General features: G+C 42.2%; 1 protein-coding gene and 1 long non-coding RNA gene across 3 annotated transcripts; both read right to left on the reverse strand.

The window, feature by feature from the left end:
- Positions 1–1,197: 1,197 nt before the first annotated feature.
- SKAP2 (src kinase associated phosphoprotein 2) lies at positions 1,198–102,500 on the reverse strand. 2 transcript variants are annotated; one of them, XM_083706043.1, is made up of 13 exons: positions 102,276–102,500; positions 96,740–96,845; positions 92,009–92,034; positions 83,749–83,856; positions 54,689–54,766; positions 52,890–52,973; positions 46,091–46,215; positions 45,142–45,205; positions 44,525–44,647; positions 24,830–24,913; positions 18,172–18,284; positions 5,324–5,425; positions 1,198–3,346 (listed from the first exon to the last, which is right to left on the reverse strand). In XM_083706043.1, exons 1-12 carry the CDS (start codon positions 102,322–102,324, stop codon positions 5,333–5,335), a joined length of 1,053 nt encoding a protein of 350 aa, XP_083562169.1. In that variant the 5' UTR covers positions 102,325–102,500; the 3' UTR covers positions 1,198–3,346; positions 5,324–5,332. The 2 variants fall into 2 exon arrangements, with proteins under 2 accessions (XP_083562169.1, XP_083562168.1); XM_083706042.1 differs by having other exon boundaries at positions 24,830–24,916; positions 102,276–102,443.
- Positions 57,081–60,071, reverse strand: LOC310828509. The gene is made up of 3 exons (XR_014556984.1): positions 60,045–60,071; positions 58,831–58,905; positions 57,081–57,191 (listed from the first exon to the last, which is right to left on the reverse strand). It is a non-coding gene; the product is annotated as an uncharacterized lncRNA (long non-coding RNA).
- Positions 102,501–144,179: the final 41,679 nt, after the last annotated feature.

The raw sequence follows: 144,179 nt of genomic DNA on the forward strand, positions 1-144,179 counted from the left end.
TTATGGCTATATGCACTGCCGGGTGCAGTGCTGATGAGACTCCCCACCCAACATCTTAACTGAGCCAGTGGCGCATATATTAGCACATGCAAATGTTATGTAAATTCATGTCATGGGCCCGTGCCCACAGCTCTTTAAGCACCCAGCACCTCCCCAGCGCCGCAGCAAGTTGCAAGTGCTTTGCCATAATCACGATCCAAGAGGGTTGCTTGTTTAACAATCCAGTCAAATGCAGCTGCAATTCTATCATCGCTAACATTAATCTATACTTGAATCTGGGATCTTAAAGAGATTTATAGTACAATGAACTGTCTGCAACAGTATTATTATTATTAAATCTGCTGCAAGAAGTGTTCCACTAATCCTTCTGAAAAAGAAAATATTTCACTTAAAAAAAAAAATCCCCACATTTCCCCACATATATATAGCATGTTTACTTGCAAATAAGCCTCACTGTGTTCCAAGTGTGCGCACAGGATTATAAGTAAGAGCACTAGTACATAGTACTGAGCTATTTCATTTCACACGAGAACCATTTAACATGCCATTCCCTCACAGGTCACTACAGACAGGGCCCTGTTTCCGAGATTATAAGGTATGGTACCTATAATCACTAACCATCTTTTTACAGGGAGATTGGGTCAAGGCTGAAACACAGAGGAGAAGATTTGCACCTCCACTATTGCCAATCCCTGAGTTTAACAGCAGGTGTCATGTCTGCACAGGTTTCTGTTGCACTGTAGAACACAGCAGTGGAATTGTTCCCCGTGGCAATTCGTTTTTAGCGCGCAAACGTGGCAATGTCTGCTCTCACAGCCCTGGCCATGTGAAAGGCAGATACCATTAAACGAGAGGCAAAGAAGTCTTTAGAACGGAGGGGCTCTGGAGCATGTAAGCTCCCAACCAAGTGAATTACTGCAGGCAGTGTATATGAAATCACTATATAAGGTGGCATGGCTACATCATGGCGGCACTGCAATTGAAGGCATTTGTATTACCCTTACTCCTCTGAATAAATTCAGATGACAGCCCCATTTCATTTCTTCATTCACTTTGGAGGCCAGATGGCATTAGAATCATTTACTTCACCTTGTTGTGTTTAATTACTACAATCAACACACTATTTTCCAAATTAATCATAACAAAGTAATTTCATTAGTAACACAGCAGGCTGTTGAATTATTAGCATCATAACAGTTTGCAAACAATTAAACTTTATTTGAACCTTAAAAATTTGCAGCGTGGAACATTATTGTAAGATCTAATGGCGGCAGAGTACAAATCCACAGTACAGAGCAAATAATCAAGCAAAATGCTGCATAAAATATGACTTACAAAACAGCTCTCTCAGTATTCCAAGGAACGCAAAGGAAATATAAGTAAACAATGAGAACAAAGCAATTAGCATATATTGCAACGTTTTCTTCTGTTTGAGACACATTAACGGGGGATTCTCCTACCCCACCCCCCTAAAAAGGTTATGGTATTTGTCAAGATTTCAAAGCAAACATTTCACCCCTTTTATTTTGCTGGGTTATTCCAAGGCATGTCTACTTAAAAGGTGGGGATGTGGTACCTTTGAAATATCTTCATTTGCAATGTGCGTGTGTGTTTGCTAAATATATCACTTTATACTGCATGGGGGGGGGAAAGGTTATGGAAATAATAAAACTGCTGCTGTCTATATTCTCCTATCAATAGGAGAAATTGTTTGAAGATATGTCATTCATCAGCTGGCTAAGGACTCCCTCTCCTGGATTTACATGAAAAGGGTAAGAGAGTCCTCCAAATATTTTAAGTAGCAACAGATTCATCTGAGCCTGATGGTGGGGGATGGGTTTTCCCAGAAGCCCAATATGCTGTGAAAGTCTACTGCCATCTACCGGCAAACATTGGCAATACAGAGAAGTCTATTTCTCCCCCTTCAGATCAGTGCTAAGCAGCACTGATGTAATTTCTGGTTTGTTTGACTAGCATTGCTTCTCGGGGATTTAAGCCAGCTCCTCCACTAACCTGAGGAAGTCTTTAGTCCTTTGGACTGGATTGGACGACAATGCTTTGGCTTATAAGCAGACATGTTTGAATGCTCCCCACCCAGCCCCTGGGGAGGGAAATCTCATGAACAAGAGAGCTGGATCCAGAAAAACAGCACATGTCTACTTAGAAGTAAGCCCCTTTGAGTTCAGTGTGGGACTTGCTCCCTCATATGTGAGTGTAGCAAAGCGTGCCAAGTTAGTCACGTTTAGGTCTCAATTAGCTTCTAACTTGTGACCATTCGTTTCAGTGGGAGCATTTTTTGCTTCTTTCTGGAACGATTTTTTGCTTCTTTTTGGAACATTGCAAGCATGTTCAGGAGCGACAGCACACACGTCTTTTTCATGGTTTCGGAGGGGCTGCTCCCTGCCCCCGCATGGCTCACACTCTCAGTTGGTTTTATGATATGTCTCAGTGACATGTTGGTAGATCATTACACAATCCCTCTATTACGCATGCCCTGGTTTTCTGAGGATCAGGACTCACCGAGGAAATGTGAAGACAACAGAACCAGAAAGAGGAAGAAAAGACGGTAATCCCCCCCTCTAAAAAAAGGAGGAAAAGCAAAGATTCACAATATTCAGGGTTGCTGTTGGGGGTTGTTGTTGAAAACTCTATAAAGGCACTGCATCTGGCGCAAGGATATGTAAGAATGTATCCTAGAAAGTGCAACATAAAGCATCTATAATCGAAGACTGCTATATAGATAGACATATATAATTTCACATCATATATAATTTGCTACCACAGTGTCATTGACTTTTGCATTTTAAAAGAATGTGAAAGTAATAAAAAATGTAAAATACCACTAAAGTAAAATGTACCGTTAGGGAAAAGAAAGAAACCAGAGGAATATTTCACATCCAAGACCCTTTGCTGTGTATCAAACGTAGAAGCTTAATTTTTGGAGATGTCTTCTGCGTCACTTGTGTTGAAATGAATGTGAGACGGTCCAGAATCTCTTGTAGATTTCCCTGACATTCATTTCAGCTGCAGCTACTCAGGATACATATCCTGTGTGTGATGCCCGTTTTGCAAAAGTATAACAAATGACTGAATGCAACAGTTTTTAAAAATAACTCCAATGCAAAATAATTTGAGTCCTACGATAAGCAGAGATTTTCTTTTTAAAAAGTTTTGCTTAACTTATACGTCAACACTCACAATAAACATTAAATATAAAAATACAGCATAAGAATCAATATGTAGAAGTGCAATACATTAGGGTTAATGCTCTTGCTAAAATCTAGGCACCTGCAGATTTGCATTGGCATACTTCTATGCCTGGCTTCCCGTAATTTGTAGAATCCACCTAATAAGAAAGAAAGAAAGAAAGAAAGAAAGAAAGAAAGAAAGAAAGAAAGAAAGAAAGAAGCCCACGGTTAATGCGTAAGAAAATACTCACACCACTTTGAAATGAATGGCAATCCTTGAATACTATACCTAACACCAGTGAATTAGTTTTCCCCATGGATGCGGATGAGCACACGCAAAACTGCACAAACCAATCAGGCAGAGATGGGCCTTTTTTTCTATGATCAGTCACCACCGATCTAGACTACAAAAACTAAAGGTAAGAAGACGCAGACAGAATGCTGTGTTTGTTCTGCATCGTTTATCTGCAGCGTTCAGAATTTAAAAGAAAAGATGGGGGCAGGGCCTTAATAAAATTCACAAGCCCCACCTTCCCCAATTTTAGCCAGATTGTGCCCATTACAGACTTCTAAAAACCATAGATCAGGTCAGACACGAAAGGTAAAGGGGCTAGGTCACCTTGCTCTACTTATTTCCTCTAGGAACATAAATTCTGTCCATCCCTTGTATTGCTTGGCCAACAGTAGCCATCGATGGCAAGCTGGGAATCACCCTATAAAAGCTCTTGTGGCAACTATCCCACCAATGCAAAATAACTTCCCTACATGGGTCCATCTGATTAGCTGCATTTGCCGTATCACGGAGTGAAACCCAGAGCTGAATTAATTTAAAACGGCAGAGTCCAGGAATAATCGGGAGCTGTTTTGCCTTGGGATGATAATAATATAAAGAGGAGAAACATTCACAGACAAGTGGTATTTGCGATTTGAAGCAAGCCATGACCCCCAGGCAGCGTAAGCATTACTGGTGATGTAAAGAAATCCTAGGAAGCAGCACTTTCTGTTCTCCGAGTGGCCTGAAACCCATTCATATAAGATCATTCCTATAATATGGCATTTGGAAACATGGAAGCACCCTGACAGTATCATCATCATCATCATCATCAGGCTGTTGTGTATACGGAATGTGGCTAACAGAGCTTGCTATAATGGGAATTCTAAAGCAAAATAATAATAATTTTAAAAATCACTTTGACTGGATCACACTCAGAATTTGCCTTAAGATAGTTTCAGGGCGTATACAGACATCCCATTATTTGAGCCACTATTTGCTGCACTGGGAGAGCACCCTCACCAACTTGTTCAAACAAATGGTTTTTGCCTGCTGGTTTTGCTCAGGAAAAAGCAGTTCTGAGCATCTGAGGCAGAACTACAAGTGCACACAGCATTTGATGGGCTTTGTGTAGCAGCAGCAGCACACCCCCCCCCCCCCGGTGCCTTCCAGATATTTTGGACTACAACTCTCTTCAGCCACAGCCAGGCCTGCAGCAGTGGATAGTTGCAGTCCAAAATATCTAGGCTACCACCTGATATCATAAAGCCCCCTTGTCCCCCTGTCCCATCCTGGAAGCAGTTTTGTGCTCCTGGATATGATATTGTTACAACTAAAAATATTAACACTAGTACCTTTGAGAAGAAGTGGAGAATAGAATTATGATTACTGATGTGGTTACCATTATTAGAATTAAAGTTTACTAAATTTACAGGTGATGCCTCTTCCTCTGTTTTAAAAAAGGGAACCTCTGTGGAAATTAAGAAGAAGGACAAGACTGGGTAGTGTTCAGTTTACTGGTCTGTATGCCACTCATGTCGTGGCAGCAAGAGCCTCATCCTGCAGAAAGAAAATCCTGCTTCAACATTACATCTGTAGGCACCCTCAAAAAATTGAGGCTGAAATATGGTGAGTCACCCGGGAAGGATGGGACGCATTGTGGAAGACGTATTTCCTCCCATTATACAATAGTTTATTTTATTTCACTTAAAACTACACTACAGGTCCATTTTTTATTTTGCTTTATTTGCTGCAGTCTTTATTAACAGAACTCCAGCGAAGATTCCAGGAAAAGAAATCTGTATGAAACAGAGAGCAAGGAACATATAAGCCATTACAGAAGATTGAATTAAAATGTACTTACCCGGGCCTCTCAAATATCATACATCTCCATTATGTAGGCTCTAGGCACCAAGCCAATGGTTCCTTTCATTTCTCCTACCCACCAGCCAAATCTACCGTACTCCTAATTGAAAACAATATGCAATATTAACCTTTAGTCTGATATAAATGCAATAGAGTTTTTGCATGTGACTCCTTAGGTTTCCTCCTTATATACAGTTACAAAAGCATGAATGGAAAATTAAAACATTAAGGAATTGCGTGTGTATGTGTTTCTGAAGCACTTGAAATGCAGTTAAGCAAAACAGGAAATTACATTTTTAAAGACTATCTGTTACTACATCCTAGAGAGAGAGACAGCGAGAAAGAGAGACGAGAGAAATACTAACTACCTATAGCAAGGCAAAATTCACTCAATGAGCAATACAGAATGTGATTGTACTAATGTCTTGTTTTGTAGAGTTTGTATATACGCCTAGTTGTTGTTTTTAACAGTAATATCCAAACCATGCAGTCTTCATTGGCCTTATTTCATTCCTGGTTACCCACTTGGCTTTTCCTCAGTTAATGGTTCCCCTTGAACTTGCTGGTTTTGCCTGCTTTGCTCCCCCCCCCCCGCCCCCCGCTAGTTTGAAGGAGAAATAAACCAACGATCTCTGGCTCAGCATTATGTCTAAATCATTTCACGCCAAACACATCACGATCTGGAGCGAAGGTTTGTTCTTGGCTTACTAACTGTGGTTTGAACAAAACATACTAAAAACCCAGGATTGGATGGACACAATACTAACCAAGAGATCATGGTTTGTGTCTCCCACACTCAAACGGGGAGCAGCAAAGTGAGAAAGATCAGGAAATCATTAACTGTGGTTTACTGTATTGTGTGAACTGGGCCATTGTGTGTTGTGTGTTTTGGTTTGGTATTATCACTGGTATACTACTTCTTCTTCTTCTTCTTCTTCTTCTTCTTCTTCTTCTTCTTCTTCTTCTTCTTCTGCATTACGGGTCATGAGGCTCATGGGGTGAATTCCCCTAGAGACAGGGAGCCTTACTCTGCCTTCTTTTTACATTCTTTCATCCAAAACCATATCAACAGCTGACATTTGAAAACTAATACTTTATAATAAGGTATGGAGATCAGCTGGGAGCCATTCAGTAACGCAGCCTTGAGCCGTAAAGAACCTTGGTTAGTTAACTTCACATATATGCCAAGTTAAGTTGACGTAGAGGGGCGATGCTCCCCACACACAGCCTCTATCCCTTCTCAGAATTCACCATTGCTTTATGCGGGAAATTCTATCACAGTTCTCATATGCCTGACAGGTGACTAATGCATTTTGGTTTGGAATTTGCTTAGGCGTAGCGAGATAAATCTGGAACAAAACAAGTATATGATAGTTTAAGGAAATAATATTTTCCAAAAGCAATACCAAGTAAGAGCATTGTGGGATCCAAATTTAATTTCTGTCCCTCTGAGGTAAATATTGTTAAGATCAATCCTAACAGCAGCTCAATAACTTCCAGCTGCTGAAATTGCCCCTTCGTACGCTGCGTGGAGCAGGCAGCAGTATGAAAACAGAGAGCTCATTCCAAAATCAGGCTGACAGTGACCACATGAGGGACGAGGAAAGCCGAAACACAGAGAGACTTTGATATAGGAGAGAGCATCAACCTTCTGTTGCAAATGTAGAGAATTTCTGCAGAATAAAGCAAGCTGTTTTCTACCTGAATCTAAGCATTGGTGGCATTCTGAATGGATTCCGGCATGTATGTGAGATGCAAATTTTACCTGTCCTTTTCTACAGATTATATGAAAAGGATCGAAATTATACCCAACACTTACAGGGATTTCTTCAACAATCTGGTTCACTCATGCCATATATATTACCCCCAAAGCCCATATACTTCCCACCCCAACTCATCCATCTCTCATAAATGCACATCTCCCAGTCACTTCCACTCATTAGCCTGGATTGTGCTGTTCAAACAATCAAAACTACACCTTGCTTCCTGAAATATGCCACACCTTTTTTCATTTTCAAAGGGCTTCTGCTTAATTTATAATTTGACATTAACTGCTTAGTGTGAAAGCAGAGGAACTTCTTCTGCAGGATTTGTCAAGTCTGAATCTGTCAAGATATGGTCCTGATGCCTCTTTGTAAATTTAAAAATTTAGATGGGGCGGGGAGAGAATCAAAGAAATCAAGGCTATTAATGGCTACTCAGGTTGGTGGGTCCAGTCCAATGCTCGGATTCTGCTTTGGGGCTTCTTATGGCCATCTGGTTGGCCACTGTGGGAAGAGCATGTTGGAATAAATGGGCCATTGGCCTGAACCAGCAGGATTTTCCTTTGCTCTCAGATAAAAAGATGTATTCTGGCTAGGATGTGGTTATACAGGATGTTTTACGCGTTTTACACATGTATAAGTGTGTGTGTGGTTGTGTGTGTATGTGAGCCCACACAGTAATACCCTAACATAAACAAGATGGCAGAGTTTTCATGATGGACGCAGTCTTTTATTTTACGCCTAACTTCGCCTGGATGTTAAAAACAAATACACTAAGCCCGTTAATTTAACTGAGCACCTACAATGAGAAGCATGCCCAGGCTCTGCTTCGGAAGCCCTGCACCTTCAGGGGAACAAGAGAAGCCCCAAGGCAGAAGTCGGATTTCCCTTTTGCCCATTGGAGTGAATGATGCTGGTTCATCAGCACATACAGCAACCAGGCCAACGACTCTCCCGCTGCAGCTTCGAAACGATTGTTCTGGGGCCAAAACCCTTAAAGGCAAAGAGGAGCTTTGCCGCCTCACCAGGGGTTCAGATGTTCCAGCTGTGTGTGTGTGTGTTTAATAAACACATGTTTCATCTCACATTAGGCTGCTTAAATATACAATCCATGTCCCTGCAGACTTAAAGAGCGAGCAATCACTCACGGTGCCAGCCCTCACCTGTGCGGGAGGGAATTGTGCCAAGAAAGCTTTCCCAAAAAATAGGAGAAAGAAGAGAAAGTCGGGGGGGGGGACACACCACTTTCTGAACACTAGCCGTAGAAATCGTTCATAGATGGGGCAGGGAGCAAAACAACGTGAGGTTTGCGGAAGGCTGCTTTAGTTAAGTGATCATTAAAGGCTTTTACGACTAATGGCAGAGAATAAAAGCAGTCTCCTAAATTACAGAATGGAAATATCCAATGCAGACATTTCAGGAACTTGGAAATAACACGTATTTTGCGGTGGGCGGGCGGAGAGAAAGCTGCTTCAGAAGAATACAATTAAATTTAATTTAAAACCAAATTTCTCCTCCTTTTTGAAAACAATTTCTAGCTGCTAGGAATATACAGTTTAATGCACTTGTGTGAAGCTAAACTTGAAGATGAAGTGGCTGGTGATGTAACAGTCTAGTAAGCTAATTTATGGATTGGCTGCAGACATCGGCCCAGGAAGAGGCCGAAGCCTGCAACCCAGATGCTTTTATTTTATCATTACTATTCTTGGTATGAGCCTCACGAGCAACATGAATCCCAATTAGAGCATTTGTAGTATAAGCAAGTAGGAATGAAAACACAGGCCCCGCTTGATTGGGAACGCCATATTTTAACCTTCGGCTGGTGTCGTTATTGCAGAGAGACCTCTTTCTAACCGGTTAATGTATTTACATCTCTCTCTCTCTTTTAAAGAGTGCTTCTGACTTTCATATGCACACAAAAACCAATTTGATCCTGCTCTTAGAGCTCTGTTACAGATACATTACTTACACATGACTCTAAAGGTAATTGATTCAGGCTACTCTGAGAGTCATATATGCTAGTTATTGAACTAGCACGCACATATGGAATAAAAAGCCTTAACATTCACCTCCAGGGAAAATACAAGCATTAGGGCAATTCATATATTCTAGGTTCCTTGAAAACCAACAAGCTGCCATGCATTTTGATTCATGGCTTGGGGGTCCTGCATAAGTGGGAAAGCACATATGCTTGTGCAAGGCAGCCCCACCTTGTTCCCCTGTGCCCACATCCCACTGTGAGGGTCTGTCGCGGGCAGGGGAATGCAGTGATGGCGAGCCAGCAAAGCTATGTTGCACAATCAGAGATCAGCTCAATCTACTCTGGATTCAGCCATTTATTATTTGTACATCAACTCGGCGAACAGCAAAATATGACTGATCGCATTATATCTTAATACAGGTAAGATGCATGTAGCCACTCCTTCATAACTAAATGCCAGGAGACAAAATAATTTATGCTATGGAACAGCTCCATCTCATTCAGGAGATTGAAAAGATTCTTGCAACACTGCCAACAGCAATGCTCTGTTCCTTACAGGGAGGTCTCTCGAATTTAAAAGCCGGTCTTTATCCTACAGCCAGTGAACGACAGCATCAATCAGCAAATTATTTAATATTTGTGGGGAAACAGCCCCGTGAGAGCCTGTTGTGTAAGCTGCTTATTTATACCTTATTCAGGTATGAATAAGCCTACTATCTGGTATTCCTCAGAATATGTAGGTGGAGTGTGTATTCTTCCCACTAGCTCCAGCGCAGGCAATTGACTCCACTTCAGAGAGACTGATAAAATAATGAAGAGTCCTTTAATCTGCAGGAAACCATTCCAGTCAATTTATAAGAAATATTGCATTCCTTTGTAGGATGTGTAATTATTTTCTATTAATCATGCGCTATAAAGCTACATGATGTGGTTATTCTGTTATCGCTAGGAAGAGGCCTGCAGTCAGCTCCTGACAATGTTAGGTAATTATGAACACAAAGCTTCTTTCTCTTTCTGTAGAAATGCTATCAAGATCCAGGAGCACTGTAATGCTTTATTGTATGAAAATAACACTCGGAAGAAATTAAAGAGCCACATAATGAATGGCTTAAAGGCAGATGTGTGCATGGCCGGGAGACGAGGAGAGAGGAAGAGAAGGCAGAAAAAAAATACTTAAAAATTTTGTGGAAGGAAAACTATAAAGGGACAACCAGCAGTGACGTTTTCAAAATAAGCCATGCACCCAAATTTCATCTGGAACTATTAGCCATCCTTCCCGAAGCACTTAATGCAAGTATCTGGCTACCTGAAATTATAGCTGTGAGTCAGAACACAGTTACAACTGCTTAAATCTCAGTGACATCTATTTATTGGTTTATTTAAAGATCAATTTATTTCTACACCTGCAGCTCAGCCCAAAAAAAGGTTCCCAGAGCAGCTCACAAAGATCAATAATCTGTCAGCCCTTGCTTATCATTAGACAGAAGACAGAAGGGAAGGATTGGGAGAAAAGCAAATTTAGGCCCTGGATCTTAAGAACAACCTTATACCTGGAATGGAAACAGTTCAAAAGAAGAGGAGCCAAAAGTTGCTGGTCTTTGGGCAGAGCCAATAGGATGATCCTGCTTCCCTCCTCTTGCTCAGCTGCTGCCCAATGAAAAACAGCTGATGCAAGTGACAAGGGAGTTTTTAGCTGGCTTAACTTCGTGGAGGATTTTGCCGCAAACTTCAATACAATCAGAATCTCGCTAATATAACAGAACTAAATAAAAAAGCAACACTAACAGTAAAGTAGCTGAGAACTTTTTAAAAAAGAAATGGCATGTGCTTTTTTAGTATAATAGAATTTGCAGGTTTTCTACAATTACCACACAAAAAAATGGTTCACGTGGATGAATATAGGAAGATTTACGTAGCAACTCTTTAACATAAAAATAAAATGCGCACTAGGCAACAGAGACCCTGATCTTACAAAGGTTACCCAAGTAGATAAAATGAATTGAGGATCTTTGGAGAATTTGTCCCAGATGCACAAAATCCCATCATTTGCCTTCGTAATATGAATTTCCAGGGCCTTCTCTCTGCAGGCAGGTGTGAGGGTGTTTATAAGGCAACTCAACAGCAAAATGCAGAACACAACATTTTATGTTACTAAGTTGCTGAAGTCACAAGTAGCTTAAGTTAATATACTCAGTTTGTGATTCAAACTATACGGTGGTTTGAAATGCATGGGAAAAGAGCTGCTGGGTGGACAGCCCTGACTTCCAGCCAAGGCATTGGTTTAGATTGCCTTTTCAAACTGTCTGACTCTTTGATGCTGTGACTCAAAGGGCTCATCAAAAGCCTTTTGATTATACAACCCTCTCACACCCTGTAACACCTGAGTATGAACTCACCCATCAAAAAAAACTTCCTAAACTTGAGAAGCCCATGCCAGAAAACAGAGGTTCTGGCCTTCCCTTCTCCTTGTTTTGTGAACTTTCTACTTTTAAACTTTTCTACTTGCTTTCTGCTTCCAAACACGCATCTCTGGTGGTACAGAGGACTGCTAAACAGTAGCGTACCAGACACAGTAAGTTTGAATGGAATCTAAATGACTAAGCTTGAGGTTGAAGCGATTTACAGCTACGATTCAAACTCATACAGGAGCCCCAGAAAAGTTGGTTGCTCTATTATTATTATTATTATTATTATTATTATTATTAAGAGCAGCGGAAACAGAAAGATCGCAACAACACCATTCAATCACTCCGTGGCTGAGTGAAGTTTTAAACCAGGCCCAAGAGAAACCCTGTCCACTGACATGCACTAGATTCTGTGCTGAACTATTTTGATACAAAGTCATCCCAAGTCTAGATTGGATTTAGTAAAGCAACACATTAAGATCAACTCTAAGTATCTTTTTACAGTTTATAGAAGTATCTTTCTGCAACGTGTGATTTGTACACAGTTGTTTTTAACAAAGTTTCAAACCAGCAGTCAGTTCAATGGCACAGAAATATCAAATATTATCTATGTATATATCTAAAAAAAAAAAGTTGATGAAATATGTAACCTACAGATATATTCCAGAGTAAGTGGATAATGGGCATTGTGCCTGCTATTATACAATACAAACCTGGATTTCCAGCTCTGAAATAACTGGAAATGAAAGACTGTAAACTATTTTAATAGATTTCTGTTTGCTTGCTGAACAAAGTTGCTGGTTAAGAGAAGGGTTTTGTTTTTCCCTAAAACTACTTTGGTCATTACTGTATTCTTCTACTACTAAAAACAGGAAGACAATGTTGAGCGTATTTTTCGTTTATAAGCAAAAGCTCCAAAAAGATGTTCAAGCAGAGCTGAGCCTATACTTCATTTTTTAAGGACAGCTAGCCTTGTGCTGCATGGATATGTGCTGAATTAGAAACAGGAAATAAGCAGCAATAATAATCTCTGAACTGCGGAACACATCATCCCAGTAAATGTTATTGATTGCTCTGAAAATAGGAGTGTATAAGTCTGGGTTGGCAGAATATCTGGCCATAAGGCTAGAATAAGGCTATATTCTGCCTGAATCCAGATTTGTGTTATAAAAATAATGAGGAGCCTGATAATATACCGTATTTTTCGCCCTATAAGACGCACTTTTTCCCCTCCAAAAATGAAGGGGAAATGTGTGTGCGTCTTATGGGGCGAATGCAGGTTTTCGCTGAAGCCTGGAGAGTGAGAGGCGTCGGTGCGCACCGAAGTCTCTCGCTCTCCAGGCTCCAGGAAGCTATCCGCAAGCCTTGCACGCCTGGAGGGAGTTCCCCCGGGCGCACAAGGCTTGCGGGCGGCAGCCTGCAGCGCGGAGCATGGGGCGCCCTCCGGAGGACGCCCCGTGCTTCGCGCAGGTGTCCGCTAGCCTTGCGCACCCGGGGATCTCCCCCGGGAGCCGAAGGCTTGCGGGCGGCAGCGCGGAGCATGGGGCACCCTTCGGAGGCCGCCCCGTGCTCCGCGCAGGTGTCCGCTAACCTTGCGCACCCGGGGATCTCCCCCGGGAGCCGAAGGCTTGCGGGCGGCAGCGCGGAGCACGGGGCACCCTTCGGAGGCCGCCTCGTGCTCCGCGCTGGTGTCGGCAAGCCTTGCGCACCCGGGGGATCCCCCCCGTGAGCGCAAGGCTTGCGGGCGGCAGCCGGCAGCACGGAGCACGGGGCGGCCTTCGGAGGACGCCCCGTGCTCCGCGCTGGTGTCGGCAAGCCTTGCGCACCTGCGGGATCCCCCACCGTGAGCGCAAGGCTTGCGGGCGGCAGCCGGCAGCACGGAGCACGGGGCGCCCTTTGGAGGCCGCCCCGTGCTCCGCGCTGGTGTCGGCAAGCCTTGCGCACCCGGGGGATCTCCCCCCGGGAGCGCAAGGCTTGCGGGCGGCAGCCGGCAGAACGGATCACGGGGCGCCCTTTGGAGGCCGCCCCGTGCTCCGCGCTGGTGTTGGCCAGCCTTGCGCACCCGGGGGATCTCCCCCCGAGAGCACAAGGCTTGCGGGCGGCAGCTGGCAGCGCGGAGCACGGGGCGCCCTTCGGAGGACGCCCCGTGCTCCGCGCTGGTATTGGCCAGCCTTGCGCACCCGGGGGATCTCCCCCCGAGAGCGCAAGGCTTGCGGGCGGCAGCCGGCAGCACGGAGCACGGGGCGCCCTTCGGAGGACGCCCCGTGCTCCGTGCTGGTGTCGGCAAGCCTTGCGCACCCGGGGGATCTCCCCCCGAGAGCGCAAGGCTTGCGGGCGGCAGCTGGCAGCGCGGAGCACGGGGCGCCCTTCGGAGGACGCCCCGTGCTCCGCGCTGGTGTTGGCAAGCCTTGCGCACCCGGGGGCGCGTGGGGCGCCCTGAAACAGAGGGCTCCCCATGCTGCGGACTGTAGCCTGCCGCCCGACGCGCGGGGCGCCCTGAAGCAGAGCGCCCCTCGCGCCAGGCAGACATGGGCCAGCCCCACAAGCTCGGGGGACAGCGGGGAGGCGCAGCACCGCCATCCCACTGTTCCCCGACCTGGTTTTGGGGGGAAAAATAAAGGAATTTTTTCCCCTTTATTTCCCTCCCCCCCAAAAAAGTAGGTGCGTCCTATGGGACGGAGCGTCCTATGGGACGAAAAATACGGTACTCTACATAATCATTTGCACCTGGCACATGAAATTATGCCCTTCTACAATATGAAATTATCTCATAGCAAGATAGCTCACACCCTCCTTACTGCATAATGTGGGCCACAGTGTCCCTAACAAAGGCTTGGAGCAAAATGAAGACTTGCACATTTCTATCAAAAGTTTATGTTTAAAGCTGAAGGGTCCATGCTGCAGGTATTTTGGAGCATGCAGCTTGTGAAAAGTAAACAGGATCTGGTACTAAGCAATCTTCTTCTAAATGAAAAGTTCTTTATTCCTAAAACAATATTCTTTTAGGGTCCCCAAAATCTACATTGTAATTTATATTCCTATTTTAAACCTGGTTTTAAAATTTAGCCAAAAGTAGGGGAGAAAGATTCCTTTTTTTAAAAAAAGGTTAGTTACAATATTTCAAAAGTGAATGCTGATCCTCCCCCCTTGTTAGAATCCTCAGTACTGTAAACAACAAATTACATTATGGGAGTAGGAAAACACCTGAAGATTTCTTTTTTCTTGCATAAAGGTCAGGATAAAGCAAACACAAAGTATTAACTAACAACACAACACTTTATGGTACTGGGAGAAACGTATAGGAGCCTGCGTGCAGTTAGAATGCTCCTATATAATATTGCTATTAAGTTTAAAATCAAAAAGATGATGGGGGAAGGAGGAGACTATAACCCTGTGAACTTTACAAATACAGGAAATATATGTGAAAACACAGAATATAAACCTCTGTACTACTAAAAAGCATTTAAGACCAGTTGCAGTTGCCACTGTTTGCAATAAGATATGAGCAACAAAAAGCACAAACAAGAGTCAAAAGTTGAAGTGTGCACTCCGTTTCAAAACCTACGTAAGATCATACTGTTCTTAAAGTGAAGTTGTTTCCAAATATTTCATTTCGGGAAGGGAGGAATTTGTCAAGACATGGTTAGGAAAACTAATTTTGTTGATCATATTTTAGGAACGACACCCACCCACAAAGATGTTACTGGCAGGAGCACCAAAGGTATGTTTCGGCTCGTTTCATAACTGGCCTTGCTGTTATTTAAATTTCCTCTGCTGAAATGCTTTCTGCCTTCACAAGTACTTTATCTTTCAGCTCACATTGCATTCTTCCCACAACATATAATACTTACCTTTAATTCCTTATCAGCAGAATAAGATTTCCTGAGGATTAATGTCACGGGGGGCTGATATACGATCAGAAAGTAATAAGCAATAGCTGAGATCAAGCCAAAGTTGAAATTTATGACACCATTTTGGAACTGCAGACATTAGCGTCTCCCAACACCTGCATCTCTCATGTTCAACCACTAGATGGTGTAAAAAATGTTTATTTAAAAAACAAAAAACTGCCAAGGAATCATCCAAGTGCCATAAAACTGAAGCACCAATTTAGAGGGTTAAGAAGCATTTGTTCAAATCCTTCATCTTAAGAGGTTGTGGATTATATTTTACTGTGTTTATATTCTTAACAAACCCTTTGTCTGGCTGGTAACAGTCAGTTAGACCTTGAACAGTAGAGGCAGATTATTCCCTAGTGTTTTACTTTCCAAAGTTCCTGAATTCAATGCTGACTAGAGACCTCACTTTGGAGGGGCAAATTCTGAACATAAAACTTCCATAGATCGGGAGCAGCTACAACTGATCAAAACCAAGGTGTAAACTTTTTCAGCAGGGGGCCGGTCCACTGTAACTCAGATCTTGGGGGGGGGGGGCGGACTATATTTTGGAGAAAAAAATGAACAAATTCCTATGCCCCACAAATAACCCAGAGATGCATTTTAAATAAAAGGACACGTTCTACTCAGGTAAAAACACACTGATTCCCAGACCGTCTGCAGGCTGGATTTAGAAAGCAATTGGGCCGGATTTGGGCCCCGGGCCTTAGTTTGCCTACCCATGGTGTAGAAGATAGATAGATAATACATAGATACCGTAGGTAGGTAGGTGAATCAAGATACTACATAGGATTGAAGGGAAAGAGAAGGCATGTTTGCTCCACCTTGTGTTTCTTTGCAAAGTGGAATGCTTTCAGTCCTGGGTCAAATGATCCACGAATTTGACTGGTAAAAATCAAGATGCAATTCCTTGTAGGAATGTTTAAAGAGCTGTAGCTGTTTAACATGTTAGTTAACATACTTAAGAGAAAAGTACAGTAAGACAGTGCTATAAAATAAAAGTGTAAGGCTGCAATTGTGCCCCCTTTCTTGGGAATAAGCTCTGTCGGAATACAATGGGCCTTACTTCCAGAAAAGCATGGACAGGATTGCAGAACATGGCCACACACCTGGAAGCTAGCTCCTGCATTTAAGAAAGCAAAAAGAGTGAATTAGATATTCCCGGTCTGGATTTTGGGGAGCTAAATTCCTGCCGCACCAAGGATTTAGCAGGTGTGCCTGGGAAGGAACTAGTTCCCCATCTGTAAAATGGGAATAAGGATGACCTAACTCTCATAGTGTTTTGAGGGCAGCTGTGCAACAGAGATATTGTAAATCATTATTATTAAGTTATTTTGTTACATCAATAACAAAGCAGAAGAGGTACACTTAGTTCTAATGAAACACATCTATTTAATTAGAGATACTTTGCACTTTACAGGCGTGGGAAAGGCATGGTAGGGTTGCCACTTTTGTTCTGGAAAAATACAGGACAGGACAGGGCGGGGCAGTTGGGAGGCAATTTTTTTTTCATCTGGTGCTGAAGTGACTTCAAAGCAATCCATTGCAATATACTGCAGCCTATCACAATGGCCCCTCTGGAATCTGTCTGTCTGTCTGTCTGTCTGTCTGTCTGTCTGTCTCTCTCTCTCTCTCTCTCTCTCTCTCTCTCTCACACACACACACACACACACACACACACATATTTGTAAATCTGTCTGTGCTTGGCTACCCAGAGCTTAAATACATGACCTTTCACATACCCTTTCAAAAACATGCATTTGGAGGGGTTCCCTAACCTGGGGTGGGAGAGAGAGAAAGAGAAAGAGAAAGAGAAAGAGAAAGAGAGAGAGAGAGAGAGAGAGAGAGAGAGAGAGAGAGAGAGAGAAGACCTGAAATACAGGACAAAACTGTATCAATACAGGATGTAACATTTTACATTGAAATATGGGACAATCCTGTATTATACAGGAAGAGGTGGCAACCCTAGCAAGAGTATGCCATGAACACTGGCTTGCCAGCTCTACAGACAGCAAGGATGGAGTTCAAGAAGCAATTGCCGTGGCTCATTGTCAGGGTTGCCCCTCTAGTTTCTGCAAAGCAAGAACTGAACATTTTCTGGAAAGGGGGTCTGCTCATTTGTGGAGGAATTGAGGGGGAAACGACTCTTAAGTGAGACTAACAGCATAATTCCGTACACGGCTCAAAAATAAAGTCCTGTTGTGTTTGAAACGTAGAGGCGCTGTTACAGTGATCTACTTTCCAGAATAGTTAAATGTTGTAAGAATGAAATATTAGTTTGATGCATACTGACGTTAATTCTGCCTCCTTCAGTAAATGCAAAGGGGAAATTGCAGAGTGATTAACAGAAAAGAGAGGGAGGGGAAGCGATGTATGGAAAGTCAACTGAATCTGTAAACACACACACACACACAGCCGCTGGTTACTGCTGAGGCCAAAAACTGTGATATGAAAACAATTCCAAAAATTCCGAGTTCAGCACATGCAAGAACTGCCAAGGAAGAGGATGTAACTTGTACGCACACAGGAGTTGACAAAGCTAACTTTTACATGCAATTGAGTGCATTGTCTCCGAGGGAAGCAGAGATAAACATGCTTTAAAGACAATACCACTTCAGATGTGATTACATTCCATTGACAAAATAATTAATGGGCAAGGAACTTCTGACGGAACGTGAAGGATGTAAAGGAAATGCCAATTTCCCGACACCCTTGAAGGCCGCACGCTTTTTTTCTTTTTCTTTTTTTCCTTTACTTCAGCTATCTCCTCGTACCTATCTATTCTTGGTAGGATACAGTACCTTGCTGAGAATGTAGATAGCGTCTCCACGTTTGAATGTCAGCTCATCAGGAACATCACCGGTACAGTCCCACATACCTTGATAGAAATTAGCATAATCGGTTTTTTCCCTGCCTGGGGAAGGAAGAGGTGAATACATTAGATTTGTCAGCATATGTGATCTGGGGTTTTGTTATCAAGGTTACAAATACACCACCGCTCAAAAAAACCCAAAGATCGACCGAGAAACATTTTCCAACTTTCTTTTCTGTCGTAGGAAACCACCCCTTCGTCTCGTAATTACTACAGCAAGGATGAAAAACAAGTTCCATTTCTTGCAGTCGTCAAACAGGTAGTCACATTTATTTATCTTTTTTTAAAAAAAACAAGTTATTGCCATGGAGTTGCACATCACAGATCTGCTACTTTATTTCACGCAAGCAGCTATTTGTTTTCCCATAGAATAGGGGTAAGATGGCTGCTGACATTAAGAAAACCTGTGACAACAGGGCAAACCAAGCACTTTGCAGCTCTCCATGTCTTTCTCCTGAAAAAGACAAACTTCCCCTCTGAAAACTTCTCCCTTTTTTGAGGGCTAAAGCTGAAATATTGTCACGTCGGTAAAGCTAACCTTGCTGAAGTTGCATTTAAAAAAAAAAAATTGTGTCAGCACCAGCTTAGGACATTAAGTTCTGGCTAAATATGCAACACACACTACAGCCGTAAACTCATCCTTCTAAGAACATAAGCACAATGAATGTGCTGCGTTCAAACTGCCATACAGACCATTAACTGATTGATTATTTTAGCACTGTTTGCTCTGTAATGCCACCATAACACAGTAATAAATGCTTTGTCATATGCTTGCCATACAGAGAAGCACTTACTGGAGCACAGAAATTCCATGCGGTTGAAATACTTGGGAACCTTCTGTGAACACAGGAAGCTATTTCCTGTTTGCGTCGGCCGAGTTTAACACAGCAAGAATGCAAGAAGCCCCAATGAGGCAAGCGGGGAATATTATGCTCACAAGACCCACAACAGATGCGGGTGTGCTAATAATCTGCATCTTTCAATTCAGAGATAAGCACTCCAGATTTAATCGGATTAAGGGAACGCTGTCTTCATTTTGTTACAGATGCAACAAAACTGCCATACTGAGAATCACGAAAGCGATCCAGCGACACTTTCAAGAACTCAAAAATCATTATTTATATCCCTCCACATACAATTGTGTATAATTAATGGTTATCACATCTGTAAAAAAAAGCCTCGCCAAATGTAAGCTGCGCACTGCATTTCAGAAAGCAGCGCAGTTTTCTAATCATGACGGTGATCTACATTTAATCCCCTCCAGTATTAAGATGTCATAATAATATCTTCCAATGCTACATTCAGCTCAGCTCATGGAAAGTCATAGGCAGATGTTTCCCTGATCTGCATTCGACTCGAGGCAGCATTTCCATTTTCATCACGTGGCCTGAATTCTAAACAGAACCGGCTTAACTTCTGTTGTAAAACGCTAGAGGGCACTCAGGGCGGCAGTCTGCACAGTGAGTGGGATTGTGCATGCACCACTTATTTTTAGCCATTTCTTTTTTCCTCCCCCCACCCCCATAAGCAATTTGCTTGTTCTGTGTTAAATACCTATATCATATTTCATTAGGATATTTTAATAGCTTAGAAATGTAGGGGGGGGGAGAAATCTGATTTGTGCAATGTAGTTCCTATTCCCCGCCTCGCCAAAATCATAAAATAAGAGTCTTAAAAATAAGGTGGTTGGGCTTGATAACGCCTGCATTTATTATCTTGCATTTAATCATTGCCAACAGGGTTCTAGAGCTGCTACAATATGCCGTTGCTTTCTACACAAAATGTCTCACAGCGATGCACGCTTGCAAAAGCGTACATACAAATTAACATTGAAAAGATTAAACAACACCAGTAACTAAAAATGCTCAAGCTAAAATATTTTAAGAAGGGAGAATCCTATCCTACTATAATAAGGTGAACACCAATACAGATAAGGGTATATCTGTATTGATAGATAATGAACAAGGGGTTTGATATCGAGATCAATATCAACTAGTTCTTATCTGAAATCAGAATACAGAATCATAGACTCATAGATCTGGAAGGGACCCTGGGGGTCATCCAGTCCAACTAAATGTAAACTTGGCTCCATGAATGTAACAATATTATTAACTGCGGCTTTATCATTTTGAAATTTTTATTATTTTAAATTTGTTCTGCCCTTTATGATGATTTTGGATACAGCCGTCGAATGCTTAATAATGATTATTTTTTTTAAAAAATATCTTTTTTATCTTCAACATCGTATCCTTCTGTACAGAGATTGCAAGGCATTTACCTACTAAGAATGTAAAAAATTGCTCTCAGTAAATTGAATTCTGACAGAGAGTTAGAATTCAGTGCCAAAACCGTGGACTACATGGAACTGGCAGAAATGACCGGCAGAATCCGAGACCAGGGAGAAGAGTCGGTGGAGGAAGACTGGAAGAAATTTAAGGACTATCTACAGAAACATTGTAAAATTAATGAATGTTAGAAGGATGTTGGAATGAAGTTATGTGGTTTTAGCAGAAATGTTATAAAGGTTTAGGAAAAAAAACAGACTGTTAATTGGTGAAAGGAGGGAAAGTAAAGTTACATTATATTAAGATAAATTACAGGACAAAAATTGGAAAAGATGGAAAGGATTTGCTGAAATGTTAACCAAACTAGAATACAAAAAAAAGGAGGTGTGAGGAGGTCAATGAAACAAGTAAATGAAAGATAAGTTATGGGAAGATTTGCTATGTTTTTTAATGGATTTTATTTTTCTTTCTTTCTTTTTTCTCTCTTTTCTTTTTTCCTTATTGTGATGTGTTGTTTTTGCTTACTTTTTCTTTTTGTAACTTTTAAAACCTTAATAAACATTATTTAAAAAAAAGAAAAAAAGAATTCAGTGCCAAAACCGAAAACCAAGCGGGCAAAGCTGCTGTACAGTTATTTGGATTACAGACTCAACATTAACAGGATTTGACAGTCAAAACCTATGCTTGTCTACTCAGGAGGGCCAGAGTTCAGTGAGAATTACTCCCAGAGAAGTGCGTACAGGATCGCAACCTTAGATATGAAAATAAGGTATATGAAGAAGCAATTTTCCCCCGCATGCCTATCTAAAAGCCACATTTGTCTATGAGGGGACTGTAGCACAAGTAAGGAATTGCTTGTGATCAACACATGATGCCTGGTTGTTCAAGCCACACAGGTATACAAATAGAAAACTCTGTATATATTATTGTTGGAAGGTGGGGGGAGTTTTAATGTGAAAAACATCTTACATTCTTAAGTAAGGTTAGAACAAGTTCATGTCATGTGATCCGTAGTAAGGCCAAAATATTCTTTGCCAATTCACGACCCTACATAACAAACAAACTTCTAGCATTACATGTTTAACCATCCAGAGAGGATCAGAGGTCACTGCCGTACTAAAGTGTTAGAACCATTGCTTGAAATGAATTTCACGTCAGGGAATAATTATTATGGTTCTTTATTTCAAGGATATTGTATGAAACGTACTTATATTTATAGGTTCGCTCATAAAAATTTAAGACCATGCTAACAAAGGAAAACAGAAATATTTCACGATGGGGGCAGGTCACTTTTTCAGCACAGAGACTGCTGGAAACATGAACTACGTTGTCTATTATTTATGTGCAATGGCCGTCATTTGCATAGAATTTGCATGACTGTCAGGGCACAGCTGTTGCAGAAACTGCCACTCTGGGACAATTGTACAATTTCTGACGTGGGAGTTAAAAGCTCGGAGGATGCTTTGTAAGTTACAATCACTTTGGAAATATTAAAGTTTCAACTCCTTAAAGACTTAGCAAGTGGGGGGAAATGGTTTGCCCCCATATATACACAAAGAGACTTGTGAGGAAAAGCTAAAAGCATTGTGGAGGGTAGTTGGTGAGGAAAAGGCAAGGGGAGTTCATGACCGAAGTTAATAAAATTATGTATAGTGAGGAGGGAGGGGAGAAAACTTTTTCATACTCTCTCAAAGCTAGAGCAGAACCTGAAGCCAGAAAATGAAATGAACAGCAGGTTTAGGACACAGAAAGTCATCACTCGGACATGACACTAAACCGTAGTTTAGCATGAAAAGAATGAACCATGGCATATGCTCCTCTGCTGTGCCTACAAGATGTTCACTACCCATTTAGATTGACCCTAGCTTGTTGTGCTACCTTCATAAACTATGGTTTGTTAAAAACAAGCCAACTTCAAACCATGGTTTATGAAGGTAGCTTGTTTAATCAAACAATAATTTAACATTAACCACAGCTTTTAGTGTTTGGAAAATAAGATGAACTGATGCTTACAGGACAGCTTACTTGGGTGAAGTATTATCTAGACTTATTTCAATCTGGGTAACACCACAGGATGACTATCACTTTTATGCCCTGTTGCTGGAAGCTACTGTGGGAAACAAGATCCTGGATTAGGCTTTGATCTGATCCAGCAGGGCTTTCTAATGTGAACAAAGAAAAGGTAATTTGGCCACATGTTGCAACAAATATGTGTTAATCCCATCCTTTCCCACTGTCAAATCCCTTTGGACTGTTCCCAGCGCTACAGTTCACGTCAACAAAACCCAAATGTAAAGAAGAACTCCTAAAAGGTTCTCAAAATAATCCAGCTGCAAGGAATAGATTGCATTCAAGTTTGAGCCTACTACACAAACCAGCACCTTTGAAATTCTTCAACTTTGTGGGTTCTAGAAACAAACTTGTAACTTTAGAACTTGAGAGCTTTATCAGAATTCATTTGAACAAACATCCTGAACGTTGCATACAGAGCCTAGAGGTTAAGAGGCAATTGTGGATACGGCAGTTTCCCAGCACAGCCTTCATGTGAAAGGGATGGCATTGTATTATTAAATTGCTTTGTGTTCAAAGTTTATTAAGGCTCTAATCCCTAGGAGTCCAGGCATCTGATCACTGGGCCCATCCAACTCAATATTGTCTACACAACTCAATATCGTCCACCCTGATTGGTAGCGGCTCTGAAGGGTTTCAGGGAGGAGTCTTTCCCAGCCCAACTTGAAGATGCACCTTTACCAGGCAGTAAGCCCTGTCAAAATAGTTGTGACTTCCTTATGAGTAAACATGTATAGGAGAGGCTACAGTTTTAGAAAAGATTCTGGCACTCACTTTATAATGGCTGAGAAACGGGGCTGGCCTACATTGCATTAATTTGGGAACGTGTCTATTTACTGGAAAGCTTCTGTGATCCCGTTGCCAAGGTTACGCTGAGAATTATTATTTTTTTAATGCTTGTTTTGTTGTGGTCCGCTCTGACAGCAACATCTGATGACTCACCCCCTTGTTTCCTGTGCACGGCAAACCCAAACCCAAACTGTCTACAACAACCTGCTCAGATAGCTTCCTGTGAGAGGCCGGAAATCAGGCCTGTTTCCTCTCCACACACTATATGAGGAAGGGCACAGTCAAGACGCTTCCTGAACACACGCCTCGTCCACCCTTTCTGTGACAGCAGTGGAAGAATGATGTGGAGCAAATATGACGAGAAAGATAACCCTAGGGCTCATTCCTTTGTAGGGCCCAGCTGCAACACTGAACCACTTGCTCAGCTGGTGTCTGGGGTGTAAAGAACTGTCCTGATAAGGGACAAGCTCTGGTTTTCGAAGTTAAAAACAACACGGAGCTCAAAGTGGCAAGAGAGTGAGCTCCCAAAGTAGAGGTTGAGTTGATTTTTAAGAGCGGCAAAGAAGGCTGCTCCTAACCCAAAGGCTTCATATGTCGTGTCCAGTCCACACCCTGATCTCCCGAATGTAGTGCTAATTTGCACGGGGCAAGTTGCCAAGGCACAGCGGAGAGAGGCCATTCTTCACGGCCCTTCATGTCCTTTTCTGATTTTTTTATGCTGCCGTCACTTTTCCATTCTGCTGTCACCAAGCACCGGCATTTCTTAGCCCAGTTCATTTGCTTTCTGTGGTATAATCATATGCAATGAAGATATGCATGGCCAACATTTAAACAGGCTGCAGATCAATTAGTGCTCTTAAGTTTATCTGATTTTTATCAAAGAAGACAGAGCTGTGGGTCGATTGTCAGAGCCTGTGTCAAGATGACCTTTTCAGAGACGTCTACATTGCTGGTCCCCTGGGCAACTTGTTGTCCCCTGTTAGTCTCTGAATGACAGAAGTCTGTTCTGCTCAAGCACAAAGTATACACAGATGTCTATATTACATTCTTATAGGTTTGACAGGAACTGCATGTTGTATCTATAAACTGTCCTTTAGCAGTGACACTTCCTCAATGATGATAAGCTAATTTATGCAGCTAAATCTCCTTTGTGAAGAAATGAAAGCTAATTGAGTCATTACAAAGTAATTCAGGAAGGAATACCTTGTATAAATTGGCTTACTTTATAAATCCTTCTCAAGCGATTTTCATGCATCCTAAATGGTGCTATTCAGATTCCGCCGCCCCCCCCCCCACCTTTCTCCTGCCATAAGAAATCAGTTAAACTTTCAGAAACTTCAAGGCTTTTATCTGTGCCAAGGGCTGGGATGGGCGAGAGGCAAACACCGAAAAGTAAACGTAAAGCAATGGAGGCAAAACACAGGCTGGGAATCCAAAAGGTACCTGAAGGATTGCTAAGGTTCTCTTGGCTCGGTTTCCTTGACTCTTCAGCCTTCACTGGCACTTTGGCCGGTGCTTCTTCTTCTTCTTCTTCTGCAGACACAAGCAATACGTTGAACAAACATGTTAGTCTACAGGAATTATAGCCCACGACAGTTTAGAAAATACAGAGTGTGGCTGAGGCGGCATAAATTTTGTCTGTCAAGGAGGCCACAAAGTCAGCACACACAGCAGGGTTGAAATACGGTCATGCACTTGGATGTCCCTCTTAAAAACAAACACCCCAGTTTTGAACTAGAAATATAACTCGTGTGCCTTTAGATCCAATCCTTCTCCTCCGAAGCAAAGAGAAGGCGGCTTGAAGCGCCATTATCACTGGTTGGCTTCTCTAGTTCCAATGCTGACACAGGTTTCTGATGTAATGAAGTTCCCCACAAGGCGATATTTCTCACATCGTTTTCACAATGCCACCATATTGCTGTTAAGTTCGCCTGCATACAGTGAAAGCTAGTAGCTTATCAAGGCCAAGCCATTTTCCCACCAGAAGCAGAGCTCACATTGCACCCTCTGCACTGAGGGAAACCAGTTCAGCGGACCAATTCAGACACTCATTCCTGACCCTTCTCCATTCCCCACTCTGCCACGGCCCCATTGTGCTCCCTGAAGGAAGTTGTTATATGGCAGGGCCTATCCCGCATCAAGGAGACAGGCTTGAAAATCACAGTTCTCCTTGATAAAATCTAAGGTATCATATGCAACAAGGTTCACCACATAAAGAGTATGCAATTAAGTCAACAAGAGCTAACATTTTCATTTCAAAAGGGAAAGCCTAAAAGCTTAATGGGCTCTAAGAAAACAAAAAACAAAGCAAAAGCGGTTGAAATTAATTTACTCTTTTTTGTGCCACTGATTCATACATTGTCAAAGCAATTTAGCTGCTGCTAAACTATGGCCACATTCACACCTTTTTAAGCATTTTAGTCTATTTAACACAGCCCGATTGATTAAACATAACCACAGCAGAAATCCTAGAACTCAGAAAACAAAGCAGCAAGTATTCTGACCAAATAATAATTATAATAAGAATAATTTATTATTTCTACCCCGCCCATCCAGCTGGGTCTCCCCAGCCACTCTGGGCAGCTTCCAACAGGTTAAAAATACATTAAAACATCAGTTATTAAAAACTTCCCTAAACATGGCTGCATCTTTACACTAAGCCTGAAACTCAATAAGGAAGGAGCCAACCATACCTTTAGGATGGTTTTGGCCAATGTGGTCCCCAGATGATGTTGTTGAACTCCAGCTCCCATCAGCCACAGCCAATATGGCCAATGCTCAAGGAAGAGGGAAGTGGTAGTCCAACAAAATCTGGGGACACTGTGGCTGCTCTTGCATAAGCCTCAGCCTGGCATCCCAGGAGCAGTGTGCACATACCACACCACATACCTAATGCTTCAGGGGTAAGAAGACCCCATCGTTCAGAAGTACCCCAATTACTTCAGATCACAAGGTTGCTTTAACTATCACTACAACCTCTGCACCCAGATTCATTTTGTGGAACCCTACGTACCCAACCACAGTTACCAGACACTGTCTCATGACACAACCCTACTCCTGGATTAACAGAGGATTAAAAAAAAAAAAAGTAAATTGGGTGACAGCATGTTGTTGACTTCTCATTTCAAACTGATGAATAGAGATATTTAGCAGCCATGAGACCACTCATCTATTTAGACATGTTTCGCACTTGTCAAATGCATGCAAGGCAGAGTACCAGTTCATAATACCTGCTCCACAACACCCCAAAAAGAAGAAGAAGAAGAAGAGGAAGAGGAGGAGTTTGGATTTGATATCCCGCTTTATCACTACCCGAAGGAGTCTCAAAGCGGCTAACATTCTCCTTTCCCTTCCTCCCCCACAACAAACACTCTGTGAGGTGAGTGAGGCTGAGAGACTTCAGAGAAGTGTGACTGGCCCAAGGTCACCCAGCAGCTGTATGTGGAGGAGCGGAGAAGCAAACCCGGTTCCCCAAATTACGAATCTACCGCTCTTAACCACTACACCACACTGGTTCTCAAGAGGCTGGTTATGTGCTGCTTACCCACAGAAAGCAGCAATTGTAGTTTGGATGTTAAGGGCACAGATTACTCAACATAGCAGCTTTGTAGATCTCAATTCCACTATCTAACGTAGACAGCTTTTATGTTGGTACAAGACTCCACAAGAAAACCGGAATGGGTAGATTTGTTATGGAAACCATATTTAGACTGACATAGCACATTCAAGGTTCAGCTGGGGCCAATATGTTGTCCTGGGATTTGGAAATAAACCCACTTGCAATTGCCGTTCGGCCACAAAGCTCACCGGGTGGCCAAGGGCAAGAGAACAACTAGATAAGGATTTTGTACAGATAAAATCACATCACTTCATACAAGGGAAAGTGCTGGGGGAATGCTGACGAGTGGATACAGTTTCCTTTTACCACACATTTTATAAGGCTAAGTAAGAACACAAAGACAAGAAATGTCTTTCTATATACTGTTAGGGGCACAAGGAGGCACTCCCATCCTATGGCTTATATCCAAGGAACAAACATGCCCTGTTAGTTATCTCTCCTTTCCACTGGGTATCACTGTTCCTAATTATGTTACACTGCATAAGCATCTGTTAATATGCAGCACACTGGAGGGGAAAAGCTTTTCCTAATAAACCCTATAAAACTATTCTACTGCGGTATCAAGGCCAACAGTTCTCACCAGCTTTAAGTTTCTCCAGAACTGGAGAGGGTAAAAACTTTTACACTATTTGAATTTAACTAAGGAGACTAGTGTTTCAAAAATGCTGATCTAGCCCTCTCTTCCACTGCTCCAATTCACCCTAAGTAGTAGTAGTAGTAGTAGTAGTAGTAGCAGCAGCAATAATAATAATAATAATAATAATAATAATAATAATAATAATAATAATAATAATAATAATTTATTATTTATACCCTGCCCATCTGGCTGAGTTTCCCCAGCCACTCTGGGCGGCTTCCAATCGAGTGTTAAAAATAACACAGCATTAAATATTTAAAACTTCCCTAAACAGGGCTGCCTTCAGATGTCTTTTAAAGATAAGATAGCTACTTATTTCCTTCACATCTGAAGGGAGGCTGTTCCACAGGACGGGCGCCACTACTGAGAAGGCCCTCTGCCTAGTTCTCTGTAACCTCACTTCTCACAGTGAGGGAACCGCCAGAAGGTCCTCGGAGCTGGACCTCAGTGTTTGGGCTGAACGATGGGGGTGGAGACGCTCCTTCAGGTATACTGGGCCAAGGCCATTTAGGGCTTTAAAGGTCAGCACCAACACTTTGAATTGTGCCCGGAAACGTACTGGGAGCCAATGCTCTCAGGACCAGTGTTATGTGGTCCCAGCGGCCACTCCCAGTCACCAGTCTAGCTGTCGCATCCTGGATTAATTGCAGTTTCCAGGTCACCTTCAAAGGTAGTCCCATGTAGAGCGCATTGCAGTAGTCCAAGCGGGAGATAACTAGAGCATGCACCACTCTGGCAAGACAGTCCGCAGGCAGGTAAGGTCTCAGCCTGCGTACCAGCAACTTTTAAACAAATTAGTGCAGATTTCTCAGATGTTAGATTCCAACTTGCCTCATCCCTGCCAGAATTGTCAAAAATCAGGGATGATATGAGCTCAACATCCTGTGGAGGTCCCCCTCCCTGACATAGATGGTGATTTTCAGATCAACACAAGGAACTGTAGAAGACTACATAAAGGACAATAGGTCTCTTCCTATCTTACCAGAAAAAATATATGATCTAAATTTTGATAGAGGCCAGCAGATCATGGACTATGTTGCTTTTTTCATCAGATGCATGAAGCCCATCTTCCTGGGTACAGTACTGTAGTTATAAACAGGGGAGCAAAACTACCATGAAAGACAAGTAGAAATATCTTGTGACTATGGATGGAGGAAGAATTTGTTTGGTCCACTTTTTGCAATAGACTAAACCCAATCTCAAACTCCAGAATTTGCTTGCAGATTGGAATGTAGCTCCCAGCTGGATTGCAGACTTTTCCAGATTTTGCAATGCATTTTTGGCAAACCAAACAGGTATTTTATTTATTTAGTACATAAACTGTATATACCACTTGGCTGTAGGAAAGAACTCAGAGTGGTATACAAGATGCATATTTTACTGGTGAATGTGCTGAGAAGCATGTATTTCATGCAAAAGGTGTGCACAAAATGCATATAATGGAACTGAATGACTGGAATGCTACGAATACAGTTAACTGAAATAAAAAGCAAAAATCATATCAGGTAGTTGCTGTTTTGTTAATGTCCCAAGTTAGCTTTCTAGAGCGTACTTCTGTCACAAGATCAGTTATGCCCAAGATAAAGATGTATTTGAAGTAAGCAATTCAGTTTAGATTCCCGTCAAAAGCTCTAGTATTCATTACTAAGATACCTCCATTAGCCCTTATTAATAACATGGCTAATCACAAACAAGCACTGTATTGTGCTATGCTAGCTAAGAGACACCATGTCATTGCACAATATTAATTAATACCTTAGATAACAACAGTTTGTGGGTTAATATATTCTACTCAATACTTTTAGCAACAGTAAACACAAACAGCTGAGCTATGCAGTAAAATCCATCAAGCAACACAGATGGTTATAAGGTTTTCATTATGTGGTTTCCATAGCAATCATCTTGCAAATCTGGAAGATCCTTGCAAATAAGCAGCTTGTATTTACATGCCTTTCAGCCGCACTGTGGAAGTCTTCAACACACAGAGTTGCTATTCCAATCGCATTAGAAGGGTCATTGGGATAAATTTTGATCAGCCACTACTACTGCTGATTTTTAAGACAATTTGCCTTTGTAAGAAAAATGCATTGGTCAATAATTTCATGCCTGTAGTGTATAAAGGTGTATTTTTATTTTTATTTGAAAGCTTAGTGTCATCTCAACCACTTTAATAAGTACACAATTTTTTGTTTCAAAACTGATCATACTAGAGAAGGGAGAGCCTTCTCGGGAGTGGCACCCCAGCTTTGGAACTCCCTCCGCTCTGAGATACAGCTGGCACAGATGTTGCTGAGTTAAAGATCTAATCATTTGTCCAGATTCTGCTTTGCTGGAGCTCTGGGTAGGGCCTGAGAACAGAAGAGTGACCAAGACTGCCTCTCTCGTGTCCTCAATGAACAAACTGTTTGCATGGGCAACACTTCCAAGAGCCCATCCTTCCTCAGCTAACTGCAAAGACTTCTGGGGTGGGGTGGGGGGAAAGCAGACAGGTGCTACTTGGTAAATAAGTACAAAACCTTCTGAATTACATGAAAGGTGATACAGCAGGACACACCTAAATCTATTTTATGTCAGGTCCAATGCAACAGCAGCTATTTCATAGCTGCAGTTAAAAATATTGTGCTTGCTTACTCTCAAGTTGTAATTTTCTGGATGGTTGTTATGACAAAAGGCTATTGGAAAAGTGCTTTTGCTCGTCCTGTAAAAGAGTCATAGATATCATCACCGTATCAGTAGCTTTTTACAAAAAATAAAGTGTCAAAGCAACTAAACAGGATAAAATACTACAGATAAAAGCAAGAAACAGAATATTTAAAGCAATGAATAATGCAAAGTAACTAAAATGCTCATCCAATAACATAATAACGAGGAGAAATCCAACTCACCCCACTAAAACATTAGTACCACCATAGAGGCCATATTAGTTAGCCAAGGCCTAAATGAATAGAAATTTCTTAGTCTGGTGCTTAAAAACCCAGCCTCTTTTCCTCAGGAGAGCATTCCACATTGTTCACTACATCAATGTCCTTTTTATAAAGATCCTCATAACAAATATTTCTCACACCTACCGAGTTTCTGTATTTTTTGCTATTTGACCATGAAAACTATGTTACTTTGCAATTATACCTCATTTGCATTGGCAGGCAGTTTATGAAAGGACTAAATTTGTGGTTCAAATCCCAATGCTCTTGATGTTATGTTATGGCTAAACAAATACAAACTATTGCCCACAAGAAAACCAGAGTCTCCTCATCCTTCCCTAATTTCCAAGGTAATAAAATACTTCCCCAGTATTTCAGACATTGATTTCCCCTCTAAGGAAAGTTAAATCACATATACAAATATGTAACATTAAACCGCCATTTAGAATTAAGTTTCATTGCCACTCTTGTTTTGTGGATAAATTAAAAATTTAATCCTGTTAGTGTAAATAGATTTGAGAATCCACTTAGTTACGAGATATATATATATATATATATATATGCGTGTGTGTGTGTATATATATGTGTGTGTGTGTGTGTGTGTGTGTATATCAATCAAACACACATAAACATCTACACAACATTTTTTTGGTGTGTTCAGATTTAAGTGGGATTATTTCTAGGCTTGCATACTCTAACTGTTCAGAAACCAATGGTTTTATTTTGTGTACCTAAGTAAAAGGGACATTACATCTTATCATCTTGTTTTAAAAAGGCCCTGAACGTGTTAAGAGATATAAATCGAGACACACACACACACACACACACACACACACACACACACACACTTATGGTTCTCTGTCTCTTTCATTTCCAAGGGGTAAAGAGGACGAGTGTGTGGCAAAACGTCGGAGGCCCAGGAAACACTAAACTTCAGAGTGACTGCCACAGCTCTCTGTGGGTGGCCAGAGATCTGCAACATTTCCAGGGACAACTTAGACCATCAGCAGGCATGGTTAGTCTCAACTCCTGCTGGCTTCGCAGGGTGGCACATCTTTTGAAAAAGCAATCAGCGGGGCTTTGAATAAAGCATTTCCTGGCACTTCCTGAAATGATTCCCCCCTGCAAGACAATAATTTGGTCCAACATAAGGAAAGCAGAGTTAATTAAACAAAGTCAAGAATAAGGTGACTGCTGAGAGAGGTCAGATGGGGTGGGTGGGTTGGATTAAAATAAGGAAAAAAATAAAGAAGAGGAAACCTGCCATGTAGTAATTATTTACCCATGAAACAGCTTTACGTAAAATGCCTTTGTTCAGTTCTTCTATGTTGTATACACTTGAAGAAAGAAAGCACCCATAAAATTAAGTCAAAGCAAACACCTGTTCTTTGAGCACACTTCCCCACTCCTCGTTTAGTGCAAAAAAAAAAAAAAAATCGGAGAAGCAAATTCATGAAAAATGAAGTTAGTCTTGACCTTACTACTTTCAGAAGACATCTCAGCATTTGCAGCAGCTTTTAAGAAATCTTGTAGAACTCATTATTTTATGCTGAACATCTCAGAGTTAAAGTGAACACTCATGTGAAAAATGTGAACTAAGCCAAAGAAAAAACACATTGAAGTCCCTTTGGTTCCGATGATACAGAGAGGGAAGCACCATTTTTGAACTTCCTTATTAAAATCAAAAGTAAAATCATGTTAATAGCTTATATTTGTTTAGCTTATATTGTTTGGCTCATGCCAAACAATTACAGTGGCACCTTGGTTTACGAACTCAATCCATTCTTAAACAAAAGTGTTCTTAAACCAAGGCGTGCTTTCCTATAGCTGCGTGGGACTCAACTTACAAATGAAACTCACTCAACATGTTCTGCTTCCAAGGCAAAGGTCACAAACCAAAACACCTACTTCCGGGTTTGAAGCATTCTTAATCCAAGTTGTTCATAAACTAAGCTGTTCTTAAACCAAGGTACCACTGTAGTCTGTAGCAGTCTGTTGCAGCAAGCAACAAATTCTTGTGGCACCTTAAAGTCTTACCTAATTTATTGTGGCATTAGTCTAAAGCAGCAGGAGGAAGATGTACACCGACACAAAATGGAAAAGAGTTGCCTCTGTTATTGTTGGTGTGGACAACAAAATACATTCTGAGGTAAACAAGGAAGTTAGAAGAGAGAATATATACTTATTGAAGCATACTGACAACTGGAAAGACCTGAGGCAACAGGTCTTTGCCTCGACTCTTTTTGAGCATCCTTACCAACACCTTCTGCTAGAGACAGACCAGCAATACTGAGATGAATAAAGAATGGCTCCTGACTAAGTTCTAGAAAGACCACACATGGAAACAGATCAAGACACAAACAACTGGAGATACCACAAGTAACACCGGGGACTCTCTGCTAACATGCACACAAATCCTAATCTAAACACTTCCTAAATCAATAGGGACCATAAACGCTTAACTTCAGAGGGCTGTGGAACCGCCTGAATGGCAAAAGGCAATTAAGCAGATCTCTGAATCATTGTTAAAACAAGTTCCAAAATGCCTGCATGTAATGGCTGATTCTAGTACTATGGATACTTTCAGACACTTTTTTAAAGCACACGATGCTTAGCTGTAGTACAGGTTGGGTTTTGATTTGACCTTTATAATGCCCTCTTGAGATAACTCCCTCTAACTTATTAGCTTCATCAGCTAAAGGTCATGAACACAGGGGTGATTATATGCACACAATTATAAGGGAGAATGTGGTGTAACAGCTTGTAATGAAACCTTAAAAGCAAACTTCTTTTTACGCATTATGGAGATTTAAACAGTTTTTCACGGGAATAAATAACATCACGTACAACCAAATCTCCACCAGGACCTACTTGGTCAAAGACTTGCATAGACTTTGCTCAGTTCAGATTGTGGCGATAATAGATAAGATCGGTCATTCCACAAGGTGAACACACACAACATTTTCCTAAGCAAATTTCCTAAGCGCTTAGTGTGTTTGGGCAATGTTTTGTTCTTGCTGATATTTCCCACTTAGGTCAGTTATCTGAGTTGCAAATACACTGAGCAACCAAAAAGTCATTTTCATACATGCTTGGTCAGTCTCCGGCTGCAAACACACTTTACATTTAAAGCACATCCCATGAAGAAAAACAAAGAATCATGGGTACTGTAGCATGTTACGGGTGTTGGGAGATGTAGCTCTGTAAACTAGAGTTCCCAGATTGTTTGGGGGGGGGGGTTTGCAAAAAAAAATAGTTCAGCCAAGAAGCTGCCTTATTCATATATTGCATTAGAGAAAATTTCAGTTCTGCCATCCAATCTGAACAGAGGTTCCTGTATCATGATTTCACCTTTATAGATTCCATTACAGGGTCAGTATTCAGAGAACTGTGAAAACTAATTCTGCAAGTCTAAAGGGAGCTCTTGCACTCGTTTCCTTCCAACTGCAGCTCTGTCTCCTGTAGTCAATGCCACATGGCAAATCGCTCTGGAAGCTGACGCAACACTCTCAAGCAGTTTGTGACATGGCATAGAGATGGGCAATTCAGTCTTGTTGTTTTAACACTCGTTGATCCAGTGCAAACACCTTTGGTGAGCCTAAGCAGGTCTTTGGATACTAGCCCAGGATATGCAAGCACAGCGGAGTCATTCTCCTTCTTGCTTCCTAGAATGCCTCCAGCTCATATTCCATATACCATTGGCTCCCAGTGCTTGGCATTTCAGCCAAATCTATATGGCATGATCAAAACTGGCAGCCACGATTGCTGGATGCGCTGCCAAGCATTCCTTCTTGGGATTCAGTCCATTCACAAATCAGAAATGCAAACAGCATACAGTCATATATGTGCCAGGCTTCTGCATTTGTTAGGCTCATGGCGGGAGGAACCATTGATTTTTCATACAGATAGATGAATTCCCTACTGGATGCCTGCCAAACCGCAAACTATAAAGAGTCCGCCATCTCAGTAATGTTTTGCCTCAACTTTAAACTAACTTTGGCCCAACTTCTCAAACATCTGTTTCCCTTGATGCTTGGCATTTGCAATCCACACTCCTAATGTGTAGACGAAGCGCCTGCAAATGTGGACTTCTGTGTGCACTTTACAGCAAGGCAGAGAGTATAAATAAATGAGAAGGTTCTGTGGGTGGTGGGACTCCACACACACACACACACACACACACACACACACACTGCAGCCCTTGTACCTGCAAGTAATCAGTGTGTTGGCACAAACAGATTGGCACCTGTCCAAAATGGCTTACCATTTAAAATAGTGGAGCTCAAGCAGGTGGAAACCATAAGGCAAAAGGAGGAACAAAATGGCTCTTATTAATTTTAACTGCTCCTCTCACAAACAGCTACTCCCAAAGATTTATGACCAGCGATTTTTCACATGTTTAGAATCACCTGGGTCAAGCCCATATGTTTTGATTTTTAAACTGACAGAAGACGGCATTCTACCTTGGACCTGCAAAGAACACAAGACACTGGAAGTCAAAACCCCTTTTAACTGAAATGCATTCTACAGGTTCAAAACAAAACGGCATGAATCCAATGGATCCATAAAGAAACAAATGTGGTTCAAAATGTTGGGGTTAACTCATTGACCGCTGGGTGTCATTCACACATGGCAACAAAGAGCAAAGCACAAAAAGTCCTGCTTCACTATAAACTGAAAACAAAATTATTCACCCCCGTGTGTTTTGTGTCTCCACATCATACCCTATATATAGATTTGCAGCAATTTAGAAATGTTTGCTCACCAAGTAGTTCAACAGATTTACATTACAAACTATAAGCTTCATGCTAAAATATAGCCAATGAATGACAAGGGTAAATAGTTTTCATAAATAAATGGCCAAGCGTGCACACACGTACACACAAAAGCCTGCAATAAAAAGTTGCCCTACTTTAAGAACAATTCGTCATACACAATATTCTGTGCCTTACGCATAATATTAGCAGAATGAAGCAGAAACTAATCATGTCATGTGACATCTCCCATGCATATCTATCGGGAGGTAGGAATCTTGATTTAAGAGTCATTCATGAAAACTAAATATCTCTAATTGTGACAAATGTGACTTGGCAACACAGATAGCATCAGAATAAGCCACTGTACCTCCTACTTTGTGAATAATTTGTGGGTTTAGAACACTGAATTTTGTTTCCTGTTCTTTGGGTAGATTCCTTTCTGAATTCAGGGGAGAGAGGGGGAGAGAGAAACCCAAAGCAAGTTGTTTCAGTGTGACTTACTACAGTAAAGGAAACACAATGCAGTTTTTTGGAATGGTTCCACAGGAAAGGTCTGGTTCCCAGATGTTTCTCTCCTAGCCGCTTTAGCCATTTTAAGTAACTAATGTTTATGCATTCCCTGCATAGACAGCACAGGGACCAGAGATTCAACCAGAGATATCATTTGCCATACTTTCATTCAGTGTCAATATAATTAGACACCGCTGCCATTTTCTGCCTGCTTGAAACTGGCATCACCACGTCCTACAAATTAGCTTGTTCCCCCCTCCCCCATCTGTACTAAAAGAGTCTAGTTTATAAACTAGCTAAAAGTTGACTCATACAACTGAAGCAAAAAGTAAGAATACATAATAGACAGCAAAAGAGCTGTTGGCCAGCACTCGACAATAATTTCAGTCTAAATTCTTCTGCAACCCAGTCTTGTGATCCCCATCTGAACCCACATACCAAGAACATAGGCTTGCACTATACCATCCCAGTTGTGGAGGCAAGACACATAGCCACAGAAAAGGGGTATATTTTCTTTCTCTTACAGCACAAGTTCAGATATCTGCCAAGTGGCTGCTGCCACTTTAAAACATGCCACTCTTTGTGGTGGAGCAAAAATTGCACTGCTGTGTTATTAGGTAGCGGCTATTCCCCTTCAGACTATTTCCAGCACTTGAAAAGCCATTAGCTTAATCTAACCCTTTTTGTGTTTACTATCCCCTAGAAAGGCACTTAGCAATTTCCTTCCCAGCGGATCCCTTAAGCTGCCTCCCCTCCACAGACATACAAAAGGAAAAAACCTGAAGCAGAGAGCTTCTAAAATATCAGGTGTACATTCTCATTCCTCCATGCATGCATACTGAAAGACATGGCAAGTGGTGATGCCACTATCCGCAGAGAGCTCAACAACAGAGGTGGACTGTGGTGGTTTTAAGGCTTCGGGTATGGCAGTGTTGAGTATGCTAATCTAGATGGGCCCATGGTCTGATTCAGTACAGTATCCTATCTTAATCATTTATTAATTTTATGCATCACCCTTCCGCCCCATGGACCCCAGGGCTTAGTATTATGGCTTCAGGAACACTCTGTGGGGCTAGCTTTTTCGGCGGCAGCTCTGTTCAAGGTGCTCTTTCATGTGCCTCCTGTCACTCATATTTGTCGCCTTCTGCACTCCAGTGTTTTGTTTAGGTACGGTGCTAACTGTACCCATGCAACAGATCGCCGATGTGGGTTTTCTCATTGGTTTAAAGCAAGAGTGGGGCAACTTTGGGCTCCATGGGCCACATCGTGAGCAGGATTGGCCTCACAGGCCAAATCTGATAGGTCAGCAGGGTTGCCCACCTGCCAAAATCCCCTCTGCAGCTTTGCAAAGTGACCTTTGAACAAGCCTCTCTCCCCTTTAAAGGGAGGCTGGTTCAAAGAGCATTTTGCTCGGTTTCTCCTTTAAATGGGTGAGAAGCAGCATGGGTGCACCCCACCTACTTAAAGGAAAAGAGATTAAATTCTGCTGCCTAGGCTGTGCAAAAGTCTGATATTCTGGAGCTCTAATGTTCAAGTTTAAGACTGTTTTGTTGCATTGCTTCTTAATCACAAGACAGCTTTGCTTGCATATGGAGAAATATTCTATTTTGGGCACATAGTGTGCCAAAGCTATTCATGAATAAACAAAGCGTTGTTAATGTGTAACATGAAGCCAGCTGTCAAAAATGTAGTCAACAGTGAAAAGGCTTCAATATAAGGAAAATTACTTTTGTCTCTCTAGAATGACAAGATTCTCCAACTTGGGATTCTCCCCCCCCCCCTCAATAAAACAGCCAACTTCTGTCACACAGCATTCACGTCATATTGGTTTTACAAATCTATAGTGTCAAAAATGTTTTCGCGTTGGTCCATTCGAAGCAGTAAAAAGGATGACTGATCAGAACGAGTAATAAGCAATCTTATTTTAATAGGAAGCAAATGTGTGGGAATATAATGCTTGATCGTTTCTCTTTTTTTACGGTTCTTTCAAAAGTTGAACTGCATGCTTATGAAGAAACCTCTCTTTTTACTGTGCAAGGGGATCGCTTTCAAAAATTACAGGAAATAAGTATTACCAAAATGCTTTAAAATGATAAAAAGCTAAATGGTGTTAATTTGAACATTAAAATGCTCATCTGCAGACAAAAGCTGCTTATGCAGGGTTCTTCCCCCTAGCCATTCAGAGGTCATGCAGAATGGCCACGAGTAGCTCACCTTGTTGCTCCTCCCCATAGTGGTGTTGCTCTAGTTTCTGGTTGCTCTAGGAACAACACTGCTTTGGGGAAGGGCTGCTGCAACATCCTCCCACATGGCCTGGGGAGGTCAACTGAGCAGCACATGGCAGCTCCCATACATCAGTAAAAATGCAAATAGGGAGACCAGAATCCTGAAAAAGTTTCACACAACAACTGTGTATGCAGTGTTAAGTAGCTAGATTCCGTTCTAAAAGGGAAAAGCTTAAAGCTATCCTGCTGTTTTGGGGCAGAAATAAGGAATTGTATTGGGAAAGCAATGTGCTCCTTGTTCGGGCTATTAATAATTGGGGTGGGGGTGGAGGATAACAAGCCACTATTACTCAGCCTAACCCACCTCACAGGGGATGCGGGTGGTGCTGTGTTCTAAACCACTTGAGCCTCTTGGGATTGCTGATCAGAAGGTCGGCAGTTCGAATCCCCGCAACGGGGTGAGCTCCCGTTGCTCGGTCCCAGCTCCTGCCAACCTAGCAGTTTGAAAGCACTCTAGTGCAAGTAGATAAATAGGTACTGCTCCGGTGGGAAGGTAAACGGCATTTCCGTGTGCTGCTCTAGTTTTGGTTGCACCAGAAGCGGCTGCCGTGCTGGCCACATGACCCAGAAAAACTGTCTGAGGACAAATGCCGGCTCCCTCGGCCTGTAAAGCAAGATGAGCACCACAACCCCAGAGTCGTCTGCGACTAGACTTAACTGTCAGAGGACCTTTTTAACCCACCTCACAGTATTATTGTAAGGGTGAACTGGAATGGGGGGGGGGGGGCGTAAGCAACCATGAGCTCCTTGGACAGTAGCCAGAATATTAATGTAATAAGAAATAGATCAGCAATGGATAGCTCAGTTGGTTAGAGCATGGTGTTGATAATGTCAACAAGGTTGCAGGTTTGATCCCCATAAGGGACAGCTGCATATTCCTGCATTGCAGGGGGGGTTGGATGAGATGATGCTCAGGGTCCCTTCTAACTTGTATGTTTCTATTATTCTAAGATACGTCACAAAGGTTTTTTGGATACTACAAAAAGCACAAGAAATGTAGTTTATTGTATCACAAGTTAGGAAAAGCTACTTTTTTTCAGGGGGTAGGATGATTATGCCATTGCATCACTTGGCAGCAAGATGCTTTGGAGCTAAACACGCTTATGGACTGAAGCTGCAAATGTCACAGGTTTTATTACATTTGTGACTGATACCAAAGTCCAATTATTGCTGACATTTGGGGTTTGGGGCTGAAATCTTGCAAAGGTCAGTGTGAACAGTGAAGTAATACTCCCTTGGAACATTTCTTAAAAGGAAAGCTGAACGGGACTCCCCCAGGCATACAGCAGCTTATGATGGCTACTCTGTGTATTACTTAGCAAAACCCAGGACAAAAGCGATAGGATATAATCTGCAACAAATGGGGCAATTATTGTATTATCTGAACAAGCAGTTTAAATTATACATGCTGGGAGAAGGGCAAATCTTGGGACGATCGCCACAAGTAGAAAATCAAATCTGAGTCTGTGCTGTGTTTTACAGTTTAATTGTAATGCCTTTTATTCAATATTTAAACAGAACATTGAGTGCTTTAGGTGGAAGAGATGCTTTTAAGTACACCTAGGGGGCTTTAACATGCCTGGTGTAATGTTCTCCCTTTAAAAGACAGACACCTCGCCCCACCCAAAACTCCCGTCTCAATATGCAACATTACAGTTTGTTTCTAAAAGTTCTATCCCCAAACAGGTTTGCTGTGTAAACGTGGGGTGGGGCTGCCATTCAAAAAGGGAAGGAATCCATTTGGCATGGCCAATGTTCCCTCGGATGCATTGAATAAGTTGCACGGTTCTTTGAATCCAGGCCAAAACAAGCTACGTTGGCTCAAGACTGGAGTCTGTGCTTCAATATTCAATTTATTTGCAAGCCTTTTAACCCAGCGTAATTCAATTCCACACAAGAGAATGTCCTTTTAACTTTCCTTAACAAAACGTAAGAACATCAAAAGAGCCTTCTGGATCAGGCCAGTGGTTCATCTTGTCCAGTCTCACTGTAGCCAAACAGATGCTTAAGAGAAGCCTGCAAAGCAAGACCTGAGCACAACAGGACTCTGCCCACCTGCAATTCCCAGCAACTGGAATATGGCCTCTGACAGTGGAGGTATGGCATGGCCGTTGTGGCTCTCAGCTGCTGATAACCTTAATCCTCTTTGGATTTGTTAAATCTTCTTCTGAAGACATTCAAGTTAGTGGCCATCACTGTCTCCTGTGGGAGCGAGTTCTATCATTTAACTATGTGCTGCATGAAATAGCACATTGTTTCACTCTGCCCTGAATCTACCAATATTCAGCTTCATTGGATGCCCACAAGTTCTAGCACTATATAAGAGATGGAGAAGAACTTTTCTCTATCCACTTTCTCTATGCTGTGCATAATTTTGTAAACGTCTATCATGTCACCTGGACGCAGGTGGCGCTGTGGGTTAAAGCCTCAGCGCCTAGGACTTGCCGATCGAAAGGTCGGCGGTTCGAATCCCTGCGGCGGGGTGCGCTCCCGCTGCTCGGTCCCAGCGCCTGCCAACCTAGCAGTTTGAAAGCACCTCCGGGTGCAAGTAGATAAATAGGGACCGCTTACCACCGGGAAGGTAAACGGCGTTTCCGTGTGCGGCTCTGGCTCTGGCTCTGGCCAGAGCAGCGATGTCACGCTGGCCACGTGACCCGGAAGTGTCTCCGGACAGCGCTGGCCCCCGGCCTCTTGAGTGAGATGGGCGCACAACCCCAGAGTCTGTCAAGACTGGCCCGTACGGGCAGGGGTACCTTTACCTTTACCTTTTTTATCATGTCACCTCTTTCTCTAAACTAAAAAAAAATACCCAAATGCTGCAGTCTTTCCTCCTAGGGGAGCGGCTCCAACTCGTTGCTTGTTTTACCCTAAATCAGCCTTTCTCAACCTGTTGTTGAACTACAACTCCCATCACCCCTAGCTAGCAAGGCCACAGCTCAGGCATGATGGGAGTTGTAGTCCAACAACATCTGGGGACCCACAGGTTGAGAACCGCTGCCCTAACTGGAACTGGGCACACTTTGTACTTTATGAGATGTTAAGCAGAGGAAACTCAGCTGACTGCAGCTACACCTACTCTGTGGAGGAAGCAAATGCCAGCCCACAAAGCAAAACCTGGAAGGAAATGAAATTATGCCTCCTAATTCTCTAAAAACTGAGAAAAGGCTCAGAGCAGCCCAAATGCAGTCTGCTTACAAATTACTGGTGTTAGTCCAAGTGAGCTCAAGGGAACTCTGGAATGCGACTTTGGCTGAGAAGCAGAGGCAGCCCAGAATCCTGGTGCTGTTGAGAATAATATTAGTCAACTGCAATAAATTTACACTGTTACCAGAAAATAAATTAGTCATCTTCCCCCTTGTAAAAACAGATTTATGGCGCAAGGTATCAATAGATTAGTCTCCCTTATCCAATAAACAGCTCCTTACTTAGCAAGAGAATTGCAACACAATCCTATGCAAGTCTATTCAGAAGTCCCATTGAGTTCTGTGGGATTTACTCCCAGGTCAATGTGTACAGGACTGAGGTCTTATCGATCTACAAGACAAGCTAAAGATTTTAATGAAGCAACAAATTGGTACTATGCATCAGTCTGAAACTATTCTGCTCTATTCAAGGGAAAAAATTGTTTCTACAGAACACCCTGGTATTATTAGAAAGAATCATAATATCTGGAAAATGTGGCACAACTCTGGGTTCTCTCTAGTCTTGAGTACCCATGTTTTAAAAAATGAATTGAAAGATTCCCCCACCTCCTTGTTTTGGCAGGAGGCTATCTTTGAAATCTATATTCCATTCTCAGCCAAGCTTGGTACAGATGTACAACTTAGCTGTGATGAAGGTGACAGGGAGAGTGTCATTTTGCAAAAAATAAATAAATGATGGCCCTTTTTACCTTTTACCTGGGTTAAGTGGGCCAATACTCATTGCTTTAAACCTACTTTAAACAGCTAACAAAGTTCAAAAGTAATGTGCACAGGACAACAGCATGGTCAATTATAGTAGAAGGGTGAGACTAAAGGGAGCAAGTCATAATTAAATTAATGTCAATATGGATACTAGGATCAAACATTAGGAAGAACTTCCTGGTGGTCCAAGCTGTTTGACAGTCTGCCTTAGAAGGTGCTGTACCCTTGGTTAGAAGTTTTTAAGGCAGATGGCTACCTATCAAGAGTGCTGTAGTAGTGAATTTCCTGCACTGGCAAGGATTTGGTTGGACTAGATAATCTTTCAAGGTCATTCTTTGATTCTGCAGAAAAGTGAGGAAAATGCAAAACACCTGCCACCACGAGAACTGCTGTAGTGATTGGACAATTGAGGAAAGACAGGGAAAATGCCCCTGTGAGGAATGGGTACTAATAGTAATGGAAAATCATGTCCAAAAAACATGGAGTAAATTGCACCTGATGTTTGACAGCACCAGCCCAAATTGCTTACATTTGGGTAAATTTTATTCAGTCTTGAAGCCTGTTGAATGTAATGTAGTAAATGTAAAATACTGTGTATTTTTCCACATCTACTTCCATAATTCATCGGGAATTTACTTTAATAAATCTGCCTCCCATTATACCTGCCATTTATTTATTTTTTCACTGTTTCTGAATTAGAGCTAGTTTTGTAAATTGGACCTAATACTCCTCCTGTTAGGCCAACAGCTGGCATTAACTTTTCAAACTTTGCGCAGTCTCTTAAGTGATCCATATCATGTCAATAAATGGTTAAATATCTGTCTCACTCGGCAATACTAGGGGGAAAGGATCAGTGCTCAACCCATATCCTATTGGATAGCATGACTTAATTATGACTTCTTTTGATATTTTTCAAAGTTCAACCATTCCAAAACAGTCCCAAAGCTTCATATTACCCAACAGCTCTTTCTTTTCAAACTGTGCATTATTGCATTGTGGTCAGTGGTGAGAATTCTGGGCTCTGCCTATCTTGAAACTTTCTCCAAAATAAGTAAGCATCTCTAATGCAAAGATTAATCTTAATAATTGATACATTCCAACTATTGGGTAGATTTCAAATTTGCAACATACCCTGTTTTGATGATGATGATGATGATGATAAATTGAATTTATATTCTGTCCTATACCTGGGGGTCTGTTTGAGATCTGTTACTGTGTTTCTCATTAACCAAGTTTTAAAATGAGCTAACATAGCAGCACACCGCTTGATACGGAGAACACCTGCTAATAAAAAGTCTAAAAGTCTACAATAGTTTTCAGTCTGTTTCTTTCCTTATGCACTGAACTTATTACAGCTATATTTTCTAGGGAACCAAAATATCTGAAACACATCAGATGGAAGTAATTTTTATTTACCAACTTACCTTCTGATAGCATTCTTTTATTCTAGAGCAGGCATGGCCAAACTTGGCCCACCAGATGTTTTGAGACTACAATCCCCATCATCCCTGACCACTGGTCCTGTTAGCTAGGGATGATGGGAGTTGTAGTCCCAGAACATCTGGAGGGCCAAGTTTTGCCAAGCCCGTTCAAGAGCTATACCCCACTCTCCCCATTACATTTACAGTAATAAGTGTTGCAGCTCTCTATATTCAAGATCTCTTTAAACCGCAGCAAGGAGGACACCTCATTTCCATGTATTTACATCCCTACAGACCCTGTCCTGCCACTTTCTTCTTACTGGAGTGAGGTTCAGCACTAGGTGCCAAAAATAAGGTTTGAATGAGATTTACATCTGGGCGTCAAGATGCAGAAAAACTTTTCTGTAACTGAAAAATCCAGAGAAGAAATCATGGCACGATCAGATTCATGCTGGATGCAATTAGAAAAAAAACAAGCCAAGCCCCACGCCAAACCTTTGTTGACAGTTCCTCTCTACAACCCCAGATATGAAACAAAAAAACCACACATCCTGTGCTTATATGCAGAGATTATGAGATCATAGTATGAGGGAACATACTGATAAAAACAGAGAGTGTGAAGAAAAATGGTTAATGCAAGTGACACCACGAATAAAGTGGGCAGGAATGAGTGACTGTGTTGGTGAGACAAAGCTGTAAGGCACGTCAACGTTTTAATTAAAAAATTATGTAGCAGAGATGATGCTAACGAGCCAATAATCTCAAGAGACCATTTCTACAATTCCTGTCTAGTTTCAATGCCCTTATTAGCTCAAAGTGAATAGTTCTTTTAAACCTAGTAAAAAACAAAGCCACCACACTTCTTTAAATACCACAAGTGTTTAGCATTAATCATGGAAGACCATGTGGAACTGAGGCTGACACACAATGACTCACCTAAGACCAGACAGTTGAGCTTGGTTCAGGTCTGCCATAGCCAAGAACTATCTGCTAGAATCAATTCTTTCCACCAACCCTTTCTGTCCCTTCAGAGCTCTACACGGCATCTCCATTATGCAACCCAGGCTCTCCCCATCCCAATACCTGGAAGTTCTTCATAAATATCTTCATCTGGCTCTGTGCTTGGCTGTTGAGAAGGAACGCCACTTTCCTCAATGTCATCATATTCTTCTTCATCCTCCTCAAGAATATCTTCAGATCCCATGTCTGTTCAGAAGAATGCAAGGGCTATTCAACAGGTACCCACACAGTGAACACAGCCACAAGGAATGCAAAAGAAAAGCAAAATAATTCTGACGCTTCCATTTTAAATCCAAGGAAATTCAATGCCCCAGTTCTAGCTTATTAAGAGACGCCTCTGAAATGCAGATGTGACTGTTTTTATTTAGCTAGCACCAGCTGAATAAAAACAGGCACATCTCTATTTCAGTGGAATTTAACTCAGTAGCATGTCCTCAGCTTATTACTATGTATATTTCTTAGGAAGCAAGTCCAGCCGAGTCTACAAGAACTTATACCCAAGTGCACAAAGTATTCCTTATTCACACTCACACAGAAAGCTGAAATCAGGAAACGTGTTACACAAAAAATGGCCACAATGAAATGCCAAGATCAATAAACAGAAAATCTATTAGAAAGCGATAACGATTGAAATTCCAACATGCACTGTAAACAAAGGCTCTTTTCAACAACTGGCTTACCTCGTATTGCGTGTCTCAACGTCTTTACCCATTCCACAGCTTCCTTGGAAGTAGCAGCTGTAAACTGTTCAAAAAGTTGATTTTAATAGTAGGAATCATGAGCATAAAAATACAGCCAGCACAGTATCAGTAATGAAAAGAAAGTAACATTCTTGTCACTTCTTCAAGGCACCATTAGCAATTCTTTACATGTCTTCTGGTACTTTTCTTGCAAGGATGCTTCTTATAATGTACAGTTAATTTTGACAAATTTACGTAATTGAAGCAGAGGATGATGGATTTGGAACTCTGATCAGCAGCTGGCAGCTGTGCAGAAAAAAAAGCTGCTTCTCTTCATCAATGTCAAAAGCAGGACTGATGAACAAAATTCGCCCTTGACAATTAGAAGACACCCATGAATTTCTTTAGACTGCTGGGTACAGTTTTCTTAAAAATGTTCTTGTCAGATTCCAACACAGTACCTGACAACTTAATTAACTGGCTTTCAACTGCAATCTCAGATATTTAAAACTTATTAAACTTACATTCCACACTGATGCCTAGCTGATAGATCTTGAATCACATAGCTGATATGTGCCTTTAACTTAGATTTCCTTCCCTGTCCTCTAAGCAATACAAGATATGTTTAACATTTGGGGGTTTTATATATATAATATTTACATTATTATTCATCCAAGAGCAGACCTATTAGATAATAGATATTTAAATATAAGCTGTGGAATGGAACAGCAGATAAAAATGGTATATTGGTTGTTCTTATCCAAAAAGATAGTATAATGTTCAATCTATTAATATACATATATATGAATTAATGTACAAGGTAAGCAAATCAAGAGTTACTTTTTCTTGAACATGTCAGGAGTTGTTTTATTGAAATGTTAATGTCTTCATAACTGGAACAGTAACAGTTTTTATCAATTTAATTTCAAGATGACATAAGAAGTCCAACCTGATAAATGCGTTTATCAGGAGCAGCGATTTCAAAACAGCAATCTTTCTTTCCATCCTTCCGAAGGGTATTATTCATTCTGACGGTGTAGCCATCTATAGCAAATTCACCTTTCTGTTGTTTGTCTGTCGCAGATAAAAAGCAAAGATAGAACTTCATTTGCAACGCTGAATGTGAATGGCACGGCAGGTTATCATTTATTCAGATTTTGTTTTCCATTTCATGAATATTCGAGAGAATAGGTTAGACGTTATTAGCCGCATGGTTTAGGTGATGCTATAAGTGATAAAAAAAAGAGAAAAGCCTCTCCTTTAAAGAGAAGGTACAAACAAAGCACATTTTTATGAAAGCTGCCTACAGAATCCCCCAGGATGATACTTACAGATGGTCACATTTAGTGAGAAGTACATGCAATGATTTCTGTACCCAGGGAGAACCAAGAACTGGAACATGGAACTTGCAAGACAAGTGCATCATAAATCAGTGTCTCTTTCTGGTTCAGTAGCCACTGGAAAAATCTGTCCAGTGAAGAAGAACTTACTGATCTCCTTGGTACATCTGCCCCACTATTGCATCTCAAAAAAGAAGAAGTGAACTTCAGAGGCTGTTAACAACAACTGTAAAAAGGGGTTCTTCACCTACTGACCAATGTGAAGGAATCTAAAGGAGCCTAGAAAATGCTCAGCTTATTCTGACTTCTTCTGAAACAACCCAAAAGCCAAGTAGCAGTATACACAACCATTTCAAGATAAAGGTACCCTCAGGACAAACAGAAAATTGGTTTGGAGACCTCTTTGCATAGCCTTCTTAACATATTAAGCTATGGTCTGGGGAAAAGGGTGAACACTAAACAGGGTTGAAGTATACTGACCACCCTGCTATTTAGATAAAAGCAAAGCAAGCTAGGAAACTTCTGAGAAAGCTCTCACAAATTTGAATATCTATCAGTATAATGTTCAGGGCCTACACGTGCAAAGTACACTGGGGAGAAGCAAAGAAGCATTGTGCACATTATTCTTAGCCAAACCATGGCTTAGTACAAACATGCAAGCTGCTAACGAGATTGAGGCCACATTGCACTCCTATGAGGTAAACCAGCCCATGGTTTAGCACATTGTCCAAACCCACCTATGCTTGCAATTTGTCCATGAGCTTTGGCCAACGTTTGTTCTATGGCTTACCACTTGTGGCTTTTCAAACCAAACCATTGCTGAGCTCGGAGCAGCCTTGCAGCAGCAGGACCAAAGAAGGAGCAATGCAGCAGGGATCTCTCTGGGAACGTCCGCATTTGCACTAAGTCATGAATTGGCTTAGCGTCACAATACTAACCAGTTCAATGAGTGAACCAGTATGTTTCCAAGCACAATTCAAAGTGTTGGCGCTGACCTTTAAAGCCCTAAATGGCCTAGACCCAGTATACCTGAAGGAGCGTCTCCACCCTCATCATTCTGCCTGGACACTGAGGTCCAGCTCCGAGGGCCTTCTGGCTGTTCCCTCACTGCGAGAAGCGAAGTTGCAGGGAACCAGGCAGACAGTCTTCTCGGTAGTAGCACCTGCCCTGTGGAACGCCCTCCCATCAGATGTCAAAGAAATAAACAACTATATGACATTTAGAAGACACCTGAAGGCAGCCCTGTTTATGGAGGTTTTTAATGACTGATGTTTTAATGTATTTTTAATCTTTTGTTGGAAGCCGCCCAGATGGGCACGGTAGAAATAAATAAATAAATAAATAAATAAATAAATAAATAAATACCAATATACATAAGCTAAGTGCCCTGCATTTTGCAACAACACCATGCAAACCATTCCTGGGTCTAAATAATCAAAAGGAAAACATTTTAACATGTATCAGGAAATAAATAATCTCCATTAAACTTGTGGCATGCCCATGTTGTACTAGCTCCAATTGACTAGAGGAATAGTTAGAACTGTTCTGCTTTAATTCACCAGCAGGTTTCCATGAGATCTAATGCCTGGTGCCAAATCCTTAATATCCCCCTTTTCTTTAAAATCAGCACATTTCTAGACCTCTTAGGAGGGTTCTGATCATGCCTTTGAAAATGTGCAAAGTCTTACAAAGCTCCCAATTGCCACTCGTTCACGCAAATTCTGCAAATGCTCACATATCTATTTCAGAATAAAACCGCAAAATGGTCAATAATATAGGCAAAAGAGTGCCTATATTCTTGACTTGAATAATTTACGTTGAGCATAGAATCCAAAGTCTGTTAGTGGAGATTATTATCAGTCTAATGCGTATCTGAACTAGTAAAGCGTACAGATTGAAGAAGTAGCAAATGTGGCACCGCAGGTCTGTATCAGGGAGGATTGCAGATTATATCTCAGACTAAGGTGGCAGGGAGAGAATTTTGCTGCCTAGGAGGTGAACGGATATACAGGATAGCTCTTCACAATAGAGGAAGGCTGAAGAGTTGACCATTCCAATTCTAGAAATGATAACCTGGGATGCCATTAATATAACGTGAGAAAGTAAACCAGGGCCTGCTATATATATCTCCTCTTGCAAGAACTACAAATCACTTAACAAAATAGGCAGCAATTTTTTAAAAAGTTGTCAATAGGTTGTTTTTTTTTCACACAATCAAAACCATGTTGTGTGTAGCCAGGGGATGTCACTAGGGTAAACTGCATAGCTAAATTCAAAGAAAACTAAACACAAAGAGGGTTAGATAAAGCCATGAGTGACAGGGTCACCAGTGGCTACCAGACTGGATGGCTAAGGAGTACAAACATGCTCAGAGTCACCCCAAAAACCTACAAGTACAAGAAGCTGGAAGGAATGAGGGAAGTTGCCCTGTGACTTCTCTTACATTTCCTCAGACATAAACGGTGCTGCCTACTACCAGAAACAGCTGTTTTGTCCTTAAGGTAAGAGCATCTACTGGCAGGCAGCCGATAGAGCTAAACTTGGTTTACTGGCAACGGTATCCACATACAAAGCACACTCAACCTTCTTACAGAAGTTCATTGATAGGTAAAATGGTAAAGGACCCTTGGAAGGTTAAGTCCAGTCAAAGGCGAATATGGGGTTGTGGTGCTGATCTCGCTTTTAGGCCGAGGGAGCTGGTGTTTGTCCACAGACAGCTTTCTGGGTCATGTGGACAGCATGACTAAACCGCTTCTAGCGCAATGGAACACCGAAATGGAAACCAGAGCGCACGGAAACACTGTTTACCTTCCCACCACAATGGTACCTATTTATCTACTTGCACTGGTATGCTTTCGAACTGCTAGGTTGGCAGGAGCTGTGACAGAGGAGCAGGAGCTCACCCTGTTGCGGGCGTTTGAACCGCCAACCTTCTGACTGGCAAGCCCAAGAGGCTCAGTGGTTTAGACCACAGCGCCACCCTCATCCCTAAAGTTCATTGATAATACATTGGACATGAAGCAAAACTCAAAGCAATTATTATCTACAAAACCTTCATGACATGCCTGGGAAAAGTTCAGGAAAGGGCTCTTTTCCTTTCCAATGGATATAATTTAATTATATTTTGCAGAGGGCTGATACAGCAAGAGTGTGCATGCAAATATGCTTTCTCTCCTCTCTCTGTGTGTGTCTTTGCTCAAAATTGCTAATAATACTAATACTAATACTAATACTAATACTAATACTAATAATAATAATAATAATAATAATAATTTATACCCCGCCCATCTGGCTGAGTTTCCCCAGCCACTCTGGGCGGCTTCCAATCAAGTGTTAAAAACAATACAACATTAAATATTAAAAACTTCCCTAAACAGGGCTGCCTTCAGATGTCTTTTAAAGATAAGATAGCTGCTTATCTCCTTCACATCTGAAGGGAGGGCACCACTACCAAGAAGGCCCTCTGTCTGGTTCCCTGTAACCTCACTACTCACAATGAGGGAACCGCCAGAAGGCCCTCAGCCTTCTCAGTGTCCGGGCTGAACGGTGGGGCTGGAGATGCTCCTTCAGGTATACAGGATTTATCTGTATACCTGTTTCTTCGCTCACACATAGATGGCGGGGAGATCTGTCACAGGGCTATATCACAGTGCTATATCATCCAAAACCAGTTTGAAGTCCATATCATGATATTGGTTTCATAATTTTTGACCTGGCAATATGTCACAAATCATTATGTGTGTGTGTGTGTGTGCATGCGCGCATGCGCTATACAAAAATCACAATGCAGAAAAAACCACAAAACCAGCAGGTGCCTCTCCATAGCTCCATTCTTATTTCAGACACTGAGATATATCAGTTTATCGTGATGTTTAGCTGTTGATATATTGCAATGTTGAAAACCAGATATTGCCCGGCCCTAGTTGTCACCTTCCAAACCCTGGAAGCCTCTCCCTTTCAAGAAATTCAAGAGACACCTTGAACTATTTCCTAACTATTAGCTCCATTGACAAACATCTACTAGTCAATCTGGACCATTAACAACAAAATGTATGGCCAGCCAGCAGCTATAACAATAATTACTTGTAAACAACAGAATTAAATGGTGCTGCTAACATTCTTGCAATGGCCTTTGAAAACAAATTTTGCAATCAAACTGCCTTCCTAATAAGACTCACAGTGGAATCCTAGTAAAGATTCATCTTCAAGCTGCAAGTAGTTCCAATTCAGCCGAGAATCATTAGAAATTCAAAAAGCAGTTAACCATTTTCTGTAATAAAAAGTTCAGTAGATCTGGGTTCTTTTCTACCTCAAGGGAAACTCCAATGCTATAATTATGAATCAAAATTATTTTTCTGCCTCTGAATGCAGCCCTAAACATTTTTTTTAACAGGCAGTGCTGTAAGGGCATTCTCCGAAACACCTGCTACAATATAGATGGGAAATGGACCTGTGCTGAAACAAGGGAATGTCTTTCACTTTTTATGGTAGTCACTAGTTTGAGCCTTCTTAATTGTTTTTCTTTAGTCTTACTTGAACTCTGCTTATGTCACAAGGCAACCTCAATGAGGAGGACAGATCTACAGGTCATGCCTAAATAACATGAGTTCTCTGCCATGTATGATTGTTAAGAAACAGATTTCCTTAACTTCACAATCTAAACTGTCTGCTCACACAGTGCTTCTACAATTAGTGCTACTGCAGTTGTTAAAAAACATCCTTGAGCTAAAGGATGTTTGCCAAGTGCCAGATTTGGTATTTCCTGAATAAGACTTCTGCACAAGAGACACAAAGAGTGCTAGCATAGCAAACATCTCAGAAAAGGAACAGCTGGCCTTTAATATTAATTAATTTGATGTTTACACTGCACACACACAGATGTGCGCACACACATTTCTGGAGGTGTCCCCTTCATCAAATCTATGTCTAAACACACAACAGAACTCCTAGAAGACAACACTCCTTTCCCATGTATGTTTAGTTTGCTGTGTATATCAGTCCACTGTGGGTATATAACCATTCTCAGATTTTTGTAGTAATCTAGAAGCAGAATGTATTGGTGTGCATACTAATGTCAGCTTTTGGGGTGGTCTTAATTTTGCAGCACACCTCATGACATATCTATGAAGAGTCTCTCTCTCCCTCAAACTTTTGTATAGCAACTAGTGTGTCTTGGTGTACAAGTAACTTTTTGGGTTGTTTTCAAGCAACAACCATTTGGAGGCACACTCCCCAATAATTTCAACAACATGTGTACCAAGTACAGTGGTACCTCAGGTTAAGTACTTAATTAGTTCCGAAGGTCTGTTCTTAACCTGAAACTGTTCTTAACCTGAAGCACCACTTTAGCTAATGGGGCCTCCTGCTGCCGTTATGCCACTGGAGCTTGATTTCTGTTCTCATCCTGAAGCAAAGTTCTTAACCTGAGGTACTATTTCTGGGTTGGCGGAGTCTGTAACCTGAAGCGTATGTAAGCCGAGGTACCACTGTATGCTCAAAGCAGTGGGGTGGCAGTTCCTGGGCACACTGGCCATTTTGTACATGTGAAAACCACAGATAAAGCCAGCAAGAACATGCTGGCAACAGGCTACAATGGAGGCAGGTGGTTCTTGAGCCCTGTCTATAAAGTCCTGGCTGCCGTTATTAGTTATTAAGAAATGAATTCGTGAGATGCAGGAGGAATTGCAGGAGACTGAAGTATTTGGAAGAGAGCACTAGATAGCCCAGTGGGCACTGCTCACTTTTGTGAAAGTTGCCAGTGTGCACATGCCAACTCATAAATAAGAACTGCCTCCAGTTTTTTAACTACTGCAACCAACCATCTTTCATCCGACTTCTCTGAAATTCAGAAAAGATCTGCCCCTCACCCAAGAGATCTTCTCTACAAAATTTCACAATTATAGGACAAACCACTTTTGAGAGGGGTTATATAATAAACAGCAATTTTAACATGGAATGAAACACATCTTAAGTATAGAGGTGTTCCCACAATGCAAACTGTTCTGCCTTGCAAATTCAAGATTGTCATTAATTTCATCTGGAACTAAATTGAGACAAGAAGATGGTAAACAGGTACGAAACTTCAAAACCACTTACGGAGGGGAGGAGAGAAGAAGAAACAACAAAGGAAACTAAGTGGGGATAATGCTAAGGCATCTTGAAAACTGATCAAAGTTGGGGGGGACGGACCTATCTGAAATTCCAAAGGAAAGAACAGAAGAGATAAGACAACATATAGCAGATACAGTACATTCACGCCATCTGGAAACACAGAGACCATTATACAAAGGCCATGAATGTTGCACGGGAATCCGGAATGCCTCAAAACAAAAGGGCGACCCTAGAGGTCTGCAAACAGTCAACCGTATTGCACTGGATTCTAAGATAAACCACAAATTTTTACAATACCTTTGTCACTTCCATAATAGTAGAAGACTGTTGGAGTCAGAGCACACCACCGCTTTTGCCACTCAAAGCCAAGAAAGCTGTGGTCTGCAATTAACACAATGTGTATTAGATGGGCATTCTACACAAAATTCAGTAACACACTTCATAGCTGTTTCCATTACAGATTTCCTTTTTGTAAGGATGGAACTGACTTCTCAATTAAAAAGCAGAAATGTAATATTGGAACAAAAAATTTTAAGCAGTGCAAATAAACAGTAATATAGGCTTTGTTATTTCTACTGTATTTTTTGTTAGCCAAAATAAGGGTATGTAGGCAAGTATATGTGCTGGTATGTTTTGAGGGGAGAGGAGAGGAGAGGAGAGGGGATTTTCCTAAGACTTTCCCCTTTCCTTGAAGTATCAGTAGGTGGTTGAAGAATGGCAAAACTTTAGACAAGGAAAGACTAGCTATTTTTCAACTTCCAGCATAGTGAGTTAACAGTTCCAAGTACATCCTACCAAACCTTTCTTGATCTTTAAACACTGCCCCAGCTCAGTCTTGCTTTACAGCAATCTTGTATGATGGAGGGACTACAATGCATCCCCTTCAGAAGTCTAAAATTTGAAGAGGCAGGTTACGCAAATTTGCGCATCTTCATATCATTTCCAACTTAAATTTTGCTTCTGCAGCTTGTAAGGTCTTAAATCCATAAAGGGGGGGGGGGTTCCTTTTCTCAAAATAATTGCATCCAGCAGTTCAATCTACAGAATTATGCTTGGTCCTCTCTGCACTTCAAGGTGTTTAGCAATACCTACTGAATTTTGGAGTTAGTCTAGCTACAACAGGGAATGTAATTCTTACAATATATAATTGTGTTTCTTCAGGTAGGCCCTGCCCTGCATAACTGACATGGCACACACACACACACACACACACACACACACACACACACACCATTTGAATGGCAATGCCCATCCTTGGCCCCTAGGAGTTGGCTCCTATGGGGAAGAGCATAGGGATCTCTTAAAAGGTAAAGGGACCCCTGACCATTAGGTCCAGTCATGACCAACTCTGGGGTTGCGGCGCTCATCTCGCTTTATTGGCCGAGGGAGCCGGCGTTTGTCCACAGACAGCTTCTGGGTCATGTGGCCAGCATGACCAAGCTGCTTCTGGCAAACCAGAGCAGTGCACGGAAACGCCGTTTACCTTCCCGCCGGAGCGGTACCTATCTACTTACACTTTGACGTGCTTTCGAACTGCTAGGTTGGCAGGAGCAGGGACCAAGCAACGGAAGCTCACCCCGTCACGGGGATTCGAACCGTCAACCTTCTGATCGGCAAGTCCTAGGCTCTGTGGTTTAACCCACAGCACCACCTGCATCCAGGAATCTCTTAGGACTGGCTAAAATTCTCACTGTGACCTGGCATCCCGCCCCCGCCCTCACTGTAAGACTTCACAGCCCATGCTAGTTCTTGAAAGTCATGAGCTGTGGGAAAAGGGAGAAGGAAAGAGAGGTTTTCAAACATTGTAACAGGATTGCGATGATCCAAAACAATACATTCAGTCCCATGTTAATTGCAGTGCCCCACGTCTTCATGCTGTTCATCAAATTCCACCCATTTTTAAAGGACTCTTTATAGCATCCTCAAACTTTTCAGGACTCTCCAAAGAAAGCCACTCATCTCATGGCTTTAGTCTTCTGAATACTTCTTGCTATTCCACTAGCTAAGAGTTCTTCCCACCTGCGCTACCAGTGACAGTAGTTGCAATGGGGAGCAGGAGAGAGAAGCCATAATTTAACTTTTCCAAAGCTGCTTACCTTTTCTGCGTTTTTCCAGGTACCCAGATTTTAAAACACACTGAAGGTCTTGCGCTGCAACTGGAAGGAACTGATTCCCTGAAAAAAAGAGAAAAAGTAGTGGGTAGTATTTTTTTAAAGCATTGGCAAATCGTTATCAAACAGGGGGGAATATAACTGCTGGTTATTAGTGAATGTTCAGTCTATTTGTAGACATGGATCAGCCCCACTTTTAAGCCAAGATGGTGGGGCTTATAAGTGTGAAATTGTTGTATTCCATTCCCTCTTCCAGGCAGCCCTCCTTCTGTGGCTTGGGAGTAATTTCCTGTGTTTTAGGAGGAGACACACTTGGTTAGGAGCTCTCTACTTTCCTCAAGCAGCAGTGCAATTGCGGGAGACAGCATTCATAACACCAGTTCCAAAAATAGCCTAGAACAGATACTAGTTACTACACAGATTGGTGAAGTAAAGAGTGCATCTGAGCATGCCTGTCTTTTACTATAACCAAGGTCCACAAATATAAAATTAAGCACATCCCCAAGTCTTATCAACAACTGGGGTGCATCCTATACTGATGTTTAATTTTAGAGACAGCGGGCATTTTTCTTGCTACAGAAAAAATATGTAAAACATCCTTTCATAGAGTGTTTTCACTAAGCATTATTTTAGGAAAGAAATATTTTTAAAGGAATGAAAAAAATTAGCTTATGAATAGCACCAAATTAGGGAAGATTTAAGCAATCAATTAATTGACACCGATTTTTTCCCCATCATGACAGCTCTAAATAATAGTCCTTTGAAGATTTGTTACATCAGTAACGTTAATTACACCTTAAGATTTAAGATAACATACACTATGAATTATTCTTGACATCTTTTATTAGTACTTAAAATCATCTTTCCTATACCAGGCATTGATGGACACCTGCCAGTTGTCAATTTATACCACTAGGGTGCTCCAGTAGTCAGCAGAATTGAGACAGAACTCTTGAAAGCACACATTTCCCCTCATTTTTTTAAAAAGCTTTACCATTTTACCATTGGTTGCCTCTTTGCTACACTTCAACAAATACTGCAAATAATTAAACAGTAATTAATTTTCTCCCTTTAGTTCCCATATGCTCCTTTTTCTACATCACAGTAGTTAAGAGAGGCATTGCATGGATTTTAAAGGATCAGATGGAGTGCAACTGCAAAGCAGGCAATTACCCAACTGTCAGCAAATTACAATGATCACCAAGAGCTCTTGGCATCCAGATCCAGGTTGGCATTGGGCAACATGAATAATCATTTCCCAGCATGACACTCTAGGCAATCATGTCATTCACAGCATTGTCTGCATGCTTTTGGGTTACTGGAGAGAAATTTCATCATCAACATGGAAAAGACTGGGGAGTCTCTGGTTATGTCATCTGGCAAAGAGAGCAAGGACTTCTTTGCACAATCTGCTTAAATCAAACCTCATGGCTCCTTGCTTCCAAGGCATTGCAGCAGTGCTGCTATAGCAGGCTAGCCATATATTCAAGCTGGTACTGCCATAATACATTACCTTTCATATCTTCTTTCCTTAAACCCCTCCCCATGAAAAAGTGCAATATTTTCCCCCTTCTGCGATGAGGCGCAAGTTGAATAACTATGAACCATCAACACCTTTTGGTTAATACTGCCAATAACAGTAAAGTTTCATTTCTGTATTGGTAATGCACTATTTATTTTGACAGGGTTCCACAAGTGGCAAAGCTTTTCCGAGCGGCCATGCACATAAGTAGTCAAATGACCAATTGCATTTTTATTTACCGTATTTTTCGCTCTATAAGACGCACCAGACCATAAGACGCACCTAGTTTTTGGAGGAGGAAAACAAGAAAAAAAATATTCTGAATCTCAGAAGCCAAAACAACAAGAGGGATCGCTGCGCAGCGAAAGCAGCGGTTCCTCTTGCTGTTCTGGCTTCTGGGATAGCTGAGCAGTCTGCATTTGCTCCATAAGATGCACACACATTTCCCCTTACTTTTTAGGAGGGAAAATGTGAGTCTTATAGAGCAAAAAATACGGTATTTTTTGTGCTAGCCAAGGGCCACTGCAACATCCAAAGAAGGAAGGGGGGGACAGCAGTCGCTACATTTGCAGTAAAACCATGATCAAATCCACCAAAATTTCTTGTTACCCAGAATAAGAAGTAATTCTCAAATAAAATGTGCGAGTTAGATCTCAGAGCCTCTTTTGCAACTGACCGCTAGTCCATCCAGTTCTTTCCTCCTAATCTTCCTGGCTGCCATGGCATAGAGAGCCACCTTATAAGTCACAGAGTCATCAGTATCACTTAGCAGCCATTTCACCCTACAAATGAGGACGGTAAATTTTTCCTTCATCCCTACCCGTCAGGTAGCAAAAACTGTCTGGTCTGAGATTACTTTCATCAGCATATGACTTCTCCTGCTCTTTTAAAGGCTGGCCATGGGCTTTCTCCTTGTTTAAACGAGGATCAAATGAAAGCAAAGTAAGTCTTCCTTCATCAAATGTACTGTAAAGAAAGGGAAATAAGCAAGGATTGTGTTTTTCCGTTTCCCACTTGCAACTTTTGTGACATACCTTGGGATGCGAATGGGATCCATTCCGGAGTCCCGTTCGCTTCCCGAAGCAAACGTAACCCGTGTCTGCGCGTCACGTTTCGGCGCTTCCGTGCATGTGCGTGACATCATTTTGAGCATCTGCCCAACCCGGAAATATTCATCCCAAAGCGTATTTATCCCAAGGTATGACTGTACTACAATACTTTCTGAAGGCTCAGGGCGGGTCACAGCATAAACTAACAAAATACATAATAATAACAAGAACAGAAAAAGTCAATAAACCCCTCTCCGATGACACATTTACAAGGACATTAATCAGCCAAAGGCCTGGTTGAAGATTTTTATTTTATTTTTTTGCCTGACGCCTAAAGATGTTTAATGAAGGGCCCAGGCAAGCCTCCCCGGCGAGAGCATTCCACACACAGAGCTTTTAAAACACGTGATGTCCAACGGCTAAATCTTATAGGAGTCCATTTTCCCCTTCTTAAATAATCATTTCCTTTGTAAAGCAAATATATACACATTTGCCATGCTGCTTTAAAATGGTTGGTTCTGGGGCGAAAGTGCATGGCAGTGTTTTATCTGGACTGTGTAGCCCAAATGCCAACTTTAGTTGAAAATAAATATGACGCCTCTAAGATCAAAAGGGGGACTTGTAGCAGCTGACAATCTTAAATCTAGCATGGCTAGAGGATGAAAAAATAATATGTCTGTAAGCTCCTATAATACCCACGACAAACTCATTAATATGAACGATGTTTGCTTCACAAGGCACACTATACACAGCACAAGGGATGCCGTCTTCATTTTGAGAAGCAAATCAGTAATCAATATTTGTAGAAGCAAGCTAATCCTTTGTAAAATCACTGGTTTAGTGATTGAAGAGTTTGCTCCATCTACACAGTTAATCCCTCTTCATCTGTTTGAGCCCTCTATTTATTTCAGCCACTTACAATGGTAGCTGTGTCAGATTAATACATCTCCACATGCTAAACATGCCTTGACAACTGACAAAAGCTTACTACTGTCAGGATAATCTCTACAAACACGGGGATTTTTCTTAGCAAGCCAGAAGGCAACATCCAGAAATCAAATGTTTGCAAAGGGTCTTAACTTCAAGTGACATGGCCAGCTTCAAGTGACATCACCAGTTACAGTAACCACCTTACCACTGAATCTTTTTCTAGCCCTCATGGACATTTTTTCTTTAAACTGGAAAGATGTGAAACTGCTTAAGTCATAGGAAGATTTTTTATTTTTTACCAAAGCAAATACTTCATGTAAGAGATGAGCCTGCAGATGAACTCTCATCAATCCCAACCTCTCTAGCCATTCCATTTGGAGGTGATGGGAGTTATCTGGAGGGCAACACATAGATGACTGGTTTACAGCATTTAATTTTTTTTCTAAATATGCATGTCAGGGGGATGGTCTAGATGACCCTCGGGATCCCTTCCAACTTGGCAATTCTATGATTCTACTGAGGGACAACCTTAAAAAGAAAAGAACAATAATCAAAATTAAACTAAAATCCTGGAAGTTTGCCACCAACAGAATTCATGCAAATGATGCCTGCAACATTTGACCTACTTCTTTTCCTTGAGAAACCTGGCATGACAAAAGTTATTTCAAGATAATGGCACTTGTTCTAGATTAAAGATCGCCCTGTAAAACAAAACAGCATAAACTCCTGAGCTGAGGATGGACCCTAAGGGGAGAGGCTGCAAACTGCCACAAAAAGGAAGCAAACCAAGAACTCCTGCAAAATAAAAATGCATTGCAAATTCATTCAAGAGTCAAAAACCATGTCAGATTAAAGCAAACACATTAGGCCAGTGTTTCTCAAACTTGGGTCCCCAACTGTTGGTGGACTACAACTCCCATCATACTTTGCTAGCAGGACCGGTGCTCAGGGATGATGGGATAATGTAGGCCAACTACAGCTGGGGACCAAAGTTTGAGAAACACTGCTTTAGGTACTTGCAAAGCATGGGGATTGTATGTTAAGGCACCAAGGTGCAGTGAGCATTCCATTCCATTCCATTCCATTCCACAGTCTCACATACTGTATAGCACTTGCTTACAAATGAACTTCCATGCTTGTACACTTTCCCTTGGTCCTGCAAGGGAAGAGCCAGTGTGGTGTAGTGGTTAAGAGCGGTAGATTCGTAATCTGGGGAACCAGGTTCGCGTCTCCACTCCTCCACATGCAGCTGCTGGGTGACCTTGGGCTAGTCACACTTCTTTGAAGTCTCTCAGCCCCACTCACCTCACAGAGTGTTTGTTGTGGGGGAAGAAGGGAAAGGAGAATGTTAGCCGCTTTGAGACTCCTTCGGGTAGTGATAAAGCGGGATATCAAATCCAAACTCTCCAGCGCTAACCTTCCTCCTCTGCAGGTGTGGAACAGCTCATGTGGATGTCCACGGTTGGAAGAGTGGCCAGTCAGCACACCAACCCTCGGCTTTCCTGATGTGCTTTCGTTTGGGCTACAGAGATCGGCATAGGTGAGATGAGCACACAAGATTGAGGGCAGGCAGCCATTGGGGCTCTCTACATCACGAAGTGACACACCAGCAAGTCTTAACCCTCCTCTGAAACCTAGAGTTATTTTCCTCAGTTTTTTGGAAAGAACTTCATTGCCTAATGTGAATGGGGTGGTGGGGAGTAAAAGCAAAGTTTATCATCATTACAGATCTATAAATATTGCTGTTGGGGTGTGTGTGGGTTTTTTGTGGGCTTCTTTCTCCCCCCCTCCACATTTTTACACAAATCTCTCTCCCAGATTACAACCAGAAGCAGCTCACCCAGTGAGGCGAAGATGTACTCATAGCTCCTTGCAGCAGGAGCACCACTGCCACTCACCACCTCATGAGACACTATGGGCTCTGCCCCAATGCTAGAACAGAAAAGCGGAGCAGAACAACAAAGGAGAATGCTGAAATCCTGAGACAAATACCTGAGGTACCTCAGATTGCTAATTATCCTAACAGGGATGGCTAATCTGTGGGTCTCACTATGTTACTGGCTTCCAACTCCCATCAGCCTCAGCCAGAACAGTCAGTCAGACCTGTATTCCAACAACATCTGGGAGGGCCACAGATTGGCCACCTCACCCCTGTTCTAGAAGATTCTCTTCTTTCACCCAAAATATCCCACCATTTACACAAATGACCTCAACTCTAATAACAAAAATGGGCACTGTTAAGGAAGTGGAAGCAACTGACAAACAATGTGTAGCCCGCACATCAATTGTATGTTATTTGAGTAGCTTTGTCCCTGGCGTTCCTCAGGAATTCTAAGAAACGCCCCCCCCCAAAAAAAAAATGGTTGCAGTTTTGAAAAGTTCAATCTGCCATCTTGATTTAAAATGACACCCGATAGTAACCAAACACAGATGAAAACCTGCTCCTTAATCTCAGGAGCCATCGCGTGAAATTTAGTTACACTATCTGAAGAAATGTCCAAAAGTATAGCAAACAGACAAGTTTCCAAGATATATAGTACACACACACACAGACAGAGAGAGAGAGAGAGAGAGAGAGTGTTTTACTATTTTCACATGAATACAAGCAAGAAGTAGAAGATTAAGAAAAATGTTAAAAGACTAGCAAGGTTTATTCTGTGACTTGGAGAAACATAAGGTGCCCATAAAATGTGTGTTCCATCTCCTTTTAACATGACTCCTATATAAGGGAGTTTCGGTCTTGCTGATGACTTATGGGTTTTTACATAGCTCTACCAGACAGATGTTCATGCTTAAGGCCTGGCTGTAAGACGGAAAGAGGGGAAACAGCTGGAATGAGCAGCAAGCACCAGCAAGCCAAGTGACAAAATAGAATGCTGAAATCCTGAGGCAAACCGCAAGCAAGAGGAAAACACCATCGGAAGGATTGTTTGAGGGTGCCTGCTATTCTAGAAATTTATCTCTTCCCCTCGTCCATCCAAGTTACACAAGCATTCACACCTGCCTCCTCCTCTTCTAATAAAACTGGCCATTAGAAATGCCGAAGCAGGAATATCTGTGCTTCCCCCTTCTGCTTCGCTGTTTCCATATGGCGATAAGGATATGAAACAGAACCCAGCACATGAAACTATGTCCAAAGCCTTCATGAAAAACAAACAGTTTACACGTTAGAAGAACTTGCTCAAGTTAGTATCAAGAGAAATATGCAGAATGAATGCTGGACGCCATATACCCTGGCAACATTTAACAACATTACGTGTGCCAACAGGATGGAAAAGATGAGCATCCTTTTCAGCTCCTGGGAGATTACTAAATGCTGCATATATTTTTATACCCCCCTCTCCCCTTGTGCAAGCAGAAGGAACAAAAAATATTTGTTTAATATGCACAGATACTCAGGATCCCCATTCTGAGCAAAGTATGAACTTCGTACTAATTGCAAGCAGGTTTTTTATATTCTTCAGTACACCAGTTTTTGGTACATAACTATATTTAAGTACCAAATAAGAATATTGCTAAGGTTTCAAAACCATCAATTATTAACTGGGCTTCCCCAAGTCCTACTGTTGTACCGATGTTTGCCATCCTGATGCACCTGAAACTTTCTCAATCTTCTAATAAGGATCAGAAGTGAAGTCACCTGTTGGTCCTAGTCCAACATCCTGTTCCCACAGTGGCTAACAGTGGGGCTAGCCTATGGGGTACCCCAAAGCAGGACCTGAGTGCAGCAACCCTCTAGCCAGTTGTGACCCCCAGCAAATAGCCAGCCAAGTCAGTGGCCATTGCAACATCTTCTGGAAGCAAACTGCCACAATCTTATGATCATATCTCAGCAGAAAAAATAGAGTTGGAAGGGAGCCAATGGATCATCTAGTCCAGGGGTCAGCAACCTTTTTCAGCCATGGGCCGGTCCACCATCTCTCAGACCATGTGGGGGGCCAGACTATATTTTGGGGGGGGGAAATGAATGAATTCCTATGCCCCACAAATAACCCAGAGAAGCATTTTAAAGAAAAGGACACATTCTACTCATGTAAAAACACGCTGATTCCCGGACTGTCTGCAGGTTGGATTGAGAAGGCGATTGGGCCCCTGGGCCTTAGGTTGCCTACCCCTGATCTAGTCCAACTCCCTGCAATGCATGCATATGCACCCACATGGTGATCAAACCAATGACCTTGGCGTCAAAAATAAGATAAAAAAATGAATGAAAAATGCAAACATGGTTGAGAAGGGATTCAAACCCGAAAGCACCACATATTGCACACTATTCACTATTTAGACTGCTCAGAACTAAGTCTACTGATTTCAGGGGGACTAACTCCCAGGTAAGTTATATGTACGATGGCAGCCTTAACCACGTATAACTTTCCCTGAATATGTACCCACTAAACAGAACCATTTAATATCCATTTCAGTGGTTGGTAGTCAGGCTTTGGGTGAATGCACTTTGAATGCACCTTGTTTTAGAGGGGGAGAACAAGAAAAAAAAATAATTCCCCTGTTCTCCCCTTTCTATGGTCCGGTGCGTCCTATAGAGCGAAAAATACGGTAAGTAAGGAAAGAAAGAACAAGCAGTGTGAGAAGTTATTGCTTCCCAGATCCCCAAAGGACCTCAAAAGAGACCCGATAAGCACTTTTCCCTTTGTCAATCAAGAAAAAAATCTGGCTGACTAAGCGGTTTTTGTGCTTTCCCCCTTACCACCTCTGCAAGATGCCATAAGGCAGAGAATCCTGGGCTAAAAGGACAGAATTCCATTTTTATGAATGGAAACTGGGGGGGGGGGGAGTTACTTAACTCAAAATAGGCATATAAGTGTACAGTCCACCTTTCCTTTCACACAACAGACAAAGGCCAAACAGGTTTTCTAAAAGGGGCAACATATACATTATCAAAATAAAATATTCCCCAAGGCTCAATTACTGCACGTTCAGAGTTAAGCAAAGAGGGGTTTTTTTTTATTGAGTGAACTAAAGCAAAGTCATCATTCTTGAGGCAAAGGAGGGAAATTCTAGCAGGATGCAGAGCCCTTGAAACTAGCACTAAAATTAGCAGATACTAAAGGCATGATTAGATGACCACTTACAAGACAGCAATTCTGTTGTACTGAATAGGAGAATACCACTATGTGCAATATGCAATATGACCCTTCGGAGTCGTTTATGCTATAATTTGCTGCTCCATATCGCCGTACATTTTATTAAACTCTCAAAATGCTTCATTTTTTGCCCAAAGATCAAAATGCATTTGCATTATTTATCTATTCCCCATCCCCCACACAAAGCATCCACTCTTTCTGGGCTTTTTTTTCATTTTCTCAGCAAAATAATAACTCTTTGGACCTTGCAGGCAGCCAAGTATCAGGCTTTAACCATCTGTCAACTGGCTTGGATTCAGCAAGCATGCTCCCATAGTTTGGGCTCTAATTGTGTTTAATGCTGCACTAATTATTTCAATGGGGAATAATCTTGTACAGTCAAAGTTGACTCATTTTATAAACTGGAAGCTCCTCAGCTATAAATTGGCAGGTCTCATCCTTCATTTCTCCTAAGCGTTGTGCCAAGGGGGAATAAGTATATGGTTGCTCTGTGACCAAATGTCATGTGCTGGGCAGAAACATTGATCCTGGCTATTAATCACTCCACAAGCCCTCCCAGTAATCAAAGGGCACAGCTGCAGTGATATATGACCAATGTCAAAGCAGAAAGCCCTTTACAAGACTGCATGCCTACCAGCTGATGGCCAGTATGTAGTACAGTGTGCACACTAGCCAGCCCAAAATGCCCAGGCTAATTAATCACCACCTCTAACTGTTCATACTATCATTAAACACCTTTATTGGCTGAATTATCTGAGGATTCTTACCCCATAATTGCTTAGGTCTGGAAGCTATGAACCTTCTCACCTGGATACACAGAGCTGACTATTACCTGCTCTGGACCACCCCCTGGCATTTCATTCTCTCCTCGGAAGAGTTTGCTGACCCAGCAGTGAACCAGTGACGAGGAGAAAATTGGATACCTTTCCAACCGATCTTGGGATGGTTCAGTTTATTGGGAGAACTAAATAATGCAGGGGAGGTGGGGACGGGGGGAAATAATAGGATCAGCTTTAAAAATCTACTCATTGGGACTTCTATTCTCAAGGGGCATGAATGCCAAGTGCAGAAGTCAGAGGTGCCAACTTGAATTAAATATCATGGGGGCCCAGGTAAGCCCTACCCCACCTAACTGATCGCATGACACAGTGCACATACACTATTTGAATGGAAATTCCCATCATCTTTGTGGGGGCCCAGCCCCTTCAGATATTTTATTGTGGGGGCCAAAGCCCCCACTGCCCCTAGGAGTTGACTACGTTTTTTAAAATCTGAAAGCCAAAGAAATGAAGATTACAACGAATGCATCGATTCAGGCCAGAATCTGTCTGCCAGAACCAACTCAAGGCATCAGCACCAGCACTAAAGACTAAATGACTCCGCAATGCTGGTTATCACTTGCTGCAGATCTGGGGAAGGGCTGTAGCTCAGTGGTAGAGCATCAGGTCCAATCCCTGTTATATCCAAAAAAGGAATGGTAGAGAACCCTGACTGAAACCCTGGAGAGCTACTGTCAATCAGTCTGGATGATACCAAGCCAAATGGACTCAATGGTTTGATTCGGTATAAGGCAGCTACCAGGCCCAACATTTACAGAGTTAAAAATACTGGATTCTTTTCATAACATCTCCCTTTGAATGCACTTGGGTTTATATGGAGCAACCACTAGTTCCATTTTAGAAGACATAAAGGAAATTGTGACAACCCAACAATTTGAAACCCATGGTTCTTATTCATTTCCTGTTACGTGATGCTTGACAACTAGCAAAAAGTTGAGTTATGCAAACGAATCAATTCAGTTTTGAATGAATCACAACGTGCAGCTCCTTGTGAACCAATATTCAGGACACCGGTTATGGATACCTTAAGAGCCACGGTAATCAATGAAGAGGCTGTTTTGGAAGCAAACAACAGGTGGAGGCAAACAGCATTCTGGAGAGAGTTGAAGGCATTACCATAGATGTGTCATTGCTTGTGGTAACTTACTGTTATGGCCCCACTATCATCTCTGGTCAAAATAGAACACACATAATTTGTTTTTCAAAAACTTGCCTGGCCAAGAAAATGAGATGTGCTTGCATACCATGGTCAATAATGCTTGCTCTATTCTAAACCAATATTGTCTCTCTACAAGCAGCTTGCAGTAAAAGAGAAACCCCAAAAATATTGTATGGGATGAGAATTGATTAGCCAAAGAATGCTAATAAAGGCAATACACTCATACTTTAGTTGTCAAACGCCGCCTTGGTACTCGTAGGTTGCAGCTCCCAAACAATTGAAACCCGGAAGTGAGTGTTCCAGTTTTTGAATGTTTTCTTGGAAGCCAAACGTCTGATGTGGCCTCCGCTATCGTTTCCAGCGTGCCTGCGCAATCAGAAGCCGCGCCTTGGTTTCTGCACATTTCGGAAGTCAGATAGACTTCCAGAACGCATTCGGTTTGAAAACCAAGGTACAACTGTACAGAACTGTAACTGCACTGACAGTAAGGGTTGAGCTTTTCTTCTGCTCAAAACCAATGTATTGAGCTGGGGTGAAAGCAGCCCACAATGTTATGGAATAACCACATTCAAACACAGATTTTGGCACTGCAGACAAGGATTTTTAACAGACTGACGCCATTGTTGGTGGAGGGGGAGGTATGATGGTGCAATGAGGAGCCACAGCACTGTCCCTTCTCAAACCCTGCAGTGTAGAAAGTGGCAGCACTTTATTTTCCCCTTGTTGACATTAGAAGGGGCTCAGAGAGAAATAAACCAGGTATATCATGGGTAAAGGTAGACTGGAAGTTACAAGAAAGGGAGTAGCACATATACATACTGCCATTCATGAACCCAAAGCCCAAAATGTGGAGAACCACTGGCCTCTGACCCAGTTGTGGCCCACAGTGCACTGAAATCATAGACCTGTAGAGTTGGAAGGGACCCCGAGGGTTATCTAATCCAAACCCCTGCAGTGCAAGAATCTCAACTAAAGCATCCATGGCAGATGGCCATCCAACCTCTGCTTAAAAACCTCCAAGGAAGTAGAGTCCACAAGCTCCCAAGGGAGACGGTTCCACTGTCAATCAGAGCTGCAATGAATTTATTAGTGTGTTGTGTAGTGTAGTCCCCCTCCCCTTTAATGCACTTTTGCTGCTTCTGTCTTCCTTTCTAGGCAACAATTCAACAGGTTAAGCCATTTCTGGTATGAAAATACAATTATGGAAAAAACTTCATCATGACCGCACTCTCAATTGTGTTATGCCATGCCCCGCAAGGCAGCCATTTTGTGACTTGCACCCCCCATCACTCTCTCGAAATTCAAAATGTGCCCCTTGGTTGAAAAAAGCTGGTGACTCCCTGGGCCTAAACCTACTGGCAAGGACTCTCCAGGAAGAGCTGACCCAAGACATTTTGGCACCTATGGCAGATCCCAAAATGGTGTTCTATTCCCTGCCAGGGAAGAAGGGGTCAGATAATAATAAGGGATCAGATAATAATAAGGGGTCAGATGATGATAATAATAATAATAATAATAATAATAATAATAATAATAATAATATTTATAATTTATACCCACACCCATCTGGCTGGGTTTCCCCAGCCACTCTGGGTGGCTACCAAAAGAATAAAAAAGTGATAAAATATCAAACGCTAAAAGCTTCCCTAAACAGGGCTGCCTTCAGATGTTTATTTCCTTGACATCTGATGGGAGGGCGTTCCACAGGGCGGGCGCTACTGCCAAGAAGGCCCTCTGCCTGGTTCCCTATAACCTCAGTTCTAGCAACGAGGGAACCACCAGAAGGACCTTGGAGCTGGACCTCGGTGTTTGGACTGAACGATGGGGGTGGAGACGCTCCTTCAGGTATACCAGGCTGAGGCTGTTTAGGGCTTTAAAGGTCAGCATCAACACTTTGAATTGTGCTTAGGAATGTACTGGGAGCCAATGTAGGTCTTTCAGGACTGGTGCTATATGGTCCCAGTCTCCAGGTTATTGAGCAATGACCTTTCCCATTTACTGCTTCCTGATGCTTTTAACTGGAGAGGCCAGAGGTTAAACCTTAGACCCCTGGAATGTACAGCATGTGCTCTATAAGTACGTTCATTTCAGGCATGAATTTTACCCGCAATCCTTGACATTTAAAGCATCTCTTCTAAGGCAGCCAGTACCAGGAGCATGAGGAAACTTAGTATGGGAAGCAGGGGGCGAGAGGAAACTTTCCCCAACAATTTGTAGGTATCGAGAAAAGATTTCAGAACCTCAAACTTTAATGAAAGCTGAAAATTACTTTTCGGCAATCTGACAGAGAATTCGAAGAAGAATTTTTTTTAGATAAATTACCTGGCGACAAAAAGTGCTTTGAGATCTTCGCACCCAAAGTAGGAAGTGCTTTTAAAACAATTAAATTATTTCGCTTCGGGCTCTGTCTTTTCAATTTGAGCTAATGACACCATTTAAGGATGGTCCATTTAACTGAGGGTCTTTTGCGAGGCAGACAGACAGAAGGCAATCTGGAAGTGTTTGGTAGGATTTTTCCATATTTCAGAATTTAATACTGAAAGGTTTCCATCAAATTCTCCCATTCAAACATTCATCACCAGAATGAAAGTATAATCTCACAAGATAAATGTGTGGCGGGTTTTAAAGAAGTTTCTCCCACAATTTTTTTTTCTTCCCTCAAAAAGGAATCAATTTCATCCTAATGGCAATTATGCCACTGTGGAATAATAACAGTATCAAGTTGGAACAAAAAAAATTGCTTCCAGTAGCACCTTAAAGACCAACTAAGTTAGTTCTTGGTATGAGCTTTCGTGTGCATGCACACTTCTTCAGATACAAAGTTGGCTCAGTCTTTCCTCCTGCCTCTAGAGTGCGCCCAAATCACTCCTATTACTTCTGGCTTCAAGACCAAATTTCCTGTTTCTACTCTATATTAGTTTAGAGTTTCTAAAAGGAAGAGACTGCCAGTCCTGTGCCAGGCATTTACCATAGGATACATACCCTCCAACATTTCTCTGATGAAAATAGTAATAATATTCAATCTGACTGGGTCGCCCCAGTCACTGTGGGCAGCTTCTAATAGATATAAAAACAGAATAAAACATTAAACATTTAAAAAACCTTCCCTATATAGACATACCTTGGAATTGGAACAGAATCTGTTCCAGAAGTCTATTCGACTTCCAAAATGCTGAACTTCTAAGGTGCGGCTTCTGATTGGCTGCAGAAGCGTCCCGCAGCCAATCAGAAGCCACACCGGACATTCAGCTTCCAAAAATCATTCGAAAACCGGAACAATTGCTTCTGGTTTTCAATTATTCGGGAGCCGAAATGTTTGAGTTTACAGGTGTTCAGCTTCCGAGGTTCCACTGTACAGGACTGCCTTCAGGCGGCTCAGGGGTCGAATAACTCCAAAGCCTCCAACATTTCTCCAGTGTAAACAGGGATGCCCTAAGGAAAAGCAGGACATTCTGGGATCGAATCAGAAAACGGGACTGCTTCTGTAAATCCAGGACTGTCCTGGAAAAATAAGGACACTTGGAGGGTCTGAGGACAGTGACAATCGTATGCTTCTTCAAAGCATTTCTGTTGCGTCTGTTCTTCTGATTATCCGGGAATCCAAACAGACGCATCATCATAGGGTGTTTAGCATCTGACCGCAGTGCAGTGGAAAACCTAAGCCCCATGTGCCCTGTTCCCAAATGTTGTTCCTTGCTTCAGAGCACAACAGCCCTGCTCTGAAATGCATAAAGAGCTCCACCGTCCATTAAGGTTTACTTGCTTTCTTTCCCCCTACCTGCAAACACCATACTGTTACACTTTCTTGTAACTGCTGAGGAAAAACAAGCATACGTAGCAATTTCATGAGCACATCGCATCACCCACAGCATTGCGAATACAACAGAGCAGCTATTAAGCAGAAGTCCAGATTAAGATGAAAGAGAAGATGAGGTGTTTTCTCCTGTCAGCAGTGGGAGAGCCCTGCTGCTAGTATGTGCCGCGCTACATCATTGCCAGCATCTGCCTGCTCATGTAAAAACATGAAAGTTGCTGATTCTGAGGCAGGCTGAAATTAAAATGTGTTTCTCCCCCACCACACACACACACAATTCACCAATACCTCCAACTGCATCGTGACTCCAGTCTGGTCTCAATTCAACTTGATTAACGCTTGGCGTTTTCACTTTGCAGTGATTAAAAAAATAGGTTTGCTTAGGATGCAAGAACTCTTATTTAAAACACCACAGATGATGCAGTTTCAGGTGTCATGCAATTACTATTGGGATGTGCCAAATCTGTTGTTGTTGTTTATAGAACACCAGGTAAAACAGAAAAATCGGAAGTGCATATACAGTGGTACCTCGCAAGACAAATGCCTCGTAAGACGAAAAACTCGCAAGACGAAAGAGTTTTTCGTTTTTTGAGTTGCTTTGCAAGACGAATTTCCCCATGGGCTTGCTTCGCAAGACGAAAACGTCTTGCAAGTTTGTTTCCTTTTGGATTCCTATGGGAATCCGTGCTTCGCAAGACGAAAAATTCGCAAGACGAAAAAACTCGCAGAACGAATTAATTTCGTCTTGCGAGGTACCACTGTACTTACACACAGAAGGCAAGGAGCCATTGCGGTATAGCGGTTTAAGAGTGCTGGACTAGGACCTGGAAGATAAGGGTTCAAATCCCCACTCAGATATGAAGCTCACTGAGTGACCTTGGGCCAGCCACTGGCTCTTATCGTAGGCCTACCTTATAGGATTTGTTGAGAGAATAAAATAGGAGGGATGCAAAGCATGTATGCCACCTTGAGCTCCTTGAAGGAAAGGTAGGCTATAAGTCAAATAAACAAATGAATAACCACCTGAAGATGTGGCCACGGCTGCTTAAAGGCAAGCCAGTCCCACCCTCTGAAATGGACAAGGCATAGCATGGCATCAGAGGGCATTCAGTAATGTAAACTGCTACTTTTCTGAGTTGCAATACTTTCAAACATGGCACAGTTTGCTCCTCGGTCTATAAGCAATCCCATTACCATTTGGGGCTCTTGGATGCTCCTGGTACAGCTAGTGCCACATCCTCGTAGCACATTCAGTAGCTTCAGAGTCTTTGGTGGTTGCCATCAAAATGTACAGAATTGCTTAAAGGGATCACAAGTTACAAAATAAATGAAAACCTCAAGGTTAATGACAATTACAAAAATACAGCAGGGAGCTCCTTACAATGAACGTGATCGAACACCATTCGCATAAGAACATAATGTGATTTTGCTGAAGGAGACACCAAGATCCACCCAAATCTGCCTTCTCCAACCTCACACCATCCAGATGTTTTGGAATGCAGCTCCCATCAGCCCCGGACATCTGCAGGGCACCAGGTTAGCAAGGCTGACCTAGTACATCATCCTGTCTTCAACAGCCAGCCAGAGGCCTCTGGGAACTAACAACATGATTGTATGATAGCGGTTCCCTGTTTGTCCACAGCATCTGGCATTCAGAAATATGGTGCCTCTGTTTATGGAGTCTTCATTTAGTTATCATAGCTAATAGCTGTTGATAGACCCACCCTCCATGAACGTATCTAACCCTTTTTGATGTCATCTAAGCCAGTGGCCATCACCACATATTGTGGTAATGAATGCCATAAGTCAATTATGTGTTGTGTGACAAGTGCTTCCTTTTTCTCAGTCCTAAACCTTCTGCCAACTGACTTCATTAAATGGTGCTGAATTCTAGCATTGTGTGAGAGACTCCAATTTCTTACCAAACATTTTCTTCACAGCACTCGTTTCATATAATTTTGACTATGCTTTCCCTTATTTTACTTTTTTAAAAATACGAACTAGAAAAGGTCCAAATGCCTTTCCTCGAAGGAGACCGGTATGCAAATAAAAACCAGATGGCATTAATGGAAGTCAGCAGAACAGAGCAGAAAAGTGATTCCTGACATAAAAATAACCACAAAAGAATATATAAGAGCATTGCAAAGGTTTACAATAGGCGTACCAGTCCACCTACCTAGATGGGTTGAACAATGAATTTTTGCATAAGGAACAATAACTTGTCCCAGCCAAGTGGAATTTTATTATTTATTATGACATTTATATCCTTTTCTTACTTTGGTGAAATTCAACACCCAACTCAAGGGTTTTCATGGGTTGCTATTTTAACTTCATATTAAAGTCTTGAAAATTAAAAAATAAGATAAAAAAACCAGTACTAACTTGTAAGCATAATTGTAAAATTCTGTTGTGTGTTATATAAACTAGTGACATGCCCACCAATCGGCAGGAGGGGTGGTGCCTGCAGTACGGTCCAGCTTGCCATTTTAGAAAATGGATTTTCCAAACGGCAGAGCGATAGGACTGGTCAAATGCTGTCAAAAAGCAATTCTGCTCCTCAAGAGACTTTCTCTTATTACTTTTCCCTAGGGGGGTGGGTCAAAAGAGGGGCATGCCTTATACACACACACACACACACACATACACACACACGTGTCTCCAACAGCCACTGAACTTACTAGGAGTTCACCATGCTGTTTCCGTTTTATATCTCCAGGCAAGGTTAGACTGCCTCCCCCAGAGGAGCCATCCTTTCCTCCATTTTGCTCTCCCTGTCACCCAGTAGCTTCTCTGCTCATCTCCGGATAAACCCAGTGGCTATTCTGTTTCAGACGGCATTTGGGGACGCAGGAGGAAGGTGAGCTAATCTCACTAAAGCTGTCATAGTAAATGGAATGAAATATGCGTTAGAAAGCTCTGCCTTTGAAGGTCTGGAAACGACATGAGGCCTCATGAACACACCTGTATACACGTTTGTGCATGCCTACCCAGACAGCCACCTCTCTCACAGCAACACTGTTCAAATGTCTGAAGAAAGGCCCAGGATTTGCTCCCCTGGCACAGATAGCCAGCATTGTCAAAACTGACAAGAAGTGGTTCCCGATTCAGTGCTAGGAAGGATGTTTGAGGTCCCAGAAACTGTACACAGACCCCTTTTCCTCCCACATGTGGTTCATAATGCAAAAGATGGTGCATTAATGCAGTTCTGCCAACGTATCATCCTTGTTCATTCAGGGAAACTGTCCTCTGAAGAGAACATAACAAACATCTGAAATCAGAAATCTTCAGTTATTTTTGCTCGCAAAAGACAAGGTGGGTTATCTTATGCAGCCTGAAAACAATACAAAAGGAATTTCCAAGATGGAACAGAGTGCTGTTCAGAAAATCAAGTTTTACTGATTGTTAATGAAACTGAAAAGTCTAATTAGCAAGACTGGGGGATTTAACCTCAGCATTTTGGCCAAACACCAAGTTGGTTAATTACATCTTCCTAGCCAAAAAAACCCCTTTGTCACTTTAATTAGATAGGCTATTCCTCATTTCCTGGCTTTAAAATGTTCTCGTGGGTTCAGAGTACCACTGCGACAGCTTCCTAAGTTCTACCCAAGAGGCAGCTGCGTTTGATGTTAGCACAATGATAATATATCTAGATCACAGATTATATCCTAGGAAGCACTTCAAAATATTAGTATCGTGTTAACTGTGTTGCATTAAAATACTCTGAAGAAATAACTCACTAAAACACATACAACTACCCACATTCCACAAAGCAAAACTTAATTGGTGCCCAAGTGCATATGTGGGAACCCCTCAAAGGAAAAGTTCTTTTGTGAATCAGAGAAGCAGGGAGGCGGGGGAAGCTTCTCTGAATTATGCTATGTAAGCGCCTTTCAAAGAGGCAGGAAAAAAATCAACCAGCTAATTTTCACTTCAGCTTACAGTAATAGCACTTCAGTTTTAATACTGCATTGTAATAACTATAAACAAAGATGGGGGGAAAAACCTTTCACATTGTTGACTAGCAAATAATTTTACACGCCATTAAAATGCTACGATCTATGCATCTCTTACCGGTATTCAAAGTCTAGCATGACAAAACAAAAAAAAATCCTTCCAGTAGCACCTTAAAGACCAACTAAGTCAGTTCTTGGTATGAGCTTTCGTGTGCATGCACACTTCTTCAGATACACTGAAACAGAAGTTTCCAGACCCTTCTATATAGTGAGAAGCATGACAGTTCTCATTTTCTTTTTAGTAAAATTAGTAAAGCTGAAATAATTCACATCAATGCTAAAATATATGTCAGAAATACATGTAAAGCTAGTGAGATGCGCCTAACTTTCTACCGTGCAAAAAGAAAACTGACTAGCTGCATAATCCTGCTCAGTTGAGTTCAATAGGATTTTACTCCCAGATACGTGCATTGCAGACTATATCAGCTCCATACCGTGTGTATGTGGGTTTGTGTTACCCTACAAAGGGGTTTGGAAATACACCAGTCCTCTTTATCCAAATCAAGACGTCTGTATTAGTGATGTACTCTGACAACAATTCCAATAAATTAGTATTTTAAGTGGAGTCTTATATATTTAATCCTGTCTTTATTCCTGAGGCTGCAATTTGTTTTCACTGTTTTTAATATGGAATTTTAAATTGTAATCTGCCCTGCGAGCTGCTGGTAAGATTTCTGATTTCAGATGTTTGTTATGTTCTCTTCAGAGGACAGAGAAGCAATAAACAAATTAATAATATTTACAATGGTTTCATGTAGCGCAAAACTCCTGTCAGATATTGCAGAGCCATAGTAATGTACAGAATTACTTTACTATTTTAACTTCGGAAATCTTAAACATTTTTAAAAAATACACTGGGAGGTGTTCTATAGATTCCTAAATTTTCAATACTAAAATCTAAAATCAAAGATTCAAGTCCTATAGTAAAAGTAATAATCTCTCCCTTACCAATCCTGTTTTAAATATGACAACAATATGAATATACACCCCATGTGACAACGCGCTCCTTGTTCTGATATAATAGAATTATTAAGAAAAATCACAGTGGCCGAAAAGAAAATTCTTCCAAAAGATTTAACTATGAATACACGGAAAGTCAGAACACAGCTGAGGAGTGAAGAAAGCCATAAAGCTATAAAAAACCAGTGTGCGATTTCCTGGTCTGGCTTCTTGAGGTCATAAAACTCAAAGCATCTTTCCCAAACCCTCTTCACTCAGTTGCGCCTTAACTATTTGGGTTATAAATACTTTTCATCTCCTGACACGTTTTTTTCCCAGAGGCTCCATTTCCTGTGGAAATTGTAAATTCTTTACATATTACCATAATAACCAAACACATAGACGCAGTATTATTATGGTCAAAGAGAACTGAAGTGCTCCGCGAGATAACACACATGGGTATTAAAAGCCTTATTCTGAGTGGGAAAGGTTAATATCTGAGAAAAGCTGTTTCAAACTGTGATGAGAACGCATCATTTTGACTTTGCCGGTAAAACATAGCGCGTTATAAACTCGGCAGCTAGAAACATACGGCCTCAACGCTCTGTCTGCAAACATCTTCACCCCAACCATTTTTTTTCAGCAACAATGCAACCACTAGAAATCTACAAAGGACAAATACAAAATTGGTTGTAGACTCTTATGGAACAACTAAGGCATCGTTTGCCTGTCAGGAAACAATAAAGCATTATTCCACCATCACAAAAAAGGGGGTTTGGGCGGGTGGGAGGGGGAAAGACCCATTGGAGACAGTATAGTTCTGTCGGTTGTGCAAATGTGCAGTTGCTAAGAGGCAAATATGCCCCTTGTAATCAAATAGCCCAGCTCAGCACTGCTGCTGGCTTGGGGCGAAAAGCAAATTCCACCAGCCACAAACTTAGAAACAGTCTTGAATTATTTGTTGCTGACCGCTGGCTGAACTCTGTCCTGATGAGCATCATCACCATTAGCCACTTCTCAGTGTATTCCATCACCCAATGGCAACAGCAGCATGCTACAGCTCAGGCTACGAGAAATTGATCAAACAGGGTAATGAGACTATTTCTTCACGGAGGTTATTTTAAATGAATATAAATATTTTCTTTCTACATAATTTGCCACAAAAGGTCACCGAGCTCCCCGTGATTCTAAAGAAAAATGCGGCAGAATTTCCTATCTCCGCGTTTGAGTGAAACAAACCATTTCCGTGGATTTTCCTTTTTTCTTTTCTTTTTTTAATGGACGGTGGCATAAATCTTAATGGTCTGGCAGCATCCTATACAATTGATTAGAGGAAACATTTAAGCTGCACGTTTTAGTTACAGCTGAAAAGATATGATGCAATTTCAGAAAGGATGTATAACCAATCACGACTTGCTGATTATAAACCTTCCACAGAGGAACGTTTTTTTTTTTTTTTGCTGAACAGCCTAAACTTTAACACACACAAATTGAACACATGGGCTGGGATCCAAATAGCCTTGCACAATGTTGCATCTATGTGCTCCCTTTTCCTGCTGCAGCCCCACCAAAAGCTGCTCCGGTGTGGCCATATGGGACCATATTGAGAATCAGCAACCCTTCCACACATAAGCTGGGTCCACACAGGGCTGCTTTCCATTGATGCATGAGAAGGTTTGGATCCCAGTACCGTCATTAGGCTGAACGCACCTAGAATTATTAGGATAAAATATCCGAGGACAGGTTAGCGGTTTTCTATGGGATCCCTTCTTCATAATGAATTTTGCATCCCTGCTACTGAATGCGAGTTTAATTCACTTACCGTTCACGTCCATTTTAAGCTTTGGCAAGCTAGAAAGTGAAGGCAAAACCCTTCTTCCAAGTCTTGGGTGTAATTCTCAAGTATGAATTTTCAGCAGTGTCTCTCTGCAGAATTACCATTAAATATTGCACATAATCAGAGTGCTTCACCGACTGTAGCGAGGAAATACACGCAGTGACGAAATATATCTGAATGAAAGCTGTTGCTTATGGTTTAGGGAAGAGCGTTAAGTGTAGCCTATAATGAAATCTACCCTTTCATTAAGTGCTTTGATAAAACAGATATCGGGATTCACACACACACACACACACACACAGACCCAATACTGGCATAATTTTAAAAGAGGAAATAACAATGAAGAATTTGAATGAAGAGAGAGACTATACTTTTATAGTACATGCAAGCTGTATTGCGCTTTATAATTCCAATTCTTGAAAATTATCTAATGCATATATATTAATGGGAGGATGCACCAGCTAAGGCACAGATGGCTAACCTCTGCATTCTTGGGAGCCGGTCTATTTCTCAAGGGGCCAGAAATCCTTCATAGGTTGCCAGGATCTAGAGCAGGCATAGGCAAACTCCGGCCCTCCAGATGTTTGGGACTACAATTCCCATCATCCCTGGCCACTGCTCCTGTTAGCTAGGGATGGTGGGTATTGTAATCCCAAACATCTGGAGGGCCGGAGTTTGCCTATGCCTGCTCTAGAGGTACTGGCTACCTGCTTTTTGAGCACATGCACACAGGTAAATTTGGGGCACCATGTGTAGACTACACTGAGCTCTTCAATAGACAATCTTCTGCAAGTACCCCAATTTCTGTAGGAGACAGCTACTACCAGAAAGAGGGCAGCTTTGTGTTGCTCCCAAATTCTCCCTATCTTACTGTTTTTCGGCTGCTTTAAAATACCTTTTCTAAAAGGTATTGTTCTGTGCTGCTTTTGCGATCTTGTAGCCTTTCTGTGTCTTACGTTTTGTTTCTTATGTATGTGCATTGCTGCAGCGTAGCGGAGGCAGTTTTCCCACTTCACCACTTCTTTGCTTGAAATGTGACCAGGAGGCCCCATTAATGTCTTCCTGTACATGCCCTCTAAAAGCAATGCTCAGCTCAGGCAGAATTACACCACAGTTTCACTGTATGTTTAGGAAACTTAACAAATCAGGATTAACGCTGACTGCAGTTAAGTGTTATGTCCCTCATCCATTACAGAAATTTTCAGTATCTGGAGCATCACTGTCTACCAATGCAAAATGAACACATAGACTATAAAAAGTATTCTCCAGAATGATCAAGCATAGTTTCCATTACCAATTAAAATCAATAGTACAGGAAAATTAGCAGCCACTAGCAGAAGAACTCTAATCAACTGCCTAGCCATTTGACAAAGTCCATTGCAACAGCAAAGGAGCCATCACAACTTCAAGTGCCAATGAGCCAGATGGCATTACTGGAAAAATGATGCCCACAGACTGGCAGCCTGATCCTGTGATCACTGCCCAAGGGAAGTAGTAATGAAAACAATGAATAGTTAGATGTGATAGAGTAAATCAATTATCACCAACTCTCTGCAGCCTTCCGCCCCCCCCAAGATTACTTTAGAAACTTCTTTCTCCTAACTATTAAGCACCTGGTTAGGTGATCAGGATCTCATCCATTCTGATGACAAGTTAACTGCCAATGGAAATGGAATAGAATGAGATATAATGTTTTTTTGTGATTGACAATGCAGCATCTCCTAATTTGGTAGCTGGCAATTATTGGGATTAGTTAAATGTATTTCTAAGCACTGCCATGAAAAGCTTCCTACAGGCATTGGAAATATGTGCACCGTGAAGCTGCATTTTGTGCTCTACTCATTTGGCAAGAAATCACTGAGAAAACTCAAAAGCAAGGAAGGAAGTTTAAGGGCAAGAGCTTCTGCATTATGGCTTTGGAGACAAGGCCTGTAGCCTCCCCTATTCCCATCCCTCGCAAGACAATTGGGGAGGGGGGTTCATATCCTACTGGGGCCAATGGGAACCTTGTTCAAGCATAATTGCCATATGGGGGAACGATCGAGATCAGAGTTTAACCCTCCTCCAACGCTAAAATCTCAAAGAAGATTCTCCTCCACTCCAATAGGAGGCTTTTAAAAATCCCAATTCCTATGGCAGAGAAAGGGATATGTCAGCAATCTCTGTGTATGAACAGATGACCATGAAAGCAAGTGAATTTGCACTTTTAGCTTTGGTCTCATATGCTACTGATACGTGACTCCTGGAAGTTTAGCTGTAATGGAATGAGGCCCTCAAGCTGGAAAACGTTCCCCACGCACAGTGACCCAGCATGCAGAAAGCTATTTCTTTGCACAGCTTAAACCACCTAAACTTCTCATAAGAATATAAAAGCAGCCTGGCTGGATGAGGCCATAGGACCATCTGATCCAGCATTCTGTTATCACAATGGCCAGTCAGATGTCAATGGGATGCCCACAAGCAACCTACACAATTAAGGCTGAAATACTATCTGAAGCAGAAAAGGGAACACTAGACAAGTGTGACACCCTTTCTCCATTACTTTTCCAAGAAACAAGACATGATACCCAGTGTTGTTTCTCAGTCTCTTTCCCAACTTCTTGCAAAAAGCAAAAAGCCAAGCAACGGTAATACCACTGCTTCCCTGAAACATCACTTGCTTTAAGACATATTTTGGTATGTCAGACAAGGCTGGTCACAGGTTCTACCATTCGCATGCTGCTATAAAGCCCATAGCCAACTATTTGCAATGAAACATGATGGCCTTGCTGGGGCTGCAAAGGAAACCGAGAAGCGGTGCAGTGTGATGCATCAAAGTGAAATACAAACAAAGGGTTCAGAAGCAATGAAAGATGTCTCAAACAACTGAAGTTTAAAATTTAGCAGACTATGAGAAGGAGGATTTGGCCAGCAATGGCCAAAAGGGTACGGAACATGTTTTTACCCTTAGAAGCTTGGCGATACAAGGCAGAAGGAAAACTCTGGAGAAGTCATAAATGCAAGGTGGCTGCAAGCCAGTATAGATCCTTGATGGCAAGAAAAAAGGATGGCAAAAAAGTGTTCGTGAAAACAAGTTACAATCTAATAGGGGTCAAAAGTTCCACAAAGAAAATAGTGAACTAGGAATCAACCCAGTACACCTTCCTCAACAGTGCTGTAGAACACAGCCCTAAACCTGAATTGTGCTTTATTATGATCACAACTCCTACAGGACTGAGAACCTGTGGCTGTCCATTAGCTCAGTGCAAGTAAGGGTAGTTGGCACCCTAGGAGAACTCTGAGTCACTGCCCCTCTTCCCTCATATTATAAGCCTCTGCACATGGTAAGAAAAAGGACACTTTCTGCTTGTCCCACATCCTCTACAGCAGGCATCCCCAACCTCCGGCCCTCCAGATGTTTTCGCCTACAACTCCCATGATCCCTAGCTAACAGGGCCAGTGGTCAGGGATGATGGGAATTGTAGTCCAAAAATCTGAAGGGCCGAAGGTTGAGGAAGCCTGCTCTAGAGGAGCTGGGGTTCATCTCAGATTAAGTCAAGGTGCGGGGGAGAAAGTCAATACAGTGGTACCTCGGGTTGCATACGCCTCAGGTTACACACTCTGCTAACCCAGAAATAGTGCTTCAGGTTAAGAACTTTGCTTCAGGATAAGAACAGAAATCGGGCTCCGGCGGCGCGGCAGTAGCAGGAGGCCCCATTAGCTAAAGTGGTGCTTCAGGTTAAGAACAGTTTCAGGTTAAGAATGGACCTCCGGAACGAATTAAGTACTTAACCTGAGGTACCACTGTATAAAGGAGATTGCTATACTCAGCATCAATTCCTGCAAGTGCGGAAGCAGGAAGGAAAGGGTGCTACAATCATGAAACCTACTACTAGTTATTGTTATTATTTATTAAATTTGTATGCCACTCGATGCCCCATACATAGGTGTAACTGTAATGTATGCATGCATTTCTCTGTGCAGTCATCGGCACACATATGACTGAGTTGAGCTTAGACCAGCTTGCATGTAAGAGAAAAGTTTGCCGTGTAAAACTGCTGCGGCTTTTCTCTGCTTAAAGATAAAATGATCCTGCCGGTTATAAATCTGTAGATGTGTTTGCATTTCAATATTTGGGGGGGGGGGGGAGAAGAGGGGAAATAGCACGTCTCTTTTCAAGAAAACAGCAATGCTAACAATGTATTGCAAATAAAACCACACCCCTTAGCTTTTCTGATTTCCAAGTATATCAAAGGAATGGTTATAGCACCATCAAGTCAAGGTCTATTCCTCACCACAGACGTATTAAGAAAAACAACGAACGCGCAACACTGTTGTACTATACAAGATCCTGTCGTTTGTTTTGCAAGAAACCCGGTCGTCAATAAGTTTTTTTTAAAAAAATCCTATTCAAAAATCAATTATCTGGAGTCTTTTGTATAGAGAAGTACCACACCTTTCAGACAACTGGTATTAATGAGCAGGCATGACTATAGAATCTCCATCCGTTTTTCTGACAAAGCGGCAACTACTCCAGCCTCTCATTGAAATTCCATTAATCTGGTGCAGCCGGCTCCAGTGTGAAAATCAAAACTCCATCTAACCCTTTATCAGTTCACAATAACCTACCAGTGAACTCTGCCTGTTAGCATATAGCAAGTTATGATTTGGCTATCAATCAGGCTGCGAGCCAATAAAATAAAAGCTGGCCAGGAACAGGGTGTCTGGCGAGAATTCTGCATCTTGCTTTCTTCTGAGGCCTGTTCCCTGGCAATTCTTTCCACCTTCCCCTCATCTTGCTGAAACTCTTTCTCTAAGGTGTCTGGGACTCTGCACGCTTCTCCTCCCGTGCAATTTAATTGCTGCCGGCAATCAAGACAGAGCATCACTGAAGTGCGCTTGAATTTCATTAGAAGATATAACTTATGCCACTTTACTACAGTACCTAATAAACCATAAAAGAAACCCAAACACATATGGCTGGAGGGAATAACTGGAAAATTAGGTGGCCATTGGGGAATGGGATGAACTTTTGAACCAAGGAAACGGTGGGGTGGGGGATATTTGTTAGAAAACAAAGTGGGGGTGGGCTTGAGGAGGCAGACTTTAAATACATATAGAGATATGGAGGGGGCAGAGGGTTGATATTTTCAAGCCGTACAGAAATTTATCGACATAATAAAACAAACACATGTTTATAGCTTATATAATTGATCAACGTTTGGATCCCGAGTTCATGCCGAACACTTGGCGACGACCGAAAGGACAAAACAACTTCATCAGATTTGACAAAAAGGCCTTTTGATGACCTGGGCTAACTTAGTTATACTGTAGTTACTGTTAAAACTAATTACCTTCTTTCTAATTAATGCACACTGTTAGTCAAAGGTCAGACAAAAAGGCAGGATTTTTTCCCATACGACAATGTACCTACAGTCCTGCAAGCAGATTTTTGCTACACATTCTCACTTATCTTTCGACAAAACCCCAAAGTCAAATCAAAAGTTGATTTATTTATTTTTAAAAACTTGAAAATGGTGCTTTAATTCTTTAGGTGTGCAATAATTACTGAGTGTTGTGGTTTCCATTTAAATGGAGAAAAACAGTTTACTGGGACATATAGCGATTTCATTCTTCTCAATAAGTGTTCTGGCAATATTAACACCCATTTCTGAATCTTAATATTTTAGGTGTGCATGGAGATACTGAAACAAAGTTTGTGCATTTAAAAACACTGAATGCCAAGAAAAGCACAAACAACTGAAACAAGTCTGAAGAGAAACAATGGGCTCAATTTGGTGGAAGTTGACCTTAAATGTAACTCCTTTCTCTGTACACAGAAGCCTTCGCGATCTGCTGGCTACATAGAGATTAACACAGATTTGCTTATTTTAATTTACAGAGCGGATATCAAAATGTCTGACATAGAGCAAAGCGAACACAATTCGCACCTGAGAAGGATAAATCTGATATTTAACCGAGAGACAAACAGCAAAATTCATAATTGCTTAGTTTGTATATCACAGCAAACTATAGTCTAAAATTATGGTTTAACTTGAATGAGCAGCATGCTAGTGTACACTGCTCAAATGCACCTGCTACACATCCTCCCCCAGCTGTGAAACAAACCATGGAGCAGCTGCCTTAGCATTACAAACTGATCAGCGCTTACACTTAGTTTCTCTCCAACCCCCCCTCCCAAAAAACCCCACCAACCTGAGCAGAAACCAATACTAAAATAGCCACTCCACAACCGGTTGCCCAGACTGGGAAAGGAAGGAGCAAAGGGGGTGTTGCGTCTTTACTTTTCATTTAATAACCGATAATGTTTTTAATGTCTGATTCACCTTTGGATGGTGACGTACATCACCCTGAATTTTTATTTTTTAACTGAAAGGCGGCATAAAAAAAATCAAAAATAAATAAATAAAATCAGCAACAAAGTTGGAAGCTTCTCAAACAGATGACCCGCACATTAATATCGGTGGTACTTAATACTCGAGCATCAGCACCGTCAAATTCGGTTTGGCAAACAAAAACGGTTGTCCATTCTTAAACAAGCAAGGAGAAAACATTTCTCGCAACCCCTTCATTATGCCCAGTGTGCAGTAAGCCATAGGCAGAAAACACAGCTGCATATTTTGTTACAATATAAACCACTTCTGTCTTTGCGCCGTTTAACGCCAGGGGGAGAGGGGGGAGAGATTCATCTAAAAATTGCGTAGAATCTGTTTTGCCAACAAATATAAAAGGGGTAGTCAAAAGCTAAAGGTTATTTTATTGCTCGTTTTTCCTTTACTGTAGCGCAAGTTGAATTCCGCAGAAGAGAACTCCAATTGCAGAGTTCTATAAATGTAAAGATCCTGTTTTCTGAATCAGTTGTTAGAATGTTCATCACTTATGCACATATTTGACTTATCCCTGTTCTGCAATAGATATAATTTTATACCTCATAAAAGCAATATATGTTTCCAAAGGGAATAATCTGAAAAACATAAAATGTGGAGTAGCATGTTGCAGGGAAGCATTATTTTCAAACAGCAATTGAGTTGGAGCCACACAGTTTGATCATCATATGACAGAAAGGAAGAAAAAGTTGCTCGCTTCCAAGTCTAAAATTCGGAACAACTAATTAGTATACACTGTTATGTGCATGCAAATTGTGATCTATCAACACTGTCAACTAGCAGAAAGAGATAGCTGCAAACAGTGATGCAATGATCCCCATAGAACATTCACTTGTTCTTATCTTCAAAAATGTTAAGAATGATTAAAATTTGATATATAATAAACTTGGACTGGGGGGGGAGTACTGTTCAAATGTAAGCACCAAAAATTGTTTGATCGAGAAACGTCAGTACATTAACAGGAGGACACACCATAAGAACAATTAATTTAATATTTTATGAACTCGCTTGGTTTCATGTGTGCCACATGCAAAAAACAAAAATCCATCAAATGAATTCTCTTTCATTATTTATACACTAAATAAAACAAGTACAATAAAATTAAGGAAGAATCTGATGCTGAATTAAGAAGAGATTTGTCCTAAATAAAAGAAATCTGAGTGTATGAGTTGCTGATTCATTTGTGGGAGGGCAGGGAGGAAAAACTAAGAGATCTGTTTTGGTTACTGAAACAAACAAGCAAGTGTGCATTTTTTAAAAATCCCACTGTATCTTATTTTTAGCCACTAGAGAGAGCTCTTCAGTTCCTTAAGGGTCTTGTGAAGGTAAGGAACAGGACCCACATGGTTCGCTGCTCATCTGTTTCCCAAGAATTGCACCAGCTCAGAGACACTGGCGGCCAACAAAACTCCCAAATCATTGTGATTATGGTACCTTGAGACAAAGAGAACCACTTACCATCAGAGGGGCTTTCATCCTCTTTATCACAGCGGTCAGATGCTACAGAGATATTGTCAGGAGGCACAGGGCAAGGGCCTTCACGCTCTTCCCCATCTTCAAGTTCTCCTGCACAAACCAAAATATTTATCAGGAGTTAAAACAGGCTCCTTTCAGTTTAATTATACACATATTCATCACGAGCTGAATTTTTTTAAAAAAACAACCCGGATCCAACAGTAAGCTTTCCCCTCGATTCAGTTACCTCAGAAGCATGGTTGAGATCAAAGTTACAGTAAAGAACAGGGGTGCCAAATTGAATAAAAATGGGGGAGGGGGACCAGATAAGCCTCACCCCACAAAATTAATCACAAGATGTGGTACACATACACCATTTGAATGACAATGCCCAACAACTTGGGGGGGGGGCTCAAATGTTTTATTGGAGGGGGCAATAGGATTTGGCTCCTATGGTAAGGTTACCAGATTTTTTCCAATGAATCCGGGGACACTTTTCAACTTCAGTCGGAATGATAGGATTTCGTAAGGGGACTGATTTGTAAATCTGGGGGCTGTCCCCGGGAAACAGGAACGTCTGGAAACCTTATCCTATGGTAAAGAATGAGAAAGAAGAGTTGGATCCAAAGTAAAGTTAGCTGAGCTTAAAATCATAAAATGTGGTGTTCGAATCATGGCTAACATTCCATTAATTTAAGTTGAAATCCCCACTCAGCCATGGAACTCACTGGGTAACCTGGGGCCAGTTACTTTCTCTACCTCACAGGGTTGTAAAGATAAAATGGGGAGGAGGGCGATAGCTCTGTACGCCACCTTGAGCTCCTTGCAGGAAAGGAGATATAAATGCAAAAATAAACTCAACTTTACTCTGGATCCAACATGAAGTGTTTGAATGAGGAACGGCTTGTCAGCACTATCTAGCTACAGATTCCATTAACTACCATAATATCCCTTCCAGCAGAGACCCAATGCAATAATTCATTTATTAACTGGGGGCGGGGGGGGGGGGGGGAGGAGGACCATGTTTTATTAGCTACACAGCAGTATGTGCTTAAACGTAACATTTGATTTAGTGCTTTCTCTGACCATTCCAGCATAACAGCCACGCAACGCTGACATGCCATTGGTTGCACAATGAAGTCAGGTTTCCCTGTAGTAAACATTCGTTTGCTGCGGCAGCAAATCTTGGGCCATGTGTGGCATGACATACTTGTGACATGAACGCTTCATCACCCATCCACCTGCCAGTTCAACCTATATCTATCATGCCATCACTCAGTCCACTTTTCAGCAGCCTTGCGGTAGGGTAAATGCCACATGCCAAACTCAGCATAGATCCACTCAACACATGCACTCACATAACACCCGCTTGGTCATCTGAATGGGCCCTTTAGCCTCTGCCGCTTGTCAAATCCATGGCTACTTGAACATTCGCTTCACAGTGTTGCTTTGCAACAATAACCATTACTATTAGGAGCAGAGAGGTTACACAAGGGATTAAAAAACTTCTCTTCAGATGTTGTAAAATAAATGTAAAATGCCCTCCGTCAAATATTCACCTCCTAAAGCATTTTTTTTTTTTTTAGGAAGGGCAGAGCACAAAATAATAATTAGTGTCCAAATTCCACAGCAATTTAAATCCTGCACAACTGCTATTTGTCTAGCTCACCTTGTGCTTCTCCAAAAGCTACAACTCCCAGGGCTTCTTTGTAATCTGGATGTGTCTTAGCTGAATCCTCCACAATGTACAGAATCAAAATAATTGCAACTATTTCTGGCTAACGCATGAGTGCGCCTTCTGAGTATCTTTCAGGCCCTGGAACGCTGATGAAAGCAACATTTACAGCTTACAGAAAGAACAGAATATCCCCATGTGTTTGAAAAATGCAGTCTCGTTAATCCAAAATCTCTAAACTGAAGTTTCAAAGTGTTTCTTACATACATTATAATACTCTGTGAATTTGAATCATTAAGGAATGATGAAAACAGGAAAGATAAAGTAACAGAGGTTTGCTCAACCTCATTTTGTCACAGAGTTGTGAACACAGACCACAGCCAGTGTGGAATCACAGAAACCTCTCTGTCGTAAATGGGAAGCAAGCCAAGCAAAGGCCAGATCACATGGCAATTTCTTTCTAATTTTAAGGTCCACCAGCAGGGATCCACAAATCCCCAACCCCATAGGCAATTATTCGTACCTACGGGACCGCCTCTCCCAGTATGCCCCACGGGGGACCTCAAGGTCCATAAATAGCAACACCCTAGTGGTCCCGGGCCCTAAGGAAATTAGATTAGCTTCAACCAGAGCCAGGGCCTTTTCAACACTGGCTCCGGTCTGGTGGAATGCTCTGTCTCATGAGACCAGGGCCCTGCAGGATCTGATTTCTTTACACAGGGCCTGTAAGACAGAGGTGTTCTGACTGACCTTTGGCTTGGAGCCGATTTGATTCCCTCCCCCTCTTTCTTTTTCCTTTCTCCTCCTGTGATGAGGCTGCATTTTAATATTTTAATGTTGTATTTTAATCTTGTTTTTAAGGAGGAACAGCAACTGGGCTCAGAATTCTTGGAGGAACAGCAACTGGGCTCAGAATCCAGCTCTCCCCTCCAGCTCCTGCAGCTGACATGAGAGATTTGGTTCAGAGTGCTGCTCTCCTGTTCCTCCAGTACATTGGTAGTAGAACCATCCACAAAGAAAGAGGCGAGAGTCCAGTGTGGTGTAGTGGTTAAGAGCGGTAGTCTTGTAATCTGGTGAACTGGGTTCGCGTCCCCGCTCCTCCACATGCAGCTGCTGGGTGACCTTGGGCTAGTCACACTTCTCTGAAGTCTCTCAGCCCCACTCACCTCACAGAGTGTTTGTTGTGGGGGAAGAAGGGAAAGGAGAATGTTAGCCCCTTTGAGACCCCTTAGGGTAGTGATAAAGTGGGATATCAAATCCAAACTCCTCCTCCTCCTCCTTCCATTTCAGCCTGTTCGCTTCCTCATTTCTTCTGCTGTTCTTCCCTACCAGAAACCTCGTCCACTACCCCACTTTTCTGTGCCTTCCCCCATCATGGCGCTTCTTATGCATCTCTCCCAGATGGATGAGATTCTGGCAGCATCTTTCGTGGGAGGCGGAGCCCAGCGTGAAAGCGCAAGTCTGAGATATGGGAAGCACAAGGTACCCAACTACAAGATTAGCAATGGAAAAGGCCACTCCTACCCTAGGAGTTGAAGATAATGGCTGGAGGTTAACCCGAGCCTAGACTGTGGACTCCCAACTATCAGCAAAGTTTATTTCTTTTTCATTTCCATGTGATAACGCAAATGGTCATATGGAACTAGTTTTCCCTTCCCTCCCTCTCATTGATGGGAACCAACAGTGGCAGAGAACTCTTGATTTCATGCCCTGCTTGTGGTCTTCCCAGAGGGATCCATTTATCCACCGTGGGAAGCAGGATGCTTGACTAGATGGGCCTTTGGCCTGATCCAGCCAAGCTCTTCTCACGGTCCTCATTTGGAAGTTGTATACATACTGGAGAGTTTGGATTCGGCACAGAATTTTATTATATGTTTTATGGAGGGGCAGACGCATCCCTGGTTACATTTCTCAATGTTGTGAGGAAAGTAGCATGAGGAATATATTTTTTAACAAGTACTCAAAGCCTCCAAGATTTGTGGAAAGGCATTAAAAAGCACCAGATGTCTATATCTGCTAAGTCTGTCCATTTAAAAAGCCACCGTTAAGTGGGCTGCTTCCTCCTCAAAAGATTTAGACAAAATATACAGCATACTTAAAACTAAACCAAACATACCAATGCACTCTTTCATGCAACAAAAAGAAATGAGCTTTTCCTATAACAAAAAATAAGTGTTATAAGAGCCAAACAAAGAGTTCATGTGATGAAGGATGCAACGCAGTTCACTTTAATATGTCCATATTTCCTCTTTAAAAAACAAAAACAAAACTCGTGTTACATGTATATACACACACACATATACACACACACATTCATAGGCCTAGCCCTACGCCCAACACTCTACAGCTTGTCAAAGGGAACCACATTTGAAACAATGAATGTTGTGCCTTCGTTCGGTCAGAGAAGTCACTCTTGAGCTTCTCACCCAATAATAATAATAATAATAATAATAATAATAATAATTGTCCCCCTGACAGGTGCCTTGTGTCTACTAGCATACCTGGGAGGGGGAAGGAAATCAATAAAGCAAAGCGTTCAGTTGGTATCTATGTAATAGAAAACTAAACTACAAAGGAACAATAAGCATCAGGTAAATGTATCCAATACAATTTGCAGGCATAATTGAAAGCATTACAGCCTAATCAGACATCTAAAAGCAAGGCATGTTCAAACGAAATGTCTATAGACTCATTAGCGGGCAGCCATTCCATTATAATCATGCATAATGTCAGCGATGCCTTGAGCCTGTGCCAATGACAACAGCATAAATTTTGCATCTCATTTCTGCAGTCATAAAATTAATGATCAGTTTAAAAATACTTCTTTATAAAAAGTTATTACACAAAGAAAAAGCACGAATGTGTCCCTGTGACATAGCCAGGAGGATAATTAAGAGGCTAATGCTCATTAATATGGTTTCCCCAGAACAACCTTTGATTTATCCTAGAACTTTAAAAAAAAGTTTCATTAATTAAACACATTTAATGGTTACCGGAAAAAATACACTGTTCGTATTTTCTTTCGTCTGTGATTTAATCACTTATGTTTTGAGGGTAGGATGCTTTAATTTGCTCACAATATGACACACGGTACCTGACCCTTCTTTATTAAATAGCATCTTTTTTCATTTATAGTATTATTTGCTTATTGATTCTAGCAGATAATGGTGTTGGACTAAATACGGGAAGCTAGTCACTTAACTCCATTGTTAATGGAATTCCCAGTTATCGCAATAAAGATGTCAGATTGACTTTGCATCAGCTTCATATCAAGGAATCGGTATTTTATAGTGTCTTATATGTTTTCTAACACAAGTGAACTTTCTTCCGCCTATGCTCTCCACAACAAGCAGAGTGTTTTGACACCATCAATATTTCCTTCTGTCACAAAACCCACAATAAAGGAGCCATCAACATATATTTCAGTCAATACGTTTGAAGCAAACTGTTGCTGCTCTGAGAACCCACCCCGCCTCTCAGATCCCTAGACATATGTACAGTGTTCACTATCTAACGAACCCATGGTCTCAAATTGCTAAGAGTTCCATCTCTAAAAAGTCTCTTCATCTTCTGCTATATCACATTCCATTAAGAATTAAGCTGATCATTTATCCCACAACCAAACACCTTCTGCAGTGCTCTTAGCAAATTAACCAGTTGTGTATCTAATCATATACATTTCAGACCCTTTAGTTCCTAATTTCATTTCTTTTTTTAAAAAAAGTCTTTCTGCTATTTTAAAAACAAATAGCTATACAGTGGTCCGGTCTTAACCTGAAACTGTTGTTAACCTGAGGTACCACTTTAGCTAATGGGGCCTTCTGCTGTCGCTGGGCTGCCGGAGTGCGATTTCTGTTCTCATCCTGAGGTAAAGTTCTTAACCCACTCATATCTGGTGCTTTGGCCTGTATATTATTTAGATGTGTTCTCCACAAAAGGGAAGTCCAGGTTTTGAACTTAAGGAGCAATTCCCTTACCACCAATAACAGTAAAGGACATATGCATGTATGAAGCTCTTTACACAGAGTCAAGATTGTTGGCCCATCTTGCCCAGCAAGGACATTGTTAGAGGGTAGACCGGGGCAGTGCAAGCCTTGGGTCTTCTGCAGAGCACCCAGAATCCCCTGCTTTTAAACCATAATTTCCCTAGTATTACCATTATCTGGTAGGAGGTGACTGGGTGTGTCATAAGGCAGAGTGCTGATGAACCCCCACCCACTCATTGTCTTAATTTGCCCAGGGGCTTATGCCCAGACTCCTTCAAGTACAGAGCAAGTACAGGGGGGGTGCTAGTAGTGCAGTGGAGAGTGTTGTTGTTGTTTATTAAATTGCTGTTGTTTATTTAATTTCTATACAGCCCTTCATCCGAGGGTCACAGGGCAGTTTACAATACAGTCGTATCTTCGAAGTCGGATGGAATCCATTCCGGAAGTGTGTTTGACTTCCAAAACGCTCAGAAGCCAAAGCGCAGCTTCTGATTGGCTCCAAAGAACGTTTGCCAACCCGAACACTCACTTCCGGGTTTGCGGCGTTTGGAAGCCAAAACGTCCAAGTACCAAGGCATTCGTGGTCCAAGGTACAACTGCACAAAAATACAAACCATAAGGTAATGGGACCCCTGACCATTAGGTCCAGTCGTGACCAACTCTGGGGTTGCGGCGCTCATCTCGCTTTATTAGCCGAGGGAGCCAGCATACAGCTTCCGGATCATGTGGCCAGCATGACTAAGCCACTTCTGGCGAAGCAGAGCAGCGCACGGAAACACCATTTACCTTCCCACCAGAGCGGTACCTATTTATCTACTTGCACTTTGACATGCTTTCGAACTGCTAGGTTGGCAAGAGCAGGGACCGAGCAACAGGAGCTCACCCCATCGCAGGGATTTGAACCGCGACCTTCTGATCAGCAAGTCCTAGGCTCTGTGGTTTAACCCACAGCGCCACCTGCGTCCCTTATACAAACCATGGTAACAAACAAAAGCAATAACCCTGACACACACACAGTTTAAAAGGCCATAGATGGTTTAATTAGCCAAAGGCCTTGGAAGAAGAGGAATGCTGTTGCCTGGTGCCTAAAGATCTGTAATGAAGGCGCCTGGCAAGCTTCCCTGGGGAGAGTATTCCACAAATGGGACACCACCACAGAAAATGCCTGTTCTCATGTCACCGCCCTCTGGACCTCTCGCAGAGGAAGCACACGAAGAAGGGCCTCAGATGCTGATCACAGGGTCCCGATCGGTTCATATGGAGAGAGGCAGTCCTTGTGGTATTTCGGTCCTGAGCCAGTTCTTGCTATATGGAAACGAACCGAAAGCCCCACTCTCATACAGAACTTGCATCTATGCTTCTATGGACTAGGATCAATTTTAAATAATTTGCTCATTAGTATTTGTTATGTAATATTGATTTTACTCTTTTTTTCCCTTTTAAAAAGCACTGTGCTTGAACCAGGCAAAATAGTATTTTACCCATAGTAAAGTTAGGGTTTTTAATGTGGTGCTTTTATCCTTTCCGTTTCCAAATTCTGCCATCGTTGCAGTCCTGCACTGGGAACTGGCAGTAACTTTTGTGTGGATGTTATGCACGCTTGTAAACATTTTCTGTTTCAGGTATGTGCCGCTTACAAAAGCGGCACCAATCCATGCTAAACATTTCTATTTGCAAGCTGCCCTGAACATACCCCTGTTGAAGGCTGGCATACAAAGGCTAAAAATAAAATAAACTCTTATTATGTCCTGGCTAGGATCCCCATGTTATTGCAGGTTAGCAGAGAACCTACTGTAGTTTCATATACTTTTTTTTTTAACTTCATGCTGTGACCCTCATGCTAGCATTCACAGTCGGCAGGTCATGACCTCATGAATTAGCATCGTGAAAATAGGGCCATTTCAAATTCAGAACAGGCCACTGTAGCAGCCTGCTTTTAATGAAACCATAAAAGTCTGTTTCAATACATGCACTAGGCGATTATAGGCAAACCACGTTGGAGTTTCCCATTTCATCATTTCAGATCTTGTTCCCACATATAAAAAACTAAAAGTACAATACTGGCAAATGCAAGAAGCAATTTCTTTTGCTTAACACCAACACCAGTCAGGGAAACAAAATCTGCATTAATATGTTTGTGCTATATCACAAACTTCTAGACAATAAAGAATTTCTATTTTGAACATATTCAATTTCTGCTGAAACATTCATTTAAAACTTGGGGTTCATTTAAAGAGCTTGGGGTTCACGTTAGAAAGGCAATATTAATTAATTTCTAAAGGAAGCAGTGCTTTTTAAAAGTTTGGAATGTAATGATTAGTTTGGTTGTTCTTGTAGTGCTGTGGCTTTTCCTGTTTTTAACAACACAGAAAGTTCACAAAAGGAAAATCCCGCAAGCTGTCCTCTTTTTCTTCCAGCAGGGGGAGCTAGCATCCTCATCCATGAAAAAGTCAACATGCACACACAGTGTGAACTCTGGACCCTTGAATTTTGGGATTTTAAATTGTACAACAGTACACTGAATAAAACCGGAGATTGGTTTAAAAGCCTACCAGTGAGCAAGATTTCTATGCCACGTGCAAATGAGTAGTCATATCCTTACCTCTTTCAGGAAAGCCTTGTGGGTAGCTGCAGAAGAGGAAGTGGGGGATGGGAAAGAAAGGATAATGTAAGTATTTGGAAAGTCTTAAGGCCACTTATTTTAAAAACAAGAACAAATACAACAGACAGAAAAACCAACAAGAGACACTGAATATTTTAACGCTAAGTGAAACTATCAAGGGAATATTTTACTAGCTTCAAGATGCCCTTCAAGATATTAAATTAAAGGCTTGCACGTTTTACACGATTTGCATGTTTACAGGAGCAAACAGAGACTGTATCTGGTTGGGATGCATGCAATCTCCAACTTTAAGATCAATATATTAATCTGGAAAACTGATAGGTGTTTAAGTACAGCTCTGCAAAATACCTATTGACAGATAAGAAAGATTAGGTAAATCCAATGAACAAGAAAATCAATTAAGTTAAACTTGGCAAGAACATTTTGAACACAAAAGAGTGAAGGTGCAAGTATCGGTAAAACTGATGAAATACAAAGAAGGAGCAAAAGAAAACAAAAACAGAAAATGCCATTAAGCCACTTATGTGAGCGGAGAACAAGGCCAGGAGGAGTAAGCCTATGTGGTGCCCCTCCAGATGTTGCCGGACTACAACTCCCATCAGCCTCAGCTAGCATGGCCAATGGTCAGGGATTATGCGAGCCGTAGTCCAACATCAGTGCAACATCTGTAGTGTAACATCTGAAATGCAACATGCAACAATCTGGATGGAAGAGTGATGAGTAATGGAGCTTCAGAACTGATTTAATTTCTGTGATCTTCTGAAGCCTCAATATGCACTGCTTATAAACCAGGGTGTTTATATTGCTGATATAGATAAAAAAATAAAATTAATGCCCAAAGCACCAAGAACATGTGGCGGTTGTTACTGCAACAAGCAGCCTGTGGAGGTCCACAGTGGTTTGGTACTCATATGGGGCACTGCCTGTTCAAGATGCATTTGATCATCTTAGATTTCAAGTCATGCCCACAGGATATCTGACCAGTAAATCCTTTAACAGGCCAAAAAATATTTGCATACGCGGATCAGGCAGTGCTTTTTGTTCTGGGGGGATGCAGATTATGTGAATCTAAGTTTGGTCTCATTGAGGGCCAGTATTTCAATATGAGTAGGAAAATGAGAGTACAGTGGTACCTCGGGTTAAGTACTTAATTCGTTCCAGAGGTCTGTTCTTAACCTAAAACTGTTCTTAACCTGAAGCACCACTTTAGCTAACGGGGCCTCCTGCTGCTGCCGTACCGCCGGAGCACAATTTCTGTACTCATCCTGAAGCAAAGTTCTTAACCCGAGGTACTATTTCTGGGTTAATAGAGTCTGTAACCTGAAGCATATGTAACCTGAAGCGTATGTAACCCGAGCTACCACTGTACCACTAAACATTTTTTTAGAAAAAAAGCAGAGATCAGGACAGATCAAAACACTACACACTAAATCCAGTATTGCCCTTTATACAATTCGCTGAGGGATAAATCCCCAATACATTTCAAGGGGGGTGGGGTTCACAGTTCCATGGGATGAGGTCAAAATTAGATGGCTGTTGGCTGGTGTAGACAAGTTTGTTACCTGCAGGGGAGCTTTATATGCACTAGCAATGAGCAAGATATGGGCTACTTTTGTTAGCCAGAACACACACACACATAGTGGGGGGGGGGGGAGAGAGAGAAAGAGAGAGAGAAAGAGAGAGAGAGAGAGAGAGAGAGAGAGAGAGAAACACACAAGATTTGGGAAACTTTACTGCTCTAATAGCTTGCAACTCTGAAAACTGATATGTTTTAACTTACCATCTGATTGTTTTATAACAGCAACTGACTATAAACAATAACAATCTGACTGATTTAATATGGGGGATAGTTCAGTTGGTTAGAGCACAGTGCTGATAATGCCAACTTTGCAGACTCATTCCCTTTTATATAGGACAGCTGCAGATTCCTGAATTGCATTGGGCAGAGTATCTTCCAACCCTACAATTCCATGATTCTATGATCTCTGTGTCCTCACTTCAGTCCTTGAGGAGTGTTGGCTCTGGCTTGTAATTAAGCAATTAAAACATGCTTACCAGTGCTAAATGTTACACTGGCTGCAACTCATCAAAAATATGACTTCTCTTTGCTAAAGTATTATATGCACAGACAAATCTTCCACAGCAACTTACACTGACAAATTATATTCAGAAGAATCACTGCACAGATCCGCAAGAATCCGTCTATTGCCCAGTTCACACAACCATTTCTCCAGGCCACCATAAAGAATTATGTGGAGTCAGTAAGCAAGGTTTACATGTGTAAACTAGCCTGCAGGAATAGTACAAAGTAGGTCAAAGTTTTCTGTACAAAGCAAGTTCATTTCAAATGCCGATCTGTTTACACAGAAACCACAGCAATTTCACTCCATTCTTCTGCAGTTCTTCATTTTCCATGAAACAATTATTCACAGGTTGGGTAGCATGCCATGATTTCTCTTATTAGGTAAATAATCTGTCTGGGTCAACCAAGAGCTCTGGTATTTCTAAGTTCAGAGACTGGGTGCACCGATTCGGCAGCATGCTGGTCTCTATAAGTCCACAAAGCTGACAAGCACTTGCAGAAGACCATGATAAGCTATTCCATCCAGACTGCAGACTTCCTACACTGAACCTCAGAGTTGCCGGAGGGTGGGGGGCAGATTGCAATGCTGGAAACACAGGCCACTGCTGTTTAGATGTGCATTTGCATTCTAAACAAAAAAAAATCCTTCCAGTAGCACCTTAAAGACCAACTAAGTCAGTTCTTGGTATGAGCTTTCGTGTGCATGCACACTTCTTCAGATACATTCTAGTACATTTGCATTCTAGTTTAAGAAATTGAAAGGCACATTCCTTTCACATTTTCCCATCTCTTTTTTTTTATGCAAACAAAATGCCACGTTCTGAGATGCCAAAGAAATGCAAGCAACCCAACCACATGGACAAGAAACTACAAGGAAAGACCCCCCCAAAAAATCCTCAAAAGAACCCAAGAGGGACAGAAATGCTTCACTCTTATTACTCATCAGGACGGAAAGCCATAAAAAGGTAGTGCAGTTCTTTCCTTTTCCCAGTACAGACTTGTATTTTAACAACTCACCTGCTCGCCACAGGCAACTAGGAATTCCATACAGGTGAGTGAACAAGCCTGTTGGAGTGAGATGGATCTCACCATCGGTCCTCTGCCTGTCTGCTTGGTTTCCATGCTAGCTGCGAAGGAAGAAAAGCCTCCACAACCAGTACAGAAACACAGCTGGAGGGGAGGTTGTCCTCCTCCTCCTCCATCACTTAGTGGAAGGCAGCTTTCCTTTTTTTTAAAACTAACCTACTGAGAAGCAGCAGCCTGTGTTTCTGGCCCAGCTGCAGAACAAAAGACTCTTCTGTGCCAAATTTTTCACAACAAGCAAGAGACAACCACGTCGCAGTAGCCTGGCCACATGGCATGTCCCAATCCGGACCAGCATAATCGAAACCATTTAAATGGCAAGGATCTGGAATTTATAGGCCATGTTCACACATAATGGTGAGCCAAAGTTTCTGGCTAACCATGGTTTATTGTGATGAGCCCTGACCACGTGATCATCATCTGAGGCTCTTCTTTGTGTGCTCCCACTATAGGAGTTTCAGAGGGTGGCAACATGAGAATGGGTGTTTCAGGCCTGGCACCATTCTTATCTTTTTTTCAGGCATGAATCTGGGCTTTACGACCTTAATTTGAAGGATAGTAATTGTATTTTTAGGTTTTTATCGGTTGTTCTTAACTGGTTTTAAGGTATACAGCTTTGGGTTACTCACAGTGCCAGATTTAGGTTTGATGAGGCCCTAGGCTACTGAAGGTAATGGGGCCCATTATGTGTCCAGCTGTCCTTTGTCAACAGCAAATTGTCAGTGTTTTTTGTGTTGAATATATGCTATGGTAATTTATGGACCTAATAGGTATCTAAAGCTATTTGCACATGCAGAATATAGGCACCCTATATATAGAAATGAGCAAACCAGTGATATTTTAAGGAGCAGGCTAGCAGGTGGGGCCCATTACTTACATCATAGGAGCCTACACAACATAAAATACTGTTGCTGTATGTAGGTTTTATTTTATTTGTTTTTTATCTTATCTTTTGGAAATGTACATCCAGGGTTGTCTTTTTTTCCTTTACATTTTTTGGGGGAAGTTATAGCTCATTTAGCTTATATGACAATCCTGCACTGGTTACTCTGTGAGAAAAGCGAGTCACAAATATAGGAAGTCATAATAAGAATAGTAAGAGAGCAATATGATACTGAACTGTACTTGATTGCTCCCACTTAGCTTCTGGCATGGCACAAGCAGGAGCGGGTGGGGAACCAGGAAGCCTTGGCTTGCTGCTCTCTAACAAGTCACTATCCATAAGCCAACAACAAACCATGGTTTATAGCTGGCTAGCAACCATGGCTTGATAGAGAGCAACAAGCCATAAGCCAGAGGAGTGAAGATGGAGGAATGAAGAGGGAATTACTCAGCAGCATGCACTAGTATTCCACTCATTCACAACAAACCATGATGATCCAGAAATTCTGGCTTACAACTCTAACTAAACACTGCCATTGGGTGCCCTCTTTCGGCCTCAGTTTTTCCACTGTTAAAACGTGAAGAAATAATAATGATAGGTTTGATGCAGGGATAATTCACTTTCTGCACTAAATGCACAGCATACATGCATAATTGCTTACTTGGACTTGATGTCTTTTATCTTCTTAATCAGAGCATCCCTCTTTTCCTTTGCTCTTTTGGATAAATTCTCTCCTTTTAGGGTATCCAATATAAATGTGTCGACATCTAAATCATGAAAGAATAAAAGGAGAGAGAGATGAGTCAAAAGAAGAAATGATAATTCTCAGAAGATAAATACCTCTATTATGGCTTTTTTCATAAGGCAATAATATCCAAACTATCTAATGGAATTACTTTATCAGTCCCAGGCATAATATAATTGAAAGATATTTCAAACTCTAAATTGGATAGATTTGTTCACTGCTGTGCTTATGCTTAGCACAGCAAATGCTGTTTTGACACTTGCCATCATTAAATGAACAAGAACCCAACAAGTTTTAATAAACTGTCAAAGTGTGTAAAATATATATACACCCCATTACTTGAGAAATAAAAGCTAGAAGACAATAAACTGTTCTAATGCATATATGATTGAGCAAGATCAAACATCATTTGGCACTTTCATTAACAAAAGCCCATTTTCAGAAGTGACCGTAGACTTATGATATCTTCCTCTGGGTTAAAGCTGGTCCCAATTTTGAAAGCATCTGGGTAAAAGTGTCACGTTAAAACTAGTCAATAATCTCAAAGACATCAACAGTATAATTCTATGTACAGAAGATATGACACTAGAAAACTTAATATTTGAAAAATGAACCTATATTTTAAGTTTCACTGGATTTTGATCATTAAAAACATGGAAATAACATTTAACTTCACACGCAGAACAAACTATGCACTTTACATTTTTGCTTTTTTTGTTTATTTTGTAATCCCCTTTTGCAAATGATTAAATACCCTCCAACATCTAAATGCTTTGTAGTATTTTACTATGAGAATTGGGGAAGGGGGGTTGCTCTGAGGGTGGAGAGGTCAGCATACAAACAAGTCCCCTTAGGAAGGACAACCATTTAGCACAGTAAGAGGAAATTTGGAAGAATATGTTGAAAAATGGGCAAAGCAGCTTGTGAAATTAGCTGTAGTTTTATTTATTTGTGTTATGGCCCCCCCCCACTCACATATTGAGGAAAGTGGTCTCAAGTGGGGCGGGGTGGAATCAAAATTTAAATCCCACCTGACTAGTTGGAATGGCAGGGGGGGAATTAAAATGATCTTGAGGAAACTGAGCACCACTTTCTTAAATGCAAAAACATAAACCCAAGTTTACATACTCTTAGATGTACCCATTTAAGTTTCCCTGACAGGTAACGGGAAGAAAAGCCAGAAGGACAAGATAACCAGGCCCACTGTTAATTAAAAAAGAAGCTAATTGAGCAGCAAGTATATAAAAAATACCCCATGCCATTTTTATTACAGATCTGACACTTACATCAAATTTATAGCAAAGACAATTGAACTATGTTTCAGATACTGTAGGCTATTTCAAGAATGTCAGTGGTTTCCTTTCTTTTCTCTCTCTCACTCTCTTAACTTCAATGTATCTAGCCTCATTTCAATACTGTTTTAATAGATGGTAATTGCAAAGGTAATCAGCTTAAATGATATCCACATAATGGTTATGTCTTATTCAGTTATCCAGAATCCGTCTGTGATGAACATTCATTTCACTAATGTTCAGAATGGAAATGAAGCACTATAAGAATTCAATCTTTATGTCCGAGAACTAAATGTAGAAAATATCATATTCTACCTTGGCTAGATGGCCTTAACGGAGAGCATGGGCATAAGAAATAAGGAGGGTGGTTACCATTCTTTTAATTATGGTCGCTAAATCAGTTTTATATGATCAGACGGATCATCCATATTCAAGATCCGCAACCTTGCCAACCTTCTCATTTTGTAAAACTTACTCTTCCTCCCCCCAGAAAACTTTTGACCACTGTCTTGAAAGTAAACTGGCACATGACAATATAGAAGTTGACCATCCCTGATCTAACTATATAGGTTTGCCAAAGAATATATACAACTGTACTCACTGGACACAACACAACAGAGAGTTCAGCAAGAACAGTGAACAGGGTTTCCAGGCTTGGGTTTGTTGGACTACAATTCCCATCATCCCTGACCACTGATCCTGCTAGCTAGGAATGGTGGGAGTTGTAGTTTAACAACAGCTGGAGACCCAAGTTTGGGAAACCCTGTACGAGATGTTCCTTGGGATCCCTTCAAACTCTATCATTCTATGATTCTATTATTCTAAGACTGCTTTGAAGATTAATAAGCAAATCCTAAATGAGAACTATTCAAACCTATGTAATTCAATTTCAAATAATGTGCTTTTGTACAAACACTAGTATGTTGTAACTTGCCTTTGAACTTTGGGTGAGGGGTGGTATATTAATTTAGATGAAGATTATGATTATAGCCCTTGGAGCAGTTATGCAAAAGTAGATGATAGTGGTTATTTCTTCAGTAAAGTCTCAAAGACAAGATACATGCAAGCCCTTCATGTGGGTGCACTGATGTACGCAAAATTAGTTGAGGTGCAGAAGACAAGACGAGGCTCACAAGACATCCCACTACCTGTAAGACTTCCTTGGAAGTCCAAAGAATGTGCTATCTAATCTCTACTCTTACTGCAAATACTCCACTGAAGCACTACAATCTGACTTATTTTGCTAAATATTTAAGACTCTCTTTCTTTTCCCATCCTCATTAGCCCTGACCCGTTCACTTTTCTCACAACTATTTTAGGCAAGAATCCGTATGGGCATATCCAAGGTACCGTCGTCACTGAACAAATGCTTAAAAGTTGCAGTTGTCTAACGTGGAGAAATCTGGTCCAACAGCCTAATGGCCTATCATCCAGAAGGGTATATACTACAACCCCACAAAAACTAACCCTGGAACAAAGAGACTGGAGGCTTGTTTGCAGTCACTTATCACCAGCACCCCTTAGCTTCTTTCAGCTTCTGATTTATCAAGAAGAAACTAATCCACTAATATGTCATTACATCTTGGGTTAATTAGTCATGTAAACAAGGCCAGAGTCAGCAGCTGTACATACAAAGTCCAGGAGAGGTGCCCATTACCTCAGGGCTGGGCATTGTTCTTTCAATCTTTTTCATATTGATAGAAGCTGCCCCAGCAAGTCAGAAACAGATATCCCAAAGAACCAGAGCGTTAACGCTCTGCCTAGTGGGAGATGAGCAGAAGAAACTCCAAAGCATTGGTTTTCTTATGTCTTTAAAACCAGCAGGCAGCTGCCCTACAGTCCAAAAAGTTGCCACCTAAGCATATTTTTAGGAGTTAAAAAGAGTTTTCAGGACTCTTTTTAATTCAGATCAACCAACAAAATAATAGCTGGATGGAATATAAATATAAAAAACCAAAAATGCATAACACAGTAACAAACAAAAACAATAACACACACCCCACACACAGTTTTAAAAGTGGTAGATTAGCCACGGGCCAGGGAGGAGAGGAATGTTTTTGTCTGACAAGCCTCTCTGTGGAGAGCATTCCACAAACAGGGAACCACCGCAGAAAAGGCCCCCAGAAATGAATTGGCAGCCAGCCCAGTACTGGTGTTATATACTTAAACTGTCTTGGCCAGTGAGAAACCAGGCCACTGAACTCTGCACCAACTGAACTTTTTTGTACTGTCTTCAGAGGTAGCCCCACATATAACATACTGCAGTAATCCAAACGAGAGGTTATCAGAGCATAGACAACACAAGTTAGGCTATCCCTGTCCAGATAGGGGCACAATGGGCCACCAGTGGAAGCTGAGGAAGGCACTCCGCACCACTGAGGCCACCTGAGCCTGAGGCGACAGCAATGGGTCCAAAAGTACCAAGCTGCGTACCCACTCCTTCAGAGGGAGTGTAACTCCATCAAGAGCAGGCAACCTCTCGCCCATGTGTAACTGCAGTCTCATTTTTAAGCAGCTGAGATTAAAGATGTATTCCTTGGTGTTTTATTTTCACCTTGTAAAATAGATTCCCTTTCTCTAGTCCAGGCATCCCCAAACTCGGCCCTCCTGATGTTTTGGACAACACCTCCCATCATTCCTAGCTAACAGGACCAGTGGTCAGGGATGATGGGAATTGTATTCCCAAAACATCTGGAGGGCCGAGTTTGGGGGTGCCTGCTCTAGTCTTAGGAATGTATATATGCATGCATAAAGGCACGTTTGGCAAACCCTCACCGTGATCAACTCCCGCCTGGGAAACCTATGTCCCCACTGTGGAAGGACGTGTGGATCCACACGTCACTTACGGATTCACTGTTTAGACCGTGTTCATGGAAGCTAATCTTACTCAGCTACGAGCGATCGCCAAAGAAGCAGCTATGTAGGTTGTTGATGGGAGACCCTGCATTTGTAAGCTTATGCTGCAATAAGTTAATTAGACTTTAATTAAGGTACTTACAGGACCATCTGTCTTTGTATTCCTGCTCACTCTGAAAGAGGTTATTTAAACAAGTTGACTCTTAACCCCATACATATTTACACAGAAAGTCCCACTGAGTTCAACAGACTGTCCATTCAGGTAAATGGGTATAAAATTATATCATTAGGAATTGGGGATGGGGGCACAGGTTCTTCATCCCAGGCAAAAAAAAAAAATCACAAACACAAAAAGGCCACTGCTTGGGACAGGAGAAATTGGGAGTTTATTCCAGTTTCTTGAAAGGGAGTAAAAGAAGAACTTCATTGCAGAAGTTGTAGGTTACCAGTCACAAGATGCATTTGTCAAGATAAGCGATGCAAATTTCAACAAGGAAGAGACATTCAGAGGGTATATTGGGCGACACAGGAAATGCAGCATAGATAGTACAGAACTGTTCTCCCATTTGTCAGATGCATGAAAATGTAAGCAAATAAGTGGACTTCATAGGCCTCTTTCATTTGGTTAAAGAGGAAGCTTCTACATTTTGGACTTCTCCATTTAGTTCACTCCACCACCCTGCACTCACACACATAAAAGCAGATTGTGATATGGGGGTGGGGAGGTCAGGAAGCTGGCTGGACACATTGAAGCACTTTCGTCCCTCAAATAAACACTCTTAACTATGCTTTGCAGTGCTTTTTTTCTGGGCGGACGCAGGGGTATGCATATCCCTAAATATTTTGTGAATCTTTGTACTTTTGTCCATTTACTACCTTTATTTTACGCGATTTGAACTATAAAGTGGTGGTTTTCTTGAGTCAAAACGAGAGTAGCTCTAAACATTTTTTAAAGAAAAAAGCACTGTATATTTGTATATGCATAATTTAACAATTTGCCCAACACCTTCCAACCTGTTCCTCCCTTGCCCAGGAGGCTTTTCTAGCAAAACTCCTGCATGATATTATTACCTACAGTTCTCCCATTTTCTTTTCTCTCCCCTAGCTGGAAAACTCTATTCCCAATAAGTTTTTCTTTTCCCCTATCCGGCTTACAGAGCACCAGTCCCATCTTCCTGCCACATCGCCCCCTCCCCGAGACTTCCCTCACCCTCCTCCCTGTAACTCCACTTCACTCTACCCTTCGTCCCAGAGAAACTTCTACCGCAGCCGCAATCTTTCTCAGGCGCGCGGGGCATCCTTACCTGCAAGGAGGCTGCTGACCTCCTCGGGGATGGCGGGGGAGCCGTGCATGATGTGCCAGGTGGTCGCGCGCGAGAGGCAGCTGTTCGGCAGCTCCGTCAGGGAAAGACAACGGCCCCGCCCACTTTGCCCGGCTCCGGGAAGTTCAGTCAAGGAAGCCACAGGCGGCAAGGCGGAGGGCGTGGCTACTCTAACCCAGGGATGCCCCCGCCTATTAGGTCGGTCCGCGCATGCTCATTCAGCCGTCCGCTTGTGTTACACTCAGTCACGACTTCCTCCTCTGCTATGGACGCGCCTTGTGCCTCCGGGAAAGCGCCGGGGGGGGGGCGGGGGCACGTGACCCTCAGCCGATGCCGGGCGCCATTTTAAAAGAGGGCAAAACCCATTCCCGCAGGTGTTGGGGTTAAGTCCCGAGCGTTCCAAAATCAAAAATGGCGCCTTAAGCGCCTCGGCGCTATTGGACAGAGCGCTCGGAATAGGACACGCGGGAAGCGTCTGCTGCGGTTGGCTGAGCGTGGCGTTGTTTTTGTTTCGTTGACACTTTCGGCCGCCATTTGGCGTCCTCTTCATTTCCCTTTCCCATCCCGCCTGGGTCAAGACCCCGGACTGTAGGCAGGGAGATGCGTTTACACTGCCGTGCTGGGGGATTTCCTGGGTAAAAAAGTGAACCGAGAAGAGAATCCTGAGGCTCCTTTTCCCTTATTTTGCTTCCAAGCAGAATTTTTAGAGTTGTTTTTCCACACCACTGTCATTCTGCTAAAAAAACCTTACTTTGCACACAAAATGAAACTGCTTTCGTTGGATTCTCTTAGAACGAAACATATATATATATATATGCTGTGGTTGGCATCCATCTGTCTCAAGAGACAATGGAGTATGCCTCAGGGGTGAAGTCCAACTGCTGCACTAGCAGCACCAAAGTAACCTCCCTGGAGTGCAAGCCCAGGCAGTGAGTATGGAGGTCCTGGGCTGCCCAGAACATTGTGTTTGGCACCAGCTGGGTTGTAGGGGTTGCACGAAGGAGGTGTGCAAGGCGCCATCCAACCAACTTAGGGACTCCACTCCAGATTTGTGTAGGGTTTACGCCTTAGCCTTTCCATCTCTCAAAGATATCACACAAGGCAGCAGATGTTTAGGATCAGAGTTTACCTTCCCAGGTTGACGAGCCCCACCTGCCCCTATAAAAGAATAAAGTAGCAACTTACACTCTCCGGGTCTGAGAGCTAAAAAGAAAGGATCCTTGACAAAAGTTTAAAGATCTTTTTTTTTTCTAACTCATGAATAGCATGTGTAAGGAGCTCTTGTGGTGTCTTGTTTGTGGAAACTAGAACTTACACACTTTATAAAGCTTCATAATTCAATGGTGGAGGAACTGCCCTCCTAGATGTTAATCTACTCCTGACTCCTATGAGCCCCAGCCAGCATAGCCAATAGTGCAGAGACGATGGAAGGTATCGTTCAGTGACATCCGGAGTGCTACAGGTTCCCCACCCTTCCTTAGTTTTAATTCCTCCCTGGATGTTCTATTCAGTTTCTGAGGGCTCCATTTTCCTTCTGTTGGATTATCTCTGTGAGGCCCAGTGGGCAACTACTAGGTGCAAGGGCTTTTTGGAGGGAGCAGCTCTGTGCGATGCTTGGCTGAGATTCAGCAGGTCCTACACTCTTTCAGGCATCTAGTTAAAGAACAGCTGTTCATAAAAGGCATTTGGTCAAATGCTTCTCTGACTGTTATTTTAATACTGTTTCCTGTGGTGGTTGTGCTTCATGATAAGCTGTTTGAAGTGTGGTTATTTTTATGCTGAATTATTTGAAATTTGATCATCTTCCTGTTATTATGAGGTGTTCTGTAAACTGGCTTCAGCTCAGTTAGGTTTTAAAAGAAAGTGGAATATAAGGTTTCTTAAATAAATTTTGGGAGGGATGAAACAACACACACAAGGGTTTTTAGGTATTATTTTGATTCTGGTATGTAACAAACAATAAACAGCAACATACTAATGATGGAATAACAATGAACTGCATCCTTTGTTTATTAAGTTATGAATTGTCTCGTACATCCTTCAAAATAGCAAAAAGACACCAAAACTGAATAAGTGGTTAGCAGACAAGTTGTTTTAGGTGAAGTTTTTGCAAAATTATTTTACTGAAATAATTGTCAATGTGTATATCTTTATTATTTTAAAATAGATACATTTATGCCAGGAAAGCAAACCAACCAACCAACAAACAAACAAACATACAATCAAATAAACAAACTATAAATTGACAAACAGACAGTAGCAATAAATGAAACAACACAATTCTTATAACTAACATCCTTTGTACTCCCAATGATGTGAACGATTGTAAAACTTGTAAAACAAGAAATTAAAAATGACTTCCAATTAGTCTTGCTGCACTTTATCTGTTGATTATCTTATACCACATCTTATACATATTTCTTATATAGTTTCTGTTATCTTCCCTACAAACTTATATTTATACATTGCAAGGTTCAGTCTAATTCTGCCAAGAAGTTTCCTTTTATACCATAATTTTTAAAGTATTCTTTAAAAATTCTCCAGTTCTTATAGACTGTTTTGTTTGGCCTCTTATGCTTCCTGTCATCTTTGCAAGCTGCAGGTATTCTACCATTAGGATATGCCAATCCGCGGTGAAGGGACTGTGGATATGCAGTTTTTCTTTGTAAAGGTTGAACCACAGGAATGACAGGGTGTCATGTAAGGCGGAAGTCAGCTCATCCCTAGTTAGCAAAAAATAAAAATCCTCATGCAATTTGGCAAGTAAAACCATAGACAATTGAATAGCAACCCCTTTACAAAGAATAAAAAACTATGAGATCATTGAGTCTAGAAGTGAAGTCACCTCTTTGGTGGAAGAAGACCTACAGCTTATGTTTTGCATTGTAAAAAACCAGGCCTTTACCCTAAGTATCCACAATTTAAAAGAACCAATGGGACTGGAAAATGCTTGACACCTTGAGTGTCCTTGGTAGCAAGACAGGAATGGATGACTCAGTATGAAGAAGCCCTTTATCCCAAATACTTTTGGCAGCAGGAGATGGAGGTTTTCAGCCTGAATAAGCCCATTATTCAATTATTTGGCACTTATGTAGTGCTTTATATTGGAAATCCTAGTCCAAAAGATCTGAAGGGTCTCAGTTTTGGGGGAGGCTGATCTAGAGGTCCACAGTTCTCTGCCTTGGGTATAATAATAGGAGAGAGGTGACAGGGTGGATTTAGTTGGAGAGGATTTTGAGAGGGAAAACGGTTGGCAGAAAGGATTAACAATTTCCCACATCATTCATTCTGATGGCAGTCTCCAGCAGCTTTTTATAATTATAATATATATAAAAAATAAACCTTGGAAAGGAAGTTATGTGAAAACCCCATGTAACATGCAGTTTGGCAGAGTAATGAAAATCAAAGTTCTTCACTTCATGGGTTATGCCCTAGTATCTCTTCCACTTTTTATCTTTAATTAGACAGGAAAGCTATTTTAGATAGCAGTAGTATTTTATTATCCATTTTATTGCTGGCTTAACCAACATTCAAGCAGTTAAGTAACTGGCCCGTATAATGTCATACAATAATGGTAGCTGTGGGTTATAGTGATTTTATATTTGTGTTAATTGTTAATAAATGCCTATTCTTTCTGCCTAGGGAATATTTCTATTGTGTTTGTGTCTCCCTCCAATTGTTATAATGGCTATTAATGCGTACTTTAGGTTACACATTTCCATCAAAAGACTCTGGAAACACGCTGTATGTACATAATAGACTAACAAGGAAATGGTATCCATTCCAGTGACTTTGACCTTTGGGGCTAATCTTAATCCCACTTTATTCTTTTAGTTTAATTTACTGTTTGGTCTCTCCTCAGAAACCAATTTAGGGTATCACTTGAACTAACAAATACTATTTATATTGAAATTACTTTCCCTGTTGACATTATTATAACTGTTAGCTGCATGAGAGAAGGTGATCTGAAGTCAATTGAAAATACTCCAATAAAAAGCGAGCACGTTGTCTTAAATGGTTTGTGGATCACGGCCCAACAACTCCAACAACAATGCAGTCAAGCTAAAATGGGGCGAGTTAAAAGAACTATATTGCCATGAAAGTTCATGAAAACAAATTGGCTTAAATCCATTAAGTCTCTCTTAACTCGCTTGTAGATTAGCAGCCTCAGCCTAAGGGTGCCTCCAAATAGCTCCTAACACATTAGCACCTTTCAACTGGGGAAAACTAATAAGCATACAATTCCCATCTGGCAATCTGAGGTGCTTTGAGATTTGCGCTGAGGTGTATTCTCTGATTCTCTGTCCTGTCACTTTCGGGTTTTGGTTTGTAGGCAGCAGCTGTGGGAAAGACTCTTGACAGCACAGCCTTGTCACTTGCATATTCACCAATGAATACACAAACAATGTGGCAACTCCTTAGCTCAGGTATGGGTAACCTTTGGCCCTCCAAATGTTGCACTACAATTCCCATCATCCCTCACCATTGACTGTGGGGTGCAGGCATCTGAGAGGTCATAGGTTTCCCATCCCGTTCAACCTATGAGAACTTATGCTTGTGTTTTTGCATTACTACTACAGGAGTGCCTGGCGTGCTCTGGTCCATGGGGTCATGAAGAGTCGGACACGACTGAACGACTAAACAACAACACCCATGTGTTACATGAGCATAGCTATACAAAGGTGGTGGGGTTAGTCTTGGCAGTGTGGATAACGTTGCTCTTTGAGTCATCGCTCTCTGTTCACACCTGACTTGTGTAGGGATGATCGCGGAGTGGGGAGTGGGGTCCAGAGGGAGCACACTCCCCCCCCCCACAGACAAGCCACAGCTGTCTGAACATCGTTCCCTCTGTCTAACCTTTTGTGGTCTCAGTAGTCTGTGGTGCCCTGTCTGTAACCTTTGTCTCTGAGACCTTTTGTATCCTTCATCATACACTGTGCAAGGGGAAAATGACACGGTGGAAACAGGTGCCAAAATAACTTTGTACCACCCCACAATCTCTGAACCAGAAGATGTGTAAAGGTCACAGCCCAAAATGTATCTGCCTGGTTTACATATTTGTCTCAATAAAAGGAGGCTCCACAGGGCTGGCTGGCAGCTCGCTTTCAGCTCGCCTGTACACAGCTCACCTGCATTATCAACTCCTGCCTCATGTCCATCACTTCAGACTTGTGTATGGCCGCTACCTTAGCTCGTTTCCCACCATGCTTTGCTGTACTGCTACAACACCACAATTTGCTGTCTTCCCCAAATGTCACTTGTAATGCCACTTCTCACAGTGCAGTTACCCATAGAATTTGGTTCAGCTGTACATTTTCTCTCAGTCTTCCACCCTGACGGTTGAACCCAATGCCCACTTTAAATAAAAATAAAAGTTGGGATCGTGCTTTTTCTCCTCTTGACAACACATATGAAAAACACTCAAGGGGACAGATATTCTGTCCCTATTTCCTTAAACATATTTCCTAAAGTTCTTTTTTTAGAAATAGAATACCAGAGGGAGAGATGCTTTCTGTGATTTGAATTCTTTTGGCTTAAACCACGTAGGCAGAACACAATTTTTCAACAAGCCTGGAGAAGTCTAGATGTAAGGAGATATCGCCTTCTAAATAAAGTAATGCTAGGTGGGAGGAGGAATCCTTAAAGATGTATATAGCCGCTCTGAGCCCGGCCTTGGCTGGGTAGGGCGGGGTATAAATAAAAAATTATTATTATTATTATTATTATTATTATTATTATTATTATTATTATATATTTGCATCTGTTAAGAAATAAACTTTTGTTCTTAAAAATGTGATGTCAAAGGTTGGAGCAATTACTAGAGCCAAATCTATCTGCTATCTTTTAGAGTTCAAATCTTAGAAGCCTAAGGGGAGTCCAAAATTGCACATTGTTATTTTAGTTTTGCATAATAGGACAGAGCAATCCACTGATCCAGGTGCATCTTGCAAAACTTGTGGAATTCAAGAATTACCTAACTTTTCCTTTTATTTTGTATAGCACATTTCGTTCAATGGCAAGAGGAAGATCTATCTGAATTTCCTTACAACAGATTAAGAAAGAAGTGAAGTCCTGCTACTTATGTTATATTTTCTACCAATACAAGGCTATAACCAACATTTGTCATACTCAGAGTTGCTCCATTGAAAATAATAGATGTGACTAACATAGATCTGTTAATTTCAATGGGGCTACCTATTCTACTAGTGGTGTAGTGGTTAGAATGTTGGACTAAGACCTGGGCAGACCGGGGTTCAAATCTCCACCCAGCCATCACTTTGGACCACTCATTGTCTCTGGTGACCTCCAAATTTTGTGGGGTTTATCACAAGCCTGCTCACCCAGGGTTGGAATTAGTTGTGTAATGAACTATCTTTTAGCAGCCCTGTTTTCAAAATATATTTATACCTCCAATTTATCTTAATTGTGTAATAGCTTCTGAAGCTGTCTGACTTTCTGCCAACTATATTGTCTGTTCTTTTTCCTTGTTATCTAATGACTTGGAAACTAATGTATGTAATTATTTAGCATTGCCTCCAGGTAAGACTCTTTCCTCTGCCAACCATGAGGTTTTTTTATAGGGTTTAATAATCATGACTTACACAAATTCTGCCTTGCAGGCATAAATTAAAACAAAAGAAGCAAAATGTTCCAAATCATGAAATCTTCACCTGTGTTTTAAATTACGTCCCCTCACCTATTACATATACCTGCCTATGGTACATTCAGCTAAAAATTGAAGGGCCAAATACACTGAAGAAAATGGCTATTGCTCCTTCTGCTAGGAGCTGGCAGAAGTGGGGGTGAACATTACACAAATCTGGAGTGTTGTCCCTAAGGCAGTTGGATGGCGCTTTGCACACCTCCTTCCTGCAACTCCTGCAGCCGAGCTGGGGCCAAACCTATTGCTCTGCTTTCCTTTGGACCACATCAATGAGGCTGAGGGGGGGGGGTCTTGTTGTCTGGGCAGCCCAGGACCTCCATGCACACTGCCTAGACTTGTGTCCTGGAAAAGTGACTTCGGTGCTGCTAACGCAGTGGTTTGACTTCACCCCCAGAGGCATACTCCATTGTCTCTTGAGACAGATGGATGCCGCCGACAACAACCTGGAGTGGTTCACAGCATTAAGGCCCCAAGAGGGTCTTGTTGCTTCTCCCATAGCCACAGCCTTGGCTCCCAGCTTCCCAGCCTTCATTCTGCCATCTTCTACCTTCTAGCTTACATAACTACCAGCTGGTTGAGGGAAGGGGAACCACCCATTTGCTGTCTGCCACAGAGCCACTTCCTTTGTTATCTTAATGGCCCATACTTAGAGGCCTTTGACCTCACCAGGAAGCTAGCCTGGCTATTCCAGGAATTGAATCTGTGCTGGATCCAGGAATCAGAAGGGTCTCAGGCATCAGCCTATCCACCCCCAAATGCATAGCAATATAAAGGGCTCTTGTAGAGCAGAGGGCAGAGGTCTCTGCTCCACACACATTAGCAGCATATCCATTTTGAGCCTTCTGTAAATAAAAATTGGATTGCAGGATTTAAAGGCTGCTTCAAAACCATTACATCACTCTTAAAGGACCTCGCCCCCCTTTGCCCCCCAGTATGTATGGGATTTTACCAGCATAGCTTGGGGGGATTTCAGAAAAGTGGCAAAATATCTGGGATTTGGGGGATGATTTTGAATGCTTGAACAACCTTCCTCAATTTAGTATTCCTTTTTTTGGGGGAGGGGCTCTTTTCCCTTTTCATTTCCTACTCTCAAATATGCTTGCTGTTAGCAGTAATACATAAAGATGCCATCATAAAAATTCAAATGAACCAGGAGTTCAAACTGTGTGGATCCAGTGCTCTCACTGGGCGCATGCGAATGCAGACCTTGAGACCCTCACAAATAGAATTCTGCTTAGAGTGCAAGAGATGCGGGAAGAATGTTCTAGACATTTTTCTGCTTGTAAGGGTGACACCATTATGTGCCCTCTTTTGAATGATGCTCCGCTATATAAAATATCGTGCTGAACAAGGTATATTTTTTTGCTTCCTACAGACCACACATCCATTCCTGTTTTATCAAAGCATGGTGTGTGATTGAACTTCACCTCAGAGAACAGCTTAAGCTACAAATTATTACTTTGTGAAATTGGGGGAAGCTTGGCAAAACTCTACATGCAAATTTTGCCTTATTTATAAACTCTCTAATGGGATGTCACGTGTTTTACAGTGAGACTGTTCAATTAATAAAAGAGCTTTCCTCAGCACCTATTTTCTGAAGCAGTGTCCATATGCTATAGTCTAAAAGGTTAAAGGTTTTCAAACACATTTACTGACAGCCTGCTGAGCAAAAACAAACACTTTCCAAAACTAATATTTTGCCACTTTTTCTGCAGGCTCTTAAATTTTTATTATTCAATTGAAAGTTGAATATGAAATGTGATAATTCATCCTTATTTATTTGGTCAAAGTTTGTGAGGAGATTGTGTGATTTCTACTTTTTTTGCGCATTCATTCATTGTGATTTGTTTGCAGGGAGGTTATACAAGGTTATACAATATGCAAGGTTATATATGCAGGGAGGTTATACAAGGTCACATCAAGCATGTTTTTATCCACATTTTTAAGTGCATTTTCTCAACACTTTTCTTACTGCAAATAGTCCAATTTGGGCGAGTAAGAGGGTGTTGTTGCACTAGAGCACCAAATCGGCTTTAATTGCACAGCCTGAATTTCTCAGGATGTGGCTGAATCCACATGTCTTATTACTTCAATAACCTCACTGCAAGTTTATGGTCTGTATCCCCCAAATCCATAGCAATCTGTCAAGGAGCTGTCCGGCAAGTATAGGTCACCCACAGGACAGGAAAGAACTTGGGACATGGAATGCAATTAGCTTTTATTCACAGAAAGTAAACAACACAGCAGAGTTCCTCTGTCTCATCTTACCTAGCTGAAGACGTAGCTGGCACTGACCACTGGCCCTGCCTTCCCCCTCTAGCCTCTCACTCTGGATCTCTCTCAAGCAGATGCAGACTGTGGCAAGGAGCTACACTTATTCATGGGGGGCCTGTCTGGCCCATTGCTCAGCAACGTGCAGGACTCTTCTCAAGTGGGGTGTCAGGAGAGGAGGAGAGCCAGCAGGACTGGGACTGTCTAGTTGTTGGGCAGCTGAGGCAACCTCTGACTCCTCTCTGTCTGAGTCTGTGCTCACATTAACTCTCTAAGCACTCAGCCCTGTCCTAGAAGGATCTCCTTTTTTAAACCCCCTTTGATGACTCAACTCTCCTGCACCTAGCAACTCCCATCTTGTCCCTTCTGCAGACTGGTCCCCCATGTCCCACCACCATTTTCCTGGGTCTAAGTCATCTTCTGCGTCATCCCTGGGGGGCTCTTGGATGAACAGTGCCCACCACTCTTCCTTGTCCAGCCAGACCCTGACACAAACTTTCACCATCGCTATCTTCGCGTACATTCATATACACAGGCATGAAATTAACTCTCTGTATTGTTCTACCCAAGATATACTTTCGAGTCTCATGAATTTCACAGTGGAGTCCTGTGTGTTTGCCTGACAATAAATACATGATGATTGGTCTTGAGAGGGGAAAGATGTCTCTGGAAGCCAATTTCCAGTCCTGTGTAACTTTTGCAGTACCTCTGTTCCATCTGTTTCTCTAACAAAATCATATGACTGTGGAAGGAAAACACTCACAAAAGGGGTTCTTCGGTTCACAGAAGCTTATTCTGTCAACAGAGTGACTGCATTGGATCCTGCTCAATGTCAGAAAACAACTGTATTTTTCTATTGACATAATAATATGTATTCCAAGTGCTTGGAAGATAGAGCTGGCTTTATGATCAAGGCTAGCCATCGATGAAGAGGTCAGTTTGTATAACAAAATGTGCTCCTGGGCCCTGGACCAGTATCTGGAGGATACTGGCCCATGAGGATGGAAAAGGTGGCCAACTCTGCTCTAAAGTGCAATTGCAACTAATAGACAGACTAAAGCTTCAAACACTTCATTGTGGTGCTACATCTATCACAATCCAGTATGGCACCAAGTTTATCATTTCAATTATTTGTAATGAAAGCATATTACTTTCAGTATTGCTTTCAATATTGCTTTCAAGTTTAGTGCCAGTCTGTCATGGGGCCCAAAGTCAGATTTTTCAACATTTCCCGTCATTCATTCATTACATTAATTAATGTAAATGCAACTCCCATGCCGTGAAGCCAGATCTCCCTCTAAAGGAAGGCAATGGCAGATTTCCCATTGACCTCAGTGGAAGCAGGTTTAGGTCCATAATTCTCATATATATTATTCTTTAAAGAGGCATAATCAGAAATGTTCCATTATGTGTGAAGTATTACATGTGGCTGTACAGCACAATAACCATAATTAATTGCATTAATGGTGCAGATATTGTTCTGCTAATTAATTTCTATGTTCCTGCTCTGAAGGAGGAAGGCAGAGTACCTCCTTGTGAATTCTGTAACTCTGGAAGGAGAGAAATGTGGGTAATATTTCAATTCAATTTCCTCTGTTTTGCTAACTTAGTATTTTGTGATACACTGATCTATGGGTGTACAAATGCAAGAGAAGCAGGGCCGGCTCTATCATTAGGCAGAATGAAGTAACTATCTCGGGCGGCAGATGCTGGGGAGAGGCAGCAGCTACAGCTCCCTGTCTTTTCTTCCTGGGCACACCAACTATACCTTCATTTGAAGGACAGACAGGACAGCGCGTACTGCATGGACAATCCCCACCCCAAAAACTGCCCTCAGGTGTGTGGGAGAACAGGACCCCATTGCTAGTATTGAAGATTCAACTTCCAGTCCAGTCAGTGTCTTCACACAGAAGGGTGGGCATGTCGCCTTGTCCTTTACCACAGGCAGCAAAATCTCTTGAACCAGCTATGAATGGAAGCTATTAAGTTTGCAATGGAGAAGGGAGACACACAAAACAAGTGTTCTGCTGTTTTGTACTCTTTCCTATATCAGCGATTATTAAAACTTTGTTATATTTCAGACCACTATTCTGAGAAAGGGAAAACCTTCTTTGGAGGTTTTTAAGCAGAGTTTGGGTGGCCATCTGCCATGGATGCTTTAGCTGAGTTTCCTGCATTGCAGGGGGTTGGACTAGATGATCCTTGAGGTCCCTTCCAACTCCATAATTCTATGGCTGTGTGTGTGTGTGTGTGTGTGTGTGTGTGTGCACGCACATGCATTGTATACCACTAAATACATTTATCAGTCAAGACACTCGGAGGAACAGGTGTTTAATTCTCCATTCAATACTACATGCCTTCAGAATTTTTAATCTATTGTTTCTGGTTGAGAAGCATCATATATGAAACATTATCTCCTTCTATGGGAAGGCATGCTGAAATCAACATAGTGGCACATGTGCAAACTGATACCATGTTTGCATTCTGACATCATTTAACCCAGGAGAGGGGAGCCTTTTTCTGCCGGGGGCGGGGGCCACATGCTAGCGGTGGGCAGGGCAAGAGGCAAAAGTGGGTGGAACAATGAATAAATTGTACCTTTATGCAGAAGGCCAGTTTCTACACACAAACCCCTCTGCCCTCTATCCAGGCATGCAGGAGCATTATCAGAGTTCAGTGACACAGGCAAAAACACTTTGGGAAGGTGCAAAGCAGGGCTCGAGAGAGGTGTGCATGGATGAAAAGAAAGGTAAAGGACCCCTGGATGGTTAAATCCACTCAAAGGCAACTATGGGGTGCGGCACTCATCTCTCTTTTCAGGCCAAGGGAGACGGTGTTTGTCCATAGACAGCTTTCCAGGTCATGTGGCCAGCATGACTAAGCTGCTTCTGGTGCAACAGAACACCGTGACAGAAACCAGAGTGCAGGAAAACATAACTGCCTGCCACAGCGGTATCTATTTCTCTACTTGCACTGGCATGCTTTCGAACTGCTAGGTTGGCAGGAGCTGGGACAGAGCAATGGGACCTCACCCTGTCATGGGGATTCGAATCGCCGACCTTCTGATCAGCAAGCCCAAGAGGCTCAGTGGTTTAGGACACAGCCTGGAGGACCGCATTCAGCCTCCAGGTGTGAAGTTCCCCTGCCCTGGTTTAAGAGAGCAGTGTGATGTAGGATGTAAACTTGGAGTGCTGTCCTTCAGCTTACGACACCTAGGCCAAAAGTGGCTTTGGGGTGGGCTGTTTCTCTTGAGCCGAAGCTCTTGATAAATGAAAGAGGAATATCACCATCAGAGTTGTCCTAAGGTTAAAGGATATAACTCTTATCAAGAACTTTGTACACAGAAGTGCTAAAGATAACAATACAAGCAATCTTGCGGAAATAATTAATAAATAAAACCAACAAATGAAGCAGGGCAAGTAACCTTGTTCTGAGCTGCTTGATCAGCATGTTTTCAGACTGGCAATAATAATATTTTTTCCCTGGAAAGACATATTTCATGCAAGGGGCTCAGGACATTTAAGTAATTAAACCACTCATATTTCTGTGAACTATGTGTTCATTAGGATTAGCATTTACAAATGCATGTCAAGAATAGGTTTGGCAGCTGCAGTCACCCCCCTCCCACACACACACGCTGCAATACTCTGATACGAAAAGCTGCATCTAGTGACGAATGAGCCCATTCCATATTAGCCATTTTGCACTGAGAGTTGCCATGCCCAGTGGGAATGGGGGAGAGACAGAAGGATTCTGTGTGAGGGGGTGAAAGGCTGAGGGGCTGTAACTCAGAAGGTTGCTTGCAGAAGCTTCCGGGTTCAGTCTCTGGCATTGTTAGGTAGGGACGGGGAGGACTCCTATTTAAAACCTGAAGGGTTGCCACCAGTCTGCGTAGATTCAGAATGGGGAACTTGTGGCCCTCCAGACCGGTGTTTCCCAAACTTGGGTTTCCAGCTGTTGTTGGACTACAATTCCCATCATCCCTGACTACTGATCCTGCTAGCTAGTGATGATGGGAGTTGTAGTCCAATAACAGCTGAAGACTCAAGTTTGGGAAACTCTGCTCCAGTTGTTTCTGGTCCACAGCTCCCACCATTGCAGGACCAGGCGTCGGGTTCCCTATACCCCAACCCATACAAATAAGAGACCAATGAGGCTGCTTTTTTGGGGTCAAAACAGGCCACAACTTTATTGAATGCAAATGAAAGAGGGTTGGCTTGGGCATGGGGCAATCAAAATACTTCCAGCCCACCTGCCGGAAGAGACGCATGGTCAGTCCAGACGGGGGTTCCTAAGACTTACATCACATAGGGTGACCCCCACAGGGACCACTGTCTGGGGGAGTGCCTTTGGCCCTGGCCCCGACTGGCCCCGCAGACATGACCACTCCCCCCAGATCCTTTAACAGGATACCCCAGCGTTTGAAGGGGCAGGCAGAGACTACAGCCTCCCCTCCATCCAAAACAAAGGATTGCCCCAATGCCAAACCCAATGGTGACGATTGCTATGAGGTAGGCAAAACCACCGGGTCGGTGCCAATTAGCCCAGTGGGCAAATTCCTACCTGGCACCTTAAAGAATGGCAATCACAGTAGCCACAGCAAAGTCATTGACTATCAGCTTAAAGGGTGGGCAAGGGAAAACCCAGAGACCCAAGTTTAGGAAACTCTGCTCCAGATGTTTCTTTTCCACAGTTCCCACCATTCTTGGCCTTTGGTCATGCTGTCTGGGGCTGATGGGAGCTGGACTCCAATGACTTCTAGAGAATCACAGATGACCCACCCCCGGACACTATTGAGGCATGTGTACCAGTCGTCTAAGGCAGCTTCCTTTGTTCAGGAGATATTCCCATGTACCCCAGCAAAGGTGTGTTTGGTGTAATCTACCAGTTTATATTTGTAACCTAAGGAGAACTGTGCGACCTTCTCAATTTGTTATGCTGTTCTTCCCTCTTGTCCAAACTGAGATCTAAGCTCATGGCAAATGGTTCAGACATCTCATTTTCTTTAATTAAATTGCATACAAACAAAACAACGTGGAAACAATAAGAACCATGATCACAGTATTTTCACTTAAAGGAGATCAGCAGGATGTAGATCTTTTAATATTGCATTGCCCTTGTGTGTCTAACTGGGTCCATCTTGTCTAAATGTGTTGGTCCAAAGTTTTCTAGGCATTCCTGGAAACTGTAGATCAGTATCACCTGTATTTACAAATTTGGTAATTGCTCTACTCTGTGTAGTGCCTGCATTTCCAACCCCTCTGATTAGAAGCCCAGTCCTTGTTATTGGAAATAGCTTAAGAGGTTTGTGGTACCACTAGATGCAGCACTGCTGTTGAGCTCTCTCTCCTGCCCTTTCCCCCCCTCAGGAGCTAGCTGATATTTTGTCACCAAAAAACAACTGGGATGTAGATGTTGATAACATGGAAATTAACACTGACATGAGAATAAAGGACCAGCAAACCTTAAATTCAAAATCCCAATGGCCGAGGATTCCTGTGATAGCCTTGGGCAAGTCCCGCTCTCTCAGGCTTTGTTTTCCACCTGTAAAATGGGCGTATTCATAGTGTACAGTACTTCAGAACACTGTTGTCTGAATGAATAAGAAAACAATGTTATAAAATGTTACCAAGCAGATAAATAAAACCCAGCATATACTTAGAACACAGCTGTCAACACTACAGTTTTAAGTATGCCAGATTATTATTTACATCTATCTTTACAGGCCATATGAAGATATATGTTGCATTACTGCACACAAAAAAGCTCATTTACTTCCATTGCTTCTCTCTTTGCTGACCAAAGGAAAGCCCAAACCATTATGTATAATGGTGCTATCATCATAGATTTATGAGAGAAGTAAATAATCCCTTTTGACTGATTTAAGGTTCCATGTACTCAGGCTAAATGCTCTCTCTTTAACCAGATGTTATTTTTCTCAGGCCCAAGTGACATTGTCGTACAGCCACTCCCCAATTCCGCACTGCTTAATTAAAAAAGAAAGTAACACAACATAAGCATTTTATCCAGATAGCTAAAAATTTATTGAGACAAATGTTTGCCCTGCATTTCACATCCTGCATTGGTATCAGTCCAGTTCGCATTCGGGCTGTGTACACACTAACCCACTTGTAGCATAAAAACATAGTTTTTCTCAATCCAGAATCATTCATGCTCACCTCTTCAAAATGCTGCTTTCAATCTAGATTGTTTCCAGATCCTGTTGTCCACAAAGCTGGGTGTGGTTCCTTGCTATGCATTTGCAAACTCTCCCCTTGATTAGGCTATCCATGCCTTTTCTTCCCTGCACCTGCCCCAGGTGAGTGAAGAAGGAGGAGATAAATGGTTTCTTGGTATACACTCACCAACAATGTCAATGGGCAGGGGTGGATAATTTTTAAGAAATTTTTTAGTTTCCTGTTAATTACATTGCTTTGAATGTGTACTTTATATTTGACTGTATTCAGTATTGTTTTATTCTGGATTGTTTTACTGGATGTTTTAATGTGTTATAAACCACTTTGAGATTCCCCCCCCAAAAAAAATATATAAAGCAAACGAAACGAAATGAAATGAATAATAATAATAATATACACTTAAGCTTTGCACAGAATTATCACAGACTTTACTTATTGCATATTATGATGATTTGACCCCAGTGTTTACAGTTACACACACACACACACACACACACACACACACACCCCGATTTATACTCATGTGTATATCTGCCAGTTGAGGATAACACACCATGCATCTAAGGAAACAGTCTCCACTCCATGGAAGTTTATGCCACAATAAAACGGCTAGTCTTTCAAGTGTCACAAAACTCTCTGTTGCTCTTTCTGCTACAGACTAGCACAGCTACCCCTCTGGAAGTTATTTAGAGTCATGTTTCATTTCACGTTAGAATGTATACACATGTAATATCAAGTAGCAAGGTGTTGTTTCTCAAAGGCTTAACCACACAGGAATATATAAATGTGAGTATTTTAGCCTCTGGAAATAGGAGAAGATGCAGGGGCTAAATGTCAGATTAATATTTTCCAGCTTAGGCAGTTCATAGGCCTTAAATCTGCTTGCAGATTCTAAAACAAATGTTTACTCAGCCATCCTTTAAAAACTTTTTTTTCTTATTTACTGAATCCATTGATAAAAATGGGGGTTGGGGAGCTTGAACAGCCATAATTCAACTTTCCTGATAAAGGTGGGTGGGGTGTTTTGCTTGACGTCTGCAATGCTACCTTCACAGTCCTTCATACCTGTCTGTTCCTGTCTGCTTTTATCCACTGACTGTATTGAGCACCTGATTTCTCATAGCCATTTTACAAGTTGGAGTATGTGAAGGATGACAGGGCATTAAAGCCTATTCATAGAAGTCCATTTCACATAAATATGAGCTGAGACTATCCACTCCGTCTGGTATACTTCATTCTTCTGGAAAAGACACGGGAAAACATGCTTTGTTTTTTAAATGCTGGCACACATCTTGCAAAAAGTGCCGTGAGTGCCAGTACAAAATGGCTGCCGTGGGCAGCAAAAAAACAAAAAACAAAACCCATCTCCTTTTTTCTTCATGCTATTCACCCTCCATAGTTCTTAAATTGCTTTTGGGTTTCTCTGTCATAGGGTATTCCTGGGTGGATGATTTTAAGGTTCAGACACATTGATACAGTGTCTACTACAGTGGTACCTCGGGTTAAGTACTTAATTCATTCCAGAGGTCAGTTCTTAACCTGAAACTGTTCTTAACCTGAAGCACCACTTTAGCTAATGGGACCTCCTGCTGCCGCTGCGCTGCCGCTGCATGATTTCTGTTCTCATCCTGAAGCAAAGTTCTTAACCTGAGGTAATATTTCTGGGTTAGCGGAATCTGTAACCTGAAGCATATGTAACCCGAGGTACCACTGTATCTGCAAACCTCAGAGAGACAGCGGAGATCACTGCCAATTCAAAGATCAGGCTGAGAACTGGCAAGATTACCAGCAAACCCAATCCCAACAGTAAAACAGTAACTTGGTGCAAACTCCTGATGCTACTTGGAATCTAAGTGACACTTTCCATTAACAGCTGCTGGTGCCAATCATATTGCTCTGCTTTCCTTTGGACCACATCAGCAAGCCCAAGAAGGGGGTCTTGTTGTCTGGGCAGCCCAGAACGTCCATACGCACTGCTCAGACTTGTGCCCTGGGGAATTCACTTTGGTGCTGCTAGTACAGCGGTTTGACTTCACCCCCTGAGGCATACTCCATAGTCTCTCGAGACAGACGGAGGCCAACAGCAACAAAAACATCAATTCTTCAGTTGATTTTTAACTGTATTTTTACTGTTTCTCACAACCCTTAGTGCTCTGTTTTGTTTTGATGTGTGCTGCTTTGAGGTCCATTTTGATTAAAAGCAGTGTAAAAACGTAAAGGGACCCCTGACCAGTAGGTCCAGCCGTGACTGACTCTGGGGTTGTGGCGCTCATCTTGCTTTATTGGCTGAGGGAGCCGGCATACAGCTTCCGGGTCATGTGGCCAGCATGACTAAGCTGCTTCTGGTGAACCAGAGCAGCACATGGAAACGCTGTTTACCTTCCCACTGGAGCGGTACCTATTTATCTACTTGCACTTTGACATGCTTTCGAACTACTAGGTTGGCAGGAGCAGGGACCGAGCAACGGGAGCTCATCCCGTTGCGGGGATTCGAACCACCGACCTTTTGATCGGCAAGTCCTAGGCTTTGTGGTTTAACCCACAACGCCATCTGCGTCCCAAAAGCAGTGTACAAGAATGCAAAACAAATAAATGCCCACTGAAATTTTCACACATACTCATGAGTAAGTGTATTCAGCACCAAGATGGTGCTGAACACACTTTCTCTCCAGCCTTTTCTTCCCCATACTCATTTACATCAATGCCATTGAACAGAAACTAAAAGGGTTTCTTGAAATACATTGCCATGTCTACAGATGATTTCAATTTATACGGCTATCTTTTTAAAATTCCAGAAGCACTGACAACAAAATATAGTAAGGGTCAAAGAAAGTAGACCGCATTCTATGCAAATCTTTTGTGATACTTCCTTATGATCCTCAGACGTGCAAATTTTTTCTAACGGCACAGAGTGTGTTGTGCAGGAGATATTTATGGTTCTTTTCAATGGAATTAGGACCTGATGAATTGTAGCATTATACTAGAAACACAGCTGTGATATATGTGGATGTGTGTGTGTTAGGCTGTACTGTACAAGGGATACCACTTCAAAACATAAAATTTTTACTGACATCTTTCTCATACATTCGACGTTCACAACCCACAAATGCCCATGCTGTAAATTTGCAAGTCACATTAATGTGGCAGTAAAATTTAGTGATCTGAAAGCTGCACTTGTAAAATATTTATGAATCCAAATGATTGTCACTGGGAGAAACTGTTCAGTCAGCTCCCTTGCCCAGCACATTCTATCCTTGCCTGGGCTCTCCCTCCGCAGGTTATTATAGCTCAGCAAGTCCACAGCATGATGAAGGCACAACATTAGGCTGGAAAATTCAAAGAGCAAGCCGTTGTTTTAAAGCAGAGCTTTCCCAACTTTTAACATTGGTGATACAGTTTTTAAACATGCATCATTTTACAACACAGTAATTCAGTTTTACCAGCAAACCATGTGGGAATGTTCAGGGGTGCAGGAGAGGATATATTGTGAGATTATATCCTAATCCATCTTGTGCTAACAAGTTCCCAAAATATCAGCAGAGTTTATAGACATTCCCCTTTAAGTTCGCAACAATAACGCTTGCACAGGTTCGCTAGAACCTCTATAATAATTACTCTGGTAATTTCCCCTTTGTTCCCTCTTAAAATACAAGACACAACACAGTCTTTATAAAAGTATAAAAGAGTTTACTCACGTTCTGTTCACAGTATGATCCCAGAAGGCAGACAGCTTTAAAAGGTTACATACATTCAGAATCTATCTTATAGTAAGATAGTCCCATCCTCCTCTCTTGGCTGAGAGCCAAGAGAGCATCCTTAGATGTTTCCTCATCGAAGGAAGATGGCAGAGAGAGAGAGTGGCTGCCTGCCCTGTGCTTTTATCATTACCTGCACAGGTGAGGCCACACCCACCTCTGGACACATGCGGAGGAAGTCCGTCCCCAGGAAGTTTACCTGCTTGCTGGACCAACATCCCTCCCCATGTTCTAACATGTACACTCTAGGAATGTTGTCATTGACTGCTCCTGTGTTTACATCCCCCAAACCAGACGTTCAGCAAACCCCCTTCCAGCCCCGGGAGGGAGCGTTTGCGCAGCTGTCTCCACCAAGTGTAGGATTCATTAGCTGAGATTCGGTATCTGAGTGTTTCTCGTTTGAGATGGTTGATTTGGTTCCCTTCATTTCTGTTTAGAGTGCTTCTCTATAATTGCCTTAGATCTAGTTTTCCACGTACTTCTTTACATGCCCCCTGAGTTCAACGCACCCCTTCTGTCACCTTTGACTTAACCTTGCACTGAGATGAAGGCTAGAGCTGTAGCCCTATATAAACTTACCAAGCAGCACCTCCCACAACTAAATAAATGGGTCTTACTTCTGAGAAAACATGCATCAAATTGTTCTGCACATGCATATAATTGCATTTGAAATATTCCATTATCTATGCTTTGCCAACAAAGGTCCGTATAGTAAAAGCTATGGTTTTCCCAGTAGTGATGTATGGAAGTGAGTGATGGACCATAAAGAAGGCTGATCGCTGAAGAATTGATGCTTTTGAATTATGGTGGTGGAGGAGACTCTTGACTCTTCAGAGACTCTTGAGAGCCCCATGGACTGCAAGAAGATCAAACTTATCCATTCTGAAGGAAATCAACCCTGAGTGCTCACTGGAAGAACAGATTGTGAAGCTGAGGCTCCAATACTTTGGCCACCTCATGAGAAGAGAAGACTCCCTGGAAAAGACCCTGATGTTGGGAAAGATGGAGGGCACAAGGAGAAGGGGACAACAGAGGATGAGATGGTGTTCTCGAAGCTACCAGCATGAGTTTGACCAAACTGCGGGAGGCAGTGGAAGACAGGAGTGCCTGGCGTGCTCTGGTCCATGGGGTCACAAAGAGTCGGACACGACTAAACAACAACAACAACAATGCTCGCCCCCCCCACTTACTTTTCCTCCTCTGTACTCTTCCCCAACTTAGTGTCTATGCTGTTCATCTCACACAATAATGTACCTGGCACAACTTACCTGGTTTCTTAACGCTAAACTGGGGAGCTCAGAAATCAGGTGCTTATTTTGCTGTGGTGTCTCTTGATGCTCCGTAATGGTTGCTTGAAAAATGCTTAGATGACCCCCCCTCCCGCTTCTCAAGATCAAAACATGTTTTGTTATTTGGTGACCAAATTGGATTGCGACCAGGTGGAGAGGGATTACCCTCCGTCCTCTCAAATTTCCATTAGCTCCAGGAGACTGTTTCCATTGACACCACCGGAAGCTTCACTCCTGGGTCAAAGGGTGCTTCCAGGCTATCACTATTTTCAGGTGGGGTTCAATCACATACATGCAGATTAAGGTTGTGCCATTCTAGTTGATTGGATGATCTTGCACAATGAACCTGGTTCTCCAAAAAAGAAAGAAAGAAAGAAAGAAAGAAAGAAAGAAAGAAAGAAAGAAAAGACAATAAGGAAAATACACTCCAGTATGGGATAGCACTTCCTTTGATGTAACATCATTTAAGGCCCCTGCCCTGCAAACAAATCAGAATGAATATTCACTAAAGGGACAGTGTTATCTATTCCCTCTGCAAACCAATCAGGGTGAATGCTCAATAAACAGGTAATCTGAAAGCAGAGGAGTCAACTCCTAGGGACCGAGGTCCCTTCAGTCCCCCCATAAAATATTTGAGGGGGCCACACCACCCCCAAAGATTATGGGCATTGCCATTCAAATTGTGTGCATGTGCTGCATCTTACGATCAATTATGTAGAGTGGGGATTACCTTGCCCCTCCCCCCAATATGGCCGGTGTGGTGTAGTGGTTAAGAGCAGTAGACTCGTAATCTGGTGAACCGGGTTCGCGTCTCCGCTCCTCCACATGCAGCTGCTGGGTGACCTTGGGTTAGTCACACTTCTCTGAAGTCTCTCAGCTCCACTCACCTCACAAAGTGTTTGTTGTGCGGGACAGGAGGAAGGGAAAGGAAAATGTTAGCTGCTTTGAGACTCCTTCAGGTAGTGATAAAGCGGGATATAAAATCCAAATCCAAATCTTCTTCTTCTTCTTCTTCTTCTTCTTCTTCTTCTTCTTCTTCTTCTTCAAGTTGACACCCCTGTCTGAAAGTGCCTTAAAATATCAAAAAGGCTGGTCTTCCTTGTGTCCCACAGCACATCAGATCCATGACCACCTGCTTATAGGCAATTAAATATATTGGGTTGTATCCAGACTGAGCTAGTTATAATTACATCCCATTGATTTCAATGGGATCTAAGTTCAACTAACTTAAAGCACAATCCTATGCATGTGCACTCACAACTAAGCCCTATGGAGATCAATGTAATGATCTCTGGCAAGCAAGCAAGCCCCAATAAGAAGTAATGACTCCCAGCAGGTTTATGTACGTCTGTTTACAAAAAAACCCCAACCAGAGCCCAGTTTCTTGCCTGCTCACATTTACGTTTGTTGGTCAGTCTGAAGTTTCGCCCCTCCCACAGCAGGGAAGATGCCAGACTCCCATCTTTCTCGCCTTGCCCTTCCTTTGCCATCTGATTTAATCCAAATGCCTAGAACAGGGACTGAAAGGCTGACATCCCATCTCCTCCTCACTCGACACAGTCTCAGACCTCTGCTTATCTGCTGATGGCCTAGCAACACTCTGGCTGCCTTCCAACTCTTCCTCTTCTTAGGAGCTAATAGAGTCTTCCCCGTGAATTGGGGTTGGACAACACTTTCTTGATTCTGTCAGCCAATTCTCACCCGCAGAGTTGATCCCTCGTTCACTTAGTTCAGTCTCTGAGTCTAACTCATCCCCTGTGCTCTGGGAGGGGGGGGGACACACGTTCCTGACAATCAATGAGACTAACTCCTAAAATGTGTTTTGGACTGCATTCTTAGGATTCAACCCATGGTGTCCACCCCTGATAAGGGCATGATCCAGGAAAAAGTACTCAAAGTGAAAACAATGGAATGAGACTTGGCCACCACTAGCTCAGCTTAATCCTTGTTTATTTAAAGTAATTTCTGGGCTGCTTTTCAGTTAAAAATAAATCTGAGGGTTGTTTACAACAATGAAAGAGGAGCAATCACTGTATCAATAAAAGGCAACAATAAAACGGGGGAATCACAATTAGAATACTAAGGTCATTGAAAGCTGGCATAAATGTTGGGAAATGCTTCTGCAAAAAGATATATATTTTTGGTCAATGACAGAAACAGATGGGATATCATTTCAAAGTTTGTCTCAGGTACGGAGAAGGCCCATTTCTGTGTCCCCACAAGATGCTTTCTCCCCCCAAAAATTAGGGATTGAGCAATCTGCATGGTGGAAAGCCTTAGATTGTGTGTGTATTTTCTAATACTTATCACTCACTGACAGTGCTTGGATCTGCAGAGTGTGTGACCATCACAAAATCTAAACAGTAGCTCCTCTGCAAGGCTTCATTTTAAAGTGCCATCTGGGGTGAATTAGGCTGCTATTCAGACCGTGGTGCTTCTGCAGATGGCGAGGTGTAAATGTGTTTTACAGGAATGGTAGATTATGTTCTCGTGATGTCTGCCGCTTTTATTAGGCGCTGAAGCACCAGAATTCCAGAAAACATGAGGAATGACAAAAAAAGAAGAAAAGAAAATGCCTTCTGAGCTTAAATTACAGCCACATCTAACGAACGGAGAGATGCTTTCATTTTACCGGGGCATTTCTTTTCAACTCCTGCAGGTTACGTGGGCCCCATGATCATAACAGTAAGCATAAGCTCCAAAGGTATCCCAAGAGATATCATTAGTAACATATTACATCCTTTTCTAATTTGTACACTTACTTGGTCGCAAGGTTTCACAGGACTGCTGAAACCTCCAGAATTTCACGATTCCCTCAGCAATCTACAATAGCCCCTTAGTCTGAACGACATGTATTATTTCCTCGGCGAACATGTGATGCAGGCGGGTTACTAAAAGATTTATGATAAGGAAGCTGAGAAGTTTTATTTCCAGCCTAATTGAATACATCATTGCTTTGTGTTCTAAAAAGGGTGCATTGATGTATGGCACCCTTTCCATGCCCTGCGCTCAGGCCACCTGCTGAAAGAAAGCTTCACTCCATGACAGAATGCAGATTTTGATAGGAAAGTTATGGGTGCTAAGAAGTGTGCTTCAGAAGCAGGATTACAATGTGTAAATCACAACACAGAATAACTCTTACAGCGACGGAAGAATTTCATTTAAAACAACGCCAGCATTTTTTACGGGCGAAAACCTGTCTGAGTGGCAACGCGAAAGACTCTCAGGCTGAAACTAGGCATGATTATGTTAGACCCACTTGTAAGTTGCAAATAGGGTGGCCTGGTTATCAGGGCAAAAGGAGCGCAGAGCTTTCCCCCTCCTTAGCTCACCTCTGGCAGCCTGATGTACTAACTCCAATATTTGGAGCAAGCCCAGATTGGGGGCAGAGCGTCTGGAGCAACAGACTGAGGCTGTGTACACATTCCTACCTGGAAACACAGCGAGGTTGTTTCCTCTTGCTGCATTTCAAATCACACTTGTACTTTGGCGTACATATCAGTACGGTTGGATGAGTCTTTCAAGTCACCCTGTTTGTCCACACCAGTGGGCAGAGAGGGTATGTGGATGCCTTCATATGGTTTACATTTTCAAATGTAACGCTCGTTTGGAGGAAAACCCATCAAAACACAGTGTTTCTTAAGAAACTACGGTATAGAGGTGAATTGTGGGCAATGTTGTGTGTACATTCACAGACCAGCGGGGAGGAAAGGAAGGCCCAGGAAGATGGAGGAGTCAGCTCCCCAAACCCCTTAAATCAGACACCACCACCTCTTTCTCCCATTAAGACAGACCCAGGTTTAAACTCTGTCGTATCTGTATTATGATCCCCTATGTAAATGTGACAAGGTGCCAGAGATTCTTTTACACATCCACAGCTATTTCTATTGCATATCAGTAGAAGGGGAAATGTAATTTGCAGACACTGATCCTTTTTACAGATGACTATTTTGAAATAGATATTTGGATTCACTACAGTGAAGAATGGGTAATAAGAAGCAGGAAAGGAGGAGACGGCTAAAGCAGCTTGCATATCAAGAAAAGATAATTACCGCCTTTCTCTGAATTAGAAATGAACGTCACTTGACAACGAATGACTTTAATGTACACGCATGGATATATATATTTGGATTTCCCTTCGGAACAAAAACTGCCTTTTAAATTCTTCTCAGTCAAGTTTGGCGTGACAAACTTGTTTGATGGGCATTGGGGACCTAAAGCAAGCTTCCAGGGGAAAAGGAACCATCACTCATGCTTCATTGGATTTCTATGACAGAATGATCAAATTCTGCAGAACCTGGCATAAGCACATCATTATCAAGCCCCTGCTCGAGCATTTCTTAACCGATCACGGAGACTGAGGTCCTTGGTGGCTCCTGTTTTCTGGCACTGTTTGTAGTTATTTGACCTTTTCTCGGTGGATAATCCACACAAAAAGCCCTAATTACTTCCCCAGCTTTGAGCAGTCCGGCGGTGTGAATAATCAATGACACTGATTTAGGAATTGCACAATCAGACACTATGGTGTTTAAAGCACATTTTTTTCCATTGACCTGCCACAGACATAGGACAATAGCAAGCAGGAAAGCTGCTGCTGTAATCACAAGCTGACCAGGTGACCTTGAGGGTCGGGCACTGATTATTGGGCCCTTGTTTCAGGCAATGTCATTATACGGAACATATTTTTGATTTTAAGATGGCTCATCAGATGTCAAGGCAGAGAAATCGGATATTGGTGGGGGTGGGGTGGGGATAATAATAATAAAAGGCATGGGTGCCGGAGCCATCTGGTAACAAGTATTTGCCAATGGTAACACAATGGTGCTGCAAGAAACACTTCAGGAAGGTTTGTTTTGCTTTAACTTTGAGTGGAAGACAACTCCCACTCTGTTCCTTTCTTTAAAGCATATTGTAATAACCAAATTAAAACCATTGCAATAACTGTATTTAATTTCTCTGTGCCAAATGCTTTGCAAGTCTTTTTCATTTATCCTCACAGCAACCCTCAGACTGATGTTAGGCTGAGGAATTTGCCAAAAGCTGCCCAGGGACTCTCGCGGTCAAGCATTTTATTATGTATATAATTAAACCTGGGATTTTGATAGAACAATGCAAGTCAGGAAGCAGGTCTTCCTGCAGACAGGTTTGACAGCTAGCTGAGCAGTCTTCGTTGCTAAGACCAGACAGAGAGTTCATTCCCCAGCTTTTCTTTTCCTCCCCTCATATCTAAATCACTTTTGTCATTAACTATGGAGGTAAAAGTTCACAGGTATCAGAACCTGTCGTGCTAGTTCTGGTCTTGAATTGCCCTGGACTTGGCAGGAATGGACAGCAGCAGCTTCTTAATCATGAGGTTCATCGAAAAGAGCACTTGCCTTGGGGAAGGTTTCCAAAAGCAGTTTTTCTATCTTGAAGAACAAATTTCCCTTCAACGATAGGGGTTTATATTCTTGGTGAAGGTATCTCTTCCAATCTCTTTTGCAAAAGACCTTTGTTTTTAAGTGCAAGGTTTTGCACGTAACTATCACAGGGAGCAGTGGCACAGAACACGAGGCCTGGAGGCTGAATGCAGCCTGCCAAACCTTTCTCTGTGTCTCTCGGGACTCTCTCCAAGTCATGTTCCCCACCAGCCCTTCTCCCCACACTCCTTGAGCGCTTCTGCCTGGCTAAAATGTTTCCTTGAAATGTGACATACCCTCCAACATTTCTCCAATGAAAATAGGGAAGTCCTATTTAATAATAATAATAATAATAATAATAATAATAATAATAATAATAATAATTAATAATAATAATAATAATAATAATAATACCCTGCCCACCTGGCTGGGTTGCCCCAGCCACTCTGGGAGGCTTCCAACATGTATAAAGGTAAAGGTAAAGGGATCCCTGACCATTAGGTCCAGTTGTGACCGACTCTGGGGTTGGGGCGCTCATCTCGCTTTATTGGCCAAGGGAGCCGGTGTACAGCTTCTGGGTCATGTGGCCAGCATGACTAAGTCACTTCTGGCAAACCAGAGCAGTGCACAGAAACGCTGTTTACCTTCCCGCCGGAGCAGTACCAATTTATCTACTTGCACTTTGACGTGGTTTCGAACTGCTAGGTTGGCAGGAATCCAACATGTATAAAAACATAAGAAAACATTAAATATAAAAAACCTTCCCTATACAGGGCTGCCTTCGGATGTCTTCTAAAGGCTGTATAGTTACTTATCTCCTTGGTTCGCATAGTGAGGATGGCAACAGAATTTGACGGAGAGATGAAGCAGAGCCCAATGGAGAGGCGAAGCAAGAAACCTGACGAAGGAACAAACAAGGTAGTACCTCAGGTGCAGGCTGCTTAAATGGCCAGAGGGCGGATCCAATAGAAGCCTTCCCACTCCATTGGCTCCGCCCCTTGGCACAGCCGAAGTTCCAGCCCGCATCCCCATTTGCCAAAGCAGGGTGCAGGCCAGGATCTGGCTCCTGATTGGTGGTGGGAGCTTATGCACCCCAACCCCCCTACCAGGAAGGGCACCAAGCCATGGTTCCATCGTGGGGGCCCCAGTGGAGCCTCTGCCATCCTGCAACACCGCCGCACCAAAAGGGGTGAGCAGATTTATCTCCTTGGTTCCGGGGGGGGGGGGGTGTTCCACACTCCAGACCCTCCAACATTTCTTGGATGAAAATAGAGAGATCTTAAGGAAAAGTAGGACATTCTGGGATCAAATCAGAAACCAGAACGGCTTCAGTAAATCCAAAACTGTTCCTGGAAAATAAGGGCACTTGAAGGGTCTTCAAAGGAGCCCAAAGTTGCTTCTTTGTGATGTGGCCAAATGGAAGACGTGTCACCAAAAAAGAGGAAACAGGTTTGCATGGAAGTTGCATGTGCCAATTTATATCTACAGCTGCAGATCTGGAATTAATTGCTATCCAAATACAGTTCTTCTCATAGCGAGGAAGACTCTCACCCAACTGACCTGTGTGCCTGCTCAGTTGGCTGTTCAGAAGCTTCCAGGCCCCTGCTCTCCCCTCTTCTGACTCTTTTATCTTTAAAGCCAGACTTCAATAGAGAACTGTCCTCTGCTGTGATACTGCCTCTTGGTTGCCTGAATAAAGGTGAGGGTGTAGCAGACTCAGACTTCTGCATGGTTTGAATGCATCCCATTGTGCAAAGTCACCTCCATGGCTCTGACCACTTGTGCCTCTGGCCCCACCCAAAAGGTTGCCCACAAAGGAATGCAGCTCTTGGGCTGAAAAAGCCCCCCCCCCCAACATGGAGGTTATCTGTGCCACCCAAATCCCTTGCTACTGTAATGCCTTGCAGATATCTGGCTGCAACTGCACTGGATTCTCCCAGTATTCCCTTCTCCTTGTCAAGGATATGAGCGTAGATTTTCTTTTTCTTTCACAGAACATAATGTAGTATCTTGCAGTCAGCACACAACAAATAAATAAATACAGTGTGTGTGTGTGTGTGTGTGTGCGCGCGCGCGTGCGTGCACGCGCATGTGATGCTGTGAAAAATGAGGAAAGGGAACCAAAGAGCATAATTCAAGCAAAAATAACCCTTTGGGAGATAATACATTTTGGGGGGAAATTGTGGAGCAAGATTTAAAGGTCTCTAACCAGCTATAGTTTGATGCTACTCTCAGGAGGCAAATAATCTATTTTTTTAGTTATCTTGGTGCACCATGTGAGCCATATTTCTAAGATAAAGACATTAGTCCCCGAAGTATTCACTCTCTTTAATGTGATATTTTCCTCTAATTTTGAACAAAGGCCTTTTCACTATCAAGAATGCAAAGAGAGACATGCATTGAGCTATGTTTTAGAGCTTCTACATTCTCTGTAGGGTATCAGGAAAGTGACACTCCTTTCCATACTTTATCTTCCACGATTCCCCCAAGGCTCCTGTGTGTCCTACAGAAAATGGCAATCAATCTTGCGCAAGAGCAATCAAGATAGAAATTAACTTGAGCTCAGTTCAAAAGTTATGCTTCGATTTGTCAGCTAAGAGCTTCCTTCCTGTCCCGTCGCTGAACCCCCTGGAAAAGGGATCATAAACTCTCTGAAAGTAGGAGCTGGCTGGGTAAAAACACACGGGAATAGTGCACTTATGGCTGCCATGCCAAGGGCCAAACTAAGCAATGAGGATTTGGAAACACTTGACCCAGACCCATAAGCCCCCTGCCCACTGTCCTGTGAGGTGTGTGGCCTGGAGAGAGTTTGGTCCCCTGTCCTGAGGTTTCCCCATCCTTGATATAGGTCCTGCCTGAAGATGCTTAGGCAAATTTGTTTCCTTGTATCTAAAAGCTTTGCTTAGATCTTGTCATATTTGCTAGAGCCAATATGTCAGCTGGGTAGCTCAGTTGGTTGGAGCGTGGTGCTGATAACACCAAGGTTGCAGGCTTGATCCGGCTGCATATTCCTGCATTACAGTGGGTTGGACCAGTTGGTCCTCCAGGTCCCTTCTATATGGTTCTATGATACTTGGAGCAGTGCAGAAATCAAATGTCAAAATTCTCCACAGAAAACATGGGCTGGCATTTCACCCAATTTATCCAGAGAGAGGATAAGTTCTCCAAAAGCTTTTCTGGGCTGGGGGCTCACCATTAACAGAGGCAGTAGTCTCAGCATCCCTTCCCAGTAGGTCTTGTCCAAAAGAAGCAGTTGTGAGGACTGAAGGCCTTCCCACCACTCTTGAAGTCTCCTCCTCCCCCAAGCAGTTCCTTCCCACTCGTTGCTCCATCTTCTTAATTTTGCTGCGTGTTCTGGGAGATCAGAGGGCAGGGGATTTGGCTGTAGCAGGAGGGGGAGACTCCCTGGATTCTTCTGCAGCCTGGCTCCCAGGGCCATCTTTAATATAGGCGGCGCCGGGGTGCAAAAATCTGCCCAACGCCCCCAATTTTTTGAGCAACTCTCTCCCATGCTTCTGCGGGTGGAGGGAGGAGAGCATTTCCTGCAGAGGCTTGCGAGGGAAGCTGCGTGCCTCGTGTGAGCAGCATGTGTCCATTGGGTGGGCCTCTCAAAGGCCTGCCAATCCCAGGCATGCAGGAGGGCGGAGCCGGCCAGCTGCCTCAGCGCCCGCAGCAGAAAAGCCTGCAGCACTCCAATGGGCTCTGCTCTGCTTGGCAGCAGCGGTCGGCTGGCCTGGCTCTTCAATCCCTGGACTCCAAATCTCGGCCCCGGACTCTCGGCATGGCGCCCCTGAGAGACTCACGCCCGGGTGCCCCGCACCCTTAGCACCTATGGGTAAGCTGGCCCTGCTGTCTCCACTCTGCCTCTTCCCCCTCCCCCACCTCTCCTGCCTCTGAGTCTGAATTGCCCTCTGCCCCAGCCTCTTCCTGCTCACTAAACCCTGTTGCTTCTTCCGCTTCTGACACCTCCTCTTCCCAGGTGACCACTCATCATCATCCCACCACCAATCCCCTGACACTGAGCTTCTTCCCCTGGGAGTTCCCTTGGGGTTTCCTCAGCTGATGCCTCCCATCACTCCTCTGTATCTAGCCAGTCCATGACATCAATTTATGGCTAAACTTATACAGACACTTATCTGAGAGTAAGTCCCATTGAACTTAATGTATGTGTGTGTGTGTGTGTACACACACACAATTGTGCTGCACATTACCTGTTGCTGCGATCCTTTAAGCATTCTGCTGTGATCACAGCAGTAGAAGTTAAAATCTAGCAGTTAAAGATGTATGGGGCATATGAAGAGGTCACTTCGGGTTCTTGAAGAATTCATCAGAAGCACTTTAGTTAAGCAGAGTGGTGTGGGTGAACTGGATGCAGTTTGGAGCACTAGGATTTTTTGAGGGGCTCCAACTGCCCCCAGTTGTTTTTTATCAAATATTTTTCTATGCTAAAAAAAGTGGGACTCTCTTGTTCTTTAAACAGAAAGTACACAAAATGTATTAAAAAAAATAACTTAGTAGGAATGAATCAGCACTTCATTTGGCTGAGTGAACCCACTTTGACTACCCTAGTGTTACTACTCCAACAGTGCAATCCTGCACAGGTCTACTCAGAAGTAAGCTCCATTGAGTTCAATGGGACGTCTTCCCAGGTCAGTGTGTATAGAATTGTTGCCTGAATCAAACAGGAGTATTTTGAGCATTATATAAAAATGATTTATTTAAGCCCACCCTCCCCCAAGGCTCTATCTCACACAGCTGGCAAGTTTTGCTTCCTTACACTGGCAAAACTGAATCGAGAAGTCTGTCTTTGTATATCACTTTGGGGAAATTGTATCTAAACACTTCACTGTCACATGCAATATTGTTATTCCTACTCGAGAGATAAGATATTGCAGAGAAGGGTGTTTACACTGTGGCGCAGATTGGAATCAGACTGTTGATTCTAGTATCAACTTCCATGTAAAGTGGTGGATCACATGAGCAGTATGTGCCAGATCAAACAAGCAGCTAACAGTTCCTAATGTAAATATGTAATACACAGCACACTCTCTCAATCGAGTGGGTTGTTGAGCCAAGACTGTAGAAGTCTCTGAGATGCATTTGGCTGGGAGCGGGCAGTCTAACACTGACAAGGTGTCTCAGCTCAAACTATACTAAGTATGGTGCTTTTAACTTCCACCGTCTGGGCTTAAAAAAAGTAACCTTCCAAAGGTATATGTAAAAAACAGACTAAACGAGATTATTTTTTCTTCAAAGAGATTAGACACATCTTGTTTTGTTTCTGGATCATGATACTCAGTTTTATTTCACTTTTCGTCTCGGTGGCGAGAGAAGTATGACATCTGTTGACAGACAAATTGGTACTGGTGGCTTATGATTAACAGCTAAAAACTCTTTACACTGAAATGTTAGTACCTCGTAGATTTATCAAACAACCCCCCACAGAATCCTTTCAGACAATATTTTTATTTCAGTGAAGGTAGACATCTTTTAAATGCACTCATATGATTTTAGAAGCATAAAACCCATTGCGTTGTCAGTACTGTCTGAAATGTATAAAACTGCTTTAGGAAAGTCCATATAGAAGTCTGTGTGTATTTAATATACTACAATAACCTGGGCTTTTTTTTTTAACCAGACTGTAGTTATCTTTTTAAAACATTTTCATCGCAGAAAAGATCACATCAGGATTTGAGAGGCAGCTCCCAAGTCACTTTTGTGCAGTTACAGTCTCATTTTTACTTATTTAGGCCATGTTTTTGTCTATCTAAAAGACAAAATAATAGAAACAAAATGTCACCATGGTTGAGACAATGGCTTTGTCCATCCACAATGCACTTGGTGTGTAGAAGGCCCTAGGTTCATTCCCTAGCATTGGTAGATGGGGCTGGGAGATGATCCATCTGAAATCCTGAAGATGTTGCATTAAAGCAAGTGTTATTCCACACATTCCACTGAATTTTTCTGTCACTTTCCTTCTTGCAAAAAGCCTGATCTTAGGGGGAAGTTGGCTTGTTGCACAAAACATTCCAATCAAATTACCGGTAATGTGATTTTTGAAAAACTAATTGTCTGTCATATTTTACATGAAAAAGGTTGAAGAGCTGAGGCTTCTGTTGTTGGAGAAATGTTTGAGATTGTTAGAGAGTTGTAAAAACCTCTATACAGACCAATAAAAACACAGTCAATCATATTAGTCTAATCACAATGAGATATGAATACCTAGCCAGCTCTCTTTTAAGTATCTAGCACGCAAGTAGCTTTGATATTTTTATGACACATGTCAGGTTTTCAGGGAGAGACTGGTTTATTAGCTTCTTAATTGACTGTACCTTCAGCTTTTGCCAAGATATGAGAATGGCACTGTGGCGTTTGCCCGTTCTTTTGGAAATGTCTGTACAGGGGGAGAGAAAGGGTTAATAGGTAGACCAATAGAAAAGCCCAGAGGCGGAGCCTACCTGTTTTTAAAAGGCTTAGCCAGAGGTTTAGACAGTTGGGAAAAAGCAATTGGAAGACAGATGGAAATAGAGAGACAGTGCAGTTGGTTCTTGTGTGAGGGAAGGTAGAAGAGTTAGAGTGAGTTAGAGACAGAATAAAATAAACTAAGAGGGTAACGGGTAACCGCATTTCGAATGCATTTAAAGTTTAGTTGTGTTTGCAATAAACTACAATCTTTGTTGTTAACTTGAGAACCCGACTGAGACTAAGTGTTTTACCGGGGAGAACCTGGTTGGTGGCAGCGGATTAGTGGTGTACAGGTCAATTGTCCGTGAGATGACCGGGGGCTCCGTACGAACACCACAGGCACAAACAAACACAGATTTCTTCAATCAACAGACACAGTTTGAATCTAGTGGAAACATCATCCTATTTTATGTCCAAAGGGGAAAAAATGAATAATTTCATCAATAGCCAATTGAGTAATTGGCTATTGATGAAATTATTCATATTTCTTTTTCTGTACCATGGCCTGGTGCCATTTCAGATAGAGAAGCAAGATCTAACTATCACAATTTGTGCACTTGCAATGGAGCTTCTGCTCTATCTCTTTATTTGAGTAGCCATATGTCCTCCTTGACAGAGGTCTGGCTTAAAGATAAAAGAGTCAGAAGAGGGGAGAGCAGGGGCCTGGAGGCTGCCCATCAACAGTTAGCTTCTGAACAGCCGACTGAGCAGGCACACAGGTCCATTGGGTGAGAGTCTTCCTCGCTATGAGAATAATTGTATTTCTAAAGCAATGAATTCCAAATCTGCAGCTATAGATATAAATTGGTACATGCAGCGTCAATGCATCCTGTGTCCTCTTTTTTGGTGACATGTCTTCCTTTTGGCCACATCACAAAGAAGCAACTTTGGGCAACTTTGAAGGCCCTCCAAGTGCCCTTATTTTCCAGGGACAGTTCTGGATTTACAGAAGCTGTCCTGATTTCTGATTTGATCTTAGAATGTCCCGCTTTTCCTTAGGGTGTCCCTATTTTCATCAGAAAAATGTTGGAGGGTAGGATAGGATGTCCTTATTTTCATTGGAGAAATGTTGGAGGGTATGGAGTTATGTGAGCCCCAGAGCCACGGAGGTGAGTAACTACAGTCATACCTCGGAAGTTGAACAGAATCTGTTCCAGAAGTCCATTTGACTGCTAAAACGTTCGACTTCCAAAGCGTGGCTTCTGATTGACTGCAGGAAGCTCCACAGAAGCCCCATTGGACATTCAACTTCTGAAAGAATGTTTGAAAACCGGAACACTCACTTCTGGTTTTCAATCATTTGGGAGCCGAAACGTTCGACTTCCAAGGTGTTCGGGAGCTGAGGTACAACAGTATACAACTTTCAGAAGACATCTGAAGGAGCCCTGTGCAGGGAAGGTTTTTTTTTACTGTTTACTGTTCTATTATGTTTTTATATATTTTGGAAGCAGCCCAGAGTGGTTGGGGCAACCTAGTCAGATGGGCAGAGCATAAATATTATTATTATTATTATTATTATTATTATTATTATTATTATTATTAAATAGGATGTCCCTATTTTCATCTGAGAAATGATGGGCAGTATGCTTCTGACATCACTTTATTGTGCATTGATGATTATCTGAGTGCCATGGTACCAAGAGCACATCAAAACAGCAGCAGAACATTTCTAGCATGATAAATGTTATGATATTTGCTGGCAGCTGTGGATTGCTACTTATGCCATGTGATCACTTTGAACGTTTTGAGGGTTGAAATCAGCTTTAATGTGGGTACATGAGCGACCACCCCAATACTGTTAAGAGCTCAAATTATCCTGAATGCACAATACAAAGGATTCTTCAAGGGGCTCCTCAAATAAACTTGAGGCACTGGCATTTGTCACTGGCCCTGAATTAGTTTAGGGTTCCAAGAAAAGAAGGTGCAACTTCTACACCAACACGGCAGAAGAAGTCTAGCCTTAACAAAAGGGAATACTATAGAGAACAAGTGCTAATAAAGACATAAGGGTATATCAAACAAATGTCTTCTCCACATGGAAAAAGTGGTTCAGATTTTTCATGTTTGATGTATATGATAAGCGAAAAAGAATATTTGACACTACACTGACAGTGTAAATAACCCTTTGATAAGATACAGCTGTAGTTACTTATTCTTACTGTAAAAGCTTGTGCACACGTTGGCTGAAATCCTACATCTTGTAACCCTTGTGTAAGTCCTGTTGAAGTGAACACAAATTACCTGCACAGGACTGATGATAAACTGAATCACTGCAATGCACTTTATGTGGGGCTGCTATTCAGGTTGACCTGGAAACTGCAGCTAATACAGAATATGGAGGCTTGACTGCTTGTTGTAATCCACATGGAGAAGGATAGAGCATTACGATGGATCAAGTCCACCCGCATGTCAAACTTCTTCCAGCTAATGGGTCTTTTAACCACATCATTCATTTATACTTTGGGGGTGGGGACTGAAAAATATTCAGATAATGAAGTCCAGAACTTTATGCTATAATTAACTTTGGGGAAAATACTGTTCTGTCCCACAGGAAGTGGGAATGATACTGAGGCCCAGTAGATTAGTCTCAGAGTTCCCATGCTCCTGCTAAGCCAGACAGAACTGGGAATGAGCACAGATTGACACTGCAAACTTATACAGTGGTACCTCGGGTTACATACGCTTCAGGTTACATATGCTTCAGGTTACAGACTCCGCTAAATAGTGCTTCAGGTTGAGAACTTTGCTTCAGGATGAGAACAGAACTAGTGCTCTGGTGGCCCCATTAGCTAAAGTGGTGCTTCAGGTTAAGAACAGTTTCAGGTTAAGTACGGACCTCCGGAACAAATTAAGTACTTAACCCGAGGTACCACTGTATGGCACTTTTAATTCCGTTTAGCTGTCATGGCTTCCCCAGGAAAACACAGGGAGGACTAGTTTGGTAAAGAGGCTGAGAATTCCATAAGCTGCTTACAGGATGGCAATTCCCAGGATTCTCTGGGGCAAGGCAATGATGGCTAAACTGAGACTGTGGTATGACTGTGCCCTGAGTGTTGGAAGATAGAACTTTTTTTGTTTTTTGTTTTATTGCAAGAAAGCCCCAGTTCTTGAATTATGGGTAAAAAAAAGCAAATAGATCATTGCTCAGGCTGCTTTTTTCTGTTTCTGGATAATATAAAACAAATGCAAAAGAGGAAATGGAGATCACTCCTAGAACAGTGTGGAATCCTGGTTCCCATAGGCTCCCCTGTAATGTTAGCAACTGATGAAACAAGAACCCTATGTGTTTAGAAAGCAGACTGAGGGTTTAACTGAGGTTTCCATGGTAATATTCATCTGAAATAATTGTACTTGGCTGAATTTTCATGGTAGAAAACCGACAGAGCACTGAATGGAAAGGTGCCTTCACAACCCATTGTCTCAGCCTCCACTTTGGTGCATTCCCGCCCCCCTCCCCCAATTGTTAATTATGTTGTTTATCCTGGTCCAGATTCCTGGATCACAGAAGTGGATACAGATGGGGTTAAAACTAGGTGGGGCAATATCAAAACATAGCACTATAAATAGCAATGCAGTATGCAAATCCTCTACCATTGTACTTATACAGTCTAACGCATAATTCTGGTGTCCTAGGTGTTTCTTCCATTTAGAAGCAATTTCTCGCACCGCAGAAGCGAGTCCCCACACCGCACTATGCCGGTTTAGCGCAGCACATGGGGACTTGCCAAGCGGGTAGCTTGGTTCGGGGCAGCTCACGGGCCACTTGTGGCCCATGGGCCTTAGGTTGCCAACCCCTGATTTAGATCTATGAAACAAAATTCCAGTTCTTCATCACAAATATCATATGAGATTGCAGTTAAATGGCCAATCAGATGTTATGAGGCTGGAGTTAGAAGGTTAACAGAATTGTTTCCATGGTTTTTTTCTGGTTATAAAACCTTTATGTAAAAAATGGCTAAGATTCTTCCAAGTACTACTCTTCTTCTTCTTCTTCTTCTTCTTCTTCTTCTTCTTCTTCTTCTTCTTCTTCTTTATTAAATTTGTAAAATCCCCTACCCCCACAGGTCTCAAGGTGGTTACAACATAAATTCACAATATAAAAAACATAAAATACATAATAAAAACAAAAACAACCCAATAAATCCCCCCTCCCTACACATTTTAAAAGAGCATTGGGTGTCAATCAGCCAAAAGCCTGGTTAAAGAGAAACATTTTTGCCTGGCGTCTAAAGGGTGTCAGCTGAACTTCCCTGGGGAGAGCATTCCACAAATGAGGAGCCACTGCAGAAAAGGCCCATTCTCATGTTGCCAGCCTCCGGACCTCTCCTGGAGGAGGCACACGAGGAAGAGCCTCAGAAGATGATCTCAGGGTCCAGAGAGGTTCATATAGAGAGAGGCAGTCCTTGAGGTACTCTGATAGATGCCACACTTATTTATTTTGGCCCTTTTAAATAACAGACAAACTTATTCTTTTCTTTCCTTTCCCTCTATCTCCTTATGTGATAGGGATATACACCTGCCAAATGTCAGGGTTTGACCCAGTACCTCCACAACTAGGGCCGGCTTTGGAAATTTGGGGCATATTAAGCAAACTATTCAACATTAACACCAACACTCACCTTTATCCTATAACTCCTTAGCAAACACAGAATGTTGCCCTATACAGAATCAGATGAATTGGTCCATCTAGCTCACTATTGTCTGCACTGACTAGTAACCTTTCTCCAGATTTTCAGGCCAGGGAGCCCTACTTTGAGATGATGGGGACTGAACACGGGACCTTCTGCATACATACATACATACATACATACATACATACATAGAAATGGGTGTTTTGCTCTTTAACCATGGCCCTTTCCTTCACTCTCAACCATCTGCCTTGCATTCACTCCTTCCATTCTAATATCTACAGTAACCAACCTAGAGAGGGGGCTGGTTTCCTCTGCACCTTCCATGCTTCACAATAAGCTCTTTGCCTTAATGACATGTGTTGTTCATACCCTTAGAGAACTGGAGTCCTCAATATCCTCCTGGTGCAAATAATTTTATTGCAACTTAGTTTCTCCTTGCTTCCTTGTACTCTTTGTCACTCTCTTCATCTTTGGGTACAAGAGAAGCTCATGTACTAAAGTCCCTTCCATTTGATAGACGCAAAAGTAGAATCCTACTCCAAAGGCCCACCCCTACCACTAGGTAGGTGACCGATTCTGAAAGATGTGAAACACAGTGGCATAGCATGGGTTGTCAGCACCCTGGGCAAGGCAAGTAATTTGCGCCCCCTAACCCGTGGATTTGCACCCCTAACCCGTGGATTTGCGCCCCTAACCCTAACCCCCAGATGTTGCGCCCAGTGCGGCCAGCCCCCCCCTGCACCCCACACGCTACGCCACTGGTGAAACATACAGAGCTTGGCCTAGCCCCGCATTCCCTAAGTTAGCTTCTTTCTCTCAGGTGCGATGGACGGTGCTGCCCCATATCCAGTACTGAAGTAATATTAAACTGCTAGTCTGGTTTCCTTCGAATACATGGAATGAGGAAGGAGGCACCATCTTGTCCTTCAACTCAGGCAGAAGCATGTCTTGAGCTATCCCTGGCTACACCCTACAAAGTATTGCCTTTGGCAGATACACAGAGTGAACTAATTGTAGACCTATTGCTAAACTGGGGCTTGTCTTCTCCCTTGCACAGAAAGAAAGGAGCCAGAAGCAACTGTCAGTTTTTGAAACGAGAGAGAGAGAGAGAGATCTGTCAAAACTATGTGGAATATCCCATCTTTTGAATGTCTATCAAACTACTTCTTTTCAGCTGGCTTTGGAATCTTTATTTTATTTTATTTTATTTTATTTATTCTCAAATGTTGCTTGGGAGGGCAGAAGGCCTCTTTAATTCTAGAGTCTGTTGCAGTTAAGGGTAAGGGCTGGTATTAATGGCAACTCATTTAATCCCTCCATCCCACCCCCACCCCACCCTGCTCTCATTAGGAATGAGGATGGAGGATGTGCTATAAGTTTCTGTGCTTTGTAAACAGCTGGTTCTAGTTTGAAAGACAGTGGCTAAAATGTCACAGCAGCCTTGCTATCTCTTCTCATGAAGGATGGTAGGGCTTGAGATAAACCTATCTTTTTCATGATAGCAAGCAATACTGCAGACCTTTGTACTTCAGAGAGCTTAGGGACCTGATACAGGTCACTGTTTGATAAAGAAAATGTACTCCTTTCAGAACTTCTTGGTGTTCATCTTGAACCCTGTCATTAATCTATGTTTCTGAAAGTGTTGTTTGGTACACACACACACACAAAAACCCTGACAATTTTCAAAGTCCCTGAGGCCAGTCTTATGCACATTTCCTCATAAACGCATCAGGACTTGTTGACAAAAAAATATAGACAAAAATAGACAATAGTGCAGTGTGAACACTTACTAGTCTCTCATGATGTTTTAGGAAACTAAATGCAAATTTCAGTAACAGGCCTCATTTAATGTACATCCCCCCACAATTAAATGCGTTGCTACAGCTTTAAGCATGCACACTTTAAGGTTAATTTTCTTACTTTGTTCAGGTTTTTAACATTTTTCAGTGGTAGCTGATTTCTCTCTGTCCTGCACACAGCCATGTGATAAGTGGAGTGATAAGACAATTGGCAGCGCTGTAAAAGAAACACTCTCCACTCGGTTGCTTTCCAGTGCTGCTCCTTTGAAGTACTTAATTGCATTAGTTCCTCCGTGTTTCCCTTTCCTGCTGTAACTTAGCCAGCCTGTTTAATAGTTGTGGAATGTGAAAACTGTATAAAGAGTTATGGTTTGTTGGTTTTCCCCCACAGTGAGTTGCTAACCAGATGCAAGCTGAGAGATATGTCCATGCATGTTGTCATTGCTAAAATGGAAAGAAAAGGAGGGGGGTAGTAAGTCCTGAACTGGAAAATAAATCTGAAAGATGCTTTAGTGAGTGAAACATCAAGAAAATTCATGTTTTGCCGAGGACTCTTTCTTGTCCATCGTCATCCAATCAATGACACTTGAACCTGGATTGACCAGGTCATCGCTCCACCCTTGTTTACAGCTGAGGAGAAATGCATAGGTCACCTTTTAGAATGACAATTGGTACATGGAGGATATGGTAATCCTTGAGTCTCAAAAGTGCCTTTGTCTTTCCATGAAAAACTCTTCACGTACAGGATGCCTGCTTTCTCTCTTCTTTACACAGATAACAACAAAAGACCTTTAGGAACCTCTCTCCCTGGTGGCAAAAAAAAGTCTTTGGGGAGCGTAACCGGGTGAATTTCATGGGATGGGTTGCTTTTGTTTTATGCATCCCAGTCAGAAGGACGTGCTGAAACCAAGAGTGGGGGAGATTACATAAAAAGGCACCTCCAGAGCAAAGATCTTTACATATGAATGAATATTTTGACTCAGTAGTTATTTATCCTTTTCAGGAGCAGCTTCTAGACTTTGGCCCAACAAGTCTGAAATAACAATGTGGTAAGCTCTCCAACTTCCTCATTTAGTTAAATTTCCGCAGTCTCGATTGGTGATTATACTTGTATGTAATTTGGTGTTGCATGTAATCCCTCCGTTTGCTCAAGAGATTCCATCAAGACCCTCCGCAGATCAAAAGCTTCAGAAGTTTTGTTTTCATTTGCATGTAAGGCTTCTTCCTCCAGCTTGTTACAAGAATGGCCTAGGGAGCATTCTTGAAGCCATGTAAAACTGCCAACTGACAGAGCCTGGTGGGGCGAGCCTTTGAGGTGTGTGTGATCAAACAAAAGTAAATTCGAACCTTTTGTTCAGCCAAGAGAGAGAGAGAGAGAGAGAGAGAGAGAGAGAGAGAGAGAGTCGAGGGGGGGGGGTGAATACAACATCCTGCCATGGTTTTTCACTTCTTTTCACCTTAATAGGTTTGCAGGGGATATTTTCTGCTGTGAGAAATATTGCAAGCTAAGGTCCAATTATAAAGGATTTGTAATGATGTTTCAAGAAGTACAGCATGGCACACACACAAAAAGTGGAAGGTGGGGGGGAACCTGCCATTGTGAGGTGCTTTATTTCCAACTCTCCATCTGTTCTCGCCCCCACCCTCAATTACAGCTGTTACTGTACTTTGATCACCTTCCCATTGCTGACAAATGATATGGCTCAAATTCCACACTCTTCATAAAATAGGCAACGTGACAAATCCCATCGGGTTCAACAGGAGCTTTGCTTAGGCAAAGAATGTATGACAGCCTTGAATAAAAACCACACGGTGGATAACATTATGTTTTCATTTATAATTTGCGCTGCACTATTTTGAATCCATTGATGTAACTGAAAACTGAGTAAGGCTGGGCATATTGTATATTGCTCAAGTTGAAAGGGAAAACAATGAAAAGGAAAGGCCATGGGCTAATTTTTTCAGAAGCACCCAGCACTTGCTAATTGGGACAAATTTCCTAAGAATGTTTTCAATAAAGACAGCAATCTGCAACCAACTTCTTCCAGTGGAAAAACTCGGCAACATCTGGCAGAAGAAATAGGTTAGCACAAGAACACTGAAAGCTAGGGAAGATACATACTAAACATTTTCCTGCCCCCCCCAAAAAAAGCCTGCCCATTTTTACATATAATTTTAGAAGGCAAACAGAGGTTACCGCTTACCAAACACCTTCAGGTTTTGCTAACTCTAACCTGCCATATTTGAAGTGGAATCTCAAATCTGTCGAAAACCTTCTGTCATAAACTAGTAGATGACTTCACATCACAACTAAAACACAATGTGCTAAAACATACTCTTACCCAGTTCCCCTTTTTCAAGAAAAGTGGGTGCTGGAGCTCACCATGAAGCTGTTACAACTCCAGGCAACTTGGGGCTGGCCTGAACAGATGCCAGTTTGACAACAGCCATGTTAACTGCCCATGGAGATGCTAAACACTATGACAAGCTGTCTCCCTAGCTAGTTTGGGGGTCACCCCAGTTCTGGTGCAGGTCAAATGCACGCCCACATCCCTCATTCTTTTAGATTCAGGTGGATAACTAAGACAACTCAGAAAGGCCCTTGCACAAATGCATGCACTTGCCCAAACTTTTTTCAAAGAGGGCCAGATTTGATAATGTGAACATTGAAGTTGCTGAACTTTTTAAAAGGATTTTACCCTAGGACATATACTGCCACAGGGGCCAGATTTAATCGACCAGCCCCTGAAATGCACTTTGGACATGCCTGGCTTAAAACCTGCTGCTACTGCTTCTACACAGGAGACAGACTGGAGAAAAGGAAATATAGTGGTACCTCAGGTTAAGTACTTAATTCGTTCCGGAGGTCTGCTCTTAACCTGAAACTGTTCTTAACCTGAAGCACCACTTTAGCTAATGGAGCCTCCTGCTGCTGCCACGCCGCCGGAGCACGATTTCTGTTCTCATCCTGAAGCAAAGTTCTTAACCCGAGGTACTATTTCTGGGTTAGTGGAGTCTGTAACCTGAAGCGTATGTAACCCGAGGTACCACTGTACAATCCTTTCAAGTTTCCCTATTTTCCAGGGGCGTCCCTGATTTAGAGAAGTATTCCCGGTTTCTGATTTGATCATGGAATGTCCCACTTTTTCCTTAGGATGTCCCTATTTTCAGTGGAGAAGTGTTGGAGGGTATGGAATTATCTCACCCCCAAGCCATCTGAAGGCAACCCTGTATAGGGAAGGGGTTTTTTTTAATGTTTAATGTTTTACTATGTTTTTATATATGTTGGAAGCTGCCCAGAGTGGCTGGGGCAACCCAATAGGATGGATGGGGTATAAATAGCAAAATTATCATTATGGAATGGGACATCCCTATTTCCCTAGGAGAAATGTTGGAGGGTATGGAAATACGAATTG

The sequence above is a fragment of the Podarcis gaigeae genome, assembly GCF_964106915.1.
Source record: "Podarcis gaigeae genome assembly, chromosome: 12".
Classification (NCBI taxonomy): Eukaryota; Metazoa; Chordata; class Lepidosauria; order Squamata; family Lacertidae; genus Podarcis; species Podarcis gaigeae.

Bases quoted from the DNA above. Each gene is read 5' to 3' on its own strand.
- SKAP2 (XM_083706042.1), bottom strand. From the start codon at position 102,324: ATGCACGGCTCCCCCGCCATCCCCGAGGAGGTCAGCAGCCTCCTTGCA. The intron at 96,846-102,275 runs GTAAGGATGCCC...TTCATGATTTAG, and splicing joins GGTCAGCAGCCTCCTTGCAG to ATGTCGACACATTTATATTG. The intron at 45,206-46,090 runs GTTGGACTTCTT...CTTTTTGAACAG, and splicing joins CTGATAAACGCATTTATCAG to TTTACAGCTGCTACTTCCAA.